Raw genomic sequence first — 144,179 nt, 5'->3', positions numbered from 1 at the left:
CCCAGCCGGTAACGGTATATTTCACCCCAAGCACGTTCACCCCAGCACAAGTTCACCCAGCATGTAACCCCAAGGCTCGTCAATCTCTCTCCCCTTCTCTCTTTCTCTCCCTGACACTCTCTCTATCTCCTCCACCCTCCCCACGGACCTCATCGCCACCTACTCCCCCGTCACTCTCACCCATCTTACATCCACCCACCCCAACACTTCCTTCCTAATCTTCTGTGTCCTTCATGGTATGACATATGTCTATGATTTCTCCCCTGACCCACACCGCCACCCTTTCCACCCATCTTTCAAACACCCACCCTCTTCACTTTATCTCCCTCTACGGTTCACGTACGCCATCCACCCGTCTTTCTCAATCCTATTACTCCACCCCGCTCCCCACCCTTCATGCTCTCACCTGCTTGTCGTAATAGGCGACTTACGGGATCGGGTGGTCAGGCTCGCTGACTTGGTTGACACGTGTCATCGGTTCTCAGATGCGCAGATCGATGCTCATGTTGTTGGTCACTGGATTGTCTGGTCCAGACTCTATTATTTCCAGACCACCGCCATATAACTGGAATCTGTCTGAGTGCGGCGTAAAACTAAACTCTCTCATGCTTCGGTTCCTCACCTCCCCATCACCCGTGCACCACTCAACCACCCTCACCCTCTATCCCCTCACTAACCTCCTTCACATCAGGTGCAGCGTCGTAACCTAGTGGTTACATCGTTAGCTCTCTACGCCGAAGATCCGGGTTCGATTCCCCACATGGGTACAACGTGTGGATCCCATTGCTGGTGGCACCCGTCGTGATATTTCTGGCATATTGGTAAAAACTAAACATACACTTCACATCACACCCTACCCTCTCTACCAACGCCCACCCCCACCCCCACTATAATACATCCTCCACCCCCACCTCCCTCGCTCTCACCTCTTACACTCCTCACTCTTTTCGCCATCCTCTGGGCCCATCTCAGCCAACCATCCATCACTCAACTACCACGTGCCTCCGCTCAGACCTTATCTACAACCTGAAACGTCCAAAAGGCTGACCTTTCAGATTCCTTTAACATTTAACTTTACGCACACAATATAAGCCGTGGAATTAGGAAACTACATATTCCACCACGTCAAAGTTACAAAAAAAAATTACTTTGAGACTTTGAAAGTTGTCCTCATACTCTGAACCTTCAAGGCTTTGGCTATTGATTTTCAAAACTCATCCACAGCTCGAGTTTGTAAATCTATTTACCGTCGGTCGAGGCGCGAGACTGTTTGGCAGCAACTGTGAGAATCAGGAGCAGAGGCTGATCTCGTATTCTTGACATCTCCCTGTCATCAATGACGCCATAACTGGGAAATGCATTTCCTTACATCGAGACGTTGAAGTATTTAGCTTTAATATGCAAATCGAGGTCAATGTCAAGGGTGAACTGGGCACATGAACTCTGAATTGGAATATAATTTATTTATGATTTTTTAACTATTGCCATATGTAGCAAAGACTTTATGAATTGTGGATAATCGTATGCGCTTTCCTTACTCACGACAGTTTACTGAACACAAATAGTCCGATGTACATTTCAGTCTTATTATCGCCTCAGGTCTCTGGTGTCCCCCAACCTACACCACTGTCCAGAACTTTTTGCAAAGTTCAGTGAGAAAGGTTGAACGTCACTTTGAAGAGTGTCCCGGCTGTGTCACGGCGTAACAGGCTTAATGGGGTAGGAAACGCACATGGTGTTGACACAAGAAACAAACAAGTAGAGGAGGTGAGTCTTCCTTTATTTATAGGCATTAAATAAAACTGTTGGATTTGGCGCTAGCTGTCAAATAGCACACGGAAGTAAACTATCCAAATTCATTGTCGCGCATGCGCGTCACAACCTAACAAGCAAAATTTGAAGTTGTCATTTCCATTGTCCTCTACTTCTACGTCAGATCTGGAAGTCTATATGTGTAGAGTAGAGTATCCCTGGTCAGATCGAACTGGGATGAGATCATCGCTAGATCCAGAGTGAGGGTGCAGGGGTGCGCACCTCTCTTTTGTCCTTAAAGTAAATTAAATGACCATTGAAACTCTCTTGAAAAGGAATCGTGCACCCTCCCATTCCCAAGAGTGTGCATCCATACCCATTTCTCAAAAAAGCTGTATCCGACCTTTAGGACTCATCATCACGTTTTCAGCTGTTTCAGATTCTACTTGTTTGTTTGGGCCCGATAGCTTCCAGAATGCTATCTGATGAAACAGGCTACGCAAAGTTTTCAAATGCCGCGTTGTTGTAAGCAATAAACACATATAAAACGCGGAGGCACGATGACACTTTCGTCGCTATATGTTGCATGGAGTTGCGTCCCTTGGCCTGCCAAACACCATGCCTGTGCGTGTGAGTGAGTGGGTTTTAAGCCACTTTTAGCAATACTTCATCAGCATAACGTCATGGGACACCGGAAATGGGTTTCACACATTGTACACAGTGGGGAATCGAACCTGGGTCTTTAAAGTGATGGGCGAACGCTTTAATCACAAGGCTACCGTACCATCCCCTGTGATTGTGATTTCGAATCATCTCGCTTTACTTGTACTCGTGGTTTCACGAGAGAGGCAATCGAGTCAGACCTGCAGCACAGGTTTTTCTTCCTCATCAAGTTCACAAGCCTTGATTTCACGGAAATGTAACTGATTTAACTGCGTAAGTTCAAAGCAGCATTAAACCAACTCACACAGTCTTCAACTACAGGATTTGTGAGAGGAAGCCTTAACGACGAAACCATCACATCGACTGACTGACATGGCAGCATGACATTCTCCGTGTTTCTCCTTCAGCGAACAATCAATGTTGATTTATCAAACTGACCAGCAAGACTGGAGTTGTTTCCCATGAGAAATAAGGGGAAATCGTGCTAGAAAAATATTGATGAAACCATCGCCGGTGGCCGAGGGTTGGTGACGTGAAATCCCCGCCCGTGAACAATAAATTAATATTTCATTCCAAGTCGTCTACATCGTTCTCAGTGTACACAGGTCTGGCGATATTGAGCTGTTTCAAAGTATATTAGATGTGGGGAACCTCACAGGACAAAGCCTCACGAGGAAGGCTGTAGAATTTGTTCAGATTAGAGTTTTAGATAATTTTCTCAAAAGGTATTTTTTATTTGAAATGATCTGAGGTTGTCTAGCATGAAAAACATGATGGTTTTAACTTAATATATTTCTGTGGCGCCGAGGCAAATGGAATAAACTTTGCCAAATCTTGATAAATTCAATATTAAATGGAATAATTCAATAGTCGGAATAGGCGAGGCATCAATTCCGACATCAAGATCACGGCGACCTGTAGACTGGAGTCTGAACCAGGCAGTGTTTGGTTGCTGAAACAGGTGGGTTGTGATGACATTCATCTTCCTGGCTACCGATTCTCGAAACGTTCGTAGCCCTACGAACTTCTTAAGCCCACACTAACTACTATCAAAATTAAGAATCCTTAAAGCTACGAATGTTTCGAGGACAAATGCTCTGCCCATTACGTAACGACGAACGTGAGTGCAGGGAATCGACGTTAAAATAATTTAAATTTAAACTTAAAATGATTACAATAATGCATTTGAGTACATTTTTAGCATCAAAAAGCTCCTGTCTGGATAAACGAGTGAACTGGAATCCATTTTACTATCAGCTCCCTTTTCTGAAAGTGTATGGCTTTCGAAGCCTATATCACAAATACGTATATCACAATTTTGTGAATGTTAAGCACCCTTTTGGCTAAAATAGTGACAGTTGAAGCTCTATTTAGCTTCAAACAAGTCTTTATTGTGTGCGATTAAAATAACGAAAGTGGAAGCCATTTTTACCTTGATCGCTCTTAAGAAATTATGTATGCAAAAGAATATATAAAATATATATTCTTAGCGATCCTAAGAAATACATTCCGTTTGGTGTGATGGAAAAATGGCTGTGTTTAATGAATGTGTGACTATCCTTGATGACACCAGGTGTTCGCGATGAGGGTAGCATCCGCCATTCACCAAATTTGGCTACAAATGGAACAATATTTATTTGATGCCATGATGCCACGGTGATCTGTTCACAAGCAAGACAATCATGTAACTGAGTCAGATAATGTTTAATTTGGACTGATGTGTAGAAGTGAGTGGGTATGGTTTTACACCTCTTTTAGCAACATTCCAGCAATATCTCGGCGGGGAGCACCAGAAATGGGCTTCACACATTGTACCTATATGGGGAGTCGAACCCGAGTCCTCAGCGCTCCCCGCCACTCCTATGTGTTGAGGTGCAGAGACTCCAATGCTTATCTCTAAAGAACAACGTTTAGGAAATATATTTGTTTTAATTGAGTATGTATGCCATATTTGTGTCAAAAGTGATCACGAAAGAGGCGTATACATTCTGTAATATATTTGGAACGAAATTGCACACCTTTTCACTAAATAGTTGATGTTAGAAACACCATATGCGGGCATCTTATTGTGAATGTATACGACAGCATGGTGATATATGCAAGGAGTTGGGTTTTTATCAAATCCTATAGTCTCACATCTAATCCGTTCTGATCTTAGTCACAGTCAGTGTTTGTCATGACTCAGAAAGCTTGCGTATTTGACTCTCAAAACATGTCCATGACTCCCTCTCATGACACCAGGAAGTTATAATTTCTGCTAAATTATTATACCTAGGGTAAACACTGCACAGTCTGTTGGAAATGGTCTCAGGATTGTTTTCCTGTGATTGTCGTAAGAGACACCTAACAAGATGATGTGGTCATGCTGACCTGAATTAATTTGTTTGACACATGTCTTTGTATCCCAGTTGACTGGATAGATGATCATTGTGTCAATCACTGGATTGTAAGTTCCGAACTCAGTTATTTACAAACCTCCCCATATGGCTGGAATATTGATGAGAGCAGCTTTTAACAACAAACAGCATTAAATCAGATTCACCATGAACATGGATCATTGTTCATGCTGTCAACCACTTGTTTCTTAACCCAGAAATGCTTATTGCAATCGCCCTTGCAACAGCTGGAGCCATGACGGACTAGACGTTCAATTGAATTCAACAACTCAACTCCCTGGCATGTGGACATTTGAAAGATGGAAAAAAAACAAGCTCAATCGGTTATTGGAAGCATTGCGATGACATCATCCTATTGTGGCTGCAGTTGATTTTGAACCACTAAATCATTGATCATTCATAAAGTGTAACTGACGTAAATGTCAAGATGCCAAATTATACCTTTAATATATGCCAAACAGAGCATGGTTTCAGTCCGAAAAAAAAATTGTTGATTTAGGAAGTAGAATCAAGCAAAAGCAAAATTCGCACGATTTCTACATTTCGCTGGAGTAAGTGGTTTGGGCCAGTTGTTAATGATTTCGCTTTTCACGCCGATGATCCGGGTTCTATTCATCACTTGTGTACACAAGGGTCCCCGTTAGAACTGACTAACGGGATCGGGTGGACTGGTTCTCTGACTTGGTTGTCACCGTATCTCAACTGCGTAGATCGATGTTTATGCTTTTGGTCACTGGATTGTCTGGTCCAGACTGGATTATTTACAGACCGCAGCCATATAGCTGGAACATTGGTGGGTGCTGCGTGAAAATAAGCTCACTCACTCCTGATGTCCCTGGTGTGAGGTTGCGTGAAATCTCAAATCTGTAAAACTACACAACTTATTCGCCCCACTACCCATAATGAATTCATTGTCAAAAGATTGCCCTGGTGGTGAAGATCGATGACTTGGCTGACACATGTCATGGTATCCCGGTTGCCTAAATCGATGCTCATGCTGCTGATCACTGGATTGTATGGTTTAGACTCAGTTATTTACAAAGAGTCGCGGCGTGTGTGGTAAAACAAACGTATCAACAATCACCCACAACCACCTTTGAAAAACGACTCCAATCAATAGAGATAACATCCGCAAGAAGGACCAAACATATACACTTCAATCAATCCCATATTTACGGCAATTTTATTTTTCTGTCGGTCTTGATTTTTAAGTTTAATCAATATTTTCAACATATTAACCTTCTGTTTCTCAAAACCTTTGGGCACGCCGTTAGAGACATGCAAATCCAATCAGGTTGGCTAATTTGCTTTCCCGTGTTAATAAAATGTTGATCCAATCACGCACGTGTCCCTGCTGGCATTACAGAGGATATTACGGCGTGCACAATCAATTTGTACCCAGAGGAGCTGGCGGCTCCCGGTGTTTCCACAAACAGTGGACACGTGTACCTGACCAGATTCAAGATGGCGCGTCCCCGAAGTGATCCTGCTGGAATATTGCCAAAAGCGGCGTAAGAGTAGATTCACTCCAGATGGCTCGTAAGTGAATCTGACTTCATGTTCAACATGTTCATGTTACTTTACGGCTTGAAATCGTGATGTGACATGATGGTGCCCTTGGACTGTCCCGTGAAGATCCGGGTCTTCACGGGACAAATCTTCAGATCTTCAGCAATCCATAATTCGCGCAGAACGCCACTTCCGGGGTCGTGTGGACAGACTCGGTGACTTCGTTGTCATCGTATCCCAGTTGCGTAGGTCGATGCTCATGCTGTTGATCACACGGTTGTCTGGTCCAGACTCGATTATTTACAGACCGCTACCATATACCCGGAATATTGCTCGTCGTGGTTTTAATCAATCAACTGAACAACAGCTGATGAACTGTTACAGCTTTGGTCAAACCATGAACATAGATTTGGCAATTACAAATGAGGGCTAATTGGGATTCGAACGAACGTTCATAGGTTTTTGGCACGCCTTGGTGACGCAATCCTCTACAGTGAAAAGCAGTGTATTAAGGTCAACCATCCTTCTATATGCGTGAGAGTTTTAAGACATGAACATAATTTTGACATCAGTGTTGAAATCGATTGAAGTCGACGGCCTCTTGTCGAGTGCACATAAATCGAATTATCCAAGGATTTACTGAGTAGGTGGAGAGGCGTTTTGAACCATCCAAACTGTCAGTAGAAATTACAGTTTGAAAGAGTTCTCCGTGGTGAATAAGTTGAAATTAGAGCAGCTTAGAAACATGTTTCAGTGTTAAAGGCAGTATCAACAAATTTGAATACCCGAAGTGATCTGGCCAGTGATGTTTACAGGTTTGGGGAAAACAAGGAACATGGAATGCGATCACCCCGATAAGCGGATCCTGGTTTGGTCAACTCCCCAAGGTCATTACTCCTCCTTGACCTTCATCCGATATCTGTACATGGGGACATTGTGTTAGGTACATACGTTCCTGGGATACTCTTGTCCCGGATTTTGAAAACGAACGTAAAGATACGCATTGTAGAGGCAGAAATAAACACGAGCTTTTTCCTATCCGCGTCATTGATTGATATTCATATCAGTAAACAATCTAAAACAATGTGAAGGCACATCACGCTTGAACAGTGTGAGAAATGAGAACAATTCACCGGTTATAACAGTACTCGCCTACAATGTGGTGCGCATGCACACCATGCCTTGACGGTCTTAAGTTCATCCCTGGCATTAAAACTGCACGGGGAGTTTATACAGCGCACGGGGGAGTCGTGCATTTCCCCTTCAGCGTGGTATACTTCGTGAAAAACGAGCTGCGCGAGATTCGTGTCTCAAAGTCACAGCGAGAAGTCTGCTGACTTTCTTTGATGTCGCGTCCAGCTCAAACACTCTGTACTGTATTGAATTTTCCTACCAATCAGTACTTTGTCTGATTCTTGTGTTGATGAACTTCATAACCCTGCTTCCAGCATTCTTCCAATTGATTTGATTGTTCTGGCTATTTCATTAAATTCAAGATCTGAATTAAATCTCACCGTTCTTGGCACTACGCCTTTACCATTAAGGAAGCAATCAAGATTGTCCTTGAAGGAGTCTGACGCCTGTGGCCGTATCTTGACCGTCGGACAGTCATTGATGACTCAGACAGAGAGCTGGTCAGCTCCTGGTCATCATTAGAGACCCGAGACCGCAGGATGGACTAATTCATTGGTCATTTATCAGAGACTGACAGCCAAAATCTCTTGTTCAAACAAAGAGCAGCATCTTGATTCCCTTCGTACATGAACCCGCTGATGGTAGTTGGACGAAGGAGAACAATGGCCACGTGTGGAGATTACTCGGATCCATGGCAGTATCTGCTAGAATATGGATGGTGGTCAATATTTGACATGTATTTGACTCTTTGAATCATATCTATCATATTCTGTTCGCGCAGAGTAAACTGACAGCCATGGCTCTCTCTCTATACAAACACAGTCACACACCGATGTGTCGAACTTCCTGTTGTCTCGAATTATAACAATTGATCAGCATATTTCTTTGTTATTCGTTACTGTTCAATGTGTGAGGCCCATTTCTGGTATTCCCGCCGTGTTGTCCCTGGAATATTCCTGGAAATACCATCGTAAAACGCAACTCACTCAGTCATTCATCTTTGTTCGGTTGTGTCGAAGTAATGACATGTGAAGTATTTACATAGGTCTCTTCTACTTCAACGGTGCGTGTAATATCAGGGACTGACAAATTTTGGTATCCTTCCAAGATGGCATTTTTAGTCAAAGAATTTGTATTGAACTGATATATGCTTAATCGTTTAATCTGTATGCTAGTGTGTATTGAATTTATTGCAATTGTATCATTTCATGTTTTCAGAATAGTGTGAATTACATCATATGTAAAAATGTGCATTGAAGAACTTCTATTAGACTGCACTTACAATACATTTGATGGGAGCATTTTTTTCAAAATTGCGATGTCGTTAAGAAAGTACTTACGAAATCAAACTCAGAAGTTGCACCATAATATCAATGCACATTCTCAAAATATAATGCAACAGCAACACACCAGGAAATCCTCTGTACTGGTCCTGGCATCCACGGTAGTACAGTTTTCCGTGAAGATCCGGGTTCCAATTGATCTTCAGCAACGCATGTTCGTCGTAAAGGGCGACTAACGGGATACGGTGGTCAGGTTGGATGACTTGGTCGACACATATCCTGACCCCAGTTGTGCTGAACGATGCTCATGATGTTGATCACCAGATGGTCTGATCTAGGCTCGATTGTTTACAGACTGCCATCATATTGCTGGGATAGTGCTAAATGCGGCTTTAAGCAACAACTAAACCAAAACCAATGCAGCACTGTAGACATATCACATGCGGAGCCGTTACACATTGACACAATCGGTTTATCCTTCCAATGTGACAGAAATTCGTACTGACGTAAGATCCATCGCCGAAATTTGCGGAAATCATACACCGAGTTTTTGAAATGCTTACTACACGTATTGTAATATACTCATGGAAAAAATTAAGGGAACGCATGAAATAGCCGTGACTTTTAATCTTTGAAACAGTAAGAGAAAAGTTCATACAGATGAAAAGGCTTATGTCAAGTGATGAAAATCAATATCGAGTGTGTCCCCCATGTCTCTGGAGAACTGCTTGGCATCGTCGTGGCATGCTGCGAATGAGTGTACGGATGGTACCAATCGGAATTCTACGCCATTCTTCCTGGAGAGCCACGAAAAGTTCATCCAAATTGTTGGGTTGAACAGGTCTGTCCCGAACATTGCGGCCGAGAACATCCAAAAGATGTTCGATGGGGTTAAGATCAGGACTTTTACCCGGCCATTGCAACACCCGGACACCCGCAGCCCTCAGTCTGCCCCGACAAACATGAGCGATGTGAGGGTGGGCATTGTCATGCTGGAACTCGAACATTCGACCTGCTGTACGCGCAAAAGGGATCACAGTCGGATCTCATCACGATATCGTATACCTGTTATCCTGCCATCAAGACGCACAAGATCTGTTTTGTGGTTAAAGAGAAACCCGCCCCACACCATAACAGAGCCCCTCCAAAATGATCATGCTGTTTAATGGTGCAGGCACTGTGACGTTCCCCAACGCGTCTCCAAACTCGAATTCGACCGTCATTATGGTCAAGTGTGTACCTGCTCTCATTACTAAACATGGTGTTTCTCCATTGACGTACGGTTCTTCCTCCTCGGTTCCGTGCCCACTGCAGTCTCAAGCGTTTGTGTTGCTCAGTCATGTTGATTCTAGCCAATGGACTGCGGCTTTTTAGATCAGCCGATTTAAGACGATTACGCACTGTACGTGAACAAATTCTGACGTTTGTTCATCGTCTGAATTCCGTATTGATTTTGGAGGAGGATTTGAACCTGTCTCGCAGAGCAATAAGGAGTAGGGTCCGGTCATCCCGTGGGGTGGTTTTCTTTTTCCGTCCCCGACCATGCCTCATTTTGACGTCACCAGTCGCTCTGTAGAGATTCCAAAGTCTGGATATCACGCTAACAGACTTGGGAAAAGTTGTTGCAACCTGTCGTAATGAGCTTCCACCATTAATCATGCTAATTGCCTCCCATTTCTGTGCCAAAGTTAAGTACTGTCTCGCCATGTTAACAATGTTTTTAACCGTTGTGTTTGACAGTGCACATACACGTCACGTGTAAATCTAAGTGCATGTAACTTTAGGAGCATGTAGTGCACATGCATGGAAAGCATTATGGTGAGTTTGAGTGAACTGCTCTTCACGAAAACGATAATACACGACGCTGAAGTTAGTAAACAGAAATATTGAATTGCCCAAAGAAACATGCGTTCCCTTAAATTTTTCCATGAGTATATTACATAAATGTGTAAGTGAATTATTACCAATGATGTCCAAAGTTTGCAGTAACGTTTAAATGACGTCAGTTGCTCTTATATAGCATGTGCATGCACTTTTGATGATGATGATGATGCCGACGACGACAATGACGACAAAGATGATGATGATGATGACGACGACGACGATGATGCTGCTGGTGCTGCTGATGTACTTACTACACTAAATCCTGAGCGCCACATATTCCTACGGGGGTAATCTGGCCTCCATTTGTCACACAAGGCACAGCGCCACTCAATACATAACGTAATTATGTGCATCAAGTGTTTCCAGAGTGGGTCATTAGATGACAACCATTGTTGTAAATATATAAATACTTATGGAGGAGTCCGTCTCGTGGGTCTACTGATGGCGTCTCTTTCAGTGTCCTCTCGTTCAGTTTGTCAAACTACAGTAGAGAAGTATGGCATCAGAGAGTTAGCTCCTGTGATAAGCTGCCACATTCCCACCTGCTCGGCGAGTAAATCCTATGGCACTTTTGCGTAGAGTAGGGTTTGAAGCGATTACACTCGTTGACGATTCGTCACTGAAACAGATTGAAGCCGGTGAACAAGATAGATATACGTTGACTCCGACTCCTTCTGTTGCTACTGCTGCTGCTCTCTCTCTCTTTCTTTCTCTCTAATTTAAAGCCTTCTTTCTCTCTTGTTTTGATGACAGAGTCCTAGTTTCTCTTTAGCTTTCTTTTTTTTTTATTCCCAAAGTTTGTATGTTTAAAGTATTGCCGGCACTGCATTGAATATCGACTGATTCGCTCAGACGTCTTCCCTTGTAGTCCGGTGGGATAGCATAGCGGTTAAAGCGTTCAAGACCCGGGTTCGATTCCACATATTTGTACAAAGTGTAATATTGCTATAACATAATTGTGTGTGTGTGTGTGTGTGTGTGTGTGTGTGTGTGTGTGTGTGTGTGTGTGTGTGTGTGTGTGTGTGTGTGTGTGTGTGTGTGTGTGTGTGTGTGTGTGTGTGTGTGTGTGTGTGACATTCCCACTATATGTCGGCGGTTTTAACATAATCGGGTTTGGGCCAGGTAATCCAGAGGTTAACATTCCAAGCAACGATCGTCATAGGTTGGACTCATCAAGTCAGCGAGCCAGGCCTATGACTGCACCACGATGACCTACCATTATAATGGTAACGTAATGTTAAAGGTAGTATAAGACAGATAACCACTCACAATGTCTTCACAGAAATCGAAGTTATTGAATCTAAAACACTGAACTTTCTTATAATCGCTAGAATAAGCATTAGCCATTCACCTAATTAAAATCGTTTACACCAAATCAAAGAAAAACATACGAATCTATTTGTAACTGAAATCGCAAACACGTAGACATTTTTTATCTATGTCAATGTTGATATTCTCGGCAGTCACCAACCAATCTTGATGCTTGCGTGGTACTGCTACCAACCGTGGAAATCCTGCCAAGAAGGTAATATTCAACCGACAGCTTATACTAATCTGTAATCTTAGACAATAAATGTCTATTGGGCAATTTCTGTTGGGTTGATCGGCCCAGGAACGAGGATAAATCGTGTTATTTCGAGAACGTTCTGTTGGAAGCTATAATCTTTTCGTCTGGCTACAGTCTACTAGCTGATGCAAACGTCATATGATGCAGTTCGCTGGATGAACGATTATGTGTTCGTGAAAAGAAGTTTTGTGTGGATCATTGTGACCTGTGACTTACTTTTGATTTGGTTGGAGTTGTAGGTAAAGGACTTGACACTTGACCTCGTCTAGACTGTGGTATACGATGCTCTTGTCTTCTTATGTTTTACGCCGCTTTTAGCAATATTCCAGCGATATTACGGCGGGGGACACCAGAAAATGGGCTTCACACATTGTGCCCATTTTGGGAATCGAACCGTGACGAGCGAACCCTGTAACCACTAGGCTACCCCACCGTCCCTCTTGTCGTTAGGTAGATAGAATGAACACACTAACGCATTCAAACCCAAAAGGAAATTGGAGACCCCATAAACCCATAATCGGTCCTTTAAAATGTTTTGGATTCTGTTAAATTGGTTATGGGCTGTTCTGTACTGTGGAAGACTCTTTATTAGTGAGACCTTCCTAGAAATGCTTACAAGACTACTAACTATATGATCACTGATGAGTGAAATGTTTGTGGGTGCATGTGGGTGGTGATGGTTTGAAGCTAATTTTACCAATATTCAACCAATAGAACACAATATACATACAATTCCCATGTGGTCTGTAAATACTCGATTCTTAGCCGACAATCCAATGGTCAATACCATGAGCATGGACGTGTGGTCAACTTAGTCAACGAGTCTGACCACCCGATCCACTTAGTCGCCACTTATATGGTGTTTCTAAGCATTGTCATTTGTTGTTTAAGACCAATTCTTCACGGGAAAGGTGGGAACTCGAACCAAGGCTTCTTTTGTGAGGAGTGACGCTTAACCATTTCGATTCCCAAGAACTTCTTGTCTTCATGATCGGTGATTCACTATACCCGTCTTATCACCAAATATATTTTCACTGGACTGGGATAATTCTGGTGCGAAACGTCTGTGCTGATATGTATCGATACGTGACTATAATCAGTTATTATAATTCCATATTGTATAATGCATATCATTAGTCCTATCTCTGAAAATACCTGCCACAATTGCAGTTGGCCCACATAACCTTGGGCGTATTATTGACCACCAAACAGCATTGGTTCCACTTACACATTATTTTTATTGTGCTGCCACCTCAGTATACAAAAATAATATTGGGCGGTGATTGTTAGAACACTACATGCCAACAACAGAAATCGATCTAGTATCGACCCTGCATCGGAAAGCTTCCATTACCAAGGCAAGACTGTTTACCTAATCACTAAACACGTTCCCTAACTGTTCGATTTATAGATTTCATGACGTAGTGACGCAAGAGTGACATTTTGAGGTTTGTTCCTCTGACATGGACGGATGTGCACTTCCGGTCACGTGACCACGACGTCAAATGATACGCAAGAACACTGCATGAGCATTTCTTTCTATAATTTTTCAAATCATGATTCTCCGTTTAATCTGATTTGAAATGAAACTAAACATCGATACATTCAGTCATTTCCTGCGCAGACATTCTCTTCCGCCCAGCCGGAAGTTAAAGTAAATTATTTCTCGTTATCATTAGTTCATGACGTCTCTTCGATTTTGTCTTCCCTAGAAAAAGCTATCTCAAACATATGTCGAGACGCTACATGAACTGCAATGAGGGACAAAAAAGTATACCATGTTTCTTTTTCCTGAAAAGAAAAACTGAAAAAATGCATATTTGGATTGTGCTTTGAACCATCACTAATTCCTGCAACAACTTGTAAAATGTATTGTATTACTGGACAACGTGTTGTGGCAGTCTTGAACCTCATAATGCTTCTCTTTAACGTTATTTCATAGCGTGTTTTCTGTTTCATTTCACACACAAAAAACTGCCTCCAAAAAGTAAAGTCATGTAACACGACCTAAGCTGAGGGACAAAAGAAAGTATACCTAGCAAAGGCAATGGAAAGTTGAAAACCAAAGTTGAACATGGCTATTGAACCTTGACTCATTCCTTTTGTAAAAAGTGTTTCGGCTTGGTACAACTGTGTTAAAAAATGCTGTTAAAGGTGAAACAGAAGCCATATGACCCCTACCATCTTCAAACTGTTGTAAACATGTGCACAAAAAACCAGTTCTTTATTTTTAAAGAATAAGATATTAAGGGGGCTTTAAATACCATGTGGACGTAATGTTTTTACAATTTTAAATCAAATAAACAAAATGAAACCTGAACAGTATTTCTTCGAGTGATGACTACGGATCAGTAGAGTGCATTAGGGGTATGTTTTACATAAAATGTCATGTTTTACATAAAATGTCATGTTTTACATAAAATGTCCGAGTGGTCTAATGAGTACAGAGTAAATGAAATATGGGTTGTCTCAAGTTTTGGACGGTATTTATACATCACAGTACATCAGCCTCTCTAGACATACAGATAGGATATCAAGAATGGGCATGTCGCCTCATTCACAGAGTGTTCAAGTGAGAATGAGATATGGATGCACCTCAACGCAGCAGTAGGATACAAAAGGTCCCCATATTCCTTGCTTGTCCTGTTGGTAACGTCCGGTTTTCTGGATTGGGTGTCACGGGTCCCCAACAGCGTTGATCATTGTTCGCGCTGCCATCAGCTAATGACAACTAATGACAACCAATGCCTACTGGGTTTTCCGAAAGCAAGCCCTCTCTTTTAGAAGCCCATTGGCTACTATTCGGATTTTTCTCAAAATAGAAGCCCATGGGCTTCTATATAGCTCCAAGATGTGTCAAATGTATCACGATTTCTGGTACTGCTCTGAATAGAGAAAACGTGATCTGAACAGTCGACTACGAGGGAGCCTCTCATAAAATGTAGATTTGGAGGACGGTGACATGGATGCAGATGATGATGACGCAAAGCGACTTTGAAGACGAAGATCCTTTCGGTGAAATTGAGCTGTTTGACAGACCTGTCAGAAGCCCCACAGATGATGGCGAAAGCAGTGTCGACTGAGATGTTCCTTTGGGCAATGAACTGACTCGTTTGAACCCCAGAGTTCTCATGACCAATATTTAAACTATTCAAAGTTTACAAGACTCAATAGTCAAGAATAGCCATTTAATCCTGAACATACATGTGCACCGAAGCGACTCCTGTAGAGGACGTCGTCGTGTTCATTGACTGAAGACGTCTCAAATGACTAGCTTGTCCACTAGTTCCATTTCCAATGTTCTGGATTCTGCATCAGCGCTCAACAAGTGGACACTTGTTCGGGCTCCCATCATCTGATGGTGAATGTATTGCTTCTAAATGTGAATGAATTGGGCATGGTGTTAGCAAAACCAGATATGTGGAATCTGTATCTTAACAGGTCAATCCGGGATTCACAGCGGTGAGCCTTGGAGTCTGGCATATCTAAGGGGGGCAATTCTGCAGAGAGACAGGTGGTATCACGTGACGATTCCATCACGTGACGAGTCCCCACTGTCGCTTCAGAAAAGAGCGATCAATGTATGGCATTCACTGTTAAAGACATCCCGATGGTATAAAATCCAACATTAACGGAAATAATCTGTCAACATTCATTTCTGCATTACCAATACGACAAAAGGAAGTCTTCATGTTTCATTCCAATATTAATGATTACAACTGATTACAAAAGAAAATTTTGTATTTGGACAGATAACATACAGTTTGTTTGGCATGTAATCACGACAGTTTGTCATTAGAGAAATATTTGGGGATTTAGCAGGCATCAACAGATGAACAGACCCTTTGAGGGGACTTGAAGGGTACGGAAGACATTCCAATTACGAAACCAGTAACGTTTCTAATGCAGGATTTCTAAACAGATTAGGTTAATAGTGTGACCTGGGGGATCAGAATGTTGAAGATCCAGTTCTTCAACCTGGTTCACTGAGTCAGTCCGGTCGGTCTGACATTGCTGCATACAGTTGTGGCAATAGATACAGATTGACGTCAAACAGCTCAGACTGTATCCGATGTGGAAGTGTATTTATTGTGAGCATTTATTCATTGTTTTGTAATGAGCATTATGGCTTTTCACATGCTTGATCAAGAGGAAACCGGAACTAAAAACGATAGCGAAATTATCCATTTGGGAATTGAATTTGAATATGTTGAGGTCATAAAAAGATTTTAACTCGTATTACTTCCGGTTTTACGCAAAATCTGGAAGGGAGCAGGTGAAATGTTCACGTGTTGGATGAGTTGAAGAGGGATAGTAATATGAATGAAGGAGTATTGGTTTCTGCTGTGTTTCACAATAATCCACCATGATTCCACAAATGGGATTATGCGCAATGCGTTATGATTGCTGGTCCTCGACGTGTTCGGTGGGGTGAAGAGTGTAGGTAACGTGAATTAAGGTTTTTCGCTGTGTATCGCAATGTTTCAGCATGAGTTTGACGGAGATGCCATAAAAAGAATTAATATCCTGTCCCTCTGTGATGATGAAACTCGGGGTTTTGGTATGTGGACAGCACTTTAATCATATGGTTGTCTTTTCACCTTGTCTATTCCTCAGAACAAACTGGGAATGCACCATTTTCTTCCCACAGAGGTTACTCCTGTAATATCTTCCTACGTAACCTCTGTTCTAATAAGGCCATATTTACCGTTCACCGAGATATCCCCTTGCGGCAAAAAATCGCAACAGGAATGATCTCCCTTGTTACTATCCAATCAGAGCAGAACGTTAAATAGACCTAGCTCCAATATGGCGGCCCCCATGGAGTTGGTTCATCAACGTGCGAAGGAAAGATTAGGTATTTCAAGATTAACTGAAAATCAGAAACTGGCAATAGAGAGTGCAGAGATCGCCATGATGTGTTTGTAGATGCATTTGGAAATTACCAAGATCTTGCGAATGATCACTCTTGAAACAACGTCGCTGATTGCACAACTAAATCTGAACGCCTCCAATCGCGAGTCTTGAACACTCGCACCACGAAAGGACCGTATTAGAACAGAGGTTACGTAGGAAGATATGACAGGAGTAACCTCTGTGGGAAGAGAATAGTGGAAATGCACTAGTGGAAAGATATTTTCTGTTCGTACCACCCATGGCTGGTTGACTAACTATAGTCGCATGAAATCATCGTTGCTGGGTTTGCTTTCAAACAAGCGTTCCTCATACAAAATTGGGATCAAACCAGGAAATGGTCGATGGCATTTGATGTTTGCCAAAATGGCTTTATCACATATTCCTTCCTGAAATCCTTCCCAAACAGTCTAAATCAGAAGCAGCTATACACCGGAAGCTGTCTAAACCGGCAATCATTGAGACTGAAGAAATAATCCGGTTTAAACAAAGTGCTGGATTGTAGAACTGATGGTAAATGTACAAGCTATGGATGGGACTAAGATTTTATGCCGGTGTTGACAACTTGCCGGATTGGACAGATACCGGTTTGGTCAGTCTCCACTGTTGTTACGGTTAAGAATTTACCGTGACAAACTATTTACGAAATCCCCTGTGAACCAGCAAAACAGAACAGAGACAAGTTGTTTACATTCAAATTCTATTATTATTATACCACGAGAGCATGGCATACGAAGTCACAAGTCAATATAACAATGCAGATTTCAGGTACAATTCAAGAGAGGCAAAATCTACGTCAATGGGTCACAAACATACAATATAGCAAACTCACCAAAGTCTTGGTGTGAGAGGGAACAGCTATGGCAAAATGTAATCACAGCGATCGGTGCGACAGCAGATAATGTAGATTCAGGCGTTGACGGGATTTCAAGCGTGATGGCAGTATGGCAAATACGAATGAATGTCAGTGTGAATGTCCCCCTCTGCACGGCAACCAGCCCTTATATATATTTACGAGTCATTTCCCGAAAGTTCGGGCACAAACGAACATCGTCAACACTGTAGAATGGTCTCGAAACAGTATCCCAGAAGTGAACATCGAAAACTAGGAATAGATAAATTCTGGAATGCCAGAATGCTATAAGTGTCGACCAGATATTAAAACGAAATGTGACCCATAATATTTACTATTCAAAACACTAAACATTGTGACCCAATAATAATTAATACAGAATTAATAATAAATATATACAGAAAATACACACTCGTAACACTGTCTATACCCCTGTTTTGATTTGCAACAGTGATTTTAAGTTGTGGGCATGTAGAGGAATATTATGCTCGTTACAGCAACAACTAGTACTGGAGCCCTACCAAGTGGTAACCGTTGTGTCATGATGTACATCGAAAAAGGTTTTTGGAGAACACATGCAAATGGCTTTCTTAAGAGGTATTATAAGCGCTGATATGAATATACTCAGTCACAAAAGAACCTTCACATTCTATCTATAAAAGAACAAGAGATGGTAAGAAGGTTAAATTGTTATTATTACATTGCTGAGATCTGTGTGATGTACTCGATACACTGACAGTGCCACAGTCATTTTCATTAGACTTCGCCGCCCTTCAAAAACATGGGTATACAGAATGTCAAGTCACAAGAATGAAGAATCGAAATTTCTCAGTTCAATATTGTGTATGGCAGTCCCGCGCATTCACCACTGTCAAACACCGTCTCCTCATCGACTACCTGATGCTTGTGAACACGTGGTTGGGGATTCTGCGCCATTGCTCTAGCAAGGTAGCGCCAAGTTCCTGCAAATTCTGAGGTTGGTTCCTAAGACCACGAAATCTTCTCACAAGTGCTTCCCAATTGTGCTCTATTGGATTAAGGTCAGGTGATCTCGATGGCTAGTCCATGACGTTGATTCTAGCGTTTTGAAGGAAATTTCTTGTCAACATCGCTGTATGCGGCCGAGCATTATCATGTTGGAACTGTAGACCTGGGCCATGAGCCGCCATGAAAGGAACGAGTTCACGGGTGAGCACCTGGTTGCCGTAAGCAGTAACTGTGAGGTTTCCACGAATTACCAGAAGTCGGGAACGGTTGTTCACACAGAAAGCACCCCCACCCCATGTAACTTCCGTCCTCGACTCGATACCGGTCTCACTTGGTCCATCGGGGGTGACGCTGGGCCCACATCATACGTTGACGTTGATGAAACGTCGTCAGTATTGGCCCACGATGTGGACGTCGAGAATGGAGATTGGTAGCCCGCAGCCGATTTCGAATGGTCTGTGAGGACAGTCGACCTCTAAGATCTAACTGATCTTCTCGCTTGCAACATGCCAACATCACGTTCTCGTTGCTCATTTGACAATCGTGGCATTCAAAGTACAGTTAGAACTGTGGTTTAAAAGTGCTTTTTTAATTCTTGAGGCCAATGCAAACACGTGCAAATGAAGAAAACTTCGATCTAAAGGTCACGTTATCGACTGCACGTGCAAAACCTGATTTGGCACTAACATCATTTGCGCGGCAAATGGATGGGTTTGAGTGTGTTTTGCTAACATTTTTCTGGAGTCGAAAGATAGGGATCCCATTTTGGATACATAGATGTATCATCAGAGAAAAAGTATTCATTATTTTTAAATATTACATTTTGTGAAGTTTCTTTTTTGACTCAGTATATAAGTAATACAGCCATTTTCGCAAACATCAAATCGACCATACTTCGTTTAACGTTTTTGTATGAGGAACGCTTGTTGGAATTGGTTTTTAGCTGTGGTTGGGTGGATATACTGAATTGATTGATTTGGTTATATTACGTGTGTGGGATGACGTTATCATTGTTGGGCAGACGTTTACACTACAACCAATACTTAGTCATGACACTTTGAGCTAAAGAGAAGAATTTCGAAACACACTGGCAGTGTTTTTCATGTAAACACACACCACGGAATCACCCAGGACGCTATTTCAATTTCTTTGTGGAGAAATTATACCACTGTGCAGTAAGCGCCTCCACAAAGATGTGACACAAACAATTGCTAGAAATATGAATAAACACTTGATTAGTATTGATTTCCATGGACGAAGAGGAAGATGCTCGGGCATTTTTTTTACCTCACCAAAACAGTAACCAGGATACAACATAACGGTCTATTTTGTGTTGTTGTTGTCGTGCCATTGCAGCAGAAAGAGTTGACATTTCAGGGTTAATGACGTGACTTTGTGCTGTTATTTTTTCTTGTTTCATGACTTTCTCGTGGATTCAGCATTTCACCAAAGAAACATCTTTATGTCTTGATACATGGTGCAGTGAAAACACTGCGTGATATATATCCGTTGTATTCCGAAGGGCAAACCTTTTTCACTCAGTACTCTTCACAAAGAAAGTATGGGTCAAGTCAAGTTTATTTCTGAAGTGGAGAGGCCTTGAGCCCATATCAATGTTACATACACGACAGACATCAGCATATTTTGTCTGACAAACATTGATTTGTACACATGGAAAACTAAGTTGATCAGAATAGATCAATTATTTCTGTTAATCAGCATTGCAAATTAGATATGTAGTATGGAAAAAGTATTTTTCAGGTGTATATTTGGTTCTAATTTCTTCATCGGCACTACTTTTCAGGTGTATATTTGGTTCTAATTTCTTCATAGGCACTACTTTTCAGGTGTATATTTGGTTCTAATTTCCTTATCGGCACTACTTTTAAGGTGTATATTTGGTTCTAATTCTTCATCGGCACTACTTTTCAGGTGTATATTTGGTTCTAATTCTTCATAGGCACTACTTTCAGGTGTGTATTTGGTTCTAATTTCTTTATCGGCACTACTTTACAGGTGTGTATTTGGTTGTAATTTCTTCACAGGCACTACTTTTCAGGTGTATATTTGGTTCTAATTTCTTCACAGGCACTACTTTTCAGGTGTATATTTGGTTGTAATTTCTTCACAGGCACTACAGATACAAATAAAATGGTATTCATCATCGATCCACTTTGTACAAACTAAAAACTTTCTGTCTGGTCTATCCTGCAAAATATATGGGCCCGTTTCTATTGAACAAACTTGTGAGAACCACATCTTAGGCGAGCTAGTGCATTTCGAAATTTTGAAAGTGTCTTTATCATTTATACACTTTACGACCAAATGACGTTTATATTAAGAACATAGGTGTGCTTTGAACAATTTAATAAATTTAATGTCACTCGTGTTCATAGGAAACCATAATAAGACAAGAAATTAGTCCAGTCAATCTCACCGAAATATAGGGTGAACCATCAACTCTTTGCAAAAGAAATGATTCATGTTCATTTTCAAAGTAGGGTATGTGAGATTGAAATTGAAAAATTCTTGAAAACTTTAAGGGGTGGAACATGTTAAAACTCGAACTGAATGTTATTTTCTGAGCGTCACCTAAAAAGATATTGTGATAAAATTTCTGTTCCATCGCTTTTCTGATAAAATAATAGACCACTTTCTATGTTCTATTCACATGTGCTATAAGGTAATGTAAATAACTTTGATACCTATATATGGCATCCCATATATTTAGTAAAAAATTCACAATTTAATTAACATTATACCTTCATTTTGTGCATATAATTGCAAGTCATTCTCCAAATCATCTAAGTAGACTCCAGGTGAATAGCAGCAACTAAAAAAACTGGCACGCTCCAAATGCAACTGAGCACTAGAATGGAGGCCCGGCATTGCGAGCCGCATTGCAAAAAATGTTCCGTGTTTAAAGTAAATACATATTTCCATCCCCTAGATTTTTCTAAACTTTTATTATGTTGTTGGGCGATACATTTGTGTTTTGTTTCAGCTAAAAGCATTTATTTTGCAGGCAGTTGAAGGTTAAAACTTTGCTTGACTGGACAACGTTCAGAAGGGCATCGGTTTATATGGCTGACATGTAGCAGTACCCAGATGTATCCAAAACCACTTTATACAGGAGATTCCGTAGTCTGGATGCTCAAATTACGTTTTCTGGATTACCATTTCCTAAATCGTTTAACTTTTAAACATATCTGTCATCAGGTAACCGCATCAGTATACACACATGTCTCACAAATCTTTACCATGGTACCACGGTGAAACAGTTTATTGACTTCTCTAGCGATTCTGCGCGCCAGGTATTCCTGCGCGGGTGGTCAGGTTCGCTGACTTGACTGACACATGTCATCGTTTCCCAATGGCGCAGATTTAGAAATGTATTTATTGTATTTAGAAATGGAGGTGTATTAAAGAACGATGAAGTTTGGTATTATGGTAATACAAAGCTTAAATGTGTTTCATATTACAAATACTTGGGGTTGATATTCTCTTCCAGATTGAACTGGACAACAGCCTGTAAAAGTTTGGCGACTCAAGCAGCTAAGGCTACACAATCTGTTTACCAGTTTTTTAAAAAGAATCCCTTTATTTCATTTAAAATTGCCTGTACCATATTTGATTGTAAAATTTTACCTATCCTTTTATATGGATCCGAAATTTGGGGAACTAAATATTTTCACTGTTTAGAAAAGGCACACGCTTCATTTTTTAAACATTTCCTAAAGCTTGGAAAATTTGCCTCTAATAAGGCTATCTTGGGTGAAACTGGGTGCTGTAGTATATTTGTGTCAAATAGAATAAGAGTAATAAAATATTGGCTTAAATTATTGAGAATGGAACCATTTAGATACCCAAGGCAAAGTTATATTTTCTTAAAAAGGCAGGATGATAATGGTAAGCGAAATTGGGCATCGGAGGTTAGACAATTACTTTTTTCAACTGGCTTCTCTTATGTGTGGATATCGCAGGATGTTGGAAATGAACAGAGTTTTCTATGTATGTTTAAGCAACGCCTTGAAGATATTTTTCGACAAGAATGGTTGATATCACTTAGTGACTCAAATTTTTTAGAATTTTATTCCTCCCATAAAACTTTGTTGGAGCCTGAATTTTATATCACACACTTGCAAGATAAAGGTCTGATGAGGGCGTTTTGTAAATTACGAATAGGTTTCCATGATCTGAGAGTTAATCATGTACGTAAATCCAAAAGAGACTTGCCAGATCTAAGTGTATCCATTTGTAGACACTGTAATCTAGAGTATATTGAAAATGAATTTCATATATTGTTTGTGTGCACAATGTACTCCGACTTAAGAGCCAAATATCTGCCATTTATTTCATTGCCTGTTACAGATAAGCACACACTGTCCAATCTTATCAATACTAGAAATATTGATGTTATTAAAGCAACCGCATTGTACGTAAAACATGTATTCAAAGCAAGAACTGTAAATCACAACACGTGACCTGCATAAAATGTACCTGTATTTGTACTGTAGGCCTCAAGGCCCTAAATACTGAATAAACAGAATTGAACTGAATTGAATTGAGATCGATGCTCACGTTGTTAACCACTGGTTTGTTTGGTCCAGACTCGATTATTTACAGACCGCTGCCATATAGCTGGAATATTGCTCGGTGCGGCGTAAAACTAAACTCAATCACCTACTCACTACTCTTACGCGGGTAATTTAACCTCCATTTGACACAGCGAGCGCATCAAGACCCAGCACCACTCGCTGCATAACGTAATTATGTGCGTCTGTATATCGTGCGTGGGTCATTAGATGACTTAGAAATACTTATGCAGGAGTCCGTCTCGTGGGTCTACTGATGGCGTCTCTTTAAGTGTCCTCTCTTTTAGCTTGTCAATCTACAGTATAATGTATGTCACTTGAGACTTAGCCTCGACGAACATGGCTTACTTTAATCTCAAGGACACCTTTGCAGCTTTTTTAGTGAATATATTCCCTGGTAGGTCATTCTTGTTGTAGCTAATAGATACTGACTGATACTGATGCACATCAAGAATCGTACGTTCTTTCCAGTTTCATTAAAAGTATATTTGTGTAAAATATTGTCAAATGTGTCTTTTCTTTTCTTTTTCGATTTGGTTGGCTTTTAAAAGTAAAAGTTGGATTACTTAACTTTCTGTACCCTGTTTCGGAAAGATCAGTTGATCAGTACAGTGCATGTGTCATAGGATTGGTGAAATAATTGTTCTGTCCATGGGCGCACACACATGAACAAAAATACATTGAAGTATTCTGGATTCCGTTATACCCTCGCAACGGTCAACGTCTGGTCATACTTTATATTATTTGCATTTTATGTCCTTTTTATAAAAATTTGCGTGCGAAATATATCGCTGAATATTATCTATGTGAGCCACCTTCATTACCTTTTTTCATCAACCGACCAGCTTGTGACAAAACCTGTTGATTATGATTATAACTCTATTGATTATGCTCTTATTAAACGTAACAATTTTACATAAAGTTATGTAAAACCATAATTTATTGTATGTATCAAAATTTGCTGTTTGGATCACTAATTACTACTCATTGTAGTATAGTATATGCATTACTATAATGTATAAGGACCGGAGGCTATTTGTACAATAAACATCTTTGATTCTGACTTTGACTATTCTGTACAATGGATGATAGTGTTTACTTACATGTTTGGGTACGACGTGTTATAATGCAATGTTCCACTCTTGGACATTCAATGGTGTTGTGTCATCTAGCCGTATTACACATATATGCCCTTTGGAGAGTCAGTAAGGGTGAGTGACCACTACCACAATGCAATATTTGCATCAGAAAGGATTTCACTCACTATTCTCAGGTGTGGAATCGAACCAGGGCCTTGGCGTAAGGTGTGCACTCCTAATTTCTACAGCTTCTTGTTTTGATGAACGGTGATTCAGTATTCACGTTACATAGGTTTTCCTCTGCACTGTGCTAATTCTCCTACAAAACGTATGTCATATTTTCTATCGATACATAACTAGCGCCATTTGTACATTCATTTCAATATCAGCTGTCATATTTATGAACATCTGTCACATTTACAGTTACCCAGTGTAACCTGGGGCTTCTTATTGACCCGCAAACAGTACTAGTATTGATTCGATGTACAAAATATGTTCCACTTCTGTATAAAGACATAAATAATATTTGGGAGTGATTGTTAGCACACTACATACCAACAACTGGTATCGATTTGGTATCGATCCTCCATAGTAATGCTACCATCAGCAAGGCGAGATTACTTACCTAATCACTAAACACATTCCCCAGCTGTTCGATTTATAGATTTGATAAGGCTGTGACGTGAGATTGACATTGTGAGGTTTGTTCCTATGAGAAGAGGGAAGTACACTTCAGGTCACGTGTTGTGATTATGCGACATGCTAGTTCCATGCAAAGAAACCATATAACGTACACATGTACAGTACACATGTGTAATTGTTGCTGCAATCCAAAATATGCGCTCAAAAACTAATAAAAATATTGAAGAACATTATTTGTATAGAACGCAGCTATCATGTTTCATTTGCCAAAATGCAACTAAAAATATTTTACATGTTTTGCACGAAGCAGTTTTCGTAGAGAGGGTATAAAACCTGTTTGTCTTGAAGACTGGACAATCACTTGACAAAAAAAACCAAGAGAAAATACCAATGTTACGCAATGATGGCCACAAGAATGTCACGTCCAGCAACCACATTTGGCCAGTAAGACATTAGATTGTACTAGCAAACCATTCCTTTATGTTTAATCCCTGTTATATGCATAAAAGTCGGCTCTGTACAATGTTGCTTTACTCTTGCTTGAAAACGGTATAAGAAGCTATACCGAAACGCCGCATCATAGAAATAAAGAAGCCTTGCTTGAAAACGGTATAAGAAGCTATACCGAAACGCCGCATCATAGAAATAAAGAAGCCTTGCTTGAAAACGGTATAAGAAGCTATACCGAAACGCCGCATCATAGAAATAAAGAAGTTGTTGCCCATAAAGTATTATACTTTTCTATTTTAAACTTGATAAATGGCAATGACCTTGAGATTTTTCTACCGTGAAGATGTTGAATATAAACATCATATATCTCTCGCAACTGAAACCTTCACACTACACCTTGCTTAATGACAGTAACGTCATTGCCGTGTGTGGGCAGCCACAAGATGGCCCAAAATGCCCACAGGAAATTTACGTAAACAGTTTAAATTAAAAAATCGTAAACTTTAAACATAAACAAAGAAACATCGTTTTCTCAATTTTGGTTTAAATTAAGCCTATATTCGGTGATTTCCGGTCCAGACATTTTCTTCTACCCAACCGGAAGTCACAGTGGCCTCCACATTGGATTTGACTGTCACGACGAAGCCAGTGTAACTCGATAGTAGCTTTTAGATGTCATGTTTAATCTCGAAGGCATTGTATTAATGTCAAACCCCAACGTCTCATTTGTCATTTACGGTCACAAATGGTCGAAGATATTTGATGACTAGGTTCGCAATTTGAGGGGAACGTCTGCGACATTGATGGGCTCGACTCAATCTAATACGAACACTGCCAGCAGGTACAAGAATCTATTGTTTCACTGGAACTAGGTTCGTGTGACACAATGTTTTGTACCAGTCGCGCTGGTTATTCAAATCATCTGCATGTGTTTTTATTATCAGATAATGGCGTTTATCCTGTCTGTGTTTCGAGCACAATAACGTGCCTTCAAAGTGTGATGTCATATTGTACAAACGTAACTCAGGGGTATAAGAAAGTATACTACGCTTGCATGTAAAATAAATAAAAACTGGAAGGTTGAAAAGAAATTGGATCGTGTCCATTTAACCATCACTCATGTTTACACTAGTTGTAAAAAAAAAAAATTCGATGGGTAATGCGTTGGGTAATGCTTTGTGGGGTAAAACACATTCCCTCATTTTGTCCCTTTGTTGTTTCTTCGTATTGACTGTATCATCGTGTTCCCATAGAAAAAAACTGACTACAACACGTGCAGTAACGCTAAACAACTTTAGGAGGGACGAAAGAAAGTTTGTGTGGGAAGTTAAAAGAGAAGTTTAAAAATCAAACTTCATTATGTTTATTGAAGTATCTTCTAATCCTGCAACAATCTGTAAACAAATATTCTTTGGCAGGGGAAAGTTCTGTGAAAACAAACAGGCTCAGTGAAAAATGAAACTGCAGCTATATGAATATTTTACCTTTGTCCCCCAAAACAGCAAATATTTATACTGATTTTTTAATAGTAAGCTGTTTGGTGTCTTTAAAATACCCACAGACAGCGGTGTTTTACAAGCTAAATTTAGATTGTATTTGAGAAAGTGAAACCTTATATCTGGGTCTCCCATGTCCAATTCTTGTCCGTAAGCTTCAGTGTCCAGTTTTGTGGACAGTATATAGGTCGCTGTCCATGCTGCCATCAGCTAATGACATAGGTGCAACGCTGCTTACTGCTGTTAAATGGGAATTAGTTTGATTACCGTCTTGGTCTCTTGAACGGGATTTTAGCCCATGATGCAGTCTTTATATGACCAAAATATTGGTGAATTCTACTGCTTACTGCTATCAAATGTCAACGGTTTGGGTTATCGTCTTGGTCTCTTGAAGATTCTTTTCTCCAGAACAAATACATCTAACATTAGAGACCACAGCATAAAGTCCAATTAAATTTGGACAGATATCGTGCAGTTTGTCTAGCATGTAATCTTGACGGTTTGTCATCAGGGAAACGCATCGGGATATTACAGATATCAACAGATGAACTGACAGACACAGTGAGGTGACTTGAAGGAAACGAAAGACATTCCAATTAGGGAGCTTGCAACGTTCATAATGCAGGAAGCAGATCAGGTTAATAGTGTCGCCTGGGGGGATGAGAATGTTGAGGATCCAGTTCTTCATCCTGGTTCCTCTCAGAGTCACCCAGGTCGGTCTGACATTGCTGCATACAATTGTATGCATGCGATCTCAGAAATGTATTATTGTCTGGAGAGACCACAAAACACGTTTTGTAATGAGCATGGATGCTTTTATGTCCAACTCACATGTTTGATCAAGAGGAAACCGGAACTGAAAATGATAGCGAAATTGTCCATTTGGGAATTGGACTTGAATATGTTGAGTTCCTAAAGAAAGTTAACTCAGATTACTTCCTGTTTTAAGCAGGATCTGCTAGGGAAGCAGGTGAAATAGCCATATGTAGCATGAAATCAAGTGAGTTGGTAATACGAATGAAGGAGTGTGGTTTTCCGCTGTGTTTCACAATATTCCAGGATGAGTATGGCAGAGATCTCATAAACTGGATTAATGTGGTGCTCTGTGAGGATGAATGATCCTTGGCCTGTTTGATGAGGTGACGAGTATTTGTAACATGAATGAAGGAGTTTGTTTTTACGCTGCTTATCACAACATTCCAGCAGTATTGCGTTGGGAATGCCGCATATGATATTAAAACCCCTGTGTGTATGAAATCTGGAATTACCCCTGTGTGTATGAAACCCGGAATTACCCCAGTGTATATGAAATCCGGAATTCAAAATGTTGATAGCACTTTACTTACAGTGCTATCTTTTCGCTCGCTTGAGATACAGCTTTTCATCGTCTTCTCGACTACTCAAAATACAATGAATATTGCACACAGCTGGAAGGTCATTTCAGTTGATACCAGTCATTCTGGGATTATGCATAGTGATATTTAAGAATCGTTGCTGTGTTTGAGTTTTCTGTGCTATATAATCGGCATGTCATTGAAGAGAACCAGATCCAGAACCTTTTCCGAACCGTTTGCAGTGGACGTGTTCAAAACATGTCATCATTTGCAACCGTGATTTCACGTTGTGTGTGTAAACAGTTGAACCTATGCTCCTCATACCATAATCACGAGACTTCTTGGGTGATAACTTTGTGTGACGACATGGAATGACTGTACAGAAATGAATAATTATTTCATCTGGTGACTTTTGCAGACATGTTAAAGCGTCGATGTTGGCCTCGTTTATGCGTAATGCGCGTAAGGTTTGCTTTTTAGCAATTCATGACTTCATCCCTAGAATCAGCCGATGGGACTTGCAGGTCAGGGCCACTGGTGTGGTTGAGGTACATTGTTGATTACTTTGATCGTATCCATTTTGATGGAATTGATGCTCACATGATCTGTCTGCATATAGTTGAGTCAGGCGTCAATCGACTAACAAATATGTTTGAGCCTAGATGAAGCTCACAAATATTTGTTTGTTGTTTGAATTTCAGACTTGCAGATCATATATGAATGCAGAGCTGTAACTTCTGACTTTTTTTACTTATTTTAAGTCCGCTGTATTAGGGCTGTGTCATAAGCTTACATTTAAGCAACTGCGTTCACGGCGGTTGGTGGAAAAGTATTCTGAACCACCACTGGGAAAGGGTCACATACTAAGATGACCTGCTATTTCATGTCCCCAGCCTTTTGGTGTTGCTGAATAGCTCCTTTAACCAGTGAATACTTTGCCTCCTTTAACCAAAAGTGATGTCTTACGTAAAGGTTATCACGTGATACGTTATTTGAGATCAGGAACAAAGTGATTGCTTGACATAAATTCCGGTTACCGTCTGTTAGGCTCATTGATGTTTGGGAAAGATCAAAAACAACACTGCTATGTGTCCTCATTCATAAATGTCAACCAATTAATAGTCAGAGTCGTTGGTTCACATGCGTGGGATACCGTTATGAAGGTAAATCAGGCAGCTACAACACATTCGATACTTAACCATGACATTTCGAGTTAAAACGGAATAGTTTCCGAACACACTGGCAATGTTTCCAAGTGAACAGGTGAAATCATCGATATCGCTGGACAATAGAAGCATTCACAAAAATATGACATACGAACACTGTCTGGGAATATGAACAACTATTTGGTTTGCATTGATTTCCGTTGATGCAGAGGAAGATGCTGAGATGGTTGTTTCCTACAACAATCTTGCAGCCAGGCTACAACAAAACTGTCTGTGTCGTCCTGATGCGGAATGAAGACTTCCTCGTCTTTTTGTTCAGGTGTAAACATCAATGGCGTGTAAACATCAAGGGCGTGTAAACATCAAGGGCGTGTAAACATCAATATAAGGGGTTTCCAACGTTTTACCTGCGGAACATTGCAACGTAATTGACATTTTACGACGTGACGCTGACGCTGTAGACCGAATACTGACGCTGTAGACCGAATACTGACGCTGTAGACCAAATATTGACGCTGTAGACCGAATACTGACGCTGTAGACCGAATATTGACGCTGTAGACCGAATGTAAATATTCCATCCTTCATTTTTCATGTCTCTGATAACCGACCTGGCAAAATGTACTTGAAAACTGGATTTGACCCAACAGCTGTAAGCGTTTTTGAAACGTTACAAGGTTGAATAGTCTCTATTTCCCCTTTTGTTTTCTTCTTTCTTTCTTTTTCTCAAAGGCGTATGTTTGAAGTATTGCCGATGCGATTGTAAATATCGCCCAAAATTCTTCCCTTGCATTTTCTTTCCTTCAGCGTCGTTATGCACGTCAGTGTCCAAACAATCATTTAGATGATCGTAACGGGAACATAACAATTGATGAACTATGATCCTCCTATTCATCTATCAGTTTATATATCCTTCTCAGTTATGATTATTATTTATAAGTAATGAAAAACGACAAGCTATGACAACTATTTGGTTGCTAATACGAACGTAGCCAGGTCATCAGCTTTGAGTAACGCCCACTTGTCATACTAATCTACATAATATCATATCACTCATCAACTGTCATTTGTTCCATATCAGAAATCTAGTTGGAATATCTGTCATTTTGACAGTTCTTGCTACGCCTAAAAACGTAAATGGTAATATAGTTAGTAACCCATGGGCGAAAATCGATCATACTGGTGGTAATATGGGATTATCATCGCTGTAAAGGCTGACATTCCTTTAACGATGAACAGCGTTGGTAACAGTCAACAGCTGAGAGAAAATAGTGTTATTAATTGATTGACAGCTGTGATACATGTTGCTACAATCTGAATATTGAATGATAAATTGATACGGTAATCGTAGTAATATTTATCCAGTGTTGTATTAGAATTGACACACGTGTGTGTGTGTGTGTGCGCGCGCGCGTTTGTGTATGTATGTATGTATGTATGTATGCCCGTCAATAACACAATGTCAATATTCGATACTGAAATACCCATCAAACACGATGGAACACCATCCATTTTGTAGCTGAAACCCAAGGCAGGTATATCTATTTGTCTAAGTCTAAGCTGTTCACGGAACAGATTATATACATGTACACGGATGTTGCCAGCCACTGCTGACGTCCCTGTGGTATGACAAGCAACAGAAGAAGGTAATTTTAAAATTATAGCTGATACTGATCTGTAGTCTGAGACACTAAATGCCTCTTGGAGAATTTCCATTGGGTTTTCGGTGAAGGAACGACGATAAATCGTGTTATTTGGAAAAACGTTGTCTTGTAAAGTAATTATCTTTTCGTCTGGGTACAATGTACAAGCTGATGCATACAACATATCATGCAGATTCTTGCATCTATGACTGTGCCTTGTTGCCACTGTTCAAGTGAGTGAGTGAGTGAGTGAGTGAGTTTAGGTTTACGCCGCACTCAGCAATATTCCAGCTATATGGCGGCGGTCTGTAAATAATCGAGCCTGCACCAGACAATCCAGTGATCAACAACATGAGCATCGATCTGCGCAATTGGGAACCGATGACATGTGTCAACCAAGTCAGCGAGTCTGACCACTCGATCCCTTTAGTCGCCTCTTACGACAAGCATAGTCGCCTTTTATGGCAAGCATAGGTTGCTGAAGGCCTATTCTACCCCGGGACCTTCACGGGTCCATGAAAGTAAGATTTCTGTGGATTTGTGACTCTTGTATTTTTCCATGTCTGATTTGACTTTATAAACAGAAGGTTTAGTTTAAAGTAACACCAATATGGGAAATTACAGAACCTTTCCCACCGTGTTTGGGGAATAACAGTAGACTCTGCTCGATCGTAAGATGAATTGTTGTTCATGCGATAGGCATTCAAGTCTCTGGAACGCACTCATCGACGTACGGACACAAGAAAGAACTTATTATATTATTATTAGACATCTGTATATAATAATAAGATATAATATCATAAGAAAGTAAACAGAGACGCTCATGAGACAGCACACTTCATAATGAGACTTTCGCTGAAGTGTTAGTCCACAAAGTTGCGATATCCTATAGTGTTGTGTAGACGAATAACTAGATTCATCGATCACGCTAGGTGATTCTGTCATTGCATATGATTATATATGTGTGCTCATGATGTCCATCACCTGCTGGTCTGGTCAATACTCGCGTATAATTATTGACGACCGTCATACAGATGCGGTGTTAAACGATACACAAAAAGATAAACACTTACCATGATATGAGAGAAACAAATGTAATAACATTGTCATGGTTGTGTGTGTTACGTTAAGAATTATAGAAATATTTGGGAAATATCCCTGATTATTAAATCCTGAACTCTTTCTATGCGAATGAATTCATTACCGCGTTATCTTTATGAGTGAATATTGGAGTAGATTGGAGTGAGCATGCCTTACTTTTAGTGATACTGACGCAATGTCAAAATACAATCTTCACATCCAAAATGATTTCACGCACAATAAATTCTCAGGGGAATCAAACTCGGGAATTTCGGCGTGAGATGTCGACAAATATCCACTATGTGTACCTAGTCTTCATGACCACTAGACACATTTTACTCTGAAACATACATATGTACATTCATATGACCGGGCAAACTCCACTATAGAACGTCACTCATACCACAGGCAAACTCTAGCGCAATTGGGGTTCCGCAGCGTAGAGAATATAACCAGTCTTCCACGTGTAACGCATAACATGTTGAGTAAAACATATTTACAGTGAGTAATTATTAAATATGGGGCTGACATCTGAGAGCACAACCGAATGAGGAAATGGGAGTGTACCTTTAATGGTGGCGATATTTGTTTTTTGACATGTAAAATATTTTTCGAACCTTTGCTCGCTTCGCCCAAATATGCAGAGACTGGCCATATACTCTACACTGCGCAACCCCATTTGCGCTACAGTTTGCCAGTGGTCATACCATACAGTATGATCATATACATTGTGATCACATTTTATACAAACTTTTTAGTTCCATAACTAAAAGCATCTTCTCACAAACATTTTCACTTAGTCAATGTAAAATGGGGCTAATAACTGACTTCAGAAACAAAATATTTTCAGTCTAAAGTATTTTCAGTATAAAGACAAAATTATTATTTGCGGGTGAATGTTAACACAGTAAGTGCCAACAACATATATCAATCTAGTATCGACCCAACATCGCAAAGCTGCCATCACCAAGGCGAGGCTGTTTACCTAATCACTAAACACATTCCCTAATTGTTCGATTTATAGATGTGATAAGGCAGTGACGCAATACTGGCATTGTGAGATTTGTTCCTCTGACAAGGAGGGAAGTACACTTCCGGTCACGTGATGTGGGAGCTTTGTGATCGAGGGTAATGCCAGCCCGTAAGGAAGATATTGATATTAATTTCAATACCTGATTCAAAAGGGGTTGTAATTCAATACATGATTCAAAAGGGGTTGTAATGCAATACATGATTCAAAAGAGGTTCAAAATACTCGAGGCACTATATCCCATGTACCTTCAGTATGCCAGTTATATGTAAAAAGTAAATTCATATAGCACATTCCTATAACATGTAAAAATCAATGTATGTTACACGTGTAACAGTCAATCCCAGCAAGTGTAAATATATGTTATATTCATGTTACATGTAATCGTTATGAGATTGTATGTATACATCTGTATGGTTATACCCTTCTGGTCGTATGCCAGCACTACGGTTGTCCTTAACGACTGATATATGGATGTTTATTTTCAGCTTGACAGAATTTCGAGTTAATGTGGCATCTTTACATATATGTCACGAATACTGAAATACTTTCGTGCATTGTCCGATTAGTCAGCTATAGAATTTGTTTCAATGCTTTCAATTTCCCTTCAGATACAGGGAATATCTCCATTTTGTAAACATTAATATTGCTTGCTTAATGTCAAATACCTGATCTTCCTAATTTGATGATGAAGATGATGATAAACATTATGTGTTCTCTCAACACCTCCTTTAATGCCAATGTGTACTTGTGATTGTATGGCTCAAAATATTCTCAAGACATTTATCATATATTTTCATCATGTTTTCAAATCATGTTTCTCCGTTAAACCTGGTTGAATTGAATCCTAAATATCGATACCTTCGGTCATTTCCGGTGCCGACATCCTCGTCTGCCCAACCGGAAGGCAAAGTGACCTTCACATTGAGTGTCAAATGCCTCGGTAAGCCGCTATAACTCGATAACACGATATGGATGTCACGTCAAATTTCCAAGTTATTGTATTCATGACAAGATCCCGACATTGGGCTTGAGGTTTATAGTCACAGAAGGTCAAAGATGTTTGAAGACTATGTTCGCAATTTGAGTGGCAGCGTCGTGAGTGAGTTTAGTTTTACGCTGCATTCAGCAATATTCCAGCTATATGGCGGCGGTCTGTAAATAATTGAGTCTAGACCAGACAATCCAGTGATCAACAGCGTGTCAACCGAGTCAACGAGCCGACCACCCGATCCCGTTAGTTGCCTCTTATGACAAGCATAGTCGCCTTTTATGGCAAGCATGGTTTGCTGGAGGCCTATTCTACCCAGGAACGTCACGGGTTGGCATCGTCATGAGTGACATTGACTGGATGATTGGGAACTCGGGTCGTTTTCTACGACTGCTTTCATACAATCCATAATCACCGATATAACTGTCAAGTCTTATGGCCTATTAATGTATATTTGTATTATGCATACTCAGTGGGTCTGTGATCTGAAACTTGGAAATGTTTTCTTGGCATCAGATTCGTGTTCGTGACTAGCAGGGGGCACAACACTTTGCGGCAGTCGTGAATCTCATAATTATTCAAACTCTTTCTGTGTGCCATTACTTCAAATCGTGCATTTTATTCTGTTTTACTCTCTTAAAAACAGATGCAATGCATGCAATGGACGGCTGGAAGTCAAATTTTATTAATATTTTATGACTGCGTAGTGTTGAGTTAAAAACTGATTCAACGAAGACTGAAGAGTTAAAACATTAGTCATATTTCCGCTGCCACCTTCAAACAGTTTTAAGCATGGTCGCAAAATAGTCAATATATACTGGCTGTTTAAGGATAAGATGCTTTTAAGATAAACTATCAAAGGTGGGCCGTTGTTCGAGTACCATCATCTAATGATATAAGTACAATCCTGCATAGGATTCTGGCGCACCTAATTTTGGTATACAGTGGCATCTGTGACTGCTTCACAAGCGGCCCCAAAACAACGGCGACTTATTTATGGAACCACTGTTCAAGATATTGTACTGTCATTAGATACAGCAGTATCAGAAATACCCTTGATAAAATCATGTTTCTCTAGAACTAAAACACCCAGGCAATGTCCGCACGTTACAATCTATTATTCTAGATTACAGCTTTAAGAAGATTCATTTAGATTTCGACAGCTATCATACAGTTTGGCATGTAATCATGACAATTTGTCATTTGACAGGCGTATCAGGATTCAACAACTATGAACAGATGGACATACACATCAGTGAACTGACTTGAAGGTAACGGAAGACATTCCAATTATAAAGCATCTTAATTCTGGAAGCAGATTAGGTTAATAGTGTGACCTGGGGGATCAGAATGTTGAGGATCCAGTTCTTCAACCCGGTTCATCGAATCAGTCAGGTCGGTCTGACATTGCTGCATATAGTTGTAGCAATAAATGCCGCTTGATCAAACTCCATGCGATCTCGGAAATGTATTATTGTCTAGAGAGATCACAAAACACGTTTTGTAATGAGCATGATGGTTTTGTGTGCAACGTACTTGTTTGATCAAGAATAAACCGGAACTGAAAATGATAGAGAAATTGTCAGTTTGGGAATTACGCTTGGTCATGTGGAGGTCATGAATCAGTGCGGTTTTCCAGTGTGTTTCACAATGTTCCAGGATAGGGAGTTCAAAAATGGGATTGATGTTAGGTGATCTGTGAGGATGAATGGTCCTGTATCAGGCGACGAGTGTTTGTAATTTGAATGAAGAAGTTTGGTTCCAATACACTGGGTATCACAATATTTCAACATAATTACAGAGGGATAATTACGGAGGATTAATGTGCTGGACCTCAGTGTCTACATCCTGAAACTTGGGTAATGTGTTTGCGGAGAATAATTTTACTTCAGGGGTATTACTTCACCAGATACTGATACCACTTTATTTCACTGAGTGGTATGTCACCTTACAGGAACATTACGAACATATTTCCCTAACAGTCGTAATACATATGTATTTAACTTACCTCACACATAATTGTCGTTTTCTGATTGGCTAAGCATTCTTCTATTATTTTCAATGTACCCCACTTGCAAGCGAGGTGCATTCCAGTGCACCCCGCTGCAAATAGCAACTCAGTGTTTGGTAGCATTGAATCACGCATGATGCACGGAAATTACTGTACCAATATTTTCGGAATGCAAATTGGTGGAAGGGAGATTACTCTAAATCTTTTCCCTTGTGTCGTCCGCAGCATCTAGCGATGGCAACTAATAGATTTGCCTCGCATTCCGATAAATAAATTGTGTTCAAATGCAGTCCTTATGAATGTTAAGAAGGGGACTTACACCACAGCAGCTTTACTGAGACAGTACCTGCGGGGGAAAAACCCAGCAAGATGCAAGATCCGATACTTCTAACAGCTGAAAATTTACATTGAGATTTTCGGTAAGGCATTGTTCACTGGTCCCTCGGGGCCAATGGGTTGATGTAACCTCAGTCTTTGTTTATGTTCCCTGAGCCTGATTCCTCCCTCGTGACCAGTGAACAACTTATAATCATAACATTTGCAACGAGTTAATGTTACGTTGTGAGCGTATGCTGTCCACAGTTATAATTCTCCAACCTTGCTGGGTGGTGGACAATGTAATACGACCAGCAAATGAGTACAGATTCTGCTTGCTGTTCTTTCTTTTGTACCTCGAGAGCTTAAAGATGACTCTATCGACTAACGTTTCTTATGGAAAAACACTAAATAACATTTTTTTTTAGAAAACATGAAATATGGAGTTTTTAAAGAAGTTAATGTGATGAAATGAATATTTAATGAAGCTATTTTACGGAAAATGTTGGCTCAACCTTAACCTTGTTTGAATCCCGATATGTGTGAGCAACGTGTGCTGGAATTTGTTTTCTGGACTCCAAGCTGGGGTTTGTTATTTGGGTTCAGTGACTCTGTTGTTGCATATCACTGTTCTTAGATCGTTTGATCATTGTCTTTTCTAAACACGATTATGTACAGACTGCCATGTGTTGGGCTCATTAATAATTTCGAACAGCCCCGCTGTTCTGAATACAACACAAAAGGTGTCACTCGAGTGTAAATTTCAACCGCTGTATAAACTCATAGCAAGACACAAACGGCAGAGAAGTGCCCTTTGTAACTACGGTTTGTATTCTTGTATGTTCATGTATGGAAACGTATGTCGAAAATGGTGTTTATGGATGAAACGGTAGTACATTTACAATAAACTCTGTTAGTAGAAGATGCCGTTTTACAATGCCGGGTATGTCATCACCAAATGTGTATGAATCTGAATTCGGGGGTTTTGGCGGAAGGATGATACGTATTATCCTGGACTGCCGATGGGGAAAAAAGAGTGCAGAAAGGTTCACCTGTTCCTATATGACCTCTTATTTCATATCTTCAAGTATTTGAGTGCCCCTCATTAGTTTCCTGTAATCAGAGAGTCCTCTGTCTCACAAAAAGTGATAACATGGCATAAAGTGTTGTTACTGGCTGTTAGGTTTATTGCTGTTTGGGAAAGATCAGAAATAATACTGCCATATGTCCTTATGTATTAATATCAAGATCTTCCCATCGAGGGTTGGTAATTCACAAACGTGGGATAACATTTTGAAGGTAAGTCAGACAGTTCCAACACAACCGATACTTAAACCATAACATTTCGAGCTTTGCAGAATATATTCATAACACAACAGGAGTATTTTCCAAGTAAACATGGAGTCATCCAGTGCGGTATTTTAAGTCCCTGCGGGAGAAACGATATCACTGAACAATAAATGTTTTTACAAAGAAATATGACATACAAGCAATGCCTAGAAATATGAATAAACACTGGATTAGTATTGATTATTGACAAAGTGGAAGATGCTGAGATAGTTTGCTTCCTACAACAATCAACCAGGCTACAACACAACTGTCTGAGTCGTGCTGTTGTGATGGAGATTTTGATGGACTTCTCGTCTTTTTTCAAACGTAAACATCGCGCCCACCCAGCGAGAGCTTCAAACGTTTCACTTGGATCTGTATAGCTGACATTTTAGGTTTATGACGAGACTTTATCCTGTTACTTTTTCTTATCTTTCTTTATCCTTTTCTTCCTCATGGATTGATTTAACATTTCACAGAGGAAACACGTCTTTGGTCTCAATATATACTGCAGTGAATGCAACAGGGAAACTGCCGTCAGTTTTTTCATACTCGGCATTTATACCCGAAAGTACGTCTTTTTTCGTATCGTATATTATGTATCTTCGTTGCCATGTAAAAAAGAAAACCAGTTTTCACGCATTTGTTATACACATAACGCATCGTTATTGCCTCTCGTGGACTCGAACTAGATGCGTTTTGTAACTGGACGTAACACAGTGGCGTAAAAGTGACGTTAAGTATCACGAACGTAACCTGAACGTAGCCATGCAACATCCGGGTACCATGCTGTTGCATATCATCTCATATCACTCATCAACGGCCATTTGTTCCATACCAGAAATCTAGTTGGAATATCTGTCATTTTGACAGTTCTTGCTACGCCTAAAAACGTAAATGGTAATATAGTTAGTAACCCATGGGCGAAAATCGATCATACTGGTGGTAATATGGGATTATCATCGCTGTAAAGGCTGACATTCCTTTAACACTGAACAGCGTTGGTAACAGTCAACAGCTGAGAGAAAATAGTGTTATTAATTGATTGACAGCTGTGATACATGTTGCTACAATCTGAATATTGAATGATAAATTGATCCGGTAATCGTAGTAATATTTATCCAGTGTTGTATTAGGACTGACAGGTATGGAAAATTCGTGTTTTGTTTTATTTTACGAGATATATTAGTTGTATACACTGAACTATGGTCATGTATTCATGGAAAGAAAAAAGGGGACACGTGAAAGTACAACTCTTCCTTTATTTTTTCGAGTTTAGTTTTTTCGCAAAGCATGTATTACTCTGTGGGTGAAATTCAGGGAATGCATATAGGGTGACTCTTACTTACATGTTCTCCCTGATTCCACGAGTATATGCAGAGATATGAGCCAGATATTAATGCAGTGGTTTGTTCAAACGTGTGCGCGCGCGTGTGTGTGTGTGTGTTCGCAAGCGGTCCGTTTCTGATTGTGGGGTATACATATCTCCGTATGCGTGTGATTGTGAATGCATTCGTGCGTATGTGCATGGTCAGTTTCTGTTTATTGAGTATGTAATTCCCTCTGTGTGGTGCTTGTGCGTGTATGTGTGTATGCATATTCGCGTGTGTATATGTATGTCAGCGGGTGTGTGTGCGTGTGCGTGTCTTGCGTGCATGCGCGCGCGCGCGCGTGTGTGTGTGTGAATGTCAGAAGAGAACACAAAAGACATTAAAAGCAATCTGTCTAACTAAGGCACGAGGTTATTAGGTCAATTTTAAAACCCTCAGGCGGTGACGCGGTACAAAAGTCAAATTGGATCAAGTCAGTTTGGCTGCTATTAAGAAAATTGAGGACTGGGCATGTGATTTCGATGCTGACATTTTGGAGTCTCTCTTGAAGATAATGAAATATTAGAACACTTTTTCATTCCCCATCCTCAACTGTGCAAACATTTCCTTCTTCCAAACGGGTAAAGACAGCTCTATTCTCAAATGTTACATATTTTCGATACCTTACCGTGTGTTGATTTAGACCATGTCCCCTCGTCCTCTCATGTTAATTTCAGCTCTTGACCATCACAGTGATGGCGGAAGCAGTTATCGCGTGGGTCTTTTGACATTCTCCACCTTTTTTGAGAATTTTTTTTCCACATTTTCTTTCCACCAAAACATTATATTAACGTTTCTCTAAGTGATGTTCGAGAAGATTTAGATGTTGCAAACGTTATTATTTGACATTATAAATAATGAAGAATGTTATTGTATTACATCATAATATAATATCACAACCGGAATTAAAGAGGAAACTATAAATTAATCAACACCAAATCCGATCCCTTCCTAAATATGTAACAATCACTTCTAAACTCATGCTAAATAATTTATGTGAAAATGAATTAGGATATAACAGCTGCATTATTTAAGACATATTCGTTGGAATTGGAATTTCTTTCCATGTTAGGAGCTAAACATGAAAATAAGAGATTTTGATATAATATATGTATCGACACTTAACATGACATCATTCGATGTCCTAACATATATTCAGTTTAATCCCGTTATCCGATATACGAACCGAAATTAAACATGACATTATTCCTTGTCCTAATACACATTCAGCATAGTCGAGTTGTCCAGTATGGGAATTGATATTAAACACAGCATTTACACTTGAACCGTGAATACGCATGACATTATTCCACACTGAAACCGACAATAAAGCCATGTCATAATACGATGCTGGAATCCACATGAAATAAAACCCAACTTCATACGATGTAGGCACCGACTCTGAGATCAAACATGGAATAACATCCATTTTGTGACTGAAATTATACTTAAAGCAGGTATAGCATGTGTTTGTATACGTGTGTATATATGTACTTTTATGTATGCATCTCTATATGCATTTCGCCTAAGTCTAAGCTGTTCACGGACAATACCTACGTTCACATACACGGGAACCACCAGCCAATCTTGACGACATTATTGACTTAAACCGGAACAATGATGAAGCATTATTTGTCATTGAAACCGACAATAAAACTATGTCATTATTCCATACTGGAATCCTCATGAAACTCAACGTTATTCCTCAATGGCACCCGCATTAAACTCAGTTTATACAGGATTGAGTGAGTGAGTTTAGACTTACGCTACATTTAGGAATATTCCAGTAATATCATGGCGGCGGACACCAGAAAAAGGTCTTCACACATTGTACCCATGTGGGGAAGCGAACCCGAATCGTCGGAGTGACAAGCGAACGATTAAGCACAGGCCTACTCCCCACTCCCTAGTTTATACGGGAACCGTGTGATAAATGTGACATTATTCGGTATTCAAACCTGCACGCATTATTTTGTACCCGAAGAGTGATTGTACATGGCATTATTCGGTAATGGAAACGACAATAAAGTCATGGCATTATTTGATACCTAAACCTGCATGCATCAGCACTATTCGATAGAGGCACCGACAATAAAGACAAACACAACATTAGCTTTTACAGGAACCGTGATGACACTAGTTGAAATTAGAACCTGCACGATACACACCATCGTTCGACATAGGGACAGGCCTAAAACATTATTGTGTACAGGAATTATTTGAAACCCCAATAAAAACATCATGAAGACAATATTTGTTGTCCAAATCTACAGGAACCACCGCATTATTTATATAGAGGAACCGATATAAATAATTTTTAGCACAAGAACACTGAGTATAAATGACATTACTTGGTACTGGAAGCGACAGCAAACCATGACAATCTAAACCTACAGGAAACACAACATTATTCGACCGACATAAAGCATTATCTTATACAGGAACACTGATTAATTACATTATTCGGCATTGGAAATTACAATAAAACCATGGTAATATTTGCTATTTAAACTACAGCATTATTCGACGGAGACACTGACGTTAAATACACGTTCATACAGGATTTCGTGATTAATCATGACATTTTTCGATAGTGGAATCGACGTAAGGACAGCATAATTCTGTATACGATCTGATAATAAACACGCACAAATCGACTTGAATAAATTACATCAAATCATTTACTAATTGACGTCGTGTTTTCTGAATAAGGTTTTAATGGACCGGTTTTACAATGACCTTACGCATACGCGAGTCTTTGAACACTAATGACTACAGTTCATCAAAAACACCGTACCAGGCCCTGAAAAGTGACTTTCGACAACTTGTAGGAGAGTAATAAAAGCCACGACTACAGGCTTCTAAGACCCTTGGCGACAAGAACATTTCAGTTTTCAGAAACAGCTAAGTACCATTTTCCTACGAAGTGTTTGATCCTGGTGCGTGCTGGAACCTTCTTAAAGTGTTGAATGTCTCGAAGGATCATTAAAATCGGAGAACCAGCTTTGTAATATCCATATAAATTGGCTCTTCTGTGTTGCACGTTTTAGATCTTCGCTCTCAAAGAATCTTCAGGGGTGGAATCAGGACTTCAAGTCGACAGTCGCATGAGGAGGGCATTTTAAAAGAATTATGTTGAAGTGAGTTTTCAATACGGAAATAGGATGGCGGTTGTGGTTTTTGTAAAATCAAGTTAAATAAGTCATCTGAATGGAATTTCGAAATTAGAATATAACAGCTGCATTCTTTGAGACACATTCGTCGGAAGATTTATGAGCGAGCGACCTAAATTTACCTGGCACTAAAAAAAGTTAACACTGAAAGCTAATGTCAGTAAATAATGTCCATTGCGTCTAAGTAAACAATAATAAACTATAAGTAAATATAACAATATAAGTAAATCGGCACAATGCGTTTAAGTCGATAGTGTGTTAAGCGTAATAGGACAGTTACGCCGCTGGATATATGATTCTTCTCTAAGTATCAGACGTCATGGGCGATCTCATAACTGAGCATCTCGAAAGTACGCTGTTTTCAGCCTAATTTTTCATTGTTAGCTCAAAACCAATTTAGAAGTGAAAATATCTCATTTGCCAACAACATGGCATGAATATGCATTTTGTGTACAATATGCACTGTGAGTAGTCATAAAAGTTTATTTCTTCTTGATACGAACATGCTCTTTTGTTTATTGTTTCAGTGTGAAAGCAATTTGTTCTGCTTGATGAAATATATCAGTCATCTAAAATTGAATATTTCATAGAACCCAAATCAACACTAATGCGCAGCCTGGTTGAAAGGAATAGGCATTTTTTAAAGAAAAGACACAGTCACCTAAATAACGATTGAACGTTTAAGGAGCGATGACCCCTTGTTCGCAAATGAAGACTGCAGTCTAATATCTCACCAGTGCCCCTCTGGTTAAAATGAAGATTTCTCTGCTATGACAAAAGCAGCAATGGTGGGACTGGAATGGTCCAACAAGACACTTCAATCCCGCCAACAATTGTCTGGGATCGATATTAGACCGTTCAGTATTCACAAGCTAAACACGCTCTCCCATGCACGAGAAATGCAGAAGAATTCGTCGATTCTGCCATTGATTGCCAGGGTTTCGCGCGCAGTGACGTTTCTACCTCTTGGGAATTCACGTAATTATCATCCTGTAGCCGGCGAGCCTCTTCCCACGCATGCGCAGTGGCGGCATCTGCAGCAAGTGGCTACTGTCGTCTGCCTGCACTGGTATCGAGTGATTCTGTCAAAATATTGGAGAATCTTTGGAATAAGGGATATTTTCTGAGGAAAACATGACGGAAAGCACAGAAAGTGACCCTCCAAGATGGAATCTAATACAGTTTGGACTGTTGTGTTTTTATACCATGGGTTTCAGCGGGATGACCAGCATTCCGTATTATATTCACAGACATACAGGTAAGTCCCGTGTTAACTTGCCCATGTGAGCCAGCGCTCTGATCATAGCAGATTCAGCGCTCGTTTTCCGTGCGCAAGCTTGTACTCAGCTCCGAATGAATCTAACAGGGAGATTCAAACACTATCTTTGCAGTTTTGCTCCTCTAGCGTCGTGTTTCTATGAAAATGCATATTACCTCACTTTAATTTTTCAGCTGTACAAAATTAAATATTCTTTTGGCTCTTCTTTTTAGAGATTCCCATTCTGGAACCACATGCGCTTCGATATTACGAGAACGTGACATTTGGCTTCTCATCAATTGTGTAATTATCCACATTCATATTATAGCCTATAGACCTATGTATATAATTGGATTGACGTATTATATGATTACACTTAATTTACTGTTTAAATCCTAATATACCATAAATAATTGCAAAATGTTACCGGTGAATGGCTGTTTTAAGTATGATCATTTGCGGCCTTTTTTTATTGGTTATGATTTCATGAAATATTTACGTTTTGTAATACTATTATCTTAAATTATTTATCGGTTTGATCCAAAGACAATTTTGATGTTCAAACAGACAACCTGAAATACTCGTTTCATAGACGAACAAAGATATGGTAGTGCTTCCCAGCAACACTATTATTCAGAAATGACCGCTTTGGGAGTATTTGTTGTTCTAGATAGAGACAGTAGCAATATTTAATTTTATTCATAACTGTTAATTGTTTGTAGAACAGTTATTTCGTCCTAGGTGTAGACAATATCATGAATGGACCAACTCATCAAATCAGTATAAAATCTTCACTGCATCTTAATCAGTGGGTTTTATACCCTCGTTGACAAATACACAAAGTAAATATTTCATGGAACTATCATCACGAGCATAAGGTTTTCTGGTAAAATTTAATGAGCCCCGAGGCATACGGTATTATGACTGAATTAAAGTCTAAGTCAATATTTGTCACCGCATGTTCATCCAGCACCAATTAACCAGCTGATGACTAAGCGGGCTAGCCCGTGGTGATTCATGTCATGTATATTTGCTGGTATCGATCTGTCAGATAGGTAGAACCCACAGCATGACTATACAAGTGACTATACGTTGTTGTTGAAACTGTAAGCAGGGATTCGCAGCGTATGGAAGCGGATGGTATGGCTAGTGTTAAAGGGTCTGTTCTTTTAGGCGCTATATTTGGTTTGCTGGTGTGTGGGAATGTTGTAAAATGATGTGTGCTCAAATATAACGTGAATATAGAGGTGAAAGAGACAGGTTAGTGTATTTCAAAAGGTTTGAGAATAACCATTCTCGAATGTCGGGACCAGGTTCCATAGGGCCCAGGAACAAGCATGATAATGATGTAATGATGATGTAGAATACATTCCTGGCTTCGTATCCGGCTCAAAGCGCAAAAATATAATGTGCTTATTATTACGCCGGATAACTCAAGCTGCTAGAAGGCTAAGAGGGTCTGGAAGGTTTATAGTCAGGCTATTTATCCCACCGGGTACCCATTTCCTGAGGCAACAGAGGTAATTTTGAACAAACCTACTTGCCTAACGCGAGACCACATGTATACAAACAGACCCTTACAGAAAACAATGAGAACAAGGGGTAGGTAGATTCTGTGGTAGGTGTAGCACCGGCAGCTTCGGGAGGTGATTCTTTGGACATAGCATCCTTCCCTAATCATAGTTGCAAGGGTAATACTGCACATCCGAATAGAATTCAACATTTGATAATTTCGTATGAATATAATTAAGCTGCCTTGCCTAGTTTCACATGATCACAGTTAATGTTTGTAAGGACCACGTCAACTCTAATTATATGAAACTGTCGTGTTTTCTTCTTTGGAGTATGGCATACTGCTATTAGATACCTACACGTCCATTGACTTCAACATGGCGCCGGTCATATTGCAACCTGTTCCTTTTTAACACTGAGCTTTCCTTAGCATGAGGTAAATTGTGTTAATGGTGGGGCAACAAGCAGGACAGGGTATGCTTATACTTTTCGGGAACCCCTGGTGTCATTTCTATGACAGACGCGTCTCCATGAAAGCGACGGATATCTTCATCACCACTTGCTTGATAATGATATTATCATCTTCATCGAATATATTGTATTAGTACGCTGTATATCTATAGAACTACTTCCTTTGTTACCTGGAGTCATTGCGGATTTTCATATAATTCACAACTTTTGTACCCTTTGCACCAAATTGAATATATTTCTGTAGATGGTCAAAAATGGATATTCTTTTTTCTGACATTTATTCTTCTGACATTACATTTTAACTGTTTAGCATTGAGTGTTTTCGTCTCTGCATGTAGTGAAATGTCGTCTATGGCGAAAGCGACATGCATTTTGTAGATTTCTCTCAAGTATGAGGAATTCAATGAACGAATTATATACTTAATCAAGGACCACTGACGCAGATGTGGGATCGCATGACAGCAGCTGTCATCAGGAACATATAGCTGCATATTTACCATAAGGATAAAGTCACCGCGTGATGAACTTTTCGATTGTTACACATGTCGATTTTTAACTGATAGAAATATTGACGTGACATTTCCTCATAGAAAAAAATGACAACGTGACGCCATCCATTCTTTTCATGACGTCATGAATTGATGTCATCGCGACTTCTGACAAAGGACTTCCTTCTGTGAAGTGGATTATTTTGTTTCTTTGGGATTTTTTAGCATTGATGACATTTCATGCTCTTTTCTTCATTCTCTCTCTTAAAATGTCAATCGGATTCAGGTTATTAAGTTGCGGACTCTCTGCCCCTCGTCATCGACTGCTGAAATCAGCATCATCCATTACTTCAAGACAGATTAAATCGCAATTCTTCGTAGCTCGTTTGTCATTCTCTATTTACGTTATTGGAAAGCAGGTAATCACCGTCGTAAAGGTTACTGGTGTGTTAAATATGAGATTAGATTAATATATCTGGGTTACAGTCATCACAAAAGAATAGTCCAACCTAACTATTGTGGGCTTGGTTTAGTATATATTGTCAGTGAAAAAGAACACTGAATCAGTCTTGGTCCCACTTTCATATCATAGTACGCTAGCAGGTCGTGGAAACTCAAGGCTACTTACCAGTGAAGATTCAGGACAGACTGATCTTCAGTAACTCACTAGCGATTAACAGGATCGGTTGTATCTAACCGACTTTGTTGACATTGTATACCAGTTGCGTAAATGGATGCTCGTGCTGTAGATCACTGGACTGCCTGATTCAGATAGATCGCCGCCATATTGTTGGAATATTGAGTGCGGCGTAAAAACTCACACACTCGTTCCACGCTGATTACGGCTGAGACATCCGTGATTCAGTAATGTTTTGGGACTGTGTGACAGGCTAAAGGTGACCCCGGAACCATAGGTTTGATTCCCCGCATGGTTATAATGTTTGAAGATCGTTTCTGATGTCCCCCGCCTGATATTGCTTGAATATTGCTAAAACAGTGTAAAACTAAAACCCAGTCACTCTTATGAATTTTGAAATAAAACATGGATATAAAATATTGAAATGTGTAGTTCAAGTCCCTAAAAGTGTCAACCGATGGTGTAACCTCTGTACGTAAGTAAAGTGTTACCCCCTAGAATTGCCTTCACACGATGTGCCCATGTGAGGAATCGAACCCAGTCCTTCCACATGACAAACGAAGGCTTTACCTATTGGGCTACCCTGCCACGCCGCATCACGAACTGGACCCAAAACCTCACACTATTAAATAACGCTATCCTTGGACCTGAAGTCAGTTACGACCTCCAACAGTGTTAGTTTACTTCACGTACCACCTCAACCATCAATACACGTTAATCCCAGCATATGGCTCCAATAAAAGGTTGAGGAAAACCAGCCTGTAACCGTGTCTGAACCACAACGATTGATTTACATTGTGATATGGGCTTGTTTTACTGCACTGTACGTTTTGACTGCTTAATGTATATGATAGGAGTTCGCCGTGTGTCAATATTGTATTTCTGGCTTAATGGTAATTAGAAGGGACGCATGCAGAAATCAGAACTGGAACTCGCTAAACATTGACACTGTGTCTAGCTTGCATTGATTCAAGCATAAAACGGAGTATTTTATTTCCATCTGCAACCGGTTTGATCTAATTTATTTGCTGAACTATATTTACTGTTCGACCATCTTGTATTTCTGCTCGTAGAATTTGAGAATGTCATGGCAATGCTGGCATACATCGTTTACTGTTACATGTGCTTGTTGACCTAGGTCATATTCTTTGTTTGTAGTCATATAAAAGGGAAAATCTTGGAAACGAAAGCAACTTCTCGTGTATTTGATAAAAAAAATACATGGGCATTCAGTGTATGGTGATACTAAATATGAGTCATATGAAAGAATTAAATAATGTTGGGTAAAGTAACGGAGGATAAATCTCTGTAGGTAATAAATGATTGCGGATGTTGCCGGTGGGGCAGGACATGTTTCCGCGAACACCTGATGTAGCCACAAATTCTTATTTCATGTGTAGATCTGGGTTAGAAATGATCTTCAACAACCATGTTAGTCGTAAGAGACGACTAAAGGGATCTGGTGGTCAAGCTCGCTGACTTGGTTGACACATGTCATCGCATCCCATCGATCACTGGATTATCTGACCCAGACTCGAGTTTTTGCAGACCGCCGTCATGCAGCCTGAATATTGCTGAGAGCGGCATTAAACAAAAGCCAAACCAAATTGCTTTTCTGTGGACCATTATTATACTTTTACTGCTAGTTTCCCCCTAAGTCTGTTCCGGCGTTCCAGGGCTCACTTGCACAAAGCGAGCTTAACGCTACAATGATTGTAACTCCCACTCTTCAACATAGGCTTTAGATAGTCATAGAGCTAAGATAGCTTTGTGCAAGTGGGCCCAGATTGGTTATTCCTCACACGTTGGCGTATTGTAATGGTTCCCCGAAATTGTTGTTTCTCTAAATTCTGTTCTGAAGCTTATACATATTTGATTTTTCATATATATGCACATGTAAAGTATGTATTTAGTTTTTTTCTGTGTGGTTCGCCGCTTCTGTAAGGAAATGATTTCTTCAAACACAGAATTGGAAAAATTAGAGGACGTGCACTTCAAACCTTGTGGTGACAGATGTCATTGGACACTAGTTTAGGTCATGTTGAGGTCAACCGATCAGCCTTGATATATTAGTTTGTTTTACTGAGCACATCATCGAGGACATTCTTTGTCTGGTCGTAAATTGGCAAGGAGAACAGACCACAATATTGGAAACATATCCATCAAATCAACTCTGATGGGGATTAGGTACAAGGCTCTTTTTCCATGCTTGGTGTGTTTAACATTACACACCACGCTGCAATGTTATATTGCATCTTATGCCGTTTGAAATGTGTCAAATGCCGTGAACTCCTTTTAAGACAGTACAGTCATTTTCCGATATATCATACATCCTTTTGTATGCGTTTGACATTCGTTCTCAATGGACACCAATAACAGATCTCGAAATCCGCTTCCCAAACTCTCAAAACATGCTCTGAAAGCCAATTTGAAGTTTTATAATGGTTAGATCAAATATTTGACGAAGTAGTTCTATTCATCTATTGACACAGTCTTCAGCTGTATCTTTTCATCCGTATAATGCCAATAGCTCTGATATGAATATTCATGTGTGTACATTAATTGGGAATTGAGTTTTATCAATAATAATTCACGGGATCAATGAACATGGTATTCATTTTAATCTTTCAAGACGTGATATTGATCATCAGTTTGGCTCATTATGTCTTTTACCACTTTTTCACTTTAAGGTATGTTTGAAGAGGTAATTAATTGTGTTGTAACATCAAAATGAATAATTTACCAATGATTATATCGTTAAGGGGCTATCACAGCAGTAATGAACCCACGTATAGATTCTAATGTGTGAGTTTGAGGAGCAAAAGTATTTTTTCAGTTTTAGGCATCTTTAATCTTTAACTTGCATCGAATTACATATACGTAGATGGAACCAGTCTTGAATGAGTGAGTGGGAGGGTTAGTGTGGGCTGGGGCATGGTGTGTGAATGGTGAGCGGTTTTACGCCGCTTTTAGGAATGTTTCAAGCAATATTTCGGCAGGGGACACCTAAAATAGGCTTCACACTTGAACTCTTATTGGGAGTCCGAACCAGACCTTCAGCGTGACGAGCGAACGCTGTAACCATCATGGCACAACATCTCGGAGGGGACACAAGAAAATAGGCTTCATCTTGTTCATATAGGGAGTCGAAACCAGACCTTTAGCGTGAAGAGCAAACGCCTTAACCATCCTGGCACACCACCTTCCTTTGAATGCTCTTGTAGCACGAGCTGTCAGCGACTAATGAGATCGAGTGGTTAGATCCGCTGACTTGGATGACACATGTCATCGTATCCCAATTGCGTGGATCGAGTTTTTAACAGACCATCGACATGCAGTTCGAATACTGCTGAGTGCAGCCTTAAGCAACAAACAAACGGTATAGTAATTATGTATTCAGAACACACAGTTATCCTTCACGGTGGGTTATTTGTTGTTGATTTATGATTGCTGTAAACATGACTAGACCAGCTACAAACAAGGGACCGTTGTGTGTGTTAATCAGAGACTCACATCTTTCAACCAGCATCCAACTTTAATGAATGCGGGTGAAAAATGAAGACTTTTACAGGGACAGTAAGAACTCTGAGAGATTTCGTCAAGCATCAGTGCTTCTCTGTTTGTCTTGTAGTGACACTGATGAATAGTCCATCTGTATGACAGTGTTCTGTAGTTGGACGAGACAATTTAGTGGGTTGTTGATGATAACAACATCAAACCTTCTCGCTTCATGCTGTATTGGTGATTAAAAAATGGTCATGGCTTTGTATATTTTTGTTTACAAGTCACAATATCAAAGATTTTGCTTGTAATCGGTGCCATTGTTGGTGTTTGACGCCACGTAATTACAGTTACATTCCGACGTAAATAAATCGAATCTCAAAAGACACTGCAGTGACTAATATTATGAACAACGAAATACGTACTCATGGCCCGATGGCACGTAACCAGGCAACCGAGCTTGACAACAAACCCATTCATGCAGACAATGATACGTTACTAAAACTCCTGCGAGGATACAAAACGGGGGAGCAGCATCGGCTGCAAAATAGACCTGACAAGTTTGAAAAGGGTATGATTAAATGGATTTTGGTTTCTCTTCGAAATAACATCTTGAGTTAGCAACTGTAGCTGTTATTCAAGTTTTTATTAGTTTCATTTATAAACTGGAATTAAACTTTATTGATTTCATTAATTCAAGATCTGTTGGTATTGATAAGATGGCAAAAAGACTTTACCAAGTTTGACGCCTCAAAAAACCGATTTAAGAAAACAGAAAGCTAATGTAATTTGAGATGATTCATACAAAGATCCTGTTGAAACGTAATCCTCCAAAGCCTTGCCAATTCTTTGATTGATTAAAGTAATTAATGTCCCTGATACGCGCACACGTTTTACTGCTTAAATTCAATTTCACACCTTTGAATTTAATTTATTTAAGACGCCGTGTTAAAAAATGAAAACGAGATTCAGAGTCGTTTAACCATGATCATGTTCAATGATTAATAAACTTAGGCGACGCGAAATACTAGTTAAAGAATTTTTAATTAGTGAGATTTTTAAAAGAGTATTTCCATGGCGTTTGGAACACTGTAACAAGAAAATAGATTTCTTGTCTCAAGGGCTGATCAAATATTCATAAGTGTCTTTTTGTCAAGCTGAAGGGCATCGAAGCGGATGAAATGTCTCTTAGGAAAACAGTCTCACCTTTCTTTCAGTTATTGTTGACCGAGATGGTTCTGAGATAAGAAAGCACGTGTTCCAGAACAACATATAAACCATGCACGTAAAATGCTGCTTATTATTCGCAATATTACTAACAGCTTTGTCAGTTTATGAAATGTAAAATGGTCAATGTAACTCGGGCAATTTAAAGTAGCTACACAACAGAATTCACTATTGTTTGCGCTCACTCACATGCTCATGCACGCACGTTACTAGTCAGATTAATTGTTCACGAGAGAGGGTGAATATTAGTTTTACGCCGCTTTCAACCAGAGAGAGAGTTTCGCGCTCAGCGATGTTCCAGCTACATGGCGGTGATCAGTAGGTAATCGACCAGCCGATCCACTAAGCAACACCATGGGCATCGACCAACGCCACTGGAAACCAATGACATGTGTCAATCAATTCAGCAAGGCAGTACCTCTTATTACGCCAAGCACGAGTTACTGAAGATCAAATCTAAATCGGATCTTCCCGGGTGGGTGAGAGAGAGAGAGAGATCTTCTCGGATGAGAGAGAGAGAGAGAGAGAGAGAGAGAGAGAGAGAGAGAGAGAATATGCATTGATTGGCCATGACAACACGTTCCGTTAAACTTGAATACTTCCCATAAGGCCCACAAACCAATTATTTTACGTTCTTAATATAAGGAATGTTTGCGACTGGAAACACTTAAGAGCCCACACTACCAATCCCGTATCTGCTGAATGCATTGCTTCGTCGACTGATCAGAGCGCTGTAAGACTACAGGAACGTCCCTTGAGTCAGTTCTTCCCAACCTTCAATGAAACATCACCAGACTAGTGACATTCGCCATTGTCTGTCTTTGACTAACATGCTGAACAAGCTTTGCAATGCGACTGTTATCAAGATTATTAACACGAATCATCGTCTGAATTATTCATGATCGTCACTGAACCTCATTCGCGTTGCTGGAAAAACTGTGGTTAAAAACTCCCAGAGGAGTTTCATCTGTTGATATTGTAATGTAATGGGTTTTAATGAAATCTGGAAATAGACGAGTTACGCCTGTTGAAGTTTCAGGTTTTACTTTAAGTGTCCATTTGTTAACATAATGTCATACCGTGCCATTATGCTTTGCGCTCAAAGTTGGGTACTCTCTGCTTGGCCATATCATCTAACCGTAACATTAGCACGTGACTCATCTTTGCGTTGGCATATTGTTCCACTTCATACCATGTCTTCACCATCTTGCTCCTCTTTATACCGTATACCTTCACCATCTATCCCCTATTCATGCAATGCCTTCACCATCTTATTCCTTTTCATACAATGCCTTAACCATATAATCCTCTGCTTCATACCATGCCTTCACATCTAGCCCCTATTCATACCATTCCTTCACCTTCTTGCTCCTATTCATACCATGCCTTCACCATCTAGCTCCTATTCATACCATGCCTTAACCATCTAGCCCCTATTCATACCATGCCTTCACCATCTTGCTCCTATCCACACCATGATTTCATCATCGTTATTCTCTTCACACCATTATTCCAGTCTTGTTGATACCACCCCACAATTCGTCACTGCCGCGTTATGCATGGCGTCTTGTGTAAGATTACAGACGCTTATATCCTGCAAATAATAACAACGAAGGCAGGGTGCGTATAAATGTCATTAAGCAAACGTGTCCATTACCCATGCATACGAAACTTTAAATTCTGAGATGCAGTAGGATTCACCACAAGTAATTGTTCAGTTCTCGTTACCAGAACTTGATTCAGTCGCCCATATATCGTCCACATTACAATGTACATTTTGCCCCACGTCGACGTTTTACAAAATAATGAAATTCAGCAGTGAAATATAAATGTCGACTTTTTTTAAACTTGAGATATTTCTGTTTCATACTGGGCACTCTTTGGGTGCTTTTGAACAGCGGTGAATCCTAAATTGTACAGGCCTAGAATGCTTAACATGCAGAATCATTCTAACGATTGCAAATGTAAAATAGCACTACGATAACATCGCACTTTGCCTTTATCTTTAAGACTTCACGTTTAGATTACGGCGATATGGGATTAATCAAGATCATTATTGCTCGTATATATGGCGTGTGCATGCACGTATGTGTAGCTAATCGTGGTTTATAGTGCTAGTCCAGTGAAATACCATCTCGCAGCTTCACATGAATAACACATATATACTAGACATTTGTATAGCGCCGATATCTAGTTCGCCAGTTCTACTGCTCAAGGACGCTTTGGTTCTCTCTCTCTCTTCCATCACAACGGCACATCGTATTATAAATACATTATTTTTGTAGTGACCTGTCAAAGTATTGCACAGCTACTGGTCTCAGACAGACCTGTCCAAGCAGACCATTCGTGTCCTTCTAGAACGAACTAATCTTTGTCCCTGCGATGAAATAAAAAAATCAAATATTATTGAAATACTAAAAGCCACCCTTCACATATAACGAAACAAGAAACCTTCACAGGTATCGTCGACGGTTTCTGAAAAGGTGAGCATTACATTATTTGCAGATCTTCTGACAGTATCAGAAGCATTAACAAAGCGAAAAATATATGCGATCTCGCACACATTTCACCACAAATATAACAGAAATGGGCAACAATAACAAATGTATTTATTATATTTTACGTGTAATATTGATTAATATGGAAGCGTATAAATGCGGCCATTTGCGATTCGTTTAGGGGAATAACCAGGGGATACCAAATCGGACATTTCATGTTTCCATCCAAGGGCAGTCAACAAGAATGAAATGTGTGTTCCAGACATGATTCGGTACCGTCATGCTCATGCCAGGCCATTCTGATTTTGGTAAACTTAGTGGTTATTGACAACACTTTACAAGAATAACCTTTTCTATGTTCACCTCACGAGTGTGTCACGGAATTGTAACAGTGACTGCTATTGTATGTGTCAGACATTGGTAAATATACACAAAGCGTTCAGCACTATTCTGTTTTATTAGTGTGTTGCCATTTGGTGTAGACGAAAATTGTATTCTGATGTTGATCTTACATAAATGTCCATGGGCAGTCTGTTGTTTAACGCCTCATCTAGCAATAATCAATGTGTAGTTGAAACAATCAAGTTGGAACCAGACAATGTCGTGACTTAAACCAATCTTCGTAACTGGGATGATATGGCCAATATTAACGTCATCCAATCCCGTTTGTCACGTCTTCCGACAAGGGCGAGTTACTGAAAACCCCTTCTGACTAGGACTGTCGCAGATCCAACGTCTGCTGAAGGTGTGGTACAAGAATGTTGATTTGAAAAGATGGTCGATGAATAGTCGGTGGAAGTGATTAATCTTTATGGCTGACGTTTTACGTTTCTCTTGAACAGCGACGAGCTGCAGAAACTAACGCATTAAGGTTTTCAGAATGGCATACATAATTTCATCTTTGCAAACTGGTTTTGTGGATACCGTTCCTGTTGAGAATTCATACCTCTGAACGGGAGAATCAAGCTGTTACTTTCTCATCACCTACCATGCCGGCGGTCAAGGAAGATGTCATTGGGCTCGTATATGCTTTGCATGTATATGGACTGCTGATGTGCAGATTAAGCGACCAGTGTCATGGGACACCGAAACCAGAACCATCGCCTAGCACCGCCCGGACAGAATATCAGTGTGACTGTTATAAGGATCCAGTGTCATATCCAACTGAAACGACAACCATCTCCCAGCACCATCCAAACAGAATAACAGTGACTAAGTGATAAAGTATCTAGTTTCATCCGGAGCAGGAACCGGACGGACTGGTCCTGCAGGACAACACTGTAAGAGTAGAAGCTTCGCAATCACTATGGCTAACCCCACAGGAAAGGATCCAGTTTCATACGAGGAACCGGAAGAAGGGGTCTGGAGGGATATCACTGTAAGAGTGGAAGGTTTCATGCGCTCCGGCTCCCTGCACGCCGGTAAAGGATCCAGATTCATGAGTAACCAATGTCAACCCCGACCAGTGGCTACTGGGGTGTCAGTGTAGCACTCTATCAATATGTCCGTCTCATTGTGAGTCCATTATCTCCGTCTAGCCATATCGACAAGGATAATGGAGATTCTTAAGGATTATAAGGATGCCGATGCTCAGATAAGAAGCATTACGTGGATTGTATACCTTAAAGAACAGTCCCTTGTGAACTTAATGGTCCCCTTGACCTTTCCTGACAGGAGGTAGATGAAACCTATCTAAGATATACCGGATATTAATGATTTCTGATAACATCCGTTGGCCAGTTTTTGTCGCCTCCAAATATCAAAGAGTATTGAAATTGTTTCAACAATATAGATATTTCTAGCTGTTATATCTTTACAGATAAAAATATATTGTATCTGTATTTGTGTCTCTGACGTAACTTATACATTATTAGTGTTTGCTTTTTAGATTGAAAACGTTCGTTGATGCTGTATCCAGAAAAGTAACCTGCACTTGAAGCTTTTCTTGTTTTGACATTTGTAAACAACGTCAAACAAATTCACCATTTCCTGATTTCAGCAGATTCGGTATAGCTGTTGTCTTCCATGTTGGACTAAGTGATGACATTTGTCCACGTTCGTTGTATTTATTCCTTGCTTACCATGTGATTACTTTTCATTTGTGTTGTCATTACAGTAATGTGAAAACGAGTTTGGTGTACTTTACGCCACTTTTAGCAATATGCAAGTAATATCACAGCTGGGAACATGAGAAATGGGTCTCACATATTGTGCCCATGCAGGGAGTCGAACCCGTGTCTAAGGTGTGTTCGTGTAGATGCGGCGTTCATACTGTATCATGATGGCAGAATTTCTGCATGAAATCTCTCACCCTTATCAAAAAACGCTGTCATAAATTAATGTAATTGTTCTGTTGGAACAAAGGGGGCTTTCAGAAATTGTATGTCCTCTTCTGCTCATAAGAACTTGTCTTGTACCGAGGGACAGTTCTGCGGAATTTCCACAGACATTCAGAAACATTTCCGAAAACGTATCGTATTAATTCCGTGAACGAACTGCTGAAATTCTGCATACCTTGTCGCTGGAGTTCTGAAGGACTGAAGCAAGATTGTGGCAATAAGTGGGTTTTGCGTTAGAGTTTTGATATCACAGAGAACATTAAAGGATGTGCATTTGATTTGGATGTCACTTTCTCACCCATTAAACTTGAAAAAAGTAAGGAAATATAATTGCGAGTTATAGAAGTGGGAGATATGTCGGAGTTAGTCAGCGTCGATATAAGAATAGTGCATCACACTTGCGACCCTACTTGTTTGTACAGTTTGTACGGTTTGTACTCGTTTGTTCAGTAATCGCCCTTGAAAGATTATGTGTGTGACGTCAAATTTGCATATGTGCCATTGTCATTTTTGAAGGAAAAAATCGCAAGAAACAGACACTAACAACTATGTGATGTAATATGATTGTCAAAATGAATGATCTTGAAAGTTCAGGTTCCCCTACCTTAAGAGTATAAATGTAACCATGACGGAGTGCGGGTTATGTGTACCTAATGTGCATATATATAGTTTCATTTAAAATGCTAATCACTGAATACAAAATACACGGTATGTTTGTAAACTTGTTTAAGCGCACACATTATGCGCATTTCAAACAAAATCAATACACGCTTTGTAGAAATCCTCCAGATATTGAGTGGCTGCTCTTCGGAACAAACTACGAACGTTCCAGGTAAATATTTTCATATTTCGAACCAACAGCTGTTGTCATTTTTATGGTATATACATGTTCTTTGCGAACGCTTAACAAAGAACACCTCTTATATATTGAGTTATAATTAGAAAACACTTTGCAGTGAGATCCGTGTTGCTTTTATTTATTCATATATAGTAGTGTCATTGAATACAACTCTAAAGGCATCATTGTATTACATTGATAACATTTTAGTTTAAAATTTGTAATGTGTTGTTCACTGACATAAACAGCTTAGTCACAAACATTGACACGGTAGGTAATACTAAAACAAGTGTAGTTCAGATGTTCATACTATCAACCACCAGGACGTTGACGTTTGCTTTACTTTCCGTTATCTGCAGTACACACGTGACATGTAAATACTCTGGGAAAATGGTAACGTGTATGTGATAATGAACAAAGTTATTACAAAACATCTAGCCTTAATTCTCACACAGAAGATGACGTAGAGTAACCTAATGGTTAAGGCGCCCGCTCGTCACGCTGAAGACCTGGGTTCGATTCCCAGATGTGTGAGGCCCATTTCGGGTGTCTAGTCCTAGACCAAAGGTTACAAGAGTCCTTATTTTTTAAATCTCTCAACAGCAGTGAAAGTGCAATACAAAAATTAATATGACGCTTTCCACCGTTCAGAAATGATACTTAAGATGGAATTAGCCATAAAATGTATTAGGGCCTAGATTAACATATAGTTACGATTATCTTAGCGCTAAGAGAGCTTCGAAAATCTAGGCCCTGCTCACTGGTTACTGAAAACAAACAAGGTTTATCCCACTGTTGTGAGCACATGTTCACAGACCAACAGCATGGTGTTATGGAGTCCACATTGGTGTTTATAACATGGCCAAGATATTTATGGATGATGGGGCTGGGTGTATCACATTACCTGGATTTGATGTGTCTCTACATTTGGCATTGAGTATACCCACTCTGGAATATTACTAAAAGCTGCATGATACTATTCTTGTTCACTCACTCCAAAGAAGTGCCAGTCATTTCCAGCAGAGACTCCATATGCCGGAGCAATCACCCAATATTTTTTTCCAATTTGCAACATCCAAGAACTAATGAATAAATTTTATGCTTAAACTTCAGTGAAAAGCAAGATTTCGTTTCGCCAGTATTTGAAATTCCAACACAGGTGTCCATCCCTGACACCTTCATCACATCATGACGCATTTCCTCTCCTCCATCGCTTCACAGGATGACTCATCCTCTTCAGCTTCCCCCACCTCCCTCCTCCTCTCTGGTCGATAACCGGGACGCGCAGAGACCCAGAGTGCACGATCATGTTCAGTCCAATGCTCTTGTGTGCGCGAACACTGGGCATCGTGGCTTCATAGTGTGAAAATATTGATTGGAGCCATTGTAAACCTTACGTATTCCTGGTGGTTGAGCTGAGGCAACGGATTATGATGTGGAGCAATGTGCTGCTTAATTACGTTTGAAACTCGAGTCGATACATGCTGTGTTGGAGTAGCATCAGGTCAGAACGTGGGCATGATTCACACAGAGGGTATTTAGACCTAAGCCCTTTGTTTGGAAGCCCCCAAAATAATAAAAACAGATGGGACGCTTAGAGCTGATTTTTAGATGTCGGAGACAGATTTGTTGAGGAAATTGCCGATCGATTGGAATAGCAGATCTCGAAACATTGTTTAGTTCAGGACTCAGCATTCCAAATAGAAACATTGGCATATATATATGTAACCATATTTTAGAAAAGTGTATCTAGGTGCATTGTAAAACTTTCTTTTTTATGACGATATTATGGAATATTCCGATATTTACTGAAATGTAAGAAGTTTATTTGTATGCATTTTAAGATGTTACTTTTTGAAAACACAGTACTGCAGATGCATACGAAATTAACTATATGCATTTTAAGGTTATATTTTAAAGACATTACTGCAAATTCAATTCAATATCTCCTTCTTTGGCCTAAGCGTCAGTGTATCTCTGTATCTCTGCAGATTCAGTAAAATGGATCTTTCTTTTGCCAAAGCGCCAGCATGATTAATGTAGAAAAATCGACTTGTAGTAATGCTGGTGTATGTAACCGTAACTGTAATGTAAAAACCCCATGGTATTGACTAGATGGCCGATGCCGTTGTTACAGGCCTTGCTGGAGCCAATACTGGGTGTGTTCTGGTTGTATCAAACAGCACCACGGATATATACATGCCTGCTGGTTGTTATACGTCATGTACATGGTAACTATCATCATATACAACCATACAATAACAACCATTACAATAATCAATGGCGGTGATGAAACTGGTCAATATCGTACGAGCTGTACCCAGAATCAGCACTAGAGCTGCCCACACTTATATCATAACGAAACCTGAAGAGTTGGGTTTGCCACGTGTTCAAAGCCTACGCCATACCCAATTTATGGAAGTGAGTAGTATCTGATCCAAGTGAGGTCCTGACTACCTGAAAGTCTTCAGTATTCACTCACAGGAGAAAAAAATGCTTGTTTCGAATTACGATTTACTGATTCTTTATAGAACACAAAGCCAGATTGTTGGAAAAGAAGGCCTGGCGTTAGTTTTTGGCAACGGAATGAACAATAAGTGAGTGGGTTTGGTTTTCCGCCGCTTTTAGCAACATTCCAGCAATATCAAGGTGGGGAATACCAAATCGGTTTCACACATTTTACACATGTGGGGAATCGAACCCGGGCCTTCGGCGTAAAGAGCGAACACTACAACCACTAGGCTACCGCACTGTCAAAGTAATGAACAAAGACTAAGTGCCGCGTCTGGTGATCCCATAGAAATAGGTGTGTTATTCATTAGCACTTACAATGTACGGCTATCAGACATTGAGCATCCTTTCAATTCTATGCGATGTCTCTTGGCACTTCCTACTCCAGACAAAGAAAACAGCGACATCATTCTTCCTTGTTCTTCCTTGCTTGTCATTACCTCTAGCAGCTTCAGTTCAGATACCCAGCCTGCTGCGAGCAAACCTCCATCACGCCCACGCATGTGTACATGTATAATGTCAGCCGGTCAAAACCACACAGGAGATGCGAGTCTTTTGTTCAGGATGAGAAAAATACCTGATCCTAATAACGCACAAAAGATTCACAAAGAAAACACTGACATTGAAGCACACATCGCTTAAAACTTTGATTTAGCATGGCACTAATGCAATACTACGTTATGTAATAAATTCAGCATAATCCCACGATTAAATTATACCATCATTAAAAATGTATTTGTCACAGGGGCTGTAGAATCTGTGCAGAACGCCACCTTGGCGCACGCCCTTTCAGTCTGTCAATCCAATATATCACACCGTATTGGTTCTGTGTCAATCCCTCGCCATCAGCAGCCAGACTTCCTTGTCCTCGTAACCCAGTAGTCATATGACTCAGCAGGACTTAGTCACATCTCCCCACGTTGAATTCTGACACTTGATGCTGGTCCGTCCGTTATACCCCTGGTGAAAAATTCGCACCCAATCTGGCTTTTTTAAGTTCTTAATCTCCTGTCTCCTGCCAGAGACATTAAGAGGCTGCTCTGCCGTTGGCAAGGAAGCTACTCTTATCCTTTGTTATTTGCGGTTTGTGCGCTGCCAGGCTCGGTATTACATTCAATTTTTGTGCAAAGCTGGTGAGATTTTATCTTATAGCTTGCGGAATGCTGATAAGGAGTGTTGAATGTTAGGTCTGTTCCTCAAGGACCAATTATTACGAGCTTCTGACCTTTGCTTCAGTCTGGTATCCGATCCTTCAAGATTTTGAGACAATTTTAACTACACGCTCCGACGTAATGTTAAAGGACATTTATCTTCGTTTATAGACGCAATGTCTGAAAGCTTTGCCAAATCGAAATTCTAAGATAGTGAGACATAATTTGGAAATGATGAGACACATATGTTTCGAATCTATAGACATGTAAGATTTAATATGTGAACCCTGAAAGCGGTAATGTGTTTGCGTTTTTACAGGACATAAGTTCCAAGTGAACATAACAGCAAACTTTTCTTTTGACAATGCTTGAGTGAGTATTATTTGATAGCTTCGTCTTTGCGAAGCCAGACAGTAATGAAAGGATGATGACGCAGATCATTTTGGAATAGAACTCGGGCTTTCGTCGTTGCAGTCGAACATCTGAACCACAAGAGTACCTAACGCCTAGAGTAGTATAACAAGAGTAGTGCATTGCTGAAGAAGGTCATCCCAGGGAGCACATTACTGGCGTAATCGTTTCTATTTTTGTTTAAAACATAAATGTCTGGCATTATCGTTAAACCCGGAGATGTTTGAATATTCCCTAGTATATATTTTGCTGGTAAACGTTCCAGATATTCTAAGATGAACGGAATCGGGAAGTCATAACCCATCTAAGTAACCGATGCTCTTAATATCCATCACTTAAGCCTGTTCCTGTCAGGACTGTTTACAGAGCGCTGTCACATAGTTTACATACTACTGAACATGCCGCTAAATAGCTGGATTATTGCTGAAGTAAAGAAGTAAATTGGAATATTGCATGAAGTAAAAGTAAAGTCACACCTGAATGCGGCGTAAAACAACATACAAGTAATCATTTCACTTTTATCCAGTCACGGGAAAACTGTAACGCAAATAGAGTTGCGCAACACGGAATAAATGCCCAGTCTTCCTTAATGCCGGCGAAGCATGTAGGTCATTTTCTCTCTGTTACGTGACTCTTCTTGCACTACAGTTTGCCCGTCGTCCAGTTCATAGATTTCTGATTGTCTCTACCATTAGGAGTCCTAAAATTTTCGCATATTTCTTTGATGTTATTCAATTTCTAGCTCGAATTATGCAACGCTATCTTATTTCCTTTGAGAGACTGGACACACGCCAGTTTTATGCGTACCGGGTTGAAATTAGCACTCTGTAGACATCCCCTCAACGCAATAGCTCTCATGACATACACCAGACTACACTGCAAACATCCTTCTGAAGACATGAAGTAACACGAGTCCATCATGGCATCCCAGAGCCTCTCTCAACAATCTCTAATTTCCTTCAAGCTGTCACGAAAACAGAATAGAATTAAAACAGCGTTCATGGAGTTCAAGAATCGTTAGATGGTTCTTCAACCACAGTTTGGCCTTGTGGCATTTTGTAAACACGGACGAACGCTTATTGTGGATTCATACCCTTGTATTGATTAAGAATTCTTGGTAATTGTCAGAATCGATACCAGCGTCTCGCTTGTGGTACTCTCAACGGACTATACTATTTTGTTGGAAGTGGAGCAGGTGAACGTTGGTGTAGACCTTGCCAGCTGAGTGTAGGGACTCAGCTGCAGGAATCTCTGGAGGGCTGGATCACTCAGACAAGATACGTGTATGGGAAATCCTCTGGTGCTCGGCGTGAGAATTCATCACGCGATGCGAGGATTTTTTTGTATTTAGTTTTCTTAAGAACATTTCATTGGAACACGATCGGTCTAAGATCCAACCTTGATACTTCTCACAGTGGGTAGGCGTTCATATTGCGGTTCTTAATGTACGGTAGCTGACTGGGTGGCGTGGTTTTGTAATTGCTGATAGTTTGCCAACATGACTAAACTTGATACAACCACGATCGAAACTTCCAAATAGTCGTCGTAACTGATGACTTGATGGAGTGGGAGGGATGGCGGTCATTTGTGACTCCTCGCTGGGTGTGTTTCTTACGAACAGTTAGTGGTTCATTAATCATTAATGGGAATCATCAGGTCCGCCTGTGTCGAACATTATCCAGATCGGTATAGAGTTAAAACGTGACCCCCGTCTTTATTTCACATGTAAGTACATACATGTGTGTATGTTTGTTGTTTAATGCCGCACTCAGCAATATTTCAAATATGTGGTGGTGGTCTGTAAATAATCGAACCTGGATCAGATAATCCAATGATCAACATCAGGAGCATCGATCTACACCCGATCCCGTCAGTCGGTTTACATAAGCGTGAGTTACTGAAGCCCTATACTAACTTCACGTGTCTATAGAATGAGTACAGTGTTGGTTCGTGGGGAGCAGTTCTAACCAATCACAATGATACATGTCGAAGTTTCATGATCTACGTTACCTTCTTTAAACTTAATAAACTATTGATTATTTTGACGAAGAATATCGAACTCGGTTTACAAAATTACAATGGCAATATTTCAGTTTAATGTAAACATGAATAGAGGCCATGTGATGGATTGTCTAATTATCCATGACGGCTTCAAACACAATTGTTTTCCATATATGTGTTGTATACAATATTTGCCATCAATCATAGCTGTGTTACAACCAACAATGTCTGCATCAGTTATGCATGTGTACTTCTGACTCGGCAATACGGCTTAACTTTATTAGAAAGCTCATACCTGCTGATTTCTGTATTTCTGTACCAAGTAATACATAAACCAGTATGTGCATTTTCAGCAATCAGTCTTCAACGGTTTAGTAGCTCCAGTTTCTGGTGTGCCGAAACGTCATACTGCATGAGGGAAGAGGGGTGTCTAGTGGTTAAAGCGTTGGCTCGTTACGCCGAAGACCTGGGTTTATTCCCCACACAGGTACAATGTGTGAAGCCCATTTCTGCTTTCCCCGACTGTGATATTGCTGGAATAATGCTAAAAGCGGCGAGGCACTAAAACACTCTTAATTGCGACTTTAACAAAATATGCGGTTGAGTGTATAGAGATGGACAATTGACGTTCAACAGGATAAGATTGCATTTTTATGAATGCAGGCCAGCGACATACATTTATGAGCAAAAGAAGGTATACAATTGAAAACTGGTTCAGAAGTAGCTGCGAAATTATATAACGCTGCACGTCGAACAGCGTCGCCACTGACGTCACTTCCAGCTGTGCCCATCGACGTAACTGTAGGTCATGAATGTATAAATAAACTATATGTCAAGAATGGCGTAAGTAGATGAAATTAGTTAAGGTACCTCCATTAAATGGTTTCTCCAGTACAAGGCATTCCAGTGTCAGATGTTCTAATCATCATTAAAAAGGAGCCATGTACTAGCAGCATCTGCTCCCTCTGCTCTTGTGTCCTATAATTCACCTAGGTTTCAAGGGCTGCTGGTGTGAGGAACGTGAAAACCCACTTTTACCTCGCACATTGCCTCTGTCTGGAGGTCATCTGTCTCCGTATCAATGTCAGTGTTCCAGAAGAGTCTTACCTCGCACCAGACTGATTATTTAGACCTTTAATATATTTCGACCGCTATGTGCAAATGTATGTGTTCTAACAATTCACTCTTGATCAACTCGTATAATATTTTACAAATTAAATGGGCTGTTAAGATCTGTTCACTGACATGACTACGAACATCGTTTTATCTCCATGTTAACGGACATGGTTCCTCACATATGACTGGACGGATTTTTGCTGAGTCACAGCATGCAAATCGGACTCTAAATGAGCTGTGAAAGAGAGAACTAGCTTTTTTATCGGAATAAAACAAACATTAAACCCTGGATGATGGAGAATGATAATAGTCCTTAAACATCTGAAATAATATTTTGTCTGGGAAGTTCTAACGAAACATTCTGACCGGGATATGCAATGGTCATTCATCGGACGCTGCTCTGTATATTGACAATCATGCGTGCGTGTACACAAATACCTTTATCATTCATTTAATACCGGCCACACCACGATAATGTACTTGATCATTGTCTTATAACAATTTATGGGGTGGTAGAGTAGCCTAGTTGTTAACGCTTTCGCAAGAAGTGCCCAAGACCAAAGTTCAGTTCACTGCATGGGTTCATTGTGGAAATCCATTTCTTGTGTTCTCCGTTGTGATATTGCTGGAATATTGCTAGTCAATCCATAACTAAAGATAATATGTGTAGTTCCGTGTAGTGGATTATCCACCCATTTTATTGGGACTGAGTCCCAATCCCAGAGTGATAATATTGAAATGTCAAGACCATTTTTTAACCAAAGTGGGTACTTTCCAAAAAGCAACTCCTTTGTACTCCCGAAGCGTTATAATTTAAAGTCCGATTCAGCAATAGGTCTAACCGATCACTCACATCTTGCCTCGGAGGAGACTGGTTGTTTATTACTTTCGCCCCAAGCCGTGAATATGCACTCTTGACCCTGTGTGAATCTTCAGCAATCATTCCTCACGAACATTGCACCGCCGTAACAATCACACTCGTCCTTGAGGACAAGTGCGCGTCTCTCGTGCAGCTTCAAAACCATAACGGATTAACACGATAACAGTCCTTAAATCATGGCAAGTGGATACCTGCTCATTAATAACTAATGCCGTGAATGTATGATGTATGGGGAATGCCGGTTGTGGCGTGACGCCGTGCACAGCAGCGTCGGTAACGTCTTTTCAGAGAAGCCATGAATAGTCTTTTCGCCGCAACCGCCATCAAATCAAAGACAGGTCTGGTTGTGTATTTAGCGTTAAGCTTTAATGACTCACGTGAATTGCTCGTACCGTTATCTTCTTGAAGGTCAGTTTATTGTATTGAGAAACGGTTGCCCACGCAGGAGACATCTCAAAACAAAGCATCGCTTCTATGTGTATACTGTGCACTGCATGTCCTTTATTAAAAGTTTACCACTTTATTATGAAACGGTAAACTGTAAGTTTTCAGTGTACAAATTCGGGGATTCGAACTCGGGTCTTTGTTATGATGAGCGAAAGCTTTCATCAGTCGACTACTTTGAATTAGGACTTTAGAATTCAGGTAGACTTTACAGTTCATTAAAATGATGCGTTATTGAAATTTAAGCATATCTGGACATATATCTGATATCAACATTGTTTTCTTAATCGTGATCACAACCGTCATCACTATCACCTTTATTGCTCATTTCATTGTTATTGTTGTTACTGATGTCACAATAATCTTCATTGTGATGTCATTAATCAGTATTGTCATGGTAATCATTATCACCAATTGCACATCGTCAACAAATAACTTTGCTGTATGATATTTATATTGATCACCTATATCACTAATGACAATAGCATTCAAATATATTTAGTGAAAGATACGGATGGTTGTGTCACATTCAAAAGAAATTCTTTAAACCCTCTTAAAAACCCTCTGTTCTGTGTTGAGCCATATGAAGAAGCCGCCCTGTCGTGTGGAGTGACTGGTGGGATTGAGGGGACGAACCTTGTGATTTATGATAAATGCCATCCTGTCCTTGATCCTAGATTGATGGTCATTATATCAATCACTGGATAATATATATATATATATATATATACACACACACACACACACACACACACACACACACACACATATATATATATATATATATATATATATATATATATATATATATATATATATATATATATATTGTGTATCCAGAGCAGATTATCTAGAGACCGCCGAGATATAGCCGATATATATATATATATATATATATATATATATATATATATATATATATATATATATATATATATATATATATATATATATATATATATATATATATATATATATATATATATATATATATATATTGTGTATCCAGAGCAGATTATCTAGAGACCGCCGAGATATAGCTGGAGTGAATGAGTATGGCTTTACACCGCTTTTAGCACAGTTCTAGAAATGTCACGGCGTTAGAAATGGGCTTCACACATTCGTACCCATGTGGGGAATCGAACTCGGGTTTTCGGCGGACTCGTGCGGACGCTTTAACCACTAGGCTACCCCAACACCCCGGATATAGCTGGAGCATTGCATTTCGTTAAACAACAAGCACGACCATATTGAGTTTACACTGAAGCTGTCCGACCTACCAGAGTTTCGCCAGAGAGGTTTCTACAGCTTAATTAGAGTTTGTATGTAGCTGTTCTGTAAATAATACAAAAACCTCAGGAACAAAACTGACCCTTGTGTATACAGGGATGTGTATATCAAATTTCCAATCGATTTGCTCTTTCCAGTGTATTTTATTCTCTCGTTGTCATGGCAACATGCCATTACTTGCTGACGCCTTGCATATAGAACTGTAAGTGTCCACACGCTTTATTTGTTTAGGAGAATCTGCCGTGAATAATGCAAGAAATTACACAATTGTAACATGTCCTTGTAGTAAAGGAGAAACTGTACTGAATAGAAGTAGTGCAGTAAAGGTTTTTTTCTCAGTATATGTCACAATATTTATGTTTATGTAGCTTATATCAAAGACTGAAAGTTAGGAGATTGTGTTAGATGCATTGCGTGCATCAGTCGTACAGTTCGTACATTCAGTGTTTATTCTGCTCACGGTGTTAATGTATAATAATACCTTAAATTTAAGAGATTGTGTTAGACTCAATCTTTGATGAGGTTGTGTTAGATTCATTTTACACAGAGGGTGTGTTAGATTCATTTTGTGCATCTTTCGTACAGTTTTCAAAGTTTTTAGTGATGAATTAGAGCAAATCAAAGGCCATTTTACAGATTATGTTCGATACATCTTGCACATACTTTCAGGGGGTTTATTGAGGCATTAGAGCACATTACACAAACTTGACATCTTGAACATCATTCGTACAGTTTCAAACTTCTTGTGAGATCTTAGAACAAATTAAAGACTGGTAGAGATTGTTTTGAATGCATCGTGCATATGATAGGTACATTTTTCAGTGGTTTTCGTGATGCTTTCGAGCAAATTACACTCTAAATGTCAAGAGACTTTTTGGTATATTATGTTCATTATTCAGACATTCATACAGAATTTTAGTAATATTGTAGAAGCTTCAGTACAAATGAAAGACTGACAGCAAACATATCGTATCTGATACATCACTGTTTTCAGTGCTACACTGAACAACAGGATGAGTGTGGGACCTCGGCCGTTTAGCAGTTGAATTCATCAAGCTAGTATATTAACATTAGAATATAGTGTCACTAGAGGTCATCAGTATTGTTTCATTTGTTGATGTCCATTACAGATCGATGTATGGACCAGCCAGCTGTCGTCACACGTGTCTATATCACTGTTGCTATGTACAATCTTGTAAAGAGTACAGAGTACTCTCTCACTGAGCATGTCTAACACATCTCGATATTAAGTGATGTGAAATTTGTACAAGTAAAAATGAGAATGTCACGTGCGTCATAACCTTTAACGCAACATTTGGCAAAGTTACACTACATTAACCCACTTCATGGGAAGGCGAACTGAGGGTGAATAACATAATAATAATCTCTCTCTCCTCTCTCTCTCTCTCTCTCTCTCTCTCTCTCACACACACACACACACACACACACACACACACACACGAACGAACGAATATGGTAAAGAGACTCTCCTTACTTTCTATTTTTTATGTATAAAGTAAAAGTCACAAGTATTTTTCCGTTCCGAATGACAGTCGTGTTGTATTCATTAACGTTTCATTAACTATTCATTTAAACGTACAAAGAAAAGTTCATCTTTGCAATGGTCGTTGTAGAGCCGGAACCGATGCCCTAAAATGCCAATGAGAGGACACGATTGAGCTGTGTGGTTGTCCCAGATTGGCACAAGCGAAATGACACGATCAGAATCTTACTTTAAAACCAGACACTTCAGGGTGTTACTAGCGCATTACTAATCATTACAACACGACTGACCCAGCTAATCACATGGCTAGATTGGCAGAACCGTGACACAGTGTTACCATATAGTGCTACACTAATCGCCTTACTAACCCATCTAGATCCCCTGTGTTATGACAGAACACAATAACTTGGACAGATTTGGTCGATGGTCTATAAAGGTGATGTTTGTGTTAGCGACAACACGTCTATGATGAAAAGTGTTTGCTCAAACTGAAACATGAAACATTACTGCCAGAGATTAACTAGCCTCTATTGTTCTCCGAAATAGATTCCAATTGTCGTAAATGACATGCTATTTGTGAAAAGAAAGCATGATGTTTGAGAAACATTTTACGTCTTTTTGATCAAGAAAAGTGATTGTAAACCAAACGTCACTGTGTTCTATAATCTGATTGGTTAAAAAATATGATCAAATGGTAGTTGATTCCCGGAAACTGCAAGAATGTTCGCTGCGTAATGACAAGTAGAAACATCGCAAACAATTGTTTTCTTGTGTCATCAATAGTGGTGACGTCATTCAAATCATATGGTGACGTAAAGTTAGAATGACGTCACAAATGAGCAACACCAGATGTTACCATAGGAACCAGCAGAAACAGCCAAGCTTCTCTGCTGTATTCGTACTCAATGTAAACGAGTGCAGACAGTAAAACCCTTTGGTTTACGTTTTTGTTTACAAAGTCGATAAGAATCATGTGTTGGCCAGTTTCTGGGTGTTATTGAGTATTTGAAGCACAGGAATATTTCATTTGAAACTTCCGCATGACGCCGTCGGTTCCAAATGTATTCCAGTGTTTCAAATACTCAATGACACCAAGAAATTGGCCAACACATGATGTTTATCGCCTAATTGTTCTTGCGGAAATATGAAACATCTGTGATTAACCAGCCTCTATTACTGTCCGAAACAAATTCCAGTTGTAAATGATAAGCCCCCTGTGAAATGCATGGCGTTTATGAAGATGAAGAAAAGTGTTTGTTCAAACTGAAAATAAACACGAAATAGATTCCGGTTGTCGTGAAAGGCATTGTACCTGTGAAGAGTGGGCATGCAATTACCGAATAATATTCTATTAAAAACGTATCCAAGTATAAGAGACCTTGAATTAACATTCAGGAATAAATGTTTGGTCGCGGTGTACAGGTCACTGCACTTTTCTGTAAAACAGTCAGTTTGCTAGATCTTGAACTACCTTGATTTGTGGTTATCTGTGAGTTCATATTGAAGAACCTGATCTTCATATTGAAGATCTCCCGCAGCGTATAACCAACATGCTGCACTATTGTCTTGCAAAACCGCGACTTCATGTCTGTATATGTGTCTCCTTATTTTGTCCTGTACTTCGCTTGCTTGATAACGGTGTTGGAATCTTCACAGAAACGTTCTCAAAATTGTAAATAAGGAAAAATCTTTCATCCATATATCTCATCCATACTAGGTCATGTCTTATTATTAAGTTAAATCATTTGTCGTGGTTCCATGCCAAGTAGTTGTACTTAATTTAGATATATTTTATTGATTCATATTTCAGTTTAAAATATCAACATTGACAATAACATGCCAACGATCCCATAAGGCTTCGATGGGACTGGAAATATATTAAAAGAAACGTAAATGTATAGACTGTGGTATGTCAGTGCTGACATATGGTGTTTGAGACAAAGAGTAAGGATATCCCGTCAAACCATTAGGACAATTACAAAATTTGCATTAAAATGTGTTGTAGCCTGACACTCCAGAACGGAGCCATGTCCATCCAGATGTTACTAACCTTGGTGCACAACTCCACGTCAGTGGATGACTAAACAGCTGTGCAGTTCGAGACAAGTGGAGTACCGACTCGACACGTGCGGATATAGTCGGACCATTAAGGTGCATCGTCTTGAACGAAATGTGAAGATAATCGAGCTTTAATTGAACAAAATTCACGTTACATTTTCAAGTTTCCTTTTTGATGCCATTCACACTTCCGTCCTGTCTTGTTTTGTTCCGGCGCTGAGTGGCTAAAATGACGAACGGAACACGAATGACCATCAGGATTGTTTTTTAATCACACGATGTTTAGCGTTTCTTCGTGTTGATATGGTGACTCTATCTGATCAGGATCTCTGTAGTTTGGTGCACTTCAGATTACAAGAGCATTGACATGTACGTGTGTGTGCGAGCGTGCATGCGTGTGTGTGTTTGGCGTTTTGGGGGGTATTTTATTTTTTGGGGGGAGGATATTATTTTCTTTGTTGAGCCTATCAAACCTACATCCATCCCCTTAATGCCGAGCATCAGACAAGGCAGCAGCAAGTACCTTATTCTAACGTCTTTGGTATTCAGCGATCAGGACTTCGACTTCGAAACTCATTTTGTGCTCAATACCTCTAAGCCATAACGAAGTGATTTTATCAGCTATTGACCAATGAATACACATACCTCTAATAATGATATACGCAGAGGGGATGAGACCACCGTTTAAAGTGTATTTGTAATTTATTATGCATGTGAAGTGAAAACGTTTTAGGAGCAATTTAGCTATTTATCCCCTTTGCAGTCAACTTGCCCTTTCTACTTTAGTTTTGAAACCTGCATACGTTATCCGTTGTAAAACAACATATGCCTCCTGATGGTTCTGATAAGGATCGTAATGCCCGTTTTCCATACTTTGACGAAGCAAGAAATTGATTATCGTTGAGATGTGAGACCTCTGACACTTTGACCTTTCGAGATCCAAACCAGATCAGTTTGAATGAGAGTCGATAAAAGACTCAACCCAAAATACATATATGACGAACAGGAAAGTCTCACTTAGATGAATATCTCTTCCAGTTCTGTGAACTATGAGGAGTCAAGGCCAGAAATTAACCAGTCTAGATAATACAGCGAAAGGTTCATTTGGGCATATGACCACGAATTTTGTGAATTGGATCGTTTGAGATGTGTTCCCAAATCAATGATCAAATCTCATGCAAATATCATATAATTTGTATGGATGAAATGTATATTGTGCAAGTTAAAAAAAACCAAAACTCTTATTTGTGTTCAAACTGTTACAGCTGCGGAAGTTATCGCTGGAGCTATTGCCAACTGTCCTTTTCGCGAAGACCATGTGCAATCATTTGCTTTCACTCCAATTTTGCCTAACAATCGAGAGTAGTTGTTCTCTGATACTGGTGTTATGCGCATGGTGCATGAACAAAAACGATCAAGAATAAATTCGATCAGTTTTTCTTAATGTCCGGCCTTTTCTTACAAAATAAGTTAATTCAACTAAAATATATTGTAACCTATAGTACGTCTCTTTTTAGAAATGTATATGAAACGATTTGTGAACTTTCAGCATGATTTCATTATTTGCAAGCATTCTTGCCCTCTTTACTATTTCATGTTTCATTATGTATATCTGTAGTCTTATAGATTTGTTCAGATTTGCTGCCAGTATGAACTTGAATACTGCAATACTTAATACATTTCAAACCCTTGTTATCAGCAAACGACATCTTAGTAGCATGATGTTTATTTTATCGATTTTCACTACAGTACTAAAAGAAAACTAAAAGGAGCAACGTCTATATTGGGAAAGGTCCATTCTTGAGTGACAATTAAAATGTACTAAATCCAAAAAGTGGTTAGAACTGAAATGTCAAAGCTTCTTGCATTGATGTTATTATTTTTGAAACTCATATAAGTATTATTTCCTTTCAAAAGAACCACTTTAGAAGTAAAAACAGACAGGTGTTATTATTGATTGAGAATGTGGTATATTGTCAACATCTTCTCATGCAAGATTAAGATGCATATACACTGATGAAGCCGTGTATGTGGTTCCTTTATTGCCTTGCTTTCCAGATGCTTCATACCTGGGTGGTCAGGCAGGAATCAATACGGCATTTGTGTTCAGTTCAATGAGCATGTACTTATCAGGAATAATGGACAAAGGTCCAGTGGCTGGACGTTCATCCTTGTTAATGGAGCGCCGGGTGTCATATGGAATACACAAATGCACATCAGAGTGGATGGGTTTTACGATGGCTGAGATCCTGGTAATGGAATTGTAGCTTTTGCTGAGGGTTGTGGAGAAGTAGATGAGGTTTGGATGAGGATGTATTCACAACGTCCTCGACGACTGGCTGCTAACAGCGGTCTGTATTCACTGGTAGTGCGGCGTTGTAGAGTAATGCAAGAAACATCTGCTGAAGGTGTCTGGAACTCTTGTAGCCAGTACAATATAGAACGTCGGAGAAAAAGAATACCTAGACTGGACTATCATCAGAAACACATTCCATTTAGAGTAAGGGAAAATAGCTGCAAATATTATATGAACGGATCAGTGAAAATTATTAATGACACCAGGTGTTCGCGAAAAGGATAGGCATGTCCTGCCCTTCATATTCGCAAATCAGTCACTGTATTGTTTGTTTGTCTTCCTGTTGTTTACTGCCGCACTGAGCAAGACTAATGGCGACTGTCAGACATTTTTTCAGTGATACTATGGCACATAAGTATTTTTTAATTATAGAAAGAAATATAAGATGAAATACATAATCTTCAGCTGGGAGATTGAAACGACCAATTAATTTCCATCTCGCGGGACACTGGCAGTCATTGGTCAGTTTTACTATGATACGTAAGTATGTTTAACACTAAAAAGAAAAATAAGGTGAAATACGGAATCTTTAGTAGGGAGATCGAAACGACCAATTAATTTCCATCTCGGGGGACACTACTCATTCAGTAATGGAGATGTGGTCTCTTGAGCCTGTGTCTAGTCAAAGAAAACCCAACGGTCTACTACATGTTATCTTTTATACAATTTACATTAACACCAGCTAATATGATAACCTCTCGTGATTGGAGTCAGACGTCCCAGTCAGAGACCTGTCAAACACTCGATGTCACATCTGGAACCGTCATAAATGAAGTTTCTGTCACAGACGGCGCCTTCGGTCAAACCAACAAAGCCTGAAACGTTGTTAACCCAGCCAATTTCTTGGTCATGTGATGAAATGACCATTGGCTATTTGTTCGTCTGGAACTGACAACTTTCACACTTCTCCCTCAGACACTAGAAATTCGCCAATAAAATTCCCAATTCGATCTGGCAATGGATCTAACCCACACGGCGACTAAAGAACCCAGGAGCCGTAATGGCAGAACCACTACAATTATTGGTGAAGCTTGGAAGAATCACAAGATGTTTGTCTAGCCAATAGTTTTGATCTTTCGCCAAGACCAGACGCAGGAGAAGCAATGAAATTGCCTTTCTGTCAATTGTCTTACCAACTGTAAGTGCCCTACTGTTTCTATGAGCCGTTCACACCAGTACATTGGATGGGATATATCTCGTATCAACTCTCTCAACCTTGCTGACATGATTAGACATGCGGAAGAACTAATTGTCTCCGATGTGTAGACACGGAGATGAAGTGCCTAGTAACGTCTCAGACGTCTTCGCGCAGTGGGTGTTCCGTTCCAGTATTGTCATCTCACACAAAATGGCTTGAAGTGTTTTACAACTCCTGGATCCAGATCTAATTCTGGTTTTGAAACGTCTACTGCATCTAGAATTGCTGGTAACCAGGGAAACGTATTCGATAATCATAAAACGTCGCAGACTTTATCTTTTCTTTCGGTTGTGATGTTCTCCCCCGGAGACATCCGCAGCAGATCAAAAGGGGTTCCAGATGTATATCTATTGCCTCTTTCTTCACCTATGCAGGTCTTCTAATCCTGCCAGGCGGTCTCACTATATCCCACTTTCATATTTCCTAGGATTGAGTCACGTTCGTAGAGATGGATGGCTCATGAGAATACCGGAGCCACTTCCATCAACCGGTTGCAACTGATACACTTGACCTATGCATCATTTACAAGACAGCGGATGAGGAAAATATGGTTGAGGAAAATAGCCATATCCGTTGTCTTTCTTAAACTTTGGACTTAAGATTAAATTTTATATAAAATAGCAATTATATATTTAGAATAACATTTATATGTGGAATCATGGTGATCTTGTACGTCGGACACCCGGTGTCTTAGCTGTAGTTTTTCAGCCATCAGTCACCAGCTTCCTTTACTCCATTGTGTCGAGTTCCCGTATGCATGGCACTGTCAGATTCGACCTGATCACCTTTGTAGGTTCTTTACTGCCAACAGTGTTCTTTTTTTAAACACAGGTCAGACTCAGAAAACGATACACTATGATATACACATGTATCTGAAATTGTAAACCAAAAGTCACTGTGTTCTGTAATCTGATTGGTTGAAAAACATGATCAAATGGTATTAAATTCCCGGAAACTGCAAGACTATTCACTGCGTATTGACACGCAGAAACATCGCAAACAATTGTTTGCTTGTGTCATTAACAGTGGTGACGTCATGCAAATCATTTGATGACGTAAAGTAAGAATGACGTCACAAATAAGAAACTCCATGTAAACGAGTGCAGACAGTAAAACCCTTTGGTTTACTTTTTGTTTGCTGACGCTGTCGGTTCCAAATGCATTCTCGTGCTTCAAATACTCAATAACACCCGGAAAATGGCCAACACATGATGTTTATCTCCTAACTGATGTTAAATGCAGTAGCAAAGCCCATGCACGACTAAATCGGACAGACAGTATTATTCAGTTAAGAGGCCCTCGCCGATAATACAATCAGACTAACACTGGGTTTAGTAGCTGCGTAAAACTAGTTTCCAGCTCTCTGTCCTGGAGTTTATCGATTTCTGTAAGTATAAACCAACATTATTATTTACAACAGCATCATTTTTGCCTTACAGAAGAATTACAACCGAGTAATGAATAAGTGGTTCTTTACTGAACTTTGTGATAAATTAAGTTCTAGGTTACTGATCACTGTCAAATGATGATACCAGGTATTCACGAAAAAGGCCTATCCCGTCGCATTGCATAAACCCAACTGTGTTCCTGTATATACTGCTGACTGCAAGCAGGTGACTGTACTAGCAGAATATTCTTCTTTATAATGAATCGAAACATCTACCATGAATAGTTTAGTCCCGATATCAACGTTGAGGAGCAAGATTAAACATGGGTTGAGATACGCGCACAATTTGGCATAACCAGACAATGTGAGTAAAACTGACCAAGTTTGTTTACTCCTCATCATATGCTTCAAATTAATAATATAATACAACTTAGGGTACTCGATTCATTTCTATTCATAGTAAAAGTCAGGAACAAATGAGACCCGTAAGCATCAGTGTAAGCGGTACAACATTCAGTGTTTTCAGTTACAGTTCACTGATAACCATTGATTAAATGACGCAATGACTCCGTTTTGTTTTCTTTTTTCCAACTATTTTACTATTGCCGTTCTTAGATTAGGTTCGTCCTGTCCTTGATGCATTGAATATCAATTAAATCCTAGCTTGTGCTTATATTAACATCGCTTTTATATTAACATGCGTTTGCGTTTCGATTCCCTACATGGGTACAATAAGTGTCAACCTCATTTCTGGTTTTCTGACCCGTGACATCATTATCCTTTTCATGATGAATTGAATTACAACTAAAGTCTTACTTTATCAGTGGGTTAGTCCAATGATTAAAGCGTTCACCCCTCACGCAAAAGACCGGGTTCGATTCCCCACATGGGTAAAATGTGTGACGCCCTCACTCATAATTAATATATTCGCATAACTAGTCTTCGTTACAACCATCCTTCTACCAAGCTGAACCCTTATAAAGCATCATTGTCCCAACTGACTTTACTGGACGCAGTTCCCATCTCGCTGTTGCAGCTATAAGAACCATGTAGTGTCCAAATTTAGACTCTTTTGCACGGTAATAGCCCCAAATCTTTCTCTTTAGGTAATGGATCCTTCGGTAATTTCCGCTAATCTGTGTTTGCGATTGTGGAGGAACCAAAGATATTGGTATCTCGTTTCCATTGAACTGGTCACATCAGTCAGTCAGAGCTGGAAATCAATGCTTGCTCCAGTCTCGGAACACGTACTTTGTTTGAACCGTGTTTCGCTGCATAAGTGGTTAATTACACATCAAATGGTTTGTATTTCTTTGTGCTGTATAATGAAGGCACGCATCACTGATAGACTCTGCATGATTCATTATCTTTGTTGGGTGACTCAACAGAGTTTGTGTGAATAATTGTTAACTGTGGTTAAAATCTCCTTGATTTTTCTAGTTGGCTGTGATAAAAACTCTCAAAAAGCTACGGAGATATAGCATCCTTGATATCTTGTGGTGTAAAGTTATTGATGCCAGGGAAGGTTCATTGTGGGTTTGAGAGGCGTTAGATAACAGGTTTTGCATGGATTGATTGGTCCATATGTCACGGCAATATGTTCACATGATTATTGTGAGTGAGTTATCTGGTGAGTAGTTGGCCATTATGTACCTTTTAGGAATATTCCAGCAATATTAAGACAAATGACACCAAACACTAGCTTCGCACACTGTGCCCATGTGGACTTTATCACTTGAGTGAGTGCACTCAGCGATATTCCACCTATGTAACGGCGGTCTAGACAGACAATCCAGTGATCAACAGCATGAGCATCGATCTACGGAATTGGGATACAATGACGTGTCAACCAAATAAACGATCCTGACCACCCGATCCCGTTAGTCGCGAGACGGCAGGATAGCCTAGTGGTTAAATCTTTCGCACATCACGCTGAAGACCCGGGTTTGATTCCCCACATGGGTCCAGTGCCCCATTTTTGGTGTCTTCCGTCGTGATATTGCTGAGATACTGCTAAAGATTAATTCTAACCCGGATCATCACGGGTCTTTATCATATGTGTTATATGAACGTGAGAGAAGGCCCGAAGAGAATGTGTATTGACCTCCTAGGTGATCACGTGAAGACTATTAGAGTGTAGACCCAATAATCAGTCATACAGCTATTCCGGATTATATGGCAAAAGTGTTTTCTGGATTGACGAAGCGTGAAATTATACTCCTTACTCCGTATATTCCTTGTTGTATAGGTGACAAAATAACAGTATATGAAGTTAATAAGTTTCCTGTTCTGTATCCAATGGCCACTATGACTAAGTTGCGGTTCATTGATTTTCACATCATTAGGGAGACTAGTTTTGTGCAGTCCTGAAGAACTAATGGCATAGTAATTTTCAGTAATTACCCTTGTGTTCTGAGCTAATTGTACTATGAAGCATGTAGAAAAACCTGTCAATGCAATTATTTTAGAAATGCTGCGAATCGAGAATAGACTTCGATTCCTTTTTTGAAAGGAAAATAAGACTTTTTTATGGTTGACTCCTGCTTGTTATCTGCAGTTAAAAGAACCACGTTTGCTTCTCAGAGATGTCCTACCTTGTTAATGATTGTCAGTCGCTAAAACGATCTGTCATCCCTTTTCTCTTCAAACGCAAAGTTAATGGCCACCTTTGGACAATTTCCGTTGACCAGCAATGGCGGTGATGAACAGAGAACTGCCCGTTTCCTGTAGAACTGAAGCTGTTTGCTTACAGTCTTTCCAAGCAACTAAGACAACAAGCCTATTAGTTTTCAACAACAAATGAGAGCACCCTTTCTTTTTGGTTGAACTGTGTCGATTGTTCAAACCATCTCCTTGGCAAGACACAAATCATAGGTCCAGGGCTCAGTTTTGTATCCCCGAGGAGCTGGAATTTCCTGTAGTAATGTAGCAGCTGTGAAGTTCTTTGATGATGGTGTGCCTGGCTGCTGATGATAAAGGATTGGCCAGATCTGCCTTCAACCGAAAGAAATACTAAATTGAACGATTAACTGCCATTTGACCCTTCCCTGCTCTATTAAAATAACTCATTTCAATACACGTTAATGAAATAGAGCGTGTACAATATGTTTACTGTAGTATGGCTGCATATTACTCCTGTGTAATTGTCAGATGGTGCGTGAGGGTTAAATTGGCATCAGTTAAGCTTGAAAGACACTCTATCTTGAGGAGAATAATGTCATTTTATCCTCGTACATGCTATCCAAGGATGTAAACGTTCATTAAATCCATTCTTTGCGTCCCTCTTGTGTGAATCCAACACTATTCGAGGTACGTGCTGAATTTTAGAACGTGTTCTGATCAGTATTTAAAACCCCCCAAAAATACAATCAGGTACTGTTAGTACTATCAGCTACGGTTGTAACGAACTGAAAAGGACTACTAGTTGTAGCCCATTATAACCGGATATAGTTACACGCGTTATGAATTAAAAAATCAAATAGAAAGTGACACCTACACCACCACCCCTAAAATTGATGACGTATTTAAGTAGTTCGTAAATAGGCCACTTCGTTAAACGCATTTTGATTTGAAAGAGAAAGTGTCTTTTACCAAAAATATACAATTCGTCATGTCCGTAAGTTCGTTTTAAACGTGCTCCATGTGGCCGTAGTTTACTGAATAAAACATGGCACGTGGTATAACGTTATCCATATTCCACCGTATGAATATGGATTGTGACGTCAAATGGTCTTATTCCGACTTTCCCAAATGCAAATAAAAGTGGAATATCAGCAAAATGATATTTGCTGTTTTGTTAGAAATGTATGTTTATGTTCTTGTACCAGAATAGAACATTACCTCCACTGCCCACTTTCCCCTCAGATTCTAGTAATCCTAAAATCGATACGAAACCAATACCATACACAGGAAAGTAATTTTACCTCACTTGTTTCGGAAGCAGCTTTGTTTGAGCTTCATCTTTTCTCTCCTTGGATCACAACACGTTTATTTTGCTTTGATTACTTGACCTATGATGATATTTGTGAAGAGGTTTGGGTGCACACAAGTCTGAACAAATACGGTAATGATGGCCTGGCCACATTTAAGGGACTGTCCGTTTCTAATGAGGTTTTATTTTCTACTTCAGCTGTAGTTGATCTCGTGACCTTTTCAAGTTCTACAACAACATGAAATCGATAAACTGCATCAAAACCATTAGACCAGACCTGAGTTTCTTTGGCTTAAAATCGCTTGTACGTTTAATCGATCGGTTTTAAATTTGCGCCAGAGTTTTTTTTCTCTTCAGAACTGCATGGGTTATTAATTTACACATGTTTGATGAAGAAATATTTTTTAAAATATCAAAATATTTGTCTGGAAATGATGGCCGTTTCATGTGAAGCGATTATACATGAAATTTTCAACTTATTACATGCCCGAAAACGAATGAGACAAGTCATTAATGGTTACAAACTATATGTTATGCTATAATACTCTTTATAGTGCGATTTCATTTCTGTGGCTTTATTGCCAATACACGCCTAAACTAAACGGGGCGATGGGGTAACCAAGTGGTTTAGCCATTCTTTGGTCTTTCTGAAGACCCGAGTTAGAGTCCCGAAATACGAAAATGTGAGAAGCTGATTTCTGGTGTCCCCAGCCGTGATATTGCTGTAATATTGTTAAAAGTTTCGAAAAATTGAACTCTCTCTTCCTGATTAAAAAAAGCAATCGAAAGGGAAAAATCTCAAAATTACTTCATTAATGGTCTTTGTAATTTTCGTGTGAATTTAATTCGCCTTCCCTAATGTTTTTGATCAGAAGAAGCTTCTTTTCTATTTCAACCCGGATATCACTACATTCTTAGAAATATTCCGTTGTCAATCAAACGAAAACTCCACCGCAGTGCATTTAGAGTTCTGGCTTATCCGTAACAACAAATGCATTTTCCCAGCAAATAAAACATACTGATTAAAACAGTATCCTGTCGATACAATGATATAGTCCCGTTTCTATGGCAACGAGAATTTCAGATAAGAAAAAGCACTTGGGCGCCTATTTACGCTAATCTGAAAAAATCTATGGAATCACGCCACGAAACAATTTGTCAACTGTTTTGTGTGACAGAAATCGATCGATTTTATTCCGCTAGGGGCGATATGGCAAAGGATCCCCTGAAAGACGCTCTTGGAGGCTGATGTGATGGGCCTTAACAGGCTTCCAGCGCCTGCAGATGATTCTAAGCATAATCTGTGCAGCATGGAAAACCTGTTCGACCCGTCACTTCGCGTTTTAGCTCGTCTGGGGAATTTGCTCAAAACGGCTATGTAGGGAATGCATTTTATGGGAGGTTACGTATTTTTGCTGTTTTGGTTTTGTTGGTCCAGAATCGTTGTTTCACTAATAAAGGGTGACGGGGTAGCTTAGTGTTTAAAGCGTTCGCTCGCTACACCGAAGATCCCAATTTCTGGATATTGCTTGATATTTGTCAAGAGCGGCGTTAAACCGAACTCATTCGCTAATCAAAGAACAGCTTTGCATATTTCGAATATTTTCTTATTCGTCTTAACGTCTTTACCCTTTTACAGTCTGAAGTAGTTCTCAGACACAGAAAAACGCACCTTCTCGTAACGTCAGCATTACATAGCGCTTGATTACAGATGTTCCCTTTCTTATATGTTGCACTCTGTTTTGTCTGCGTGTCATTGTATGCCATACACGGTTTAAACTGTGTTTTGAAAGGGTCTGTGTTTGTGTATCATCTGTTACTGACTGGCATACCAAGCGTCCATCAGGGAGGAGCAGGGAAATGGTTTTGGTGGCAATATTGCCACTGGACCTTGTCAGGGAGATTTGCTTTGTCCAGCTCCGTTTCCTTTTACCACAGGTTATTCCATGAACACGCTGTAATTAATATATTGTGTTCCCCTGCCACACGAGACTGTGAGGCTATGTGCGTTTTCCCTATAATGTCTTAATTAGATGTATTTTGTGTCTAGACATCTCCGGTGATAGGTATTTTGACTTCACTTGACCTTCGCCTTCTTATGAAAGTACTTACGAAAAGACAGTTGCAGTGTATCTATTATCCTCATGATTGTAGATCTAACGTTTTGTGATTTACGTATTAATCAGGTGTTGTGTTATGTCTACAGTACTTATGTCGTCTACTAAGCTTTAGAGTCACATTTTCGACATGTTCCGTAGTATAGATCATCATTGTAACAAACCTTATGAACGGGGATTTCTCATACGTGTTCTGTTATTGTGATTCAAAGATATTTCTGGACAAACAACACCTGATATTCTCCTTTTGCAAGCAAAGCATATTTACATGATTTAGTATATAATGCTATGACTGCCCGTTGGCATTTTGTAAAAGAATCTGAAATATATCGATAAGAGAAACTACTGTCTATGATCTTACCAACAGAAAATGTTAAACTACTCCATTTCAAAATAAATGCAAGGTATATACTTAAGATCAGAATCATATCTGGATTTCAGGACACCAAAGGGTACTAGAAAAGTTAAGAATTTCTACTTGGATTTTCTGGCTTCTTTTAATCAATCAGTACAATGTTGGCCCTTCCTAGTCTCTACGTAGGATTTTCAATTTTCTAATGGTGACTTGTGCTGTTTGTATCAAGACTACACCCCGGGGGTATTTTGGAATGACGAAGATCATACATTGATCTCCACAGAAAACCCTGGTGAAGTTTCATCAGCCTCTGTCATCGTATCATATATTCCCGTAGGCGAAGCTGTAACGTGTTTAAAGGTCTATAGAGTTGGTTACTGATCTGTCAAAACATCAGTGTATCGGCTTCAGCGACTCGTTAAGATGCGAGTTTATGTCCACATGATCTCCAGTCGGTCGTCAGTGATGATGACTGGTGATCCTCTGCCTCAGTGCAGATGTCAATAAGATGAATGGTTCAGGAGATATTCGATTAGTTTTTGCCGCAGTTGGCATTGTAGATAATCAGTATTTTCTCGAAACGTCGTTGGGAGATTGATTGATGATGGTTGAACTGAGTAGCTGGGTGAGTAGTTGTATAGATAGGATGGGTTTATGGATAGATATTGCTATGGCTAATATATACCAAGGTGACAATATGTAAAGCAAAATTCATGAATAGATGGTCGACAAGGGATAGTTGTGAACAGTCACATGATGCATGCATGATGGATAGAAAAATACTAGATAGATGTTAAGAAGGATATGAAAGGGATATTAGAATGACAGAAAAACGGATGGTAGAATAGAAGGTAACTAGAAATGGATTGTTGGTTAGGGATGCATAAGGAAGTTAGGTAGAAATATGAATGAAAAAGTATGTGTGCTTTACAAAAATGTATGTTCGTTAGTCAGAAGAACGAAAGAGGAAAGGTGATAGATGTCTAAATAGATGAATAACTGAGTGAATATAGTTTTACGCAGTAGTAAATAAATAAATATTGATATAGAAAGTATGGCTAGATGATGGATACGTGGAGTTGAAATTATCTGTTGATGGATGGGAAAGGTTACATAAAAAGTGACTAAGCAACAGATCGGCCTAAACACCGGCGTCTGGGTCAGTAAGTGAAAGGTAATTCAGCGGAATTGTCAGTTGGGTGTCTGATGGATTGAAGCGAAAAAATGTAGAATGGGTTTGCAGACAAATGATGGATTCACGATCTATCAGACTGGAGAACTCCAAGTGATTAACTTGTGCAGAAGGTATGATCGAACTGAAGAATACACTCAGTCACCTAACCGCGGTTTCCTAACATCGGGCCTTTTGCTCCAAGCTATCCTTCTTCTATTCGTTCTCTCAATATTTGAATACTGAGAGTCGAAATTGATCCTCTAGCTTTTCTCCTGTCGGACTGTAGATGAAAATTTGGATTGAAACTGACAAATGAGTGTTGTTTATTTTCATTCCGAAATCTTCATTCCCAAAAGGTTTTCCCCAAAATAGTAAGACAGTAATTGCGTGAGTGTGGTTGTTCAGATGTAACTATGGTTAATTTGCTATTCTGAAACGTCATGTCGAAACGTGTATGGACAGTGACATGACATTAAGCCAACGCATTGGCCTTTCTTTGATGTGTATGAGAGTAATGTCAGTTTGGGAACATGAGATGGGTATATTTCCCTGAATTATTCATGTGATCCTTCTTCCTTTATGACCCAGACAGTGTGGAACAACCATGGAAGTCATATGTCAGAAGATCGACGATTTTTTCAAAATGTTCTTTTTGCAACAAGATCGTGAAAAACATGTTTACCACCGCGCACACTGCTTAGTGTAATTTAAAATGGCCAGATACGTTGACCTTGTTCTATTGTATTTTGTGCTTTGATAATGAAAGTGATTCAACGATGTGAAAAGAATGAAAATGTTGTCTAGTGTATCACTATTCACCGCTTCACAATGATCAAAATGATTTTGTGTTTCGAGGCCATTTTCACACTTACCAGCGTGAAATCAGCAGTGAATGGATACCCGATGGGTTTAAATGATCATATGACTGTTAACCCTCTCGCACCTCAGGCAACTTGAGCTAACCGGGTTTTGCATTTTGGGCATGTTTTGTCCTTAGCGCCTCTGGGCATTTTTAGGTGGATATTAGGGACTCTACAAATGTGTTACAGGTTGATAACGCTTTAGAAACAAGTGCACAGAAAAACAGGTTGCTAAATATGACAATGTTCCTGATACTGTGGGATTCTGTCCTATGTTATTCCTTTGCTTGGAGCTTTCTAACGTCCATTCTCACTCCAACAAATGAGGGGTGTTTGAATGTAAATTTCAAGTTCATGAGTAGTTAGATGTGGCACGTTTTCTCTTTTAGAAAACACCTAGTGTCATTAACCTGGTGTTGATTTTCAGGTGTCACGAAAATGGTATGACAGATTTACCATACACGCTGAATGGAATATGCTGTGGTTATTTATTTACGTTTTGATTGTACTTAACATTGCCACCCTTCGATCCGGGTTAGAATTTGTCTTCAGCAAACCAAAAGGCGACTAACGGGATCGGGTGTCTTGGTTGACAAATGCCATCGTATTGCATTTGCGTGCTCATGATGTTGATCACCAGATTGTCTGGTCCAGACTCGATTGTTTACAAAGCGTCGCCATACAGCTTGAACATTACTTAATGAGGCGTTAAACAGCAAACAAACAAGTAAACAATCAAGTAAACAAACGTTGTTCCCTGTGTTACAGGTCTGTTCCTGGTCGCCTACTACCTGCTGGGAATCCTGGTCTGTGTCCCAGTCTGCTATGTACAACTGAAGCTCGGCGCTCTTTACAAGCGAGGCTTGCTGGGGATCTTCAGTCACCTTGTTCCAATCCTTAAAGGTGAGCTTTAATACTTTTAACAGACCCTGCCAAAATACGTGAAAATGTGGTGCGGAAAACCATCTCAAAGGGACCACTAAGTTTATGCCGTTACAACCGGAGTTCGCCTTTCGAGTAACACTTAGAGCAACTGTTCTTAACAAATAATTCACCATTTCACTTGTCATATTATACCCTTAACCCTTCATTTATAGCATACACGCTTATAGGGAACTGACGGTATAACGAATAATTGCTATTGCCCCTTCCACTTGTATGTTGTGCGTGTGTGTGTATATGTGCGTGCGTGTGTGTATGTGTGTGTAAGTGTGTGTGCGCTTGCGTGTGCGTACGCGCGCGTGCGTCCGTGCGTGTGAGTAGGTAGAGCCTTTTGATATTCGTTCTCCAATGTGTTTATAACTCTGTGTGAAGCCCATTTCTGTTACCCGCGACATGATGCCACTGGAATATGGCAAAAGGGTTTTATGTTTCCACAAGTCAAGGAAATGAAATTACGAGTGAACTTCACTTGATTATAGGTGTAGGTTTTATTACAAGACTCACTAGTTTTGATCCCAGTTTGTTTCATGTTTACAATTTTTACCACCAGGCGTCGCCGTTGCCCTACTGTTGATGACGTATATCCGGAGCTTGACTCACGGGCTGGAGATGAGCTACGGTCTGTACTTCATGTTCTCCTCCTTCAAGCAGCCCTTCCCATGGAGCAACCCGATCAAGCCCAACATGTCCTTCCCGTAAGTGTGTGGCTTCAACCTAGGGTTATTGATGTCTCAATTTAGACAGTAGAGTAGCCTGGGCCCTTATTCTGGAAACGTTCGTAGCCCCAAGAATTCTTAACTTTGACCTTAGCCAGTGTGTTAAGAATGGGCTTAAGAAGGTCGTAATAGTTTCGAGAATAGCTAGCCAGGTGGTTAAAGTGCTCGCTCGTAAAGCCGAAGACCAGGGTTCGATTCTCCACATGGGAAACCCATTTCTGGTCCCCAACCATTATGTTCCTGTAATATTGCTTAAAGCGGCGTAAAACCCAATTTACTGATTCATTCGTGTCTCATTTTCCAACCAAAGCAAACACATACATAACGTGATTACAAATGGAATCAGCCTCTAAGAAGGGCCACATATAGTATAGACGCCTAAGAAAGGTGAATGTGCTTTACAGAATCGTGTCCCTTTGGAGCTCGAGTATTATTCGGTTGGTAGTTCGGTCCTAATTTTTGTCTAATTATGATTTACTGGTTTGGCTGCACCATGCCCGGTTTTGAGGCTTTTATGAAGGTTGTAAACCTCTAAACCCCGGCCCCGTTGCTCAAAGCTATCTTGGTGCTAAGTCCCTTGCTTTAACATAGTGTTGCGGCAGTCGTTGGGATATAGAAGTGCTTTGTGCGTTGTCAGCTTTGTCTCGCTTTACTCGTTTTCTCAACCTGAAATACTTAAATAATGTTCATAAGCATATCTCACGTGTTCGACATAGAAAGACTTTAGATTGTTCCCTCTGTATCGGGGCAGTGGGGTAGCCTAGTGGTTAAAGCGTTTGCTCGAAGACTCCAATTCGATTCCCCGCGAACAAGGTGGGAGGCCCATTCCGCTTATTCCCGGCCGTGATGTTACTGATGTATCCTTAAATGCAATGTAAAACCATACTCGCTCATATTTTTCCAACGACATGTAATTCAGGGCCAAAGGGTCGTCCCCTCGTCCGCCCGTCCGTTCGTTATCATTTTGTTTCCCGAGTATAACTCAAACACCGTTCAATGTTTTTGGGTTTTTTTCTGCCAAAGTTGGTAGATATATCAATCAGAACCTAAAGTGGTACCTTTTGCTATTGACAGGCTTTTGAATGGGTACCCGATGTCTCAAAAGGGAGGGGTGTGTTTCGTTTCCGGAACATAACTTGCAAACCTCTTAATATCTTTGAGCAATTCTTGGCAGATATGTGAGGCAGACCCCATAGTGGTGATTTTCGCTATTTACAGATTTTTGTGATTTGTCATTTTCTTGATTTCCGGAACACAACTTGAAACTTCCTAATATCCTTCAGCAAAACTGGGCAGATATGTGAGGCAGACCCCAAAGTGGTCCCTTTTGCTATGTAGACATTTTCTCATTTTTGTTTTTCCCGGTTTCCATGGAAACGATTCGGTCTCAAATGGGAGGGGTGGGCTTTGTTTCCGGAGCACAACTCAAAAACCATTTGATATCGTTCAACAGAAAAACACTGTATCCAAATACCTTCCATGTCCTCTATAATATGTTTCTACTTTAACTCATTTAACATTAGTCTTTAACTTGACGTGATTATCAAGTCGTCGATATTTCCTATTTAATATTTACCGAAATTGACAAATTGAAATATCAAAATTGGTACAATGATCGACAAGTATGGTTTTGAAATGTGTTATATCAAGATTTTAATGTCGTTGGAGAAAACTCATTGATACGTTTGTGGTTATGTAGTGATGTCACTTTTTTGTTTCAACGTTTCTATACGATGAGAGTTATGTATAGTCTGTCTTTCACATCATTTGTCATTTATGAGAAAACACACTGATACGTTTCTGTTTATGTGGTAATGACACTGTTTTGTCACAACTTTTTATCCGATGAGAACTTAAGTAGTCTGCCCTTTACATCATTTGTTATTTATGAGAATAATATAAATAAAATATTATTTGAAGGGTTTTCTTGAACTTTGAATTTCCTTTAAAAACAATGAAAATGGTGAGATATCATTGATACGTCTATTTTTACCATCTTCAAGAATTTCTTTTATAAAGTGCTAACGACACCGCAAACCCATTATAGCCTATCTAGGAAATTCTTATTTGATTTGAATAATATAATTCCAATGATGTATACTGCTTATTGCCATCAGTTATGTACCAAGTACAGCGGTTATGTTAATTATGTCAAAAATTTACCTAGTATACTTAGCCTAGATTTCCGAAGGTCTCATAGCGCTAAGACAGTCGTAAGTTAATGTTAATGTGTGGCACTTACGAGTATCTTAGCGCTAAGAGAGCTTCGAAAATCTACGCCCTGTTGATCAGAGATATGAATGCTCCGCATGCCATTCAGTGTCCACGGTACCAAGAAGTGGTTTGAATCGCACTCAATAACCAGAGTAGAAACAGTCAGCCTCATACCATTTTGGTAATCAGTATGCTTCGAATATCATGGCATATTTCATTTCCTGAGCATTGATGTTTTTGTGATGTTTTGCATGTATTTATGATGGATGCGACCCGTGGGACAGAATAACAAATGGTCTGTTCATCCATTTTCGCACCATACGACGGCTCGTTTTCTATTCAGAAATGTATTTTTATGACATAGTCGGAACCATACAGCCGACGCCTCTTGGTTATCATTCATTGGTAGAGATGGTTTTCAGAACGGAATTATGGAATTTGTTTTGGCCATCTCTTCTGGACGTTGACTAGACATGTTCATATCAAACCAACAGGTTGGACACAATGGCGAATTATGATTCCGTCAGTTCCAAACACATCTGCTAAGGATGTGAAGTCTCTGATGTAGAAGGTTTCCTAGTAGTAATGACGTCACCATCATTTGCTTGTCAGACTATTCGTTCTTCAAGTTTATGAAGAACAGAAACTTGACGGTGTCATATCCAGTGGCAATATTTTGTGCAATGAGCTCAAGGTCAGACACACATTTCAGTCAAAGGTGAAATGAGCACTTGGCGTGTTGTGTGTGGGAAAACCACACCTTCAGTCAGTTTTATAGGCGTTCATCTTAGGGTTACACAGTTACCTAAGCAGATTAGCGTAGCATTAGACATTAATGGTCTTTGACCTTTCTGAAAGTAATTCGCAAGGAAGATTACACCGGAATCCCAGACAACCAGAGTCATTATCTTACAACTGATGTAACAGAGTCTGCCTAACTCAGAGGAAACTGTTGCTGTTTCCACTGATTCGGGCGTTTTCTAGATAATGGTGATTCCAAGACTACAACTCAATCATCAAGACATTTAACAAAATCATCGGGATATCTGAGAAATGGTAGAAATTCTCAAAGGAGATGATAAACGTGAAGCCATATTCGTCAGGAGTCTGCCATAAAGCCTTGGAACCCAACGTACTGTATACTGCTTCCCAGGTTCATCATAATGCTCTCAGCTCGTTCACGATGGGTGCCTTCTTTACTGGATAAGTTTCATCGTTCATCCACAATCATTTTATTGATATATTCCTGTGATGGAAGTTGAATGTCTTTTTGGATTTTGATCGTTGAGACTCGTTCTTTTAACCTCATGAACTCTGCTTCCCACCTCTTAGCAATAGCAGAGGAAGGATTGCATTTGTGGTAGCTTCATTTGGCCCTTTCCGTTGCTGACATCGGCGTATTCAGTTTTGTCCATCAACACTAAATACCCCTGTCATTTTGTTGCTTGAAAACATATGTGCTGCCTGGCCGTCTGTTATTTGACCCTAATGCAGTCAGTAAGTGGAAAGTTGAAAGTATTTTATGTTCACCCAATCTAAATCGTTTTCAGACACCAACAGACTAATTCATCTCTAGGAGTCGTGTTACTCTTAAATAATGTATATAGTTCCAGAATGTCATCTTAAGGAAAGACCAGCTAATAGATCTTCGTCTGAGAAACATCACTTATCTATTCTGAAACCAAACTGGCTGTTCCGGTGTGTCTGCCATTTAGATTGTTCTTTTCAGAAGACATGTGGAGGCCACACGACACCTGCCTGTAGTGTAGTCCTGGGTTGGAAACGAAAATAGACAGTTTGACATTTGAAATGATGATCGATAACTAACTTTAAAAGGGGAAATAATCATATAGGACACTTGCATGAAAAAGCATTTTTGGTTTGATGGTTTTGAATTTAACATATTGCACAAAGTATAATATCATACAATATAAAGTGTTTGTTTACCCATCCGATAAAGTTTCAATACATATGAATAATATTATTGCCTTATTATTATCTTATGATGAAATATCTTATAACACATTCAATGATCATCTCTCTTCTCTGCCTTCAGTTCTTAAAATGCATGAAAACTTACGATTTTCTTCCCAGTTCACCAATTGGATATATTTTCTCAGACAAATGATAAGTATATCATTTACACTCTCAGTTGACACTACATCTGTTGTCCATTGTTTGTTAGATTGTTCTGAGACAGATGATGTACATGTCACTTACACCCTTGGTTGACACTACATCTGTTGTTCATTGTATGCTATATTGTTCTCAGGCAGATGATATACATATCACTTACACCCTCGGATGACACGACATCTATTGTCCATTGTTTGTTATATTGTTCTCAGACAGATGATATACATATCACTTACACCCTTGGTTGACACTACATCTGTTGTCCATTGTTTGTTATATTTTTCTCAGACAGATGATATACATATCACTTACACCCTCGGTTGACTCGTTATCTATGTACATTGTTTATGCTATGTGGTTCAGGGAAGTAACGTTTTCGGGAACATGATGAATAGTTTATTCGACATTGTGTCCATTCATCATGGGCATTACCGTCAGATGCAGTGTTTCCACTATGTATGGGAGCAGCTGCAATGAAAGATTAATGCAGTACACCACCCACAGCCTTCAGGTTTAGATTAATCATATCTATCTATGGATTCATTTTTCACTCTGGACTAAGATTGATGCTAAATGAAAGAAACCTCACAATTCTCTGTGTTTGGTTTGCCAAGCCGAAATCAGTTCATTTCACATTTAGTGTAAGCAATGAGGTGAAATGATATTTAGATTGAAGAAAAACAATGCTTTTAACTCGTAAATCGTTGTTATAAATGCACTTTTGTACTGATCCAGTATTTGTATCTCCCACTTGTGATATAGTTTGAACCGATTTGTAATTTAATATGTAGAATAAGATATACAAGAATATACAAATATCTCCGCCAGGGAGAGGAATATTTTTCTCATCTATTTGTTGTCGTTTTTGTTGGCAAGCATACTTCATTACTCAAGATGGCGGTAGGTTTGACTTGAGGCTAAATTCATCATTGTTGTTAAAATGATATATCTTCCTGAAACATTTTATCAGCGCATTTTTTCTGGAATATTTTGTGTTTATACATGGAAAGTGTTCGCTTTTTATCAATAGGAATAAGCAGTGGTGAAACACTAAATGATATTTCATGTATGTCAGTGAATATCTTCTAGATACAAGAATTTATATCCACCCAGAATATAAATCATATGTGTTTCATTAGGGTTTCGCATAGGGTGCTTTCATTAACACCTTGTTGCTAGAATCATTCATGGGCAAATATGTATACATATGTCATGGGTACCTGATGAAGACACAACTGAGCCATTTTGTGGCATTGTTTTGGCATATGTTAGTGTGCATATATGTTCCATGTGTAAGTAGGCCTTCCAAAACAATTTGAGGTTAAACAGGAGATATACTTCGAGAATACGCCATTACAATTTTCCTTAGGACTTAACTACCAGAATCGGTCCTTGTTATCGCTGCAATCACTGATTCTTCAATGACTGCTCTTGTTTCAGTGACCCCAAGACCATCTACGTCCTAGACACTCATGAAGATCATTACTTCGAGTAAGTATATCAGCCCTTTTGGAGCCATTGTGTAATGATGGTGGTAAATCTAACTAAAAATAGGTTGCAAAAATAGAACATATTTCTTGGTCCTCATTCCGTATTTCAGAGTGAACACATCATTTTCACCTTCAACCGATTCGGTAAATACAATATTAGTTGTTGGACTGAAGAGTCAAGCAACTGATTGTCCGATCAGACAACATAATACTCGTTCTGCATATAGTGTGAATGTCGGATGATACAGTTAAAACGGAGCATGCTTGCCGTTTCTGCTGTCGTATCATCACGTATTTTTGGATATCCGTCTATTTACTTTTCGACAGAATTTGCCTTTTGCCCAAAGGAAATCATTTTCTCTAGATTTTGACATTATAATTCATATGACCTTATATTTCATATATTTAATTGGCGGTAGAGCATTTGTCCTTGTAATAGTGAAATAATAAATTAAAGTAGAGGTGTGATGAAGTAGAGGTGATATCTTACAACGATAAGACATGCTTGAACCTTGAGAGGTTAACCTTTCTGATATGATTATGATCGTCAGGCATGCTCGTTCGAGTTCTTAGCTCGCTCATATTAAAACACCGATGCTGATTGAAACGTTGATTAACATGTAGATATTCTAACACAGCAATGGTTTAAATTATCGAAATAAAACTGATTTCAAGGAAGCAACAAACCAGTGAATATCATTTAGCATGTGTTTGTTCGCATCAAGGGAAAATATGTTTTGAAGAGATGCACAGTATAAATACTCACGATCCCTGGAATAAGATTCTATTTCCATAACGATATGGAGGATTATCTGTGATTGACACTGACACAAAATAAGATTAAAAATAAGATTGAATACCATGGTTTATAATGGTTATATGACTGATTGTATTGTCATAAATCAGGGATAGATGTAAGTCATTGGTACGAATTCCAAGGACATACCCTTCAAAGACACTCGATGTATTACAAATAGCATTCTTACGAATTCCAAGGACATACCGTTCAAAGACACTCGCTGTATTACAAATAGCATTCCTCGTCAAGAGCACACGGTAATTCGCTGTGATATAGTCACACTACAGATGCTTCTCTAAGTGGCAATGGTGTATATTTTGAGACCTTGGCATAGCAGTAATCTCCCAATCCAGAAAAAGACCTACTCAGACAGAAGCCAGATTCACTCTTCTGAAACTATAAGCAGTGTTCCAAATGTCGTCATAGGTATATGACGGCATCAGATATAGGAAGCCAAATCTAATATGAGACGGTAGAAGTATTCTCGTTGATTGAATATGATGGAGTTGCCCGTCTGAACAAGGTCATACCAGACCTGTGGACTATTGGAGTCTTCCCACTGAAATGTCCCTCAATAACCCTTTGACACTTGTCGTTTCATTTGTGACAATAGGGGTCAATAACGAGAGGCAATTAAAACATAATGTGTGTATTTGCTATTACTTTATTCTGATCAAAACTATATTTTTCAATAATCTAAAATCCCATTTTTGTACATTACAATGGTAATGGAAAATATCCGATTTCTTTTATAGAACATCCTTATTCGTGGCGCGCCATGGAAGTCTAATTGGTAGAATTTTGATGTATAACTGAATACGTATATTTGCACTACAGACTCCCAGATGGCCATATTCCACTGATATCAAATTCATCATTGCTGACAAGGCATTCTGCTGTCTATCATAACACCCACAGATTGATAGGAAGTAAAAGCAGTCTGAGAACAGACTTTGTTACTCGTCTTACAAATCACCGACCTGTCTGTCCTAAATCTGGCTTCGCGTAGGCATCTACTTTCACTTACATCACAAATCCATTATTCTGTCATTTAATCTTGAATAGACAGACAGTGCCTGATTAGGAAACCAAATGTCAGGGCCTGTCTCAATGTACGTGTCTTAGTGATTGATAACCCTTCTAAAACTGCATAACAGGAATCGAGATCAATACGAACTGTTAGGAAGCGATCTTGAATGAATACGGTGAATGGTAACGTTTTGTTGATCAAGATGTTGGCTGTAATAATGCGAAATATTCCATACACTTCTAATTAAACTTGTTCTGTGTTCCCATGATTAAAATTTCAAGATAATATTGCGTACAGCGATGCTCATGCTGTTGATCACTAGATTGACTGGTCCAAACTCGATTAGATATAGACCACTGGGTTATTGCTGAACGTAAATCTAAACTCACTCACTAACTCCATGCTCTTTTAGTGGCACTTTTGGTCTTTTTGGTAAAACTTCTTCATCTTCAAAGATGTCTTCAATGTGGTTTAATGGCTGTTTTCTCGTCGTAATATTGTGTCAACAACTGTATCAGTTGCATTTTCTGAAAGGTTGTTAGAAATTGATTTCTCTTTGTATGAACCACCTCTAAGGACATTAGATCCTGCTTGTGGAATTGTGTTGTGATTAAAAGTTTTCACAATCTGTCATTTAAATATTCTGTACTTTTCAACAATCTTTAATTTGTCTGGAAACATTTCCAGCGGGGAATAGTTGGCCATTTTGACAAAAGAAACCAATGTAATTGTTCAAACATCACCAGAACGACTCCATGCTACTGCAAATCAGATGTAAGTTGTATCACAATATGACACCATCGCCACATTTCATGACTGTAAACTTCATGACAACGAAGCCTAAACTCTGGCATTTTCATGTCGTGCACAGAAAGATTATCATGAACACAATAACGTATAGGAGACACAGTTTCCATACAAACACTTGTATTTTTTCCTGAAATGGATGAGAGTTGCACTGCATGTGCAATCAAGCACTTGCCATGCCTTATCATTATGTCCATTCATCTAAGGGAGATAAAGTGTTATAATGATACATTTCAAGACCATCAGAATGCTATTGTCATGGCAACTTGTTTTATCACAGAACATTAGTGACATTATTTACCACTTCATGAGAAATAATGGCCACCCACGTCATAAAGGATGGTTTAAACGGACATTGTGTTTGGTTTTTAGGAAACTGTGTTCAGCACTTTCGTGACACATGTCATTTCAGAGGGAAAGTATTTTTATAAACGAGATTTAAAAGCTTTCTGGGAACTGCAATTATTGAATGTTTTCTGTTTAAGCACAATAACTCTGACAAACTACTCAACGTGGCATCAGAAAATGCATCGTTAGTTATTCAGCGAAAATAATTTTCTACAACCGATCATCCCCCCAAAAAGAAATCAAAATACGTTGTCATCATGGCAAATAGAATAGAGATCGATGGATATGTATTGATGAGTGATTTGATTTGGATTTGTGTTTGCGATGAATACCAGTGTTGACGTTTCTCGAAGACTTAGTATCAATTTTATAGTGTTGGATTCATAAAATGTACTGCCTCTGGGCCATTGACAGTCTTCTGGGACTATTTGCATCTTTAGGGATATGCCCGTGAGGATCCGGGTTAGAAATGGTCGCAGGATACGCACGTCTGTCGTGAAAGATGACTAACGGGAGCGGATGGTCTAGTTTGCTGACTTGGTTGACACGTGTCATCAGATTCCATTTGTGTAGAACATTGCTTATGATGACAGTCCCTGGATTGTCTGGTCCTGACTGATTTTTAACAACTGCGTCGTTCAGCTTTTATACTGCGGAGTGAACGCCAAACAAACACATACTCATCATCTAGTCAGAACGGTACAATCTACACAACATTTAGCCGAGATTTGTTATGAAAATTAAATGAATAAGTGAGTGAGATGGGTTTTACGCCGCATTTTTGGCATTTTCCAGCAATATCTACTAGGGGAGACACAAGAAATGGGTTTCACACAATGTATCCATGTGGGGAGTCGAACCTAGGTTTTGAATGAGGAGAGAGTTTTGTTTTTTTCGGTGGAATGTTGCCGAGTGCAGCCTTAGACAACATGAAAGAACATAATTTCTACTTACATGTGGTTACGTCCTCGTCAACCTCTGTTAGGTGTTTTGATGTTACATTTCCTTGTTAAAAGCTAGTTTACAGTTTTACCAGTGCACGAGATGTCATAATTTTTACTTCAGATTTTACCAATATAAAATATATTCTACTATGTTATGCGTTTACATACAGTGAAAGTAACACCAATACAGTTAAGTAACATCGTTGATAGAACATGCAGAATCATTCTCACTTCTCTTATATTCATGGGCAACACGGTAAGCGACTCGGGAGTATTAACTGTTACGTCACTGCTGTTTGTGTCCCAAACACAATACGCGTAAGGGATTAGACGTTCTAGTCACGGCTGACCAAACCAGACAGATTATCAAATAAAATCAACACAAACTATAACATTTCTGCAGTACCTATGATTCACCTGGCGAGGATTCATTCTACCAAAACAGTGCTAGAATTATTATGGTATCCTTTTAAAATCAAATTTCATCTGCCTGGTATTAGAACGACAAGAGCATTTGGACCCACAGTTAAATGGTATTGTGAAGTCTTATTTACATAATTTAACACGTTTGAAGACCCGTGATGGGCCGGGGTAGAATAGGCCTTCAGCAACCCATGCTTTCCATAAAAGGCGACTATGCTTGTCATAAGAGGCGACTAACAGGATCGGGTGGTCAGGCTCGTTGACTTTGTTGAGACATGTCATCGATTCCAATTCGCAGATCGATGCTCATGCTGTAGATCACTGGATTGACTCCATTATTTTCAGACCGCCTCCATACAGCTGGAATATTGCTGGGTGCGGTCTAAAACTAAACTCACTCACTTACTAACACGTTTGAAACCATTTTTCGAAGACGAAGCTCCCGACATGTTATTACTTTGGAGTTCTGTAGGAATCCCTTGTATAACGATTCGATGCAGAATCAATATTAAGCAATCACCTATCTGTGATCCCAATACAGTCTATACCAGCCCTTGTTATCTGTATGCTTATACAACGCTCTCAACTTCAATCCAATTCCACTGCAAGCAGCAAAGCAATTTACTTTACTAGACCATGTAAGAATTTTCCCAAATCTTCAGACTGAAAAGTGTCTTTATTTCAGAAAGTGATATTAGACTGTCAGTTTTGTGAGATTCTCATCTCATCGATTCGACTTGGTCCAACTTGTGGAGTCATGTTGCGTGATATGAAATACGTCAATCAAATGTCTTCGTTGCAGTACATCGGCCTTCTCATAATGAAACATCCAGACAATTACAATTTTTATTTGGGAAGGGAAGTTAACGGTTTGGATGGTTTCAAGGAAATAATTGGATTGGCTTCCCCAGTATTTCAGATTTGGAGATGTTTTGCCAAAATGTAACAGCTTTGTAACTTAATATTATATCGTTCGGGAAAATGATGTTTTCTCAAGGCATGCGTGGTTTCTGGAAATAACCTATTTTTTATGAGCGTTATAGCTGTTTTTACAGTCTTATGTTTTTCTGGAGGCACGTTTGCAAATGCCACTCAAATCTTTAAGAGACGACCCAGAAACTGGTTTCAGTTAAGGTTGTGCTCATACGTATTGCAAGGCTATCACATTTCGTTTTGATTCTAAAAAGTAAACAAAGCTGCTTCCAAGGGTATTGTTAAGCAGACTTGTAAAAAAAACTAAGATTGTTGTATTTTTAACTAAATGAAAAAGTCTGAAAAATGGATTCCAGGTGTATCAGACCAGATACACCAAACAACGGCATTTATAACGCGTTGAAGGTTTGTGTAGGGAACAAAGATTCTGACACCTTGACTTTCGAAGAAAATTAAAACGGTTGGGTAACATGATTTAAACCCGTGAAGATCCTGGCAAAAAGTGGTTTTCGGCAAACATGTTTGTCGTAAGGGACGAATAGGGAATCGGGTGGTCAGGTTCTCTGACAAGATTGACACGTGTCATATTTGAAGTGTATAAAAACATGAGCTCATCTCACAGATTCGTTTCAGTTGGGTTTCTGTCATAGTTTGTTCGATAATACTAATTTCCTTGTAGGCTTTTTGAAACGAAAGTTGATGGTCCATTACTATCCAACATTATTTTTTTACACGCATGACTAGTCATGTAAATTTCACTGAAATGTGTTTCCTGGTGAAATGGACATGAATCGATATCTTCCAAAGGGAGTCAGTCTCATGTAAATTTCGACATAGAGATGAAAGGGACGCTTGAAATCTTGTGGTGCGATGTGATATCATTTGATTCGCAGCACTATTCATTATATTCCAACCGAGTTTCAGGGCATCATGACATTTCGGTTAGATCATGCCCGAGGGCTTGGGAACAAGAACATAACGTTAGTCATTTTCCGTGTTATTTAACAATTCTAACCTCGGCTGTGATTTTGTTACATTTCTGTTTGCTCTTTGAAAGGATTTAGTGGATGACATAATGCATAGTATCTGCTTATTATGTGACATATTAAAGGTTGTACTCTTTGATAGTTCATGGTAAGAAATGTTTGACTGGTAAAGACTCGATCTCCATCACTCGATGTTTGTAGTAAGGAGTGGCAAACGGAACTGGATTGCAAGATTCACTCTCTTTGTTGTGGCAGGTCATCGTTTCATAATAGCGACGATTGATGCTAATTGTGTCAATCACAAGACTGACTGTGTAGATTTGATTGTACAGAGACGGCTGTATAAAGTTGGAATAGTACTGAGTGCGGTGTATTGGCGCTTGTACTCATTTCATTAAACGTACGGGAAACCCTACGCGATATGTACATGGTTGTATCCGTACAAACCCGAATAGGGTTCTGAAATGAGTACTGGGAGCGCGGTAGCGCAGCGGTAAGACTTTACCGATGTTATTCCTCATACAAAGTGAACAAACAAATCATCTTCTTTGAATCTTTGAATCTTGCATATAACACCACTGTCCGGTCATATCCGGTTATATCAATTTTGCGTCTGAGTCGAACCAATTTGTCTCCGGTGTTTCTGATCGTTTTCCTCTTTGATCTGTCAGCCGCCCCTCCAGGTGGAAGGGACTTGAGACATTAGACATTAGGCGAGGCAGTTTACTTTAAAGTCGCAAACCTTTCAAACAATTCTTTCTTTCTATGATATGAATACGTCCATCCTGCAGTATAATGTACATTCAAAATATAAGAAACTGTAAGAAAATGGGGCGAAGGGGTAGAATAGGGATCAATATGATCGTCACGTCGAAGACACGTTCAGTTCCCCACAATTTGTGAATCCAGTTTCTCTTGTTCCCCACCATGGTGTTGTTAAAAGCGGCGTAAAACCAAACTCTCGCACTATAAAAAATAGCTTTCAACAGAGGATGGAATTCCCTAACAGCTGTGATATTCCACGCTTAATTACAGCTGATATAAATGATATTTCATTTGTGAAAACACCGTTATGTCGAAGGTGTCTCGAAGGAAAGCATTGACGTCATGTACGTTTCACGGAAATGTGTTTGTTGGTGAAATGAACATAAATCGATATCTTCCAAAGGGAGTCAGTCTCATGTATATTTCACGCGTACTCATTTGGCGTTTGTGTGGAACCTCTGATAAAGTCAAAGTATTCACCGACACAGTGGTGTTTGACAGTGTATCCTTCTTTTAATGTGTAAAACATATATTATTTCTTTAATACTGTCCTTACAGACATAAACATTAACTGAACAAACACATAACGGTCTGGACGACCCTTCCTGTGGACGAAAAAACTAATTTCTAATTTGGTTTCAATTATAAACAATGAAAACATGCGGTATAAGTTGCTATATGCCCAAACTACAAAAAATCCCTCTTTCTGGAGCACATGCACCTGCTCCAGCATTAAGATTACACTTCTTATTTCTTAAATAGCTATACATATCTCTAGGAGGGTAAGTTAATCGTATCCTGATGACAGGTTCAAAATGAAAGAAGAGAGGACGAATACAAGGAGCCTGGAGTAGATATAGCAGCAGGCATGATTGTATTGCTGACGTCAAAAGAAACAAAAACTGCCTCTTGTGTGTGGTCCTGCTGTGTCTTAATTTACCTATTTCTGGGATGAACGTCTTGAAAAACGGCTAAAATGTTATGACGTTAAACACGGGGAAAGGCTGGCCCCTACGATATATGAAATAAAAAAATAACCAATCCTGATTTCCAAAGAAACATTTTCACGTGGTTGCAACAGTAAAATCCAACTTATAATGTTATTTGTTTAAAAGCGGGCGTTTCTTCTAGCGTCTTTGGTCACACAAGATGAAAGGTTTTCAAAGAAAAAATACCTTCTTTGCAATATTTTAAAAGAAGAATATGCCTTCGTTTTAATATTCAGAAACAATTTCTGAATCTTTTACATCTGTTAGCGTTTCAGGACCTATTAAATTATTCAGAGTGTCAAACGAAGGATTTTAAAAGCAACTTCTTGCAACTTTGTTTATGACACTGAAATTAAGGCTTAACATTAGGTAATAAACCATCAAAGTGTTAAGAAACGTGAAACACCCCGGCAAATGCTTCTGCATCTGAAAAGAAAATTACTTCCTGCAAGACTTTTGGCGCCGCGATGTTGCAGTGAGTCCTTTCTGTGGATCTCTGTGTCCTTTTTGTTGAGGGCAATTGTGCTATCAATCTTCTGAGACTGGTTTTCTCGATTAGTCGAGCTGCCAAATTGTAAATTTACTCCTCAAGGCCTCAGGGTAAAACAGACGAGTTTTAGTGACACAATCAATTGATATTCCCTAATGCTAAAGGTCTTTCGTTCACGCGATAGTTTTCTTGAATACATCACCATGGAATGAGGGTCGTGTGTTCAAGAGGGTCTGGTTTCTGATTGACCAAGGATGGGGCACTTGTCGATGAAGTGTTCCTCGTTTCAGTTTTATTTAGGTTTTGGTCCCAATCACAACATAATGAATTTAAAAGGCACATGTCACGCCCTGGTGTCACTCACATCCCATCTTGTTCCATGTCTTCCAGCAACACCAAACGTGCGTGGCCGTCTCTTTATCTTGTGTTCATTTTGACACATCCACCTCCCCTATAATCAAACTATCAGTTTTGATATTTCAAGCGTGTTGGAAAAGTTTAATCGCAAACGTTTACAGAACCTACAGAACTAAGCTTTTGAAATCAATAAATGCACACATGAAATTAAAAAGAATCAATAAATTATATCCAAACACATTGTTTCAGGTTTGCAAAACACACTAAATTGATCATTTTGTCGAAGTCTGATAGAAAAAAATGAATTGCAAACATTTACGTACGAACCGTTCAGAAATAAACTTTTGTAACCAATAAATGATGACAGAAGATTAATATAAAACAATTTGTTGCGACACATTGTTCGTGGTTTACGAAAAAAAAGTTTGATCATTTTGATCACCACTTAGAAAAATGAGTGTCAGCAGCAATGCGTAAAATGCCAGGTAATTAAGTGTAGTTGCATTCACGAGCGTCCAGCCATTTGTCACTGTCGAAAGTATTGACAGAGGCTTGGCTCCGGAATTCGGAATTGCGTTAGAAGCTAGCCGGAATTTCATGTACGTATCCAACCCAGCAGGTAGCAGAATCAAGTCAGTTCAGCCAAGTCTTACAATCAACATGCAGACCGACCTAACGTGTAAAAAAAACTTCTCTAAAGATCAAACTAGGAGCAAAGAAACTTGGTCTCGAACGCACTTAATATTTCTTTACTGCTAGTTGTTCATTTGCTGCCAGTGATAATTACTAAAAATATATTTGCAGCTTTGTCTTTAACCATTCATGGCTTACTTATACCTGGCGTATGTCATGTTACAGTTTTGAATGGACACACCGGTAATCCTACGCGCCCAACGTAACAATTTCAGGTCTGGTTATTCCAGTTCGTTTATTTACGTTTAGGGCGATGACGTAGCCGTCTGGTTAAAGTGTTCGCTTGCCACGCCGAAACTCACTCGCCCACTTTAGGCGTTCAATTTTTGGAAAAATGTATGAGTGGATAGCTGAACCTGGTGATGACAAAAGGTGGTCCCCAACACTTGTACCTATACATATACCAGGAGAAACATATAAGGGAACACCTCTTCATAGCAGTGTTCCTTTATTTATTATACAATTTCCTCCCACAGTACAATTCAAACCCCTTGGCGAAAACTGGAAAAGATTGAAATAACGCTTACATTTCCCCGTGTACCTTTATTTCTTTCTCTCAGTATATATACATTGGCCGCCGTCCATCTTAATTGTTTCAGCAAAGACTTTTTGCATAGCTCAAAGAATGGAACAGGCGTTTTGAGCATATGGTCCATTGGGCATAAGAAGTAAATTAGTTCTGCAAATCACAAGAATCCATCACTGCAAATCCTCATGAATCTATGTGAATACATCTGCATATACATTCGTTGACGGTTCATTTCCTGGTTTCAGTAAACAGTTCCTGCAGCGCTCCGAGTATATCGGGAGTTTTGGGCCCGTGGTGTGGTACATCATGCTGTGTGTCCTAGCAACATGGATCATCATCTTCCTGTTCGTCTTCAGAGGGACCAAGGGCATTGGCAAGGCAAGTGATGAACGGTTATCACGACGCAGTTCCATAGGAACTGTTAACTTTGATGTTATATTTTGGTTGGTTGTGTAACGTCGAACTCAGCAATATTCCAGCCATATGGCGGTGGTCTGTAGATAATCGATCCTGGACCAGACAATCCAGTGATCAACAGTATGAGCATCGATCTGCGCAATTTCGAACCAATGACCAATGGCAACCAAGTCAGCAAGCCTGACCACCCACTCCCGTTAGTCGCCTCTTACGACAAGCAAGAATTGCTGAAGACTATCGGTACATAGCTGAAAGCCTGCCACTTACTCCTAAACGATATCGACTGTAGTGAAACCCAAGGGCAAGGTACATACAAGAACCACTTATGATCGACTTCACTAACATTTACTGCTTCTTGTCTTTCCTAACTACATTGTTAGGTCATATTACGTAGCACAGTGTCATGATGGCTATGTTGTGAATATTTGCCAAAACAAAAAAAATGTACGTCCCGATATCCCATGAACTGTTGAAATGTCTTCAAATTTGGTGACAACCTACATTTTTCTGTTACGCTGACACTAGTCAGTTTTGGTGACCTTGACCCTATTTTCAAGGTCACCAAGATACTTTGAACACTTTTCAAACTTTTGTGAACACGATATCTCTGGACTGTTGTACCCAATGTCTTCAAATTTGGTGACAGCGTACATCGGGGATTATGCAGACATCAGTTGATTTGGGTGACTTTTCCGTATCTTTAAGGTGACCTCAACACTCTGATCATATGATGTCTCATAAATCATTGCACCCACTTCAGTAGTTTGAAATCCTACATTTGGTGATTATGGAGACACTAGTCATTTCAGGAATCTTGTATGTGACCAGAAAAATGTTTAAAAAACGTTATAAATACATGTATTTCATTTTTCATTAGCATCGTGGCACATTGCCATTAATATGACAAACGCTTGGTTTTTGGGGTTGGGGATTTGTTGTTGTTGTTGCTGTTTTAGCTGTTTTTGTGTGTGTGGTTTGGTTTTTTGGGGGGTTTTTTTGTTTGTTTTTATTAAACATCATAAGGATTCAATGAACTATATTGATACTGAGTATATAACGATGTTCTTAATTGTACAATATTTCATTTAATATAGTTTGTATATTTGCCTCAGTAATTCGAGCAATCCTTGTAAACTCTGAACTTATGTGAACAGACCCTGTATGTGCTCACCCCACTGACTGTCATCTGTCTCGTCACCATCCTCATCTATGCATACTCCGCGGTCCCCGACGCCTGCAGGTCCCTCTACTATATGTTCTCGGGAACAACTTCCAGGCATGATACCCTCACCAATAAACTCTACGAGAAGAACGTCTTCTACAACCAACTGGGAGATCCGAAGGTACAAATACATATGGTCCCCTCGGGACCAGTAAACAGCTTATATTGCATATGATATCGTTTCGGTTGTATTTAAAAGCATCCAGCCAGCCAGCCACACACTCTCTTTCACATACGCCCACACACACATACACGAAGATACATACTTATGGATGCACGCATGCAAGGACGTACATAGATACATACACACAGACAGACATACGTTATCTTGAATGGAATCCAAATGTGATACATGGCATGCATACCTTTCCAAATGTTTAATGTTATCACAAATGGAATCTACATATGAAATATGTCTTGGCATATAAAGACTAGCAGAGATTCTTCTGGATCCTTCTCGAAAGATTCTTATAAAGTCATGGAATGTTAGGAACGGAAAAAAGAATAGACAGAACAAACGTTTTCTTTCAGGCAATACCTATTTCTGTATCAACATGTTTTGCATACCTTGGTGTTGCTATAATTCTAATATATAATATTTATAATATCTCGATCATGTGAAATAGTTCTTGACGCTGTTCTAGTGGGTAGAAATAGTTTAAGGAAATGTCACTATTTACAATATGGTTCGCGTGATCACTGAAATATCAGCTTACTATGGCTTGGAAGGTTTGAAGCAAATGATACCGACTACAACATTTTTGGAATATCTGTTTTCTTTCATGTGTAGAGAGAAAGTCAAACACCTCATTGCAAAGTCATGTTTCTGTATTAGTGACTCCACCATGAGAAATGGACATGAAAAAGGGTATTTCTTGTCATGTTTACTAGTTTCAGACACGTGCGACGTATTTGAAAGTATGACAGTTTACGTCAATATCAGGTTTCTAGTTTTTGGCAAAAGAAAGATGTTTAAAGATAAAATATTTTTTGTCAGTCGGAGATGTTTTAGTTCCAGGGAGAAGGAAAATATTTGAAAATATAACTTTTAACGAGGTACCATTTTCTGGTACAATGTTTAAGGTGTACGCAGAAGCAAGTTATTTGAACCATGGTATTCTGAATCTACATCAAATATTCTGGCTTTAGAAAGAAGTAAGATCCTTGAAAATATGACATTTTAAGCCAGTTATCAGATGTTTTACATTAACCAATAAAGGAAATTAGGGGTAGGGAAGAAGTAAGTCATTTGAAATATGATATATTTTTCAGGTAATTATTAGATTTTTAGGTTTTGGACAGAAGCAAGGTATTTGAAATATGACATATTCCTTTGCCTTCCCAGCTGTGGATCGATGCCCTGGACATCCACCTGTTTAGTCTTGGCCTTTGGGCAGGGATACTCCCAACACTTGGAACTCACATCCACAACAAGAAGGTCATCATCAACGCGTAAGTGTGACGTTAACGTCCCTGTGAACGTTCTTCCACGCTCGTGGCACCATGATGGATACATGCCTTCATCTTGTAGCTTGTTCTATTGATTATTCGGTGTTCGGTGTCTTTGGTCGTCTTCCTTCTAGGATCAAAAGCATGTTTTGCTTTTCAGTTAAACTTTTTAGCCAAATCTACGTACGTTTTTGTTGCAGTTCGTTTTAGCAACTGCGTAGCTTTTTACAAGACATAATGGCTTGTTTCGAAAACACGTTACATCTTTTACCAGCTGGTGTTACATCACGATTCTAATGCTCGTATTCTTACAAAATGGTTCCATGACTAGAGCTTTTCAAAATGGACTTTTCGTTACATGACGAAAGCTTTTCAAAATGGACTTTCTTCTGAGTATTATCTGAATTTTGGATTGGATATGCTTCTGCTCTGCTCTTCTGCAATCGTAGCGCTTACTTTCTGATATGGGACTCTGTGCTATCCAATGATCAACAGCATTGTCATCGATCTATACAACTGGGGCACGATGTGTTAATCCAACCCCGTTAGTGGCCTCTTACGACAAATATTGGTTGCTGAAAACCAACTCTAACCTGGATCTTCACGAGGCCATGAACAACGAACGCAATAGAGGTCATTCTTTCTGTTCTGAATTTATGCACAAGAACATGTCATGGTTTTTATATCATTTCTCAAACTTTAATTCAGTGCTTGGGGTATCCTGTTGGCTCTCTATTCCCTTGTCCCACACCTGGTGTTTCTGGCGATAGCTCCTTACATCGATCCTTCCCAGAATCAAAGATGGCTGGCCAATGCTAAGGGCGTCAAACCAGGTAACTTTGATATCTGAATTCTGAAATGACGATTTGTCCATTAAGAAACTGTTGCATTAAAATATGATTTATTAATAATAGAAAATATCAGCGGAGTAAAATAGTAAATACAATGATCTTTGTACGCGTCATTTGATGATATTGTGAAAAAGAACAATTTTGGCTGCCTTTATTGGTCATATGCGTATGAAAATTTCAGGTGATGGTAACTATGAATTTGCCCTTAAATTTTAATGTACAGAACATTCCCTTTTGTAATGAGAAAAGCTTGGGTTCTTTAAACAATTAAATATTGTGAGTATGTTGTGATGCATAATATATACGCAAATCAATAAGTATAGTATACTTATGAAACTTACGAAACTTTTTTTTTTTTTGTAGGTTTGTCGTTCATGTTTGTCAGCATTCCTCTCACGTTCGACAAGTTCAGTCTGTCCCCTTTCATCGCGTTCCTGATCTACCTGACGTACTTTCTTCTTGGCCTCCATCACCTGGTAAGTCAATACAACCAGCTTTACAATATTAAAGGAGTGGCGGGGTAACCTAGTTGTTAAATCGTTCGCTCGTCAAGCTGAAGACCCGGGTTCGATTCTCCAAATGGGTACAATTTGTGAAGCCCATTTCTGTTGACCCCCGCCGTGATATTTCTGGAATATTGCTATAAACTCACTACAATGTTAGATAATGGTCTTGTTTTATTGCATTACGTAAACGCACAAATCCAAAAATCAACATTGTCAAATCAATAGGGTTTTTTAAAAAACGTTACGAATTATAAAACAATCTTTGTTTATCACAAAAAGTGTTCATAAATGTGTCAACAAATATCCATATTCATAAGAAATCTGTACCAAAAGCTATGTCGTTTTTATGATTTCAATTTTATCACGTTCATGTGCTTACTAGTGATGGTGCCTGGCCTGAGCATATTCTCTCCGTGGGAGATACTTGTCACTGATATATACAGTAGTGAAGTCGGTTGATCACCTTAAGAGCATACGGTGAAAGTAGAGACATGCATCGTACATCATGCTGATCACTGACGCACCACTTGTTAAAAAAGTCTCCTGTGTCTTCTAATTCTTTTTCTTCTACACATCTTCCACAAAAAGTTACAAAAGTTTTACTGAGAACTGGAGTGATGTTACTTTGATGGATCAACTTTAGTGAAAGTGTCGTATGGCGCCCTTTGAAATCTTCGAAGAAAAAGCATGCTTGGCTGTACCTCAAATGTTGGTAATGTAAAAGGTTAAAGCTGCAAGAATACTGCTCAACATGAAACCAAGCGGTCTTGAGAAGGCTGTCTGACAAGTTTCCAATACTGAACAGCAAAAGAAACGCATCTACTGTTTCTGTAAAGTTTTTAAATGGAAGACATAAAAATGAACGCATTCGTTTAATGAGATTTTAATTTTTTAAAGTTGCGTTTCTTTTGTTGTACAGTATATAATTTCTCGGTGGGTAAATCACTGGATCTGACTCTGCGAAGGATATCGCACGATATCAGATCACCTGTGTATGCTTAAGCTTAGCTAATCTTAACACCAAACCAAACCTTGAAAGGCATGCCATCAATGGATATGGTGCGTCGTCTCGTGACGTTAGTCTTGTTGGTGTGGTACATGTAAAAGCCGATGTTTGTGGAGATGTATTTCGTCCATTGTGTACTCTGCTGCAGGGTCTTCACACTCTGATGATCTGGGAGAACATGTTGCCCTGTATCAACAAGAGGGTCATGATGTTCTTCAAGAGGCCCGACTTCCTGCTTGCCTTGTTCTGCTTCGTGTCCTTCATCCTTACTCTTCCATACACGTCCCAGGTATGTTCTTACTCTTCAATACACGTCCCAGGTATGTCCTTACACTTCCAAACACGCCACAGGTATGTCCTTACTCTTCCATACACGTCCCAAGTATGGCCTTACTCTTCCATACGCGTCACAGGTATATCCTTACTCTTCCAAACACGCCACAGGTATGTCCTTACTCTCCCATACACGTCACAGGTATGTCCTTACTCTTCCATACACGCCACAGGTATGTCCTTACTCTTCCATACACGTCCCTCGTATGTCCTTACTCTTCCACACACGTCCCAGGTATGTCCTTACTCTTCCATACACGCCACATGTATGTCCTTACTCTCCCATACACGCCACAGGTATGTTCTTACTCTTCAATACACGCCACAGGTATGTCCTTACGCTTCCACACACGTCACAGGTATGTCCTTACTCTCCCATACGCGTCACAGGTATGTCCTTACTCCTCCATACGCGTCACATGTATGTCCTTACGCTTCTATACACGTCACACGTATGCCCTTATTCTTCCATGCGCGCAGAGTGCGGTGTTAAACAACAAAACCCATCAAATTGTCATCGTTGGGCTGAACCTTCCGAGAAATGACATCATCCATCTTATCCGCTGAGACACAGAAGTTCCGCTTTCTAATATACATTTATTTCAAAGCAAGAAGCCACACAGACTGTGTTCTTAAGGAAGGTAAGGTCTTTGAAATTTCTCATCCGTTGAAAGAGTTCAGAGGTTTTTGCTGAAAGCGAAATTCTCAGTGTCTCCGAGAGAAGGTTGACGTGCGCGACGACACACGACACAATCTGTTGTGTATCAGAGGAAGGGTTGTCTGTTTGATCTGTTTGATACCAACCAGGACAAAATCTGTTTGATGTTTCCAAATACGGCCTGATCCTAATGTGGTTTATCTTCTTTATTCACAGTGTGGCATCTACCTGTACATGATCATCAGGTTCTACATGGATCGTCTTCTGTTTGCTCTCGTCATCTTCAGCATGGTTCCATTCATCATCGGCTACAGTGAGTACACGCAGTATTTCGACCCTGAAGATCCGCTTTAGAATTGATCTTCGCTAAGTCATGCTTGTCGTAGGTGGCGACTAACGCGGTCAGGTGATCAGGCTTACTGACTTGGTTGACACATGTCATCGTATCAGATTTGCGGAGATAGATGCCCATGCTGTTGATCAATGGATTGTCTGTTCCAGACTCGATGATTTAACGACCACCACCATTTTGCTGGAACATTGCTGAGTGCGATGTACAACTACAAATACGCACTGATACGCTATCATACGCACAGGCATTATTGGTTACAGTGCGCGCACAGTTATACACCCAAACAGTCACTTTCGATTGCTAACAAGCAGGACTGATAAGTGCTTCAGCTAATGGACCAACAGCTCTGTCAGACAGTTTCCTTAACTGAATAAAGTCTAGGAATTCAACAACTAAACAGCGATATCTCCATGTTGATACACAGGTTTTAATGGAAAATTTAAATTCATATGTTCCGTTTTCTGTTTCAGTCCGCCAGGAGACACTGCGACTACCGATAGAACGTCTGTCTATGAGTCTGTGGTATGGACTCGCCTCCTTGGTGGCTGCGGTATGTCCATTGTCCTGCTAAGTCCCAACTTCCGACCATCAGTTTTATCAGTCATCTTTCATTTTGTAGCTCAAAACAAGATAGAGCTCTATTTCGCAATGGTTAGGTCCACTTTTGACAAACAGAATAAACAGCTTATTCGTTCGGATTCTATGGAATATGGGTCTGAAGAATGTTTGGCTCATCAACTGAAAGATCAGGTTAATCTGGAAGCTCCTAAACCCCAAACTATAATACCCAGTGTACAATACCTCCTTGCAGAAACAGAATGATGTAAAAAAATGCCACATTTTATTGAAGCCTGGAATCTTGAAAAAAAAAGACTTGTTAAAAAGCGCATTAACATTTCTTTTAATGAATCAGGGACGTACATTTATGCACCAGTGAAGTTCCGGGTTAGAATTGTCTTCAACAGCCCATGCTTGCCGTAATCGCCCACGAAGCCAGCTAAGCGGATTAGACGGCTGAATTTTTGTGCCGGCGATTAGGTGCCTGACTGAGGGTGTGGGTTCGAATCCCAGATATGACTCAACCAAAATAAAGTACTAGAATGTGTACTTTACTAAGAAAATGTAAAACCAAATATGACACATGCTACATCTGACCACTTTCTAAATGACATTGTGTCATCATGACTTGGTAGACAGATGTCACCGTATTCCCATTGCATAGATCTATACTCATCACTAGATTGTCAGGTCCTCACTGTATTATTTACAGACAGCCGTACATATTACTGAGTGAGGGGTTATACAAAAAAGACCCCAGACATTTGCCAATGATGCATGTGAAGAAGATCCACATAACTGTTACAACTATCGTAACATTCGTAACTACTCGTGTCATTCCGGATAGCGTCACGCACCTCTCTCGTGGCCATATTTACGACTGGGTGCTTTCTAAGCGCAAACGGGCATGGAGTCTAGTATTAGAAAGAGGAAAGAATTTCCAAACATGGCTCTTAGAATATCCTACATCCCGTGAGCAAAACAGCAATACGCCCATTCCCTTTGCAAATATGTTTCAGTGTCGAAAGCTGTTCATCCTTTAGATCACAGTTTATGTTAAATTGTGCTTTGCATAGTTTAACGAAGTTTCAAAGTTCACCGGTTCCACAATTTTCTTGTTTTGAAATGCATTTTACTACGCGCAATTTGATTGGTTTGCCACGACTCTTGGCGATAATTGTGTACAAGAAGGGTACGAGTATTCTTGTAGGTCACGGAAAGAGACGAGTAGTTACGAATGCTATCGTAAGTCTATGATATCGTACACCCGTTGAGGACCAGGGGTAGAATAGGCTTCAGCAACCCATGCTTGCCATAAAAGGCGACTATGCTTGTCGTAAGAGGCGACTAACGGGGTCAGGTGGTCAGGCTCACTGACTTGGTTGACACGTGTCATCGGTTCCCAATTGCGCAGATCGATGCTCATGTTGTTGATCACTGAATTGTTAGGTCCAGACTCGACTATTTACAGACCGCCACCTCCATATAGCTGGAATATTGCTGAGTGCGACGTAAACCATTCGCTCATTGTGATATCGTAAATGAGTTACAATGGTCTTAGCTCTACTGTAACTCTGTCGAAGGAAACTCTGTTATGTCATTCAGTACCCCTGAAGGGAAAGGTTCCACTTTCATCATCCGTCTAGACGTGTATTTATTGCCTTCTGTACAATTAAGACATTCTAATGTAATTATACTCATCCGTTATAGAACGTGGATGACAGCAATTGAGTTACGAGTCGTGTGTAGTGATGTTTCAATAAGCTTAGTAACGACCAATAACACTGTTGCCAGTTGACCATTCCCTCGGCGATCTAGGGAGAAAATGCCATGCATGGTCATTTAATCATGCTACTTTATGTCTCGCTACTTTACATTTCCACCCACCGTTTGTGAGTGTATTATTCCTACATTGTATGCATCTAAAGCTACAAAAACACATTTCGTACTCATATTTAAATTTAATTCGTTATATATTCCATCTTGTAGGGTGCATCTGCTGGTCAATTGCCTTGTACATAATATTTATTTTGTAAATATTATAAATATCAAACAGTTTACATTTAATATTTTATATTATTTTTTAAGACAAATTTATTTCTCGAAGCAGTTACAAAGCCTGAGAGTCTTTTTCTTCAGTCTGAAAAAAACATGTTAAGTGTTCTGTACTCTTCACAGTGCCTGCTGATCTACTACTTCGCTGTGTACGTCTACCAGGAGTCGGTAGTGAGCGCTGAACAGCGCTGGGCGGAGTATCTGGGGTGGCTGGCCTCAATCTCGCCCATAATCTTTGGGGTGATACTCGGAGCAGCGCACGCCGTGTGGAAGGAGACTGGGTCATTGAAAGGGGTAACTAGTGTTTTATATTACCTTTTTCTGATTGGTTAAAGATATTATACAGCGTGTCTGATACGTTTAAATGTAGGGGTTGAGCTTTGTGTTTGTTTCTTGCACTTTGTTTCTGATTGGTTAAACAGATAACCTAGAGTTTCCGATTGGATCCGTTATGGTATAAGGTTTGAGATCGTGTTTGCTACATACAACACAAGGCTGGAAATGTGTTTGCTTTCATATGAGATAAAGCGTTTCCGATTAGTTCAAATATAATAAAACGGGCTTTCTTTGTTTGGGCTGCATTTTTCATGATACAGTGTGCTTTGTTGGTTCCATATATAAGGGAAGGGAGCTAAGTCAGTTTACACGTGACCCTTAAAGTTGGTGTTTTAAGTTTGTGTTCGCGGTTCATCTTGAACTTTCTGTCGTTTGTAGAGTCCTTAAGCAACATGTTGAATTTTGAATTAAGGAACGGTCTAAGTTAACAAACAAGGGACGAAGTTCATCCTGCCTTGTGCGGCCTGTAAAGTCTGGCCAGATAATCGAGGCTCTTTGCTCGTGTGCCCGTCAACTAACGTGAATGCACCGCGTTTTTAATGAATTAATCATTAATCAACATCACTGAAGGGATGCGACAAAGTATGTATTAACTCTAAATAACAAACCTTATGAGATCTGTCCTGCGAAGTCGCTGATCCACTTAGCTATCAGATGGACGAAAATAATTCCTTTACTTCATGTTCCAGCGGTTCCTACAAGCGCTGCGGACGGGTCAGCTGCCAGACGACGTCATGGACGACGAGTACACGTCGGTGGAGACCGGAGACACGTCAATGCCCCAGGCGAAGTCGCCATTACCAAGCGAGCACCAACCGCACGAGCGTCCGGTGATGGTCTCAAATGAGTTGGTGCAACCAAAGTCAGAGGTCGAGGTCAGCATTAAGCCGCCGGAATATGGCGACGTTGTCCGAGTGTGAAAGAGCGGAAATGACGATATATTACCAAAGAGAGGCTCACACAAAGACTATCACAAACAGAGGAGATGCTTCAAGTGCTGATTGATATTAACCACTATTCACCATGTTGATTATGAACTCTCTTTTTAATTACAAAAGGCAAGGATGACAAAGTAACGTCAACGGAAGTCTGCGATTGGAAGCATCATTGACGTTTTGGTGGACATCATGCGTCCCTTAACGAAATCGGACATTGTAACTTGTTCTGAATCCAACTGAACCAACACATTGATATATACGGAAATGTTTTTGTAGTTTTCGTGTTTAAATCACAGCAATGTGCATGATTATACTTCAGCATCTTACATCAGACGATGTTTTAAGATAGAAGATGTAGGCTTATACAATATCAATACCGGCGCTATGGTGTCAGAATTATAGTGAAACCCCAACAGGGTGAGGACTAAAAATAGATTCTCAGCATATAATGCCCCCAGAATCTGTGTAACTCTACATTATAAAGCATAATGCAACCCATATACTACTGAATTCAGTCTACGTCATAGACCATGGTTTGGTACATCTGATTATTGAATGTTGGCGATTAGACCATTAATAGGCCTTACACAATTTAGTGTTTAACGAGATAGCACGACAAGGAAAACTGGTAAGAAATATGTATATACAACTTGGTTTTGTCAAAACAGTTTTGGGTCGACTCTCTTTGAAAGCTAAATGAAAAGAAAAACTCGAGATTAGATTAGTGCTGTTAGTAAATCTGAATAATATGTCCTAATTTCGGGGGAAAAACAGTCGAATGGCTGTCGATTTGTGGTAAAACCTCCGAGTATATATTTCATTCATTAGCAGAGTGCTGATGTGACAACCAATGTGCGTTAGCCAACGAATAAGATATGTAAGGCCTATTGGTTATTTCTTATCAACATGTTGCCGAGAAGGGTTGAGTGTTTGAAGGATCGTTCATTAATAAATGGTCTGGAAGGAATAAGAACGAACAGGATTGCTCATTTTATGGTTTGTTGCCAATTGTCTCAGACACCGTGCTTATCGTGGTAAACCGTCGCCTTCAAGTGTATCAAGTATGTAAATGATATTCCATGTGTATATTGTAACATCTCGGCGTGTTTGTATTCGTGAAACCACACTACGAGCATAACATCAAAATATACTGGTGTTGTTTAAAAAACACCATCTGAACACCATGTGCACAATCATATACAATGCGTGTTGGGATTATATGTTTTGTGATTGTTGTGCTAGTCGAGTTGACACGATTTATCGAATCCGTTTGGTTGGGATTTATTCTATGAAAATATGCTGAACTCGTTCATATTACTTGGAACGTTGTGATAAGAAATTATAAATTCTATATTTGCGATAGCATTCTTGGAATGTTTCAGATCGACATTCGCATTAACCTGGATATTGTAAGATTAAATTGAAATATTTTCATGTTAATGTGTTTTTCCCGTTAGATTTCGATTAGATTTGCACGAATTTGACACATGACGACATCAGTGAGACAACCAAGATACAATTTCCTGATTAAACTCAACTTGCTTCCATAATCCTATCAAACATCTCGGTCATTAACTCATTTCTATTTCCTCATTCACAATCATTCATTAGATATACATGTATAACATCCATGCCATACCAGTTGCCGGTTGAAGGAGTTCTTATTGTGTGACGATCACAAGAACATACTTAACAAACTTGCTTTAATCAGTTTGTAATTGCTGAAATCTATGGATAAGTTATCATTTGATTAGTTACCTCAAATATTTCCACATACATCGATTTGATAATTACAAAGTTTGTTACCCCGATACTCAAGATTGCTCACTTATTTTCCCATGAAGATCTAATGTCTGAAAAATATTTTTATTAATTACCACTCGAAAAACAGGAGAGAAATGTTGAGCCATTGAATACCATCTGCCATCTGACAAACACGGTGTAATATCGTTGATCAAAAATTGCAGTGGAAAAATGATCCAGTTTGGAACAATATTTGGTTGATCCGTTTCTGTGGCGTCTTGTTGTTCTGAATAATTTGTTAACAAATCTCATTATAAAAGCTAAAATGGCATTCCAATAATACCATTCAACATTTCAATTCAACATCATCTCGCCTTACGTCACTATGACGTCATCATATACGTCATAATCACCTGTGACTTGTGTATATTTGTAAATATGCTTTATTCATGTCATTACTTTATTATCCGAGGACCAATGCAATTTATTGTTGTTCTTTGAAATCCTAGATAGTTAGCACACAGGTACTGACATGGTCAATTCTACAGCTGCATAAGTTCAAATTGAACGGAACATGGTATCATTAAAATACTATTTTGTATGTGATTTAGACGTCAAATTCGGATAAAATGGGACATAGAGGGTCTTTTCATGTGAATGCTTTAATTTGTTATTGATCGTGATGGCTTATACATACACCATCGCGCTAAACATTCTGAGAAGCATATCTGATTTTTGTGTCTCAAAAAACTGATGTAAACGAGCAGTTCTGAATGGAGAAAAAATATGAAAATGTCCTGATATGTACACGAAGAAGGACGTCGGTTGTTTTTTGTCAGACTTTTTTATTTGCTCAAAACTGAAATTGTATACAACGGTTCCTGCCGACGCAATATTGTGAAACAGTTTGATAAACCTCATAGATTGGCTGAAAACGTTCGTTTCCTATGGAGGGCCTTGATGGTGGAAGATGTCGAACTGAAACAGTGTAATGTATCCATGTGAACTGGTTAATTTAATGTACATAATAAATACATCCCGGTTCCTCATTCACCAAGCTAACCATACACATGATATCGACGATCTTGAACAAGGAGTACAGCAAGGGTGTTGGTTATGTCGTATTTTCTTTCGGGAGTTTACTAATATTTCAAGAATGTACATTTAGCTAACAAAAACTTACATTATATGATTGTCTGAAAAGACACTGCCGGTGTTGTACACAAACGCAGCTGTAAAATTGTTCTGAAATAAATCCCATGAGACATGCACTTTTATCACAACTTGTTAAGATATCACGTATAAGTTCCAATGCTGTTGTTGACGTAGAATGCTTTCTGCACCATTGCGACCATCCAGTAGCTCAGCGTAGATCATGTATATTTATACATATATCAACAATATCCAGTGTGTCGTGTAGTAGTACACAAATGTTTGAATAGTCGTGTGTTAACGCCAAAACATATATCATGTGGTACTATCTTCTGACCGTTCAACCTATCGTGCATAAATCGTTTTAGAATATTTCAAGATTTTTAGAATGTGACTTTGTGATACCATTTCTGTATTATTTTGTATATAATCAACGTTTGGTTTGATTCAGATAAGGACATAATTTCATACTATGGTTTGATTTTTACAACAATTAATATAATCGAAAATTCGCATGTATGAGAGTTATTTGGGGGATTTAAAACATTTTCACTGGGTTACAATTTATGTTCGTTGAGTCCAATATTAGTTCAATCGTGGATTGTATTGATCTTTTATCATCATTTGCCACACTTTTTTATATGTGTCATTTTTGTCCAGCTTTACAAATAAAGTTATACTCATGTAACATTTTCTGTTCTTTATCACCTTCACTATTTATCAATGTGCAAGGTGGGGCAGGCTGAGTCGTACCTCGTGTCGCCGGTGAACCTAGTTTGATTTCCCAATATTCTCAGTGTGCCATTTCCTATACTGTTACAATACACGATACCTATTCTGAGCTTAGGTTTTGTTTGTTCGTTTCGCATTTAGCAATATTCCAGCTATATGGCAACGGTCTGTAAATAATTTATTTTGGACCAGACAATCCAGTGATCGACAGCATGAGCATCGATCCACGCATCTAGAATACAATGGCATATATCATCCAAGACAGTGAGCCCCAGCATCGTCTCTTACAACAAGTTATAGTTGCTGACGTGGTGGTACAGTCAGTACGAAATAGTTTGTTGCACTGCAGGACATGGGTCCTGTGACTTGCAGAAATCTGTCTGACCCATTGAAAATTCACAGGACCCAAAGTGAAAACAAAACAACAATATCTGGGCGACATAAACGTTAAATATTCAAAACAAATTAAATACTTTCTATAACAATGTACTTTAGTACACGTTAAATTTTCAGTGTACTGTTTCTTTAATCAGCTGTCCGCTCTGTGACATAACAACTCTCCATATCAATGCACTTTTGTATGCATAAACTTTACAATTTACTGTTCCATTAATCATATGGCAATCTCATTAATAGTTCATGATTTTAGCAAATGTCTGTTCTTCATCAGCGAAATCTGAACAGTAATCGCTGTCTTCATCGCGCTCGATTGCTTTATTGAAGACAGCAATTTCCTCTTCAATGTCTGACTCTTCTTCATAATCCTGTTCCTCAGCATCTTCCACGTCTTTCTCCTCAACTACATAGATCACTTCATATGCAGAAAGTACAACACTAGTGGACCCGGACTGACATCTTCAAATGATTAAGCTCTTCAGTAGTGGAAATTAAAATGCCCTGAAAATATTATCCTTTGCACTTGAAATTCGGACACAAGGTAAACATGAAGTCAGGGATGAAGTTTCATGTCGTCAATCTGTCACCATGTGGCATGGTTAACGTGACACGACACATCATGCTCATCTGCTGTCATGGTTTATCTTGACATCAATACCTTGGCAAGAAGTTAATTAACTATATCGGATTGCAGATCTTCTCTTTCATCATCATTTAAAGAAATAAGCAAACAAGTCAACCTACATCAATATATTTATTTGGCAGTGATAAAAGGGAACGACGTACCAGTACACAGATAAACACTGGCCTTAATCATTTCTGGGTGTCTTTCTACTTCATACACCATTACTGGAAGGCCTGTTCTTGTATAGATGTATCAACTACATTCCACGAGTGCTGGAAGACAGAGGTTTAATGACCGGTGTAAGAGCTGTCAAAGATATTGGTTTTCAGTTTGAGGACATTTAAACTCAGGAAATGAAAACAACGAATAGATTCGAGTTATTTAGAAAATACGTTTGATCATTTGAGAATAAGTCAGAAAAGGATTAACTGTGGTGTTCGTCCAAAATACTGTTCACAAGGAACAATTTCCCACATTTTGGTTACATCATCGTAGGAACGATTAACCGAAGTGTTGCCCAATGTATTTAATGTTCTCTTGGTTATATTTTCTTTCATTTCAACACAATGTATAGTTTTTTTAAAAAAAAACAGAAGGATCATGAAAAACAAAATTGACCACTCGGGGTACCTGAAACAAATGCTGACAAAACTATATATTCAGTTCACGTTCTGGAATGTCTAGAAAAATATCCATGAGGTAACAAACTAAAACGTTCATCACATATTCTAAACATAAGTGAGGAAAGACAATAGCGAAAGCTTATTATGCACAAAACCTTTCATTGTAAATCGCAATACTGGTAACAACCATTAAACGAATGTTTCCTTTGGAAGACAACGAACACACTTGGAGTTGATTTGAGTGACAGCTGCACCAAATGGAACGGATACACCTGCTGAAGATCATAGACAATCTTCGTTACCTGATTCCAGTGCGAAGCAACTCCTGATGAAAATGAGAAATCGTAAGAAATGATAATGTAATGACGATCGATTCGAACGATATAATTTGACTACTGAAAAGTATCTTAAGGTTATTTGTTGTTCAAAATGTCAATATTAATGTACCTGTACACCAGAACATGTCACGATACAGATGTACATTTGTGAAGGAATCTTGGAATCGTTCACTAATTACAGTAATAAAGAAAGAATGCAAAGGTTGGTATCGGATTAAGAAACGTGACATTAAGGTGACGCCAGCACACAATGCTTTGAAATCTAAATACATAATCATAGATGACAATGTTTACCTTCGGCGCATAATTTTAAAATGCAGTGTGATTCCATGCTCAGATAAAAAATACAGTTAAGAATTTTCAACATGCTCAAAAGGTTTAACTTTTTGTGAAAGGGACATTAATAGCACATGATTTGATTTTTATCAGTTTTCAGTCTTCAGTTCATGTCCATGAATGTCTAGAAAACCATCCATGAGTAAGAAACATAAACGTTCGTCACATTTTCACAGCAACATGTAATAAGTGAGGTAAAAACAATACAGAAAGCTTATTATGCACAAAACATTTCTTCGTAAAATCGCAATACTGATAACAATCATTAAAGGAATGTTTCCCGTGGAAGACAACGAACACACTTGGCAGATGAATTGAGGGACAGCTGCAGCGAATGGAACGGATACACCTGCTGAAGATCATGAACGATCTTCGTGACCTGAATATGACAAACCGTACAAAAGGATAAGGTAAAGAATGACGATCGATTATAATGATGTAATTTGACTACTGAAAAAAATCCTGCGGTTGTTTGTTGTTGAAAATGTTAATAATGAATGCACTGTACAACAAATATGTGCATTTGTCATGAAATCGTAGTGAAATAAAATTATATTTATAGAAAAATATGTTCAAGGAAAGTATAAAGTGATATAGGACCTTATACGTTCTGTAAGTGCAGTAAGGAAGAATGGAATGCAGATTAATAAACATGACATAAAGGTGACGTCAAAGCTTGAAATCTAAATATATAAACAATGATGACGATGCTTACTTTGTAGGCATAATTATAAAATGCAGTGTGATTTCATTGTTTCATACACAGTTATTAATCAAAACATACAGGTACGTTTTTTAAGCTTGTAACATGCTCAAAACCGTTCAAGGAGACATTAATATGTAATTTGATTTTTATCAGATTTCAGACTGTAGCTTTGACAACTCCTTTTCATAACTTCTGAAATCCTTACCATTTTTTTACAAAAATGCTGCCATTCGTATCGTCCATACATTTTCAACGCAGATGTTAAAAAGACCTAGTGAAAGCATGTAATAATGGTTTTAACAAGAGGTAAAGAAAAGGCAACAAATGGGATGTAGACTTGATGACTGTGTGATGTCATCGCCTGACAGCTGCCTAGATCTATGTTCATGATATCGATCAGTGGATTGTTTGGTACAGATTCGAGTATTTACAGACCGTGCTTATACACGAAATTGTTGTGTGTAGCGTTTAAAACAACGCATATCAAAGAAAACAAAATACAAGAAAAGACCTCTGTTCGTTTCTTTCGAAGGTCATCCTCGAGAACATCGCGGCGACAAAACATATAAAGTCTGATATCTCTTTGAACAGCTGGTTACTTGCAGATAATGGTTGAAATGATTCTTTTGCCAAATTCTTTTTCAAATGGAAGATGGCGTGCCCTGTGTCATGTGACTGGCAACAGTGAGAGTCTCGGGATGTCTCGCGGGATATGAACTATTGACAAGCAGCTAAAGGCTCAGCAACCAAACGTTTGATCTTGTGACGACTCCATATTGCCGGAATGTAATCAATTTTTATACAATCAATAAGCGTCAAGATATTTAACCACCACAAATATGAATACACAGTGAGTAAAAGTCTGAGTTGATGTGAGACAATGAAAGGAAAACCATGCATATGAATATTCATGTCACAAACAACAATGTACATCGTTTAAAATACAAATACGAAACACTAAAAACATCAGCAATAACATTCACTTCTGCAAAAATATATCTTTATCAAACTCGTATGAGAACTACAAATACATACAATTCAAAACCTTAGTGAATTTACAAAATAAAGTTTCAAAACGAAAACAGGGATCAAAACATTTCGATAAATGACACATGAAAATATTTTGATTACATTCAGATCGAAATCTTGTGAAATTTTACGCCCTAAGAATTATGCTATTTTTAACATGAAAACAATGTTTACATTGTAATGTGTTGGGTTAAGACAGAAGGTGAGACTACATTGCTGACTGATAATATACATCTATATACTTTTAGTCCCTCGATTCCTTTTGGGTCAAATGCATTGAGGCCATTAGAATTGAATTTATTTGCTAAAAATGTGTTGAACATATGTGACATTCCATACAAACGCAAAACGACCAAATATGGAATTTGTACCAAGCTCTTACTCCGAGGCAAGTTCGCCATATCAACGTGTTACATGACAAACAGAAATATACCGATGGGTAAAGGAAACGGAACAGTTGATAAAAAAACATGCTCTGAAGCTGATAAGATTCTTATTGAAAATGACATCGTAAATATGAAGTACATATAATAAGAACATCAACTGTTGCCGTATATGTTCCCTTAGTTCTGCTCATGAGTATATCTAAATCGACAAACTGTAAAGTCAAAATGTGTTTACAAAAATAACTTTCAAATATAACTTTGTATTTATAAAGGACTCAATGGTTTTACGCCACTGAAAAAAGGCAATGGAAATCTGTTCAGTCGTGACCCGTGGTGTTTACATCTAAAATCAATGGCTTCTCGTGAAGTCTCATTAAAACCATGCCTGTTCGTCATTTCGAGATTCTGTTGTACGGCAGTGTAAGATGACCTTGATCTTGGTCCTGTTTCAAGGGCAGATCACTCGCTGTTGTATGTCTTGTAGTTGTCGTCCTGGTAAGCTGGGTTCTTCAGGCAGTGCTGGTCCCAGTCTGGCCAACAGAGGTCCTTCATGCGCTCACAGTAGCCTTCAATATTGTGCAAGCGATCTGAAACGGAAATAAATTCACTGTAGTAACTATTCCTTTAAACGACTGACCTTTCAACCTCAGGATAGTATGCTTAATTCACAGTCTGAAAGTAAGTTAGCCAGAGGTCACTGCTTTTGTCAAAGCATGCTTCAAGAAAAACGTTCGACATTCTACAGTAACATTTAATCTGTGAAAATGTGAAATATTTTAAAGATGTTTTATTTATTATATTCAGTGTTCAGTAAATCAGTTCAGCGTGGAACTGAAAATATACAGTTGAACACCGCTGTTTCGATGCTAAAAGGCGAACGGTAGCAAACTCATGACTTTATAAGGAACACGGAAGGACAAACTGTTTAATTCGAGATAACTGAAAGTTCAATACATCGTCGTCAGAGTAAATATTTCGAGGTATCCGGAGTTCCACACAACAGCAAAGTGATGCCTTTATAAGGAACACGGAAGGACAAACTGTTTAATTCGAGATAACTGAAAGTTCAATACATCGTCGTCAGAGTAAATATTTCGAGGTATCCGGAGTTCCACACAACAGCAAAGTGATGCCTTTATAAGGAACACGGAAGGTCAAACTTCGAGACAAGTGAAAGGTTAACACATCATTGTTAGACAGTGTCTGACTGTCTACTAAAGACACATAGACATGCATTGAGAGTTTTTAGATACATTGTTTCTTAAACGTCAGCACAGGGGAATGTTGACAAAACTACAAGATGAAACACAAGGCAGACACGTGAAGGAATTCTCGCGAGGAGATTTTGCGTGTCGTTCATCTGGGTTTCAGAATTTCGGATTCTGGGCATAATTTCATCAGGTTTAGATAATGGCCGTGGTCCACCTTGGTGATAGAGCATTTGGACATCAATGCTTATTTAATACCTGAAGAGGGATCTAAAGGGACTCAACTCTTGCGTTTGTCTCATGTCGATCAAGCACTAGACACTTTAATAAATTTCAAAGGAAGTAAATTAAATTGAAAAAAGGGTTAGAAATACAAAAAAGGGCGACAAAGATAAATGATTTCGGGTAATGAACAGTCAATGAATATATCCGCTGAATTCGGTTTCGTGGTGCCAATCCCTCAACCAAAGACACATACAACTCAGTTCCATGTTTTGTCCGTTGATGATGGAGAGCTGATAATTATCCCGCAATGAAGTACGAGTAACACATATGGTCTCGCTTGAGGCAAATGTTCCATGTTCATGGAACTTGGGCTATTCCCATTCTTTGACACTGCCCTAACGTTACCTTAGTGACTTACGATCACCTTAGTGCTCCGTGAAAAAAGACCCTGGTCTTCACCAGCAAATGCTTGAAGGATGCGAGTAACGTAATCGGGTGGTCTGGTTCGCTGATGCATATCATCGTAGTTCAGATCGACGTTAATGAATGTCGATTATTTCCATAGTTGGAATACTTGTGAGTGCGGCATTAAACAACAACCAATGGAATCCAGCGCGTACTTGATATTTTGAGAGATTTATCTGAAAGCGTGTGAGTCTGATGTGGGAGAATGATGTGAAGACGTGACACTTTCATAGGAAACAATGTGTTTATTGTTTGTACCATCATTTGAGAGCTATCTCTTGTCCTTTCTAAAATGATGGATGATTTGCCTGAAGGGGAAGATGTAAATCTGAAGCGTCCTAAAAACCAAAAAGAAGTTGTTACCAGTAAAAGTGTCATGTCTTCACTTAAGATCTGTTTTTGTTCACTTTGTATAGTGGGCGGGGGCATTCTACTGTGTTTCCCAAAATCCCAACTTCGGGCAATCTCCCTAATGAGTGAGTGAGTGAGTGAGTGAGTTAGAATGATTTTACGTCGTGTAAAGCTGCCTCCAGCAATATCACAACACAGGAAATGGGGTTTTGGTGTGTTTAGTGAACGAAAAGCGGCGTAAAACCAAGTTCACTCATTCACTGTTTTCTCCAGCCATGATCTTACAAGAATGGTCCTAAAAACGGCGTAACAATTTACTCACTCACACATCCGCTCTTCCAGATAGAACGGATACGCTATGATAAAACGGACAAAATGATAAACAGAATTGATCCCAACTCTCTCATTCACTAAAGGGATAGGGGACATAGGAGGCCCCGCCGGAATTCTCTGTACAGAGTTACGCCCCTTGCACACCACAAGCACTATGGTTGTGGGGTGAGGATGTATGTTTGTATTTATGCCAGTTGTTACGAGTGTGTTTTCAACCAACAGAAAACTGATATTATTGACGTAATGTTGAAATCGGCTTTCAGCCATTAACTCACTCACAAGTATTCATGATCTTCTAAATATCTAAGTGGATACCAAAATCCATTGACCATTATTGGACTACCACAAATCCGTGTGTGTTTATAAAACATAAAGCGAAGTGACCAACTCATTAATATTCATGATGTCAATGGAAGTCATTGTTTAAATACAAGTCCCATCATGGCTTAGTTAAGAAAAGGTCAACGCATACGCTTGAGTCACCATGGCAACCTACCGTAAGCGAATTTTTCATGACGGGTTCTGGGCATATGCCACAACACCTGCGCCAGCATGCCAAATATGGCGCAGTCCACTTGGCAGGGGCGGTCTCCCATGAAGAACTTTTTGTCACCTGAAAAGATATAAGTGTGTTTTAAATTACTCCAGTAACTGATATCTTCTGCAATATTTCAGCGGGAGCACATGATATGGCTTCACACATGTGGGGAATCGAACCTTGGTCTTCAGCAAGACGAGTGGACGCTTTGACCATAAGGCAATCTCACTGTCCCAGGGGAAACGTAAAATGGGCTTTGCACATGCAGGGGTCGAACCCGTAACTTCAACGTGACGAGCGTATACCTTAACCATATGTATTACAGTAGCAATAATTATGACGAATTATGAAGCCCAATTGTGAATGACTGCTCGATATTCACCTCTAAATTTCGTGGCCATTTCACATTTCGCTCTAAGGTTTCATCATATCTGGCACAGAACAGGAACTAAGACAACGAATTGCAGCAACGATATAGCCGAATGTTCGACAAATGAGTGATGTTCCCTCCCACCATGACAGTTGGCCAGGGTCAAGGTCAGTGTCATTATAATCCACTATAGTAAAACTGAGATGAAAACCACAGTCAGACTTGGTTAACACATGCCATCATATCCCAACTGCGTAGATGAAGGTCCAGTGTTAATCGGTGGATTGTCTGGTCCAGCCTCGATTATTTATATACCACCGCCATACAGCTGGAATATTGCTGAGTGTGGCGTTGAACAACACACAACATGAAGCCACATACCAAGAAATGTGGATATGGCTTGAAGATCGGCCCTCCCGATGGTCCAAATCTCTTCGTCGCTATGACGACCGATGCCCTGGTAGTAGAGCTCCTTCTTGATGATGCGTGAGAACATGGTGGTGAATGCCCACAGCTTGAAACCCCGATACTGGGGCATCACCTCCGCGATACGGGTCTTGTCGGGGACGGCAAACATCTCGTAGCACATCGACCTGCAACAGTGAGGGGTTAACGCCCATGTACATGATAGATTAGAGGTACATTCAAGCGCTCATTCTAAGCGCGAGTTATCAGAATACGAGGCTGACATTTTTGTGGGGTGACAGTCTTATAAACGTATTTCTTAAATGAATGAATGATTGACTGAATTTGACATTGTGTTTGTTTCGATTTGGTGGTTTATTTTGGTTTTCTTCCATGTGTTAAGGGGTGGGTGGGGAGTAGATTTTTTAATTCTTCATATTTTATGCTCACTGACAGATACGTGAATATTACTGAGAACAAAACCTTGGAAAGACTTAAAGAATACAAAAAATGAAAGACCAGGTATAAATATTCCAGGACGAGTTCAATATAGCGTAAAGCGATCGTAGATTGTCGTAACACTTCCAGATTAACTTACACGTAGGCATAGTCGTGTGTCAGTCTGAAAGAACCCACGGTTAGCAGTCAGTCTCGGGAACTGTTTTGCCGACTCAGCTGTGTGAAGACGTGAAACAAACATGTGCCATTTTACATTTTCTCTCCGTATTAAATAGTTCTAGGGAGACATATTGGAATCGTCCGACCTACCAGTACAAGTTTTCCTCGACCATCTTTTGAAAGGCCCGCGAAATGGACTTGTCCTCCGGTGTCAGGTGACTGTCCATGTCGATACCACGCTCACGTGACAGGAAGTCGATACAAAACTGGGAATCTGCTATGGCTTGTCCGTTGTACTCCATCCACGGAGTCTTACCTTTCTTGGAGAATCGGCTTGAGTGGATGTTCTGGAATGGTGCATTTATGTTCCATGTAGAAAATGTTGAGAGATAATTGTTACAAACTACTAGAAAAGAATCTGTATCAGGACCAAGAAAATATATGAAATGCTTAACACTTTTTCACCATTGAGAGAAGTACTATTGTCTTTAAAAATGTAGTTTAAACAGTTTAAAACTGATATATAAATTTGTAAAAAATATAAAAATCACATAATATTAAACTGTGGAATAGGATATCAGTATTTTTCTCTTTGAAAAGGTTTGCAGTTGTTTTAGCACAAGTGTGCAGCGTTTGAAACGTTCTTATGGTTACGTGTTTGCGCACATACATTTCTTACCCCAGTGTTCGTTGAACTAATTCATTTTTACTGTTGCCGGAATGAGCGATGGTTAAATGTAACAAGATTTGTTCAGCTATTAATAAATACTTTAATAATTGATATGTTTTCATTTGATCGTCACTTGATGATCGTCGCAGTGAAATTCACTGGATTCTCGAAAATGCAGCAAATTACCTGTAGCTCGATACATGTGGATTTCTGACATGAAACCGCAACAATGTCTTTTTTTAACATGAAAAGTTTGAATTAACAACATTTCTTGAAAGGTCTTGAAACTTTTCACCACATGGGTTAAAAAATCCCATTCCCCGACGCCCGGGACAAGTCAGTTTTCATTTCGGGCAATCAAATAATGGTGTCTTACTTGTCCGCGGGCTACTAGATGATTTCTGCTTAAAAGGTTTCAAACTGGAAATAAACTAGGATTTCATATCTGCTCATAATGTAGCTATTACATTTTGCGATGATAATGTAGTAGGGTTATCTTTCTTTGCTATTTATTATTAAGTACCATGCTGATTTCTTCTCATCATCATGAGTCTGTCGTAAACATCAATGCAAGTGGAAAATTATTCAGGACAAGTAACTTTCTTAAAGTCACTTGCTTTCTGGCAAGTTGTTTTAACAAAACAATTGAATTCTTCACCAATTTTCTATGACCATTCCAAGAAAAAAGTGATTTTAGATAACCTTTTGTCGTTTGGAAAAAGTTCAAATCCAGTTACATTAATATTTAGAATTCATTATGACTTACCATATAAGGTATTTTATTGATCCTGAGGAACGTCTCGAGCTTGAGAGGAAAGGGTGAAACACTAGGACAAAAGGGACCCCTCCCGATCTGGTACAGCACCACCACGCCCTTAGGGACAGGATACGGAGCCGATTTACTGCAAGAACATAAGGACATTTATCAAGGACATTTGATATCAGTCAGACCCATGAATATAACTGGGGTTTTTTCAGCTTCTGTCCGTGGGGTGCTGGAAGGTGGAGATATATGTTTATGTCTACCTATAAGGTCTTGGGCTTAGGTTTGCCAATATCAGATCCGCGTATATTGGTATCCGGTAACCCATACTTGTCATAGTTTTAACGGGATCTGGCGGCGGGGCTCGGTAAATTGGTTGCCACATGTTATCGTATCCCAGTTGTGTAGACCGACGCTCATGCTGTAGATCACTGGATTGTACTGACCAGACACGATCATTTAGAAATCGCCGTCATATTCCTGAAATATCGCTCTCTGAGTGAGCAATGCAAGACAAGGCAGCTATGGTCGCTGTTTGTGAGTATTTGCCAGGCGCTTCTAAAAATTGCCATACGAAAATGCATTGCATCCTTGGTCACTGTAAACTAAACATCATTTTTACCGTTTAAATAGACAGTTCAACAGATTGTCTATTTAGACTATCAGGAAATCGGAATATTTCATCACAACAATTTGACGTTGCCATGTGACAATCCCAAGCAGCGTGGAGCAAGCTTGGTTTATTGTAAGAAGGGGACGTAGAATCGTTATCAGTTGAACGTTGGCCGGTGTTACTCCCAAGAAGAGTCACATGTGTCAGAAGCGGGCGTGAGTGAGTTTAGTTTTACGCCGCACGCAGCTATATCCCAGCTGTATGGCTGCGCTCGGAAAATAATTGAGGCTGAACAAATCCAGTGATCAACAGCATGAGCATCAATCTACGTTATTATGGCATGTGTCAGCGAGCCTGACCATCGGATGGGGGTAGTCGCCTCTTACGAAGAGCATGGGTTACTGAACATCAATTCTAACCCGGATTATCACGGTTCATATTTGGTGAGTGAGTATGGTTTTACAGCACTTTTGGCAATATTCCTGCTGGGGACACAGAGATGTGGGCTCATACATTGTGCCCATGTGGGGAATTGAACCTGACAAGCATAGGCTTTCTCGCAGACGAAACATTAAGAACAGCCAGCGAAGCATGTTGCTAAGAGTAACGTAAAAAAATATTCATTCACCAGTCGCCAAAACACATTAAACTTAAGGTCCAGCACCACCATGACACCCGTATCAAATAACCAGTTCTTGAATGTCTTATTTCAGGCATCAAAAAATGGGCGTATAAGTTCTTTGTCGAGGTAGCTGATGTTCGGGAATGTGACACTACAAGTAAGATTAGCACAGCTGTATGAGTCTTTTGTTTGTTATCAAACACTCGTCTATTTTCTTCGTGAAAAGGGGTTACTGAAATCGAAACCAGCTTCTCTGTAGCCCACGACAGCTATGGAAAAAGCATATTCTCTCAGGTCATTAGTGTGAAGACATTTAGCGAGGTGATCACGATACAGGTTCAACAAATATAGAGAGAAGCTTCGAACTTTGCCCAGTGTTTGTGAAATGAACTGAACTGAAGTAAATGTCTTTTAAATGGTATTTTTGTTCAAAAGAACTGCTTCAGGGGAAGGAGATGATCTTTTGAAAAGTGATTCCATAAATTGTGTTCCTTGCGTGCATTTTTCTTTTTATTATTTATGTATTATTATAGGATATTTATTTTGCGCAGATATCCATGCAACTATTGCTTGCGCTGGTGTTTGTTTCCCTCGAGCATCGGATGTCCGTCTCAGCGTCACATCGTATCATCGATCTCAACTCCATGGGGAGTATACAACTCTTGCTGCTTCTGGAAATACGTAAGTTCTCTAAAAGCTAGTGAGCCGTGATGAAACAAACATTGTTGTGGCATGGTTTGAGGGGCTTGGGTAAATACTTCGAGTTATCCAATGTTCGACCAACTGAAATGTTGACTAAATTACGAATATTCGCGACAAACGAACAGGCTTTGACTTCGAGATAACCGAAAGTTCGACACAAGGAGCGTCTGGTTGTAAATCGATTTGTTTCATATTTAAAAGGTTTTTGTTGTATTAACAGAACATATTAAGACTTGACCAAAATATTGGTTAGATAGATAGGTTATAATTAGGCTTGGGTCTGAAATTTGAGATGCTGATCGGCTTGTGTGGGAATAAGAGTACACCATTGCTGAAGTTTACATTGCTTCAGAAAGCATGGCTGTCAGATACTGGATAGCTCTCTCGGTCACGATCTGTCATACGCCATTTTGGAACTTCATTGTGAGCCAATCATCTAGCAGATTCTTATGAATACTTGATTTTAACAACATATCCCATCTCCAAATGTTAAAAAAAAGAACAAAAGCGCACTTTTCGAAATGGAGAATGATAAAGGTTGTAGAGCATTGCAGAGTTATGGCCCCTAGGATTCGATGCTCGCTGGTTCTTGTGGGGCATGAGCCATCAGCACCCGTCCTAATGGGTTCTACAATACGCTTATCTGATTAGACCCGTTATGATAGGGCTGGGGATTGAAAGTGATTTTTGTGTGAGTGAGTCTATTTTTTCTTCTCGTTCAGCAATATTCCAAAATATCGCGGCGGACACCAGAAATGGGCTTCACACATAGTACTCAGGTAGGGAATCGAACAAGGGTCTTTGGCGCGACGTGAGAACGCTTTAACTACTCGGCTACTCCACTGCAGGCCATCGTAGGAAGTCATAAATGGGCCGGGTGGTAGGGCTCGCTGACTTGGTCATTGCATGTCATCAAGAATCAGTTACGTGGGTGAAGACTCGCACACGCACACGCACACGCACACGCACACGCACACGCACTCCCACACGCATACCTATCAAGTTTCAGCTATGCATATTAAACAATGGGAAGGTGTCGTTACAAAATATTCTATTACTTTACTGTGTTGATAACAATCATTTGACAGTTATTAATTCTGTAATGGACATTTCTGACCAATGCGGTATTCAATATATTTGACAATAATTCCCAGCCACCCCGTTAACATTCAAAGGATGGTTATCAGCGCAGCTAATCCAAACCCACCAAGGACACGTTCGGTGTGGAAATTCAATGCAGTATTAATGACCTCTCCATCATCAAAAACTGCCATAGCTCCCACCTGAATATTTTATTTCATATCAGATCCTATCGGCGCGTTCAGTGGAGCTCTAATGGCAACCATTTGATTAATAAAATATTTCCATTTCGCCATTTTCTCTCAGGACGTGCGTGCTTATGGCGGAAGTGGCTAATGACGTGACGTCACAATGACGTGGGGTTTTGTATGGGTGTCGGTGAATCTTTTATAACATCAGTGAGTTAGGTTACTGTGACAGGTCTTAATTATTTTTTAATCCGCGTGAGCGTGTAAGAATACGGTGTTATGTTATCAACAGGTGAGAAGCAACTACCTTTTATTATCACTATGAATGCCAAGAATATCTATAGCGATCTTTCAAAATCATGTTCTCCGTTTTACGTGACAAATGAAACATAGGAAAAGATTACTCTTTATGTACGTTGATGCAGAAAAGGACCTGTTGACTAATCACGGTTACGCTTAAAACTGCATATACACATAAAGTGTCGCAATGTAAGGAGAAACACGAACCAGTCTGTGTCAGAGGTTGAGGATGGTTTTACGTTGATTTTTAGAATTATGGAAGGTGTATCGCTACAAGAAGCATAAGGAAAAGGATAACAATGTGTGGATAACAAGTGATGTTTCTAACACTGTCACAAGGAAGTGATAAACCTTCACTGAAACGACGACCTCAGTGTAATGAAGACGCTGTTCATCAATATATTGTTATCCTTCCTTACTGCTCCGACGTCTAAATTCCTTTTAAACAGGAAAAGCATCCATTTATATACCCTCTTGTGGAATCGAAAACTGAATCCTGACAAGGCGAACAGACGCATTTTCAACTTTGCTACCACCAGCTCAACGTAACTATGCAAGACGTACCCATAGTAATGTAAAGACCACCAAGCTCCAACCCCACCCCTACTCCCACCCCCACCCCAAACCACAAAGAATCAAAACAAAAAAGCGAAACATACATATTTGCTAACAGTTTGCTATCACAAATATGACAGTTGGCGTTGCTAAAGTTTCAGATACCTTCATACTACAATACTTCAGAATACACCTGTCGTTATTTTCTTACTCACACAAGGCGCTAAGCCCATCACCTAACGCGTGACTCTGTGGTTACCGTTATAAGCTCGGCTTTCCATGCGCCACGCTCCGTCTACACTATCGACTCCAAAGCCGACACTGTAATGTTATTCAAACATACACTTCGTTTTTTGGTTTATAAGTTCCAGTTTGTTTATGTTGAGTTCATTTTGTCCCGCGGCACACGCAAATGTACATCCACACCTGTGAGTGAACATTCCTAATTGCGTTTAGTTCGTTGGGTTTTTTTTATACATTAACGTTTTCTCGCGCAATTATGCCTCTTTTTCATTAGTTAAATACCATATAAATACCAAAGGACTACAGTATGGATGTTTTTTTTTAAAAAAATATTACTTGTAAAGGTTAAATATTTTATTTCTGATATTTTATCAAGGTGCATATCAGAGGGTCCATGGATCATGTTGGAAAATGCTAATATGATATTCAAGAGTCGTGACGAGAGACGTGTGTTGTGCGTTAGAATATGGTAACAAAGTGTTCAGTAGTTTTGAAGAGGGATGTTCAGACATTTTGGAATCGGACAAAAAGATTAGAACTGAAGAGGGACATGTAGGAATATGATAAGAAATTGTTCACAGGTTTTGTTTTTTCCTTGTTCGTTTGGTTTGGGTTTGTTTGTTTGTTTGTTTGTTTGTTTGTTTGTTTGTTTGTTTGTTTGTTCGGTTGGTTGGTTGGTTGGTTGGTTGGCTGGTTGGTTGGGGTTTTTTTTCAATTTTCTTCTTTCTTTTTTTTTTTTTTTTAGGGAAGTGCTCATTCCAGAACCCTAGCCCTGCAGTGCTAAGAAGGACTATCACGTTACTTCAGTGTGACGTCATGGCGAGTTATTGCGACGTAAGCAGACACAGATATGTAATTCATACAGTGAGTTAGTGTAGTTTTACGCCGCTGTTAGCAATATCCCAGCAATATCACGGTATGGGACACCAGAAATGGGCTTCACACATTGTTCTATTTCATTTTGGACTTATTTATTTTACATTGCATGTGTGGTATGCTGTGTGTCAATCTTACTTGACCTAGTTTAATGCGTTTCAAAACATTGATTACAGAACTGTCTCGTTTCCTGTTTTCCTGGTCTCCGTCCTACTGCGCAACCTACTGAGATAACCAGTCCAGAATTTTTAGTCTATATCGTTTAACACAAATATTGCTCAGTATGATTAATTTTGATAAGTCTAAGCACTTGTATACTACAACACTTCGCTCCTCTCAACCTTGCAAACACGTCGTACAACAAGGTCTGACACACAGAAACCTGGAAATCGTGGAAATCTCAAAACGAGGCGCTGCCGCTAGAAACGTTTGACGTTCTGGTACGGAACTGATATTACATCAACCTGATTGTGCGTTATTGAACTAAGTTGAATGTGCGCAAAACACACACATAAGGTTTAACCAGTGAGCCAGGTATATTGTGAATCGTTTTACGACCTCATCGTCGACAGGGGCAGTCTGTGTTTAGGTATGCTGCCTGAACCTGGACATAAAGTTTAGAAAGACGGCGTTATTGAAGTTTAAACTTAAAATTCATTTGTAAATACCATTTTCTTATGAAAGAAGGAACTGAAATTCAGTTAAACCAGAATTGTTTGTGGTGTCTATTTTCACTTTCACTCAAAAATTTCGGATCGGCTGAAAAGGAGGTCATTGTCTGAATAGGTTAATTCTATGGAACAAGACTGCGGTTATTTTGAAGGGAGGGGGGCATCTCAATATGCTTTCTTTTTAACAGGAACAACTAAGACATCCCATGACGTTGTTGGGGTCATTGTAATGGACTTTTTTGTTTCCTGCTACTACTACTAAAGCCCCCTGAGTAGTAGTAGTAGCAGTAGCAGCAGCAGCAGCAGTAGCAGCAGTAGTAGTAGTAGTAGTAGTAGCAGCAGCAGTAGCAGCAGTAGTAGTAGCAGTAGTAGTAGTAGTAGCAGCAGCAGTAGCAGCAGTAGTAGTAGCAGTAGTAGTAGCAGTAGTAGTAGTAGTAGCAGCAGCAGCAGTAGTAGTAGTAGTAGCAGCAGCAGTAGCAGTAGCAGTAGCAGTAGCAGCAGTAGTAGTAGCAGTAGTAGTAGTAGTAGCAGCAGCAGTAGTAGCAGTAGTAGTAGTAGTAGCAGCAGCAGTAGCAGCAGTAGTAGTAGCAGTAGTAGTAGCAGTAGTAGTAGTAGTAGCAGCAGCAGTAGTAGTAGTAGTAGTAGCAGTAGCAGTAGCAGTAGCAGTAGCAGTAGCAGTAGCAGCAGTAGTAGTAGCAGCAGCAGCAGTAGTAGTAGTAGTAGCAGCAGCAGCAGCAGTAGTAGTAGTAGCAGCAGCAGCAGCAGTAGTAGTAGTAGTAGTAGCAGCAGCAGCAGCAGTAGTAGTAGTAGTAGTAGTAGCAGTAGCAGCAGCAGCAGCAGCAGTAGTAGTAGTAGTAGTAGCAGCAGCAGCAGCAGCAGTAGTAGTAGCAGCAGCAGCAGCAGTAGTAGTAGTAGCAGCAGCAGCAGCAGTAGTAGTAGTAGTAGTAGCAGCAGCAGCAGCAGTAGTAGTAGTAGTAGTAGTAGTAGTAGTAGTAGCAGTAGCAGCAGCAGCAGCAGCAGCAGCAGCAGTAGTAGTAGTAGTAGTAGCAGTAGCAGCAGCAGCAGCAACAGTAGCAGTAGCAGTAGCAGCAGCAGCAGCAGTAGTAGTAGTAGTAGTAGCATAAGAAGAGGAAGAAGAAGAAGAAAACCGGTTGAGCTTGGCATATCGTGAAAGCTTACTGTTCGAAAGTTCTTCGACATCTCTTGCATCTTGTGGAGAGTTAAATCGGCCTGTCTTTGACATTTACCATTTCGGTGACAACCATGAATACTGGGACCGCGAAACATAATCGCGATGAATCTTGGATTATCCAGGCTCGTCCAAGGTAGATTTACGGAGCGTTTAACAATATTCCAACAATATCACGGCGATGGACACCAGAAATGGACTTTACACATTGTACCCAAGCTGTACCCAGCCTGGCGAAACGAACGCTTTAACCACTAGGCTACCACACCATCCCGGGTCGTCCAAGGGTGGGAGTGCGTCAGTGTGTACGTTTTTAACAATATTCCAGCAATATTCCAATATTCAACAGCGGTGGACACCAGAACGCTTTGACCAAATGGCTACCCCATTCGTTCTTCGTCCAAGTAAAGCGAACTGACCTTTCTTCCTACACATGCCAAGACCCGTGAAGGTCCGGGGTAGAATAGGCATTCAGTAACCCATGCTTGCCATAAAAGGCGACTATGATTGTCGTAAGAGGCGACTGTGATTGTCGTAAGAGGCGACTATGATTGTCGTAAGATGCGACTTATAGGATCGGGTGGTCAGGCTCGCTGACTTATTGTTGACTCATGTCATCGGTTCCCAACTGCGCAGATCGATGCTCATGCTGTTGATCACTGGATTGTCTGGTCCAGACTCGATTATTTACAGACCACCGCCATATGGCTGGGATATTGCTGAGTGCGGCGTAAAACTAAACTCACCCATGTTAAACTGAGTCAAGGGGCTGCTCAACTACTTTGACTGTCTGTATAACATCCTCGGTACAATGAGCGGCATGTGATTGATGGTCCCCTTGGAAAAAAGAAACATTGAACGGGATACGATTCAACTCGCCGATAAGTAACGGTGTTCACAAAAGCCTGACTGGGTCTCCGTGACATTGCCGAGACGACAGAAATCAGACGACGCCATAAAAAGTGAATAAAACAGTTTGACCTCGACCTTTTGAGCTTTCGTTAATTTATCATTCGCGACCGATGTCAAACGTATGCGATACGCGTCAGTGCGCATGCGTTATCAGCTGGCGAACGGCTTAAGTGTGATAGGAAGCTGTTTGTTAATGATGAGATAAGATCCAATGGCTTTTTACACATGGACCGTGATGGGTGTTATGGCCGTAGGGTACGTAGTGTCTCACATTGGTTGGTTTGATAAAATTACTTCCTCGTATGTCCACGAATTATCGCTTTTTCTCTGAATACATGTAATTTGAATAAAACAAATAATTCCCTTTAAACAGAAAATGAGCCCCAGTGAGGTAGGGGATGGATCTGAGGAAATCTGGACTTTCTCATTTCATTCAACGCTTTAGCATTCCAGAAAGGACTGGGTGGAAAATATTGCGGTTCAATATGAGAAATAACTGTTATCTTAATATTTGTATTTGCTGTTAGTTCCGATTCCCGGCAAGATTCTAGTTATCTGAAAGTGCAAGTAATTAGTTGTGCTTAAACAGGCCAGAGTAGAGACTGACATCGCGATCAACGTGTAACTGTGTTGGTTTTAACCCCATTTGAACTTATATTCCTGGGCCCGGATTCACAAAGCTCTCGTAAGCCTAAGTCGTCGTAACTTTCCTGGGAGCATTGGTACCTCCTGTGTTACAGTATGCGAGGTTACGAATACTACGAGAATAGTTACGAGATCTAAGGCTATCGAGCGTTTTGTGAAACCGGGCCCAGAAATATAAATTTAAGTTTAATCTGAAGTGAGTAAGTGAGTCTATTTTTACGCCTCACTCAGCAAAATTCCAACCGTAAGGAGGAGGCAGTACGTATCGCAATATATGCTTTTGCATAGTATTATATCGCAAAATGAACATACCCACCCCTATGGATGATGGTCATACACAATGAGGCAGTGTCTTCCAGTCATCTGTCTTATCACGGCCGCTATCAACTGCAGGCATTTATAGCTCAATGTCTGGTCACTGTAATCTCTCATCTCGTGCAAGTAGACATGATGGCCATATAAACCTCGAAATAGATATTTGGATTATCAGTGCAGTTTCAAAACAAAGATGTGGTTATCACTGATAGGGCCGAGAAATAAAAATGTTTGCTTGTGACAGAGTTTGTTTGTCGTTTAAACCAGCACACAGCTCAATGTTAGCTACATGGCGACAATGTGTAAATAATCGAGTCTGGGCCAAATAATCCAGTGATCAACAGCATGGGCATCGATCTATGCAACCAAGTCGGTGAGCTTGATCCCTTTTGTTGCCTCTTATGACACGTTCCTCACGGGTCAATTACACTAACAAGTAAGGTGTGGTGCTCACAATGACAGATCACAACTGAAGTCTGAGAAAAGTGGATCCTGACACAGTGAAAGGACGCAACTGTAATTACGGCGCTTCAGAGCAGAAAGCCACCAAGTTGAAGGGTATAGATTTGCTCTAAGGCTGTACTGAATTCTAAGCCCATGGGTGCATATTGATTCTATCCTTTCACGAGGCAAGTCTACAACGCAGGTCTGATAGATGGACAATGTAATTTAATAGAAATTATCATTTAATTTATTAAAAAATACTTTAGAGACTTCTGAAACTCAAAGTGAAGGGCTGAACAGGGGATATGATGAATTATTAGCAGAGACTTCGGATGGCCTGTATGCACTGTAAAAAGTATAACCAAGCCGGGCACACAGTGTGAATGAGTGAATGTAGTTTTATGTCGCTTTTAGCAATACTCTAGCAACATTCCTGAGGTGGACACCAGAAATGGGCTTCACACATTACACCCATGTTGGGAATCAAACCCGGGTCTTCGGTGTGACAAGCGAACGCTTTAACCACTAGGCTAGCCCACAGCACCTCAGTACCAAAGCGGATGCTGTACTTAAAAATGATCCGAACACACTAAGCGGAGACAAGGAAATGACTTCTAGTTTGGCCGACAGATTGAGATGACGCCTGTACGTCCAGCTGGCCAACAATGACCGTGTAATCAGATACGCTCACATTAAACAGGATAGTGGTCAAGCCAGTGGACACGTGCTGTAGATGGCATGGTGGTTCATAGAACGGTCAGTGAGATAAAGCTTCAGAACGTCCATCAAAATTTCTTGGTGGCTGATACTGATAGGGTATCAGAAGAGCCTCCGGTGTTGTGTCCAAGTTCATCAATCAAACGGAATAAGATATTTCTGAATCCTTCATCAATGATACATGACTGAGCCACCTTGTTGAAGAGGTGTGAGGAAGATGATATTGATTATGTTATTAAAATATCCCTTAGTCACTGTAACAAACCCATGTAACTTGAAAAGGGAGGCCCAGGGTGACAGGAGATTCAGAACCTGGGAAAATCTAGACTTGCTTCATTTAGAGCTTTAGAATTGCAGGGAGGGCGAGGTTGTATACAAAATAATGTGGTTCATGGACAGGGAGACAGACTACTTTGCAGGGAGGGAGTAACGAAAACAATGTGGTACATGGACAGACTGATGTAACTGCTTGAGGCAGATTTTGTTTATTTCAACCGCTTTATTTGGGCCTTGAAGATATATATATATATATTTTTTTCAAAATATGTAGTATTACCAGCGAAAGAAGCTACCTTCAAACACTCACCCCCTAACAAAACATGCTGCCAGAATCAACTCACTGAGTTAGAAGGAAGATTGAATCAACTAGATTATTACACCACATTAACTCACTCGTGTTTAAAAATCACAATCATTCTGTCAAAAATAACAGTAATGTCTACAACACCCGAACTAACCAATAGGAGGGGGTGTATAGTTTGAACTTCACTAATATTTCCGTAAAGTTACGATAAAAATGTAAGTATCATCATCAGCTGTGCGTATTTTGAATTTTTTTTTTTTCATCTGAACAAACAAAGAAAATGCAATATGGAGTTGTGAAAAATAAAACGACGCGGGGCACTGACATTTCGGCTAAATACCGGAAGAATGCGATAATTCACGAACTTAACGTATGTTTCCGTCACGTAATCGGTCGTTTCCGTATCAAGTAGAAATGTCAACAGTATAGCCTCGTATCGCTTCCTACGAGTTGTAGTGGAGCTTTTAAGAAAAATATTCGCGTAATTTGACTTTATAAATATTCTAATGGAAACGCGGTAAAACAGAGAGAGTGCAAATGCAGATGTTTAGGTGTGTCCGTTTTTAACATTTTACTAAACGTGCGTGCAGTGACAACCAACACTCGGAAATATTAAAGGTACAGTACACGGTGTGTTTGAGTTTTACTAACGGTTCTAAAATTTACGGACATTTCAGAAAATGAAAGATTATCTATACTTATACAAAACGTTAAAAGTACCCACGTTGATAAACTAGCATGTACAGTAGAACATAATACACGTCACGTCACGTCAGCCATCGTTGACGTAATCTGGTCGGCATTGATGATAATCGTATTGTAACCAGAATCGGCGATTTATCATATTATTCAAGTGTGGAAAGCTGAAACTTCTGAGTTTGCGAAAAGGTATATTTTCACTGCAGTTACAGAAATATGGTGTGTTTATTGCAGTGACTATGTCACTTTGTCGCAGAAACTTCATGGAACAACAACGTTTGTGCGATCTGATGTGATACATGTCCAGGGCCCCGTTTCACAAAGCTCTCGTAAGCCAAAGATCTCGTAAGCCAAAGCTCTCGTAAGCCAAAGATCTTTTGCCACCGACAGGCATGTCTTGCGTGATGCAGACAGCATCTACGGTACTGGAAAAAAGTTTGGGATGGTGTTTTGATTCACTGTTCGAAATTTCATGTGGACAGCTAAGGTGGCAGGGCAAGGGTGTACATACGGGGTATGCTGACGTGTGCATGGCTCAACGTCAACAGTTTGGTGACGAAAGTGTTATTATAAGGGGAAGAATCACATCCATGCCTCAGCAAGATAATGGCCGCTCACATGTCGCTCGTGTTGTGACAAATTTCATTGGACAACAGAACATTCCGGTACAGCTGTATATTCCATGGACAGCTGTTTCTCTGGTCATGCGCCCTGTCGGGCACGTTTGGGATGAAATGGAAAGACGTCAAGTTCAGTCAAGTTCAGAATTCACTGACGTTGGCTAAACTGGGACAAGCATTGGTTCAGACATGGACCAACATTCCCCAAACTTTCTTCAATCGCTTAGTGTCGTCTATGCGTCGTCGTTGCAAAGCCTGCATCAACGCCAATGGTGGACACACGCGATACTGAATTTGTGAGTAACTGAACTTCAAGGACATGTCACGACGTCTCGTGTCAGATCATTTAGATTTCGATATTATCTATCCCCGATAATCTCCAGGCGTTTACTATGGAGATTATCGATGGATATAATCTTGTCAACAGTTAGAGTGAGTGAGTGAGTGAGTGAGTTTAGTTTCACGCCGGACTCATCAATATTCCAGCTATATGTCAGCGGTCTGTAAATAATCGAGGTTGGACCAGGCAATCCAGTGACCAACAACATGAGCATCGATCTGTGCAATTGGGAACCGATGACATGTGTCAACCAAGTCAGTGAGCCTGACCACCCGATCCCGTTAGTCGCCTCTTACGACGATCATAGTCGCCTTTTATGGCAAGCATGGGTTGCTGAAGGCCTATTCTACCCCGGGACCTTCATGGGTCGTCAACAGTTAAACTGTGATTAAGGAAAACACCAAAGATGGGGGGGGGGGGGGTTCATTAAAACGTGGCATGACATCAAATAATGAGACTGTTCGCGTCGGGACAACCGGTGAGTTGTCTACCGTCATGTGATAGTCACGAAACTTTACCGGCTAAGTCGGATAGTGTGATGTCTATCTGTTATGTCTATCTGGTATTTTATTTCTATTCGCAATAATTGGATTTCATTTCCCACATCAACCATTTGTACATGAACAAAACAAAAAGCCTGAAATCGACAAAACGGTAGTTGATCCATTATAAATCTAGTTTTTCAAATTGTAAGGCATCCTTTTGTGTGAAGCGCGAGAGAATGTGGTTTTTGAATCACTCTAATTAAAATGGCTGAAGGGGGGCCATTTTCTCTTAATTTAGCGCTTCTGTTTGGAATCATCCTCTATTGTCGGGGACTGGTTTTCCATACCATTACGTTTATTACCCGAAGCCCTATTCACAAAGCATTTGCAGGTTTACGTTATTCGTTATCCAACGATATACCATATAGTTACGACAGGTCGTAACGTTACGAACGCTCTGTGGATCGGGACGCATGACCCATTCGTCGTCAAACCTTGAATCGGAAGTGACGTCATACTTAATCTCCGCCTTAAATAAGCTAAGCCCCCGTCTCGCACGTCGCATGCGCAATCTCGCAAGGTGACGTGAGCAAAGGGAGCCGAGAACCAACTTATGCCTTAAAGATCATACGAAGGTATACTAATTCGAAAGCCATTTTTACCATTATGTCATATGAAAATGAAATATGAAATGCGAAGAGGTCCAGGATGATAATCTTTAAGGATCCATAAGATAATAACCTTCATTTTTAGGATAATAAGGACATGGGGTATTTTAAAGTTTAGAACATATTGTCCAGATGGAATTAGCTTGATTACAAAATTTTTATGACTGATCAAATAATAACCACATTGACAAATATATCGATGAATTCAACATATCTTGTATTTGGGATTACACTTTCTTTGTAAACTAGTAAACTACAGATTCTAGTAGTTTTGTTGGGATGAGTCCCATCCAGGATTCATGCGTGGTGCGCGGCTGAGTTTGTGTGATGGCGATTAGGTGTGATTAGGGTGTGGGGTAATCCCAAATATAACGTGTTACAGTGGACCATTTTCTAAATGACATTGTGTAATCATACATTGTGTAAATCAAAGTAAACAGTTTCGTTCGACTTTTCCAGATTGGGGCTGCATAGATTCATTATCTGGTTTATGCAAGGTATCTCGGGTAATAAACTCATGGGCGGGAAGAGTGATCTGATCTTAGTAACCAACAGTAACTTGCGACAGTTTGCGTTCATGGTTACACAAGCCGTGCATTTGTGTCAGTGACCTTAGTACTTCGGAGTCAAGGTCACCAAGACGCCGCAAATGGATTTGCGCAGATGATAACTCTCTGTTGTGGCAATTAATTGATTTTCTGAAAATGACTGCTTTTATCTAAATCATACAGTAATCTTAAGTATCATTCTCCCCTGTTTGAAAAAACATATCAAAGAAAAGGTATTGGACAGTCTTGGTCTTTTTTCTGCTGTAACGAAACCCGAGTAAAACACAAAAAATCCATATTCCCTTTGATAATTCTCTTCTTCACGACAAGAATATTGATTGATGGGAATACAAAACATGACAGTGAATGTCCGGGGAAATTATATTTTATCAAATAACAACGGTAAAAATAACTCACGTTTTAAATAACTCCGGATCATGCATGGATATGGAGCATTAACAAGAGCCGTTTTTAGGGTATATTAGGTATAAAATACTTCAAGGCCATATGACTCATTTCATGTTGATCTGCTTTAAATGATCGCATTGGAGAAGCTGGTTATTGCAAAAGGTTCTGTACTCAGGGCATGTTAACAGTTCATGAGTGACTGATTGAGTGCGTGCGTGCGTGCGTGCATGCATAAGTGAGTGAGTGAGTGAGTGAAATAATATGTTACATCGTCTCGGCATTATTCTAGCTATATAACGACGAGACCAAAACTGTGCACATGCACATTTTACTGTTCGTGAACGGTATTATCAGCACTCTTGGTGTCCTTTCTTTAAGCAAAGTATGGGCCAGGGGGGTAACACAGTGGTTAAAGCGTTCACTCGTCAAACCGTAGACCTGGGTTCGATACCCCACTTTGGTACAGTGTGTGAAGCCCATTTCTATAGACTAATGGTTAGTCTCTGAATATAGATTTATAAAGTTTTGATAGAAACAATTCCTTTCAAAACTTCAAAGGGACCCATTAGATGAGAGATTCAGAACCTGAAATGAGGAACTACACACATGAGGACTTTAAAGTTGTAGAAAGGGTTAGACACAAAAAGATAATACAGTTCTGGGAAATTGAGTCTGTACATTTCTGTTATTCCTGAAAGGGGTGTAAAAATATACTCGCCCTCCTAAGCTATATCACCGCAAATACAGCCGTAGTTGATTGTACATGCAGCAAGCTCCTTTTGAAGAAACAAAGTACGATCGCGAACGCGGCGCGAGATGTTCGCGTCGTGAACGCGATATGGTAATCCTACCCGGTGTTTCCAGTCACCCTACTTTTCTCGGGGGCGATGACTCATTACTAAAAAAAATAAGAAAGGACATGCAGCAATGAATCCTGGCAACATGTCAGCAATATCATAGCGGGTACACAGGAATTGAGCATCCTGCATGACCTGGTTTAATGAACAGGTTTGAATTCTTAGTCCGCGGGGGTTTTGCCGTCTGCAGTTATATCTGTCATCACCACTCTCAGTGACATCTCTCTATTCCGGAAACAACAACATCAACGACTGCGACAGTGAACGTCTACATACACAAAAAGCGTTCGCTCGTCGCGTGGAAAATCCGGGTTTGATCACCCAAATGAGTACAATGTGTGAAGCGCATTTCTGGTGTCCCCAGCCGTGATAATGCTTGAGGTTTATAAAAGCAACCTAATGCAAAACCCACTCACGCTGGATGTTTAGATCTCCACCTCACTCAACTGTTTGAATTCCGGATTCAAATAAAGTTTTCAAATTGCATTTAGAGATGTCAAACACATACAGGTGAAGGTTTACAGGTGTCATCTTCTGTAACATGAGGAACAAAACGTTTCGGGGTATGTTCTTACCTATTCATCGAGTGAATTATGGCATAACATAAGTTCTGTCCATGATGTTTCATTTTCAGGATTCAAACATATTTGGTCAGAAAATATGGCATTGGCTGTTTGAAAAGCTGTCCTTCATGGGCATGTTCTCAAGGTTTATTGTTTGTTGTTTATGTGCGTGGCGGCGGCCTGTACATAAATCAGGATAAGACAATCCAGTGTTTGATATCATGAGCATCGGTTTACAACAGGGATACATACGTCAACAAAACAAGCGAGTCTGACTGCTAATCCAGTTACAAATAAGGGATATATAGGAAGACATATTTATCCATGTTGAAACGAAATTCGTTGACTGTAACATTAGAATTTTGTGTTAAAACGGCAATTTTCAATAATACTCTAAACAAGCAGGTTTTGCCTGTTTTTCAAGTTCAAAACTATAATAATCCCACATCTTGAATACAATGTGTGACATCTTGTTTAAAAAAGATGCAGAGTTCAAAACGCAATATTCATTGTTCGCTGGCCGTTTAAAGTGCATTATGACATCATTTGTCTTCTGTAATCTACTACTGTTATCAACAAGGCCGTGTTGATTGACGGGTGGTGCGAGGTTACGTCATGACATCTGACAGACAGGTGCTTGTGTGTAATGGGCGTTGATGTTGTAACACCATACGGGGCTCATCACAAGCACATGTCGATCACATTATACATGTTCACATATGGGTTTTCGCGATTATGTTTCTCATTGATGCAATAATTCACTCTGTTATAAGAATAAAGGGTAAAATGTGAAACAATTCGCTGTATAATTATCTCATATATACTGAAATCGAGAGAATATCAACAATTAGACGCTAACATTTAAATTATATTACCTTTAAATTTTATTACACGATTAGTTTAATTTTTGTGCTTTGCGAATAAACGTTGCGTGAATAGCATAAACATAAGTGATGTTCGGTTTCTTCGGTTCTGGGCAATAGTTTTGTGAATTAAGTAAATATCGACAGAAATTTAAACTACGAATGGTCACGTATTTTTGTTGTACTTATGAAAAAACCCTCATGCAGCTGATATACAGCTAGGTTCTTATATTTCATATTTTCTAATTCATCAAAAAAAAAACAAACTACGCTTAAACTAAATAATAAGACAATTGTCTGCATGAATTTTAAAACAAAATCTTTTAAGCATAATTCTATAATTTTCGTAGTAATTCTTTCAAAACTAATATATACTACACCATGTGTTAAAGTTGTCTAAATTGAAAGTAATGGAGTAATGGAATTTTCTTTAAAATTTGGGTCATCACATACATTTTGTTAAACGCAGTTCAACATTTGCAAACATCGGTGGGTCAAGAAGCCTGTGTATTGACAAGGCTATTGTCCAGTATCACTGAACCTTAGCCCGAATGGCTGTTCAGTGATGGCTTGCGATTGACCCTGAGTAATTGTTCACATTTTGGGGTTGAAATTCCCAGGACCATTTGACCAGATGACCCAGTTTACAAACGAAACAAATAAAGCATGTGTCAATTTGCACAAAAAACCAGCTAAACTTTCTTTAAGCAACACAAAAGGCGTAATCAGGAGTATATCTATCTTACTACACAATAAATAAGAACATAAACAAATATTTTCTTACCTTTTCCAACCTAGAAAGATAGCCATCGCTATAATGCACACAAGAAGCAAAGCCGCACTCAATATAAGAGAAGATTCATCAATGTAGCTCAACATCTTTGAGAGTTCGTCTGCTACAATCTTGCAAATAATCGATCTCTTTGGGTATTATACCTTCCAATATTGTCAGCATGCAGGTGAATGAATTGTAATTTGCGGTGTGAATTATGGGTAAAGGAGGCGGCGTCAGGTTGGTTTGATTGACACG

At 39.6% G+C, this 144,179-nt stretch overlaps 2 protein-coding genes across 2 annotated transcripts; one reads left to right on the top strand and one right to left on the bottom strand.

The window, feature by feature from the left end:
- The first annotated feature begins 43,669 nt into the window (after positions 1-43,669).
- Positions 43,670-116,011, top strand: LOC137265276 (sodium- and chloride-dependent transporter XTRP3-like). The gene is made up of 14 exons (XM_067800634.1): positions 43,670-43,904; positions 84,928-85,062; positions 85,652-85,796; positions 91,608-91,658; positions 101,996-102,128; positions 103,322-103,510; positions 104,735-104,841; positions 105,547-105,671; positions 106,053-106,165; positions 107,350-107,490; positions 108,409-108,505; positions 109,015-109,094; positions 111,281-111,451; positions 112,183-116,011. The coding sequence occupies exons 1-14, from the start codon at positions 43,781-43,783 to the stop codon at positions 112,411-112,413; spliced, it is 1,842 nt and encodes a 613-aa protein (XP_067656735.1). The 5' UTR covers positions 43,670-43,780; the 3' UTR covers positions 112,414-116,011.
- Positions 116,012-117,194: 1,183 nt separating this feature from the next.
- On the bottom strand, positions 117,195-128,789 carry LOC137265032 (failed axon connections homolog). The gene is made up of 6 exons (XM_067800357.1): positions 128,785-128,789; positions 126,447-126,582; positions 125,161-125,357; positions 124,369-124,580; positions 123,576-123,692; positions 117,195-121,084 (listed from the first exon to the last, which is right to left on the bottom strand). The coding sequence occupies exons 1-6, from the start codon at positions 128,787-128,789 to the stop codon at positions 120,957-120,959; spliced, it is 795 nt and encodes a 264-aa protein (XP_067656458.1). The 3' UTR covers positions 117,195-120,956.
- Between the last annotated feature and the right edge of the window lie 15,390 nt (positions 128,790-144,179).

This window comes from Haliotis asinina, chromosome 15, assembly GCF_037392515.1.
Source record: "Haliotis asinina isolate JCU_RB_2024 chromosome 15, JCU_Hal_asi_v2, whole genome shotgun sequence".
Taxonomy (NCBI): domain Eukaryota; kingdom Metazoa; phylum Mollusca; class Gastropoda; order Lepetellida; family Haliotidae; genus Haliotis; species Haliotis asinina.
The sequence above is the reverse complement of the archived record's forward strand: the minus strand, read 5'-3'. Positions and strand labels throughout refer to the sequence as shown.

Excerpts from the sequence above, each read along its gene's own strand:
- LOC137265276 (XM_067800634.1), top strand. The coding sequence starts at position 43,781 with ATGACGGAAAGCACAGAAAGTGACCCTCCAAGATGGAATCTAATACAG. Across the intron at positions 102,129-103,321 it reads GGACCAAGGGCATTGGCAAG|ACCCTGTATGTGCTCACCCC; the intron begins GCAAGTGATGAA and ends TTATGTGAACAG. Across the intron at positions 104,842-105,546 it reads AAGAAGGTCATCATCAACGC|TGCTTGGGGTATCCTGTTGG; the intron begins GTAAGTGTGACG and ends ACTTTAATTCAG.
- LOC137265032 (XM_067800357.1), bottom strand. Across the intron at positions 125,358-126,446 it reads TCAATAAAATACCTTATATG|AACATCCACTCAAGCCGATT; the intron begins GTAAGTCATAAT and ends GCACCATTCCAG. Across the intron at positions 121,085-123,575 it reads TCATGAAAAATTCGCTTACG|ATCGCTTGCACAATATTGAA; the intron begins GTAGGTTGCCAT and ends TTTCCGTTTCAG.